Raw genomic sequence first — 144,179 nt, 5'->3', positions numbered from 1 at the left:
AATCCCGAGCCCATAGGCTTAGGGTTGTAACTGGCAGGAAACCTGACCTTCTTGGATTCAGCTTCTGACTCCAGAATATCTGTTAGTTCCTTACCAAAAAGAATGTTCTCAACAAAAGGCAAAGCTTCCAGAACCTTTTTGGATACTAAATCAGCATTCCATGTACGTAGCCAAATTGCTCTGCGAGCAGCTACCGTTAAGGCTGATGCTTTAGAAGCAATTGTACCCATATCCATTGCTGCTTCTTCTAGGAATAGCGCAGCCTGTTTCATATGGGCTATATGGGACTCCTGTTCCCTAGTAGGTGCTGAGAGCCCATTTTCCAGTTCTTCAGCCCATTCAACTACCGCTTTTGCCATCCAGGCTGAGACCATAGCCGGCCTTATGACTGCCCTTGACAGAGAAAATGTGTTTTTCAAAAAATCATCAACTCTTCTGTCTGCGACATCATTGAATGACAGAAGGCAAAGGCAAAATAGATTTTCGCACTAATCGAATGACGTGCATATCTACCTTAGGCGACACTTCTCTTTTTAAACAGTCCCCAGCTGGATAAGGGTAGTAAGTTTTTTATTCTATATTTCCTATTAGGCGTAACCCAAGGTTCCTCCATAATTTCCGTCAGTTCCTCTGACCCTTGAAACGCAACCCTAACTGTTTTGGGATATTTAAACACAGGTGCCTTAGTTTTATTATTGGCTCTGCTGAATCCTCTAGAGCAGTGGTTCTCAAACTCGGTCCTCAGGACCCCACACAGTGCATGTTTTGCAGGTAACCCAGCAGGCGCACAGGTGTATTAATTACTCACTGACACATTTTAAAAGGTCCACAGGTGGAGCTAATTATTTCACTTGTGATTCTGTGAGGAGACCTGCAAAACATGCACTGTGTGGGGTCCTGAGGACCGAGTTTGAGAACCTGTGCTCTAGAGCATAGGTTCTCAAACTCGGTCCTCAGGACCCCACACGGTGCATGTTTTGCGGGTCTCCTCACAGAATCACAAGTGAAATAATTAGCTCCACCTGTGGACCTTTTAAAATGTGTCTGTGAGTAATTAATACACCTGTGCACCTTCTGGGTTACCTGCAAAACACGCACTGTGTGGGGTCCTGAGGACAGAGTTTGAGAACCTGTGCTCTAGAGCAGGGGTTCTCAAACTCGGCCCTCGGGACCCCACACAGTGCATGTTTTGCAGGTAACCCAGCAAGTGCACAGGTGTATAAATGACTCACTGACACATTTTAAAAGGTCCACAGGTGGAGCTAATTATTTCACTTGTGATTCTGTGAGGAGACCTGCAAAACATGTACCGTGTGGGGTCCTGAGGACAGAGTTTGAGAACCTGTGCTCTAGAGACAGAATAGCCTTCATTGCTCCAATTAACTCAGCTATATTCTCTGAGCTGAAACCCTCCATTTATCTCTGGGGTCTTTTGAGCAGATAACCCCACCTTGCAGGAAAAAATAAGATTTTACTTACCGGTAAATCTATTTCTCGTAGTCCGTAGTGGATGCTGGGGACTCCGTAAGGACCATGGGGAATAGACGGGCTCCGCAGGAGACAGGGCACTTTAAGAAAGAATTAGGAATACTGGTGTGCACTGGCTCCTCCCTCTATGTCCCTCCTCCAGACCTCAGTTAAGGAAACTGTGCCCGGAAGAGCTGACAGTACAAGGAAAGGATTTTGGAATCCAGGGTAAGACTCATACCAGACACACCAATCACACCGTATAACTCGTAATAAACTTACCCAGTTAACAGTATGAACAACAACAGAGCATCAGACAAACCTGATGCAACCATAACATAACCCTTATTTAAGCAATTACTATATACAAGTATTGCAGAAGAAGTCCGCACTTGGGACGGGCGCCCAGCATCCACTACGGACTACGAGAAATAGATTTACCGGTAAGTAAAATCTTATTTTCTCTAACGTCCTAGTGGATGCTGGGGACTCCGTAAGGACCATGGGGATTATACCAAAGCTCCCAAACGGGCGGGAGAGTGCGGATGACTCTGCAGCACCGAATGAGCAAACACAAGGTCCTCCTCAGCCAGGGTATCAAACTTGTAGAACTTTGCAAAGGTGTTCGAACCTGACCAAGTAGCCGCTCGGCAAAGCTGTAATGCCGAGTCCCCTAGGGCAGCCGCCCAAGAAGAGCCCACCTTCCTTGTGGAGTGGGCTTTTACGGATTTTGGAAGCGGCAATCCAGCCGCAGAATGAGCCTGCTGGATCGTGTTACAGATCCAGCGAGCAATAGTTTGCTGTGAAGCAGGAGCACCCAGCTTGTTGGATGCATACAGGATAAACAGCGACTCAGTTTTCCTGACTCTAGCCGTTCTGGCTACATAAACCTTCAAAGCCCTGCCTACATCCAGTAACTCGGAATCCTCCAAGTCACGAGTAGCCACAGGCACCACAATAGGTTGATTCATATGAAAAGATGACACCACATTTTGCAGAAATTGCGGACGAGTCCGCAATTCTGCCCTGTCGATATGGAAAACCAAATAGGGGCTTTTATGTGACAAAGCCGCCAATTCTGACACACGCCTAGCCGAAGCCAAGGCTAATAGCATGACCACCTTCCACGTGAGATATTTTAACTCCACGGTTTTAAGCGGCTCAAACTAGTGTGATTTCAGGAAACTCAACACCACGTAAAGATCCCAAGGTGCCACTGGAGGCACAAACGGGGGCTGAATATGCAGCACTCCATTTACAGACGTCTGAACTTCAGGTAGAGAAGCTAGTTCTTTTTGAAAGAAAATGGATAGGGCTGAAATCTGGACCTTAATGGACCCGAATTTTAGGCCCAAAGTCACTCCCGACTGTAGGAAGTGAAGTAAACGGCCAAGCTGGAATTCCTCTGTAGGGGCATTCCTGGCCTCACACCAAGCAACATATTTTCGCCGTATACGGTGATAATGTTTAGCCATCACGTCCTTCCTAGCCTTTATTAGCGTAGGAATAACCTCATCCGGAATCCCTTTTTCTACTAGGATCCGGCGTTCAACCGCCATGCCGTCAAACGCAGCCGCGGTAAGTCTTGGAACAGACAAGGTCCCTGCTGCAACAGATCCTGCCTTAGAGGCAGAGGCCATGGGTCCTCTGTGAGCATTTCTTGCAGCTCTGGATACCAAGTCCTTCTTGGCCAATCCGGAACAATGAGTATTGTTCTCACTCCTCTTTTTCTTATGATTCTCAGCACCTTGGGTATGAGAGGAAGAGGAGGAAACACATAAACCGACTGGAACATCCACGGTGTCACCAGTGCGTCTACAGCTATCGCCTGAGGGTCTCTTGACCTGGCGCAATACCTCTGTAGCTTTTTGTTGAGGCGGGATGCCATCATGTCCACCTGTGGCAGTTCCCACCGACCTACAATCTGCACAAAGACTTCTTGATGACCCCTCCGGGTGGAGGTCGTGCCTGCTGAGGAAGTCTGCTTCCCAGTTGTCCACTCCCAGAATGAGCACTGCCGACAGTGCTTATACGTGATTCTCCGCCCATCAAAGAATTCTGGTGGCTTCCGCCATCGCCACCCTGCTCCTTGTGCCGCCTTGGCGGTTTACATGAGCCACTGCGGTGATGTTGTCTGATTGAATCAGCACCGATTGGTTGCGAAGCAAGGTCTCCGCTTGACTTAGGGCGTTGTATATGGCCCTTAGTTCCAGGATATTGATGTGAAGGCAAGTCTCCTGACATGACCACAGCCCTTGGAAACTTCTTCCCTGAGTGACTGCCCCCCACCCTCGGAGGCTTGCATCCGTGGTCACCAGGACCCAGTCCTGAATGCCGAACCTGCGGCCCTCGAGAAGGTAAGTACTCTGCAGCCACCACAGGAGACACCCTGGCCCTGGGGGATAGGGTGATCAGCCGATGCATCTGTAGATGCGATCCGGACCACTTGTCCAACAGATCCCATTGAAAAGGTCCTCGCATGGAACCTGCCGAAGGGAATGGCCTCGTATGACGCCACCATCTTTCCCGGGACTCTCGTGCAGTGATGCACCGACACCTGTTTTGGTTTTAAGAGGTCTCTGACCAGTGTCATGAGTTCCTGAGCCTTCTCCGTCGGGAGAAAAACCTTCTTCGGGTCTGTGTCCAGAATCATGCCCAGGAAGGGCAGACGCGTCGTAGGATACCTTTGACAAAGTCACGTGGAACGTGACGAAACGCGTTAGGATTCCGCCTCCAGCTCACCTCTACTCCGGTGTTACCACTGATACTCCGTCTGCCTTGCTCCGGTACGAGTGCCTCCAAGCCTCCCACCACCGCTGACCGCGGCACTACAACACAACGCTGGCATTATCCTTTACACCTGGGATATCATTTGAACCTCCATCACGCTGCATAGCGCAAGTGGGCATCGCAGGACATCAGGCCGAGGACGCTCGGCCCATCGCCAGCCCACAGGAGAGGTAAAATAATCACCTTGAACCAGGTGGTTTGAAATAAACACTACGCCAGCGGCTCTGTGTTCATACTTAGTTAGCCACCATCCGGGACTGCCTTCACATCCTTATTTGCCGGCTATTTGCAAGGCACATACCGGTCATATCAATTATGGACAATTTCTTCATTCATTAATGATACGAACTTATGCTCATTTTATGTCCAGACACGGAGTATACAGAGGTGATTTATAATATTTGTTTTTAGGCTATCTGCAGTTTTTATCTTCATACTTTATTTTTATCTGATCTATAACACTAATAATAAGAATTTACTTACCGATAATTCTATTTCTCGTAGTCCGTAGTGGATGCTGGGGACTCCGTCAGGACCATGGGGAATAGCGGGCTCCGCAGGAGACAGGGCACATCTAAAAAGCTTTTTAGGTCACATGGTGTGTACTGGCTCCTCCCCCCATGACCCTCCTCCAAGCCTCAGTTAGGTACTGTGCCCGGACGAGCGTACACAATAAGGAAGGATCTTGAATCCCGGGTAAGACTCATACCAGCCACACCAATCACACCGTACAACTTGTGATCTGAACCCAGTTAACAGTATGATAACAAAACGAAGTAGCCTCCGAAAAGATGGCTCACAACAATAGTAATAACCCGATTTTTGTAACAATAACTATGTACAAGCATTGCAGACAATCCGCACTTGGGATGGGCGCCCAGCATCCACTACGGACTACGAGAAATAGAATTATCGGTAAGTAAATTCTTATTTTCTCTAACGTCCTAGTGGATGCTGGGGACTCCGTCAGGACCATGGGGATTATACCAAAGCTCCCAAACGGGCGGGAGAGTGCGGATGACTCTGCAGCACCGAATGAGAGAACTCCAGGTCCTCCTTAGCCAGAGTATCAAAATTTGTAAAATTTTACAAACGTGTTCTCCCCTGACCACGTAGCTGCTCGGCAAAGTTGTAATGCCGAGACTCCTCGGGCAGCCGCCCAGGATGAGCCCACCTTCCTTGTGGAATGGGCATCTACATATTTCGTCTGTGGCAGGCCTGCCACAGAATGTGCAAGCTGAATTGTACTACAAATCCAGCGTGCAATAGACTGCTTAGAAGCATGAGCACCCAGCTTGTTGGGTGTATACAGTATAAACAGCAAGTCAGACTTTCTGACTCCAGCCGTCCTAACTATATATATATATATATATATATATTTTTAGGGCCCTGACCACGTCTAGTAACTTGGAGTCCTCCAAGTCCCTAGTAGCCGCAGGCACCACAAGAGGTTGTTTCAGGTGAAAACGCTGACACCCCTTTATGAAGAAACTGGAGACGAGTCCCAGTTCTGTCCTGTTCAAATGGAAAATTTTAATATGGGCTTTTGTAAGACAAAGCCGCCCATTCTGACAATCGCCTGGCCGAGGCCAGGGCTAACAACATGGTCACTTCCCATGTGAGATATTTGTCAACAGCATGGTCACTTTCCATGTGAGATATTTCAAATCCACAGATTTGAGCGGTTCAAACCAATATGATTTTAAGAAATCCCAACACTATGTTGAGATCTCGCGGTGCCCCTAGGGGCACAAAAAAGCTGTATATGCAATACATCCTTTACAATCTGGACTTCAGGAACTGAAGTCAATTCTTTCTGGAAGAAAATCTACAGGGCCGAAATTTAAATGTTAATGAACCCCAATTTGAGGTCCAAAACACTCCTGTTTTCAGGAAGTGTAGAAATCGACCTAGTTGAATTTCCGTCGTGGAGCCTTCCTGGCCTCACCCACGCAACATATTTTCACCACATGTGGTGATGACGTTGTGCGGTCACCTCCTTCCTGGCTTTGACCAAGGTAGGTATGACCTCTTATGGAATGCCTTTTCCCCTCAGGATCCGGCATTCAACCGCCATGCCGTCAAACGCAGCCGCGGTAAGTCTTGGAATAGACATGGTACTTGCTGAATCAAGTCCCTTCTTAGCTCCCCAGGCCCTTAGTCCTCTGTGAGCATTTCTTGAAGTTCCGGGTACCAAGTCCCTCTTGGCCAATCCGGAGCCACTAGTATAGTTCATACTCCTCTATGTCTTATAATTCTCAATACCCTGGTTATGAGAAACAGAGGAGGGAACACATACACAGACTGGTACACCCACGGTGTTACCAGAACATCCACAGCTATCGCCTGAAGGTCTCATGACCTGGCGGAATACCTGTCCCGTTTTTTGTTCGGGCGGGACGCCATCATGTCCACCTTTGGTCTTTGCCAACGGTCCACAATCATGTTGAAAAACTTCCCTATGAAGTTTCCACTCTCCCGGGTGGAGGTCATGCCTGCTGAGGAAGTCTGCTTCCCAGTCGTCCACTCCCGGAAAGAACACTGCTGACAGTGCTATCACATGATTTTCCGCCTAGCGAAAAATCCTTGCAGTTTTCACTGCCCTCCTGCTTCTTGTGCCGCCCTTCTGTTTACGTGGGCGACTGCCGTGATGTTATCCCACTGGATCAATACCGGCTGACCTTGAAGCAGAGGTCTAGCTAAGTTTAGAGCATTATAAATTTGCTCTAAGCTTATTTATGCGGAGAGAATTCTCCAGACTTAATCACACTTCCCTGGAAATTTTTTCCCTGTGTGACTGTTCCCCAGCCTCTCAGGCTGGCCTCCGTGGTCACCGGCATCCAATCCTGAATGCCGAATCTGCGGCCCTCTAGAAGATGAGCACTCTGTAATCACCACCGGAGAGACACCCTTTTCCTTGGATATAGGGTTATCCGCTGATGCATCTGAGGATGCGATCCGGACCATTTGTCCAGCAGATCCCACTGAAGAGTTCTTGCGGGAAATCTGCCGAATGGAATTGCTTCGTAATAAGCCACCATTTTTACCAGGACTCTTGTGCAATGATGCACTGACACTTTTCCTGGTTTTAGGAGGATCCCGATTAGCTCGGATAACTCCCTGGTTTTCTCCACTGGGAGAAACACGTTTTTCTGGACTGTGTCCAGAATCTTCCCTAGGAACAGTAGACGTGTCGTCGGAAAAAGCTGCGATTTTGGAATATTTAGAATCCACTCGTGCTGTCGTAGAACTACTTAAGATAGTGCTACTCCGACCTCCAACTGTTCTCTGGACCTTGCCCTTATCAGGAAAGCGTCCATGTTTCTTTTAAGAAAAATCCTCATTCCGGCCATTACCTTGGTAAAGACCCGGGGCGCCGTGGACAATCCAAACGGCAGCGTCTGAACTGATAGTGACAGTTCTGTACCAGGAACCTGAAGTACCCTTGGTGAGAAGGGCAAATTTGGACCTGTAGGTAAACGTCCCTGATATCCAGTGACATCATATCGTCCCCTTCTTCCTGGTTCGCTATCACTGCTCCGAGTGACTCCATCTTGATTTGAACGCTTGTATGTAAGTGTTCAAATATTTCAGATCTCACCGAGCCGGTTGGCTTCAGTACCACAATATAGTGTGGAATACTACCCCCTTCCTTGTTGTAAGAAGGGTACTTTGATTATCACCTGCTGGGAATACAGCCTGTGAATTGTGTGAGGGGGAGACGTCTCGAATTTCCAATGTACACCTGGGATATTACATGTAGGATCCCGGAGTTCCTTGCGAGTGTTGCTGAAACTCTTGAGATGACCCCCTACCGCACCTGAGTCCGCTTGTACGGCCCCAGCGTTATGCTGCGGACTTGGCAGAAGCCGTGAGGAGCTTCTGTTCCTGGGAATGAGCTGCTTGCTGCAGTCTTCTTCCCTTTCCTCTCCCCCTGGGCAGATATGACTGGCCTTCGCCCGCCTGCCCGTATGGGGACGAAAGGACTGAGACTGAAAAGACTGTGTCCTTTTCTGCCAATATGTGACTCGGGGTAACAAAAGGTGGATTTTTCAGCTGTTGCCATGGCCACCAGGTCCAATGGACCGCCCCTTTATACGGCAATACTTCCATATGCCGTCTGGAATCTGCCTCACCTGACCACTGTCGTGTCTTCGTCTGGCAGATATGTACATCACATTTACTCTTGATGCCAGAATGCAAATATGCCTCTGCGCATCACACATATATAGAAATGCATCCTTAAAATGCTCTATAGACAATAAAATCCTGTCCCTGTCAAGGGTATCAAAATTTTCAGTCAGGAAATCCGACCAAGCCCCCTCAGCGCTGCACATCCAGGCTGAGGCGATTGCTGGTCGTAGTATAACACCAGTAAGTGTGTATATACTGTTATGATATTTTCCAGCTTCCTATCAGCTGGCTCCTTGAGGGCGGCCGTATCTGGAAACGGTAACGCCATGTTTTTTATAAGCGTGTGAGCGCCTTGTCCACCCTAAGGTGTGTTTTCCAACTCGCCCTTACTACTGGCGGGAAAAAGGGTATACCGCCCATAACTTTCTGTCGGAGGAACCCCACGTATCATCACACACTTCATTTAATTTATCTGATTCAGGCAAAACTACAAGTAGTTTATTCCCACCCTACAAAATACCCTTATTTGTGGTACTTGTGGTATCAGAAATACGTAACACCTCCTTCATTGCCCTTAACATGTAACTTGTGGCCCTAAAGGAAAAATACGTTTGTTTCTTCACCGTCGACACTGGGGTCAGTGTCCGTGTCAGTGTCTGTCGACCGACTGAGGTAAATGGGCGTTTTTACAAGCCCCTGACGGTGTCTGAGACGCCTGGACCGATACTAATTTGTCCGCCGGCTGTCTCATGTCGTCAACCGGCTTGCAGCGTGTTGACATTATCACGTAATTCCATAAGTAAGCCATCCATTCTGGTGTCGACTCCCTAGAGAGTGACATCACCATTACAGGCAATTTTCTCCGTCTCCTCACCAACATTTTCCTCATACATGTCGACACACACGTACCGACCTACAGCACACACATACAGGGAATGCTCTGATAGAGGACAGGACCCACTAGCCCTTTGGGGAGACAGAGGGAGAGTTTGCCAGCACACACCAAAAGCGCCATAATGTATATAACAACCCTAGAAGGTGTTGTTTCTATATATGGGCTCTTAATATATAATTATATCGCCAATTTATGCCCCCCTTCTCTTTAACCCTGTTTCTGTAGTGCAGGGGAGAGTGGGAGCCTTCCTCACCAGCGGAGCTGGTCAGGAAAATGGCGCTGAGTGCTGAGGAGAATAAGCTCCGCCCCTTTCACGGCGGGCTTTTCTCCCGGTTATTAGGAAAACTGGCCTGGGTTAAATACATACATATAGCCTTAATGGCTATATGTGATGTATTTATTTGCCAAATAGGTATTTATATTGCTGCCCAGGGCGCCCCCAGCAGCGCCCTGCACCCTCCGTGACCGTGTCAGTGAGCCGTGTAGCAACAATGGCGCACAGCTGCAGTGCTGTGCGCTACCTCTCTGAAGACTGTGAAGTCTTCTGCCGCCTGTTTCCGGACCTCCGTTCCGCCGTCTTTCTTCAGCGTCTGTAAGGGGGATCGGCGGCGCGGCTCCGGGACGAACCCCAGGCTGACCTGTGTTCCGACTCCCTCTGGAGCTCAGTGTCCAGTAGCCTAAAACTTCAATCCTCCTGCACGCAGGTGAGTTGCAAGTCTCTCCCCTAAGTCCCTCGTTGCAGTGATCCTGTCGCCAGCAGGAATCACTGATTAGAAACCTAAAAAAAAAACTTTACTAAACAGCTCCTTAAGAGAGCCATCCAGTTTGCACCCTTCTCGGACGGGCACAAAAACCTAACTGAGGCTTGGAGGAGGGTCATGGGGGGAGGAGCCAGTACACACCATGTGACCTAAAAAGCTTTTTAGATGTGCCCTGTCTCCTGCGGAGCCCGCTATTCCCCATGGTCCTGACGGAGTCCCCAGCATCCACTAGGACGTTAGAGAAAAATATGTACTAATTTTGAATGTCGGCTCTCATCGTCTCATATATTCCCTGGAACTCAGCGCTGTCCGTTTTTTCCTCCTTGCGTCGTAGGAATCAGCTGCGACTTTGGAATATTCAGAATCCAGCCGTGCTGTTGTAACACTTCCCGAGAGCGTGCTACACTAATCAGCAACTGCTCTCTGGACCTCGCCTTTATGAGGAGATCGTCCAAGTATGGGATAATTGTGACTCCTTGCTTCCGAAGGAGCACCATCATTACTGCCATTACCTTGGTAAATATTCTCTGTGCCGTGGACAGACCAAACGGCAACGTCTGGAATTGGTAATGACAATCCTGTACCACAAATCTGAGGTACTCCTGATGAGGTGGATAAACGGGGACATGAAGGTAAGCATCCTTTATGTCCATAGACACCATAAAATCCCCCTCCCTTGCGATGACTGCTCTGAGCGATTCCATCTTGAACTTTTCAAGTATATGTTCAGGGATTTTAAATTCAATATGGGTCTGACCGAACCATCTGGTTTCGGGACTACAACATGGTCGAATAATAACCCCCTCCTTGTTGAAGGAGGGGAACCTTGACCACCACCACCTGTTGAAGATACAATTTGTGAATTGCAGTTAACCCTGTTTCCCTCTCTTCGGGGGGATGCCGGCAGTGAGGAGGCATCTTCTCAAAGTCGAGCTTGTATCCCTGAGACACAATATCTATTGCCCAGGGATCTAACAGGGAGTGAACCCACTTGTGGCTGAACTTACGAAAGCGTGCCCCCACCGGGCCTAGCTCCGCCTGTGGAGCCCCAGCGACATGCGGTGGATTTTCGTAGAGGCCGGGGAGGACTTCTGTTCCTGGGAACTAGCTGTGTTGTGCAGCTGGTTTCCTCTGCCCCCGCCTCTGGCAAGAAAGGACGCACCTCGGACTTTCTTGTTTCTTTGTTCGAAAGGCTGCATTTGATAATGACGTGCTTTCCTAGGCTGTGCAGGAATATAAGGCAAAATATCAGAATTACCAGCTATAGCTGTGGAGACCATGTCAGAGAACCCTTCTCCACACAATCCTCAGCCTTCCATATGCCACTTAAGTTGGCATCATCTGTCCATTGCATATTCTACAGGATACGTCAAGCAGAAATCGACATAGCTTTGCCTCTAGGACCCAGTATACTCATGTCTCTTTGGGCATGTTTTATGATATATATCTCTTAAGACAGCATCTTTAATATATACATACTAGGGTCTCAATTTCTGCTGATAAGGTACCTGTCCACGCCGCCACAGCGCTATAAACCCATGCCGACACAATCGCCGGTCTGAGTAGTGCACCAAAATGTGCACGCTATCTGCAGGATCCCTGAGAATAGCTAGGGCTACCTTTTGGGCAAACGTGACACCCTAGAGGAAGATTCCCATCACATCCTGGCCCTAGTGGGGAAAGGATACTGCCTGAGAATTCTTTGTGGGAAGCTGCAGTCTCTTGTCTGGAGATTCCCGCTCTTTTTCCTCATGAGAGGAGGGAAATTTACCTCAGCTTTCTTCCCCTTAAAATGTGTACCCTTGTGTCAGGGACAGATGAGTCATCAGTGATATGCAAATCATCTTTATTACAATAATCATATGTTGAATACTTTTCTGCCATTTTGGCTGTATCTTTGCATTATCGTAGTCGACACAGGAGTCAAACTCCGTGTCGATATCAGGGTCTATTATTTTGGATAGTGAGCATTGTGAGACTCTGAAGGTCTCTGCGCCATAGGTACAGACATGGGTAGATTTCCTGTCCGTTCTCTAATCTTTTGTGCAATAAATTCACCTTAGCACTTACACATATCCAAACAGGTGTCGGCGTTGTCGACGGAGACACCCTCTCACACATATTAGCTCCATCTCCTCCTTAGGGGAGCCTTTTACCTCAGACATGTCGACACACACGTACAGACACACCACACACACAGGGGATGCTCTATTTGAAGACAGGTCCCCCACAAGGCCCTTTGGAGAGAGAGAGAGTATGCCAGCACACACCCCAGCGCTATATGACCCAGGAATCACACAGTAACGTAGTGTTAACCCAGTAGCTGCTGTATACATTGTTTTTACGCCAAATTTATGTGGCCCCCCCCTCATTTTCACCCTCTTCTATCGTGCTTCTGCAGGGGAGAGCCTGGGGAGCTTCCTCTCAGCGGAGCTGTGGAGAGAAAATGGCGCTGGTGAGTGCTGAGGAAGAAGCCCCACCCCCTCAGCGGCAGGCTTCTGTCCCGCGATTTTGTGTAAAATAATGGCGGGGGCTCATGCCTATATACAGTGCCCAACTGTATATATGCCCACTTTACCAAGAGGTCTCTAATTGCTGCCCAGGGCGCCCCCCCCCCCCTGCACCCTACAGTGACCGGAGTGTGTGGGTGTAATGTGGGAGCAATGGCGCACAGCTGCAGTGCTGTGCGCTACCTCATATGAAGACTGGAGTCTTCTGCAGCCGCTTTTGAAGTCTTCTTGCTTCTCACGCCGGCTTCTGGCTCTGCGAGGGGGACGGCGGCGCGGATCTGGGATCCGACGACCAAGGGTGCGTTCCTGTGTTCGATCCCTCTGGAGCTAATGGTGTCCAGTAGCCTAAGAAGCATGACCTATCCACAGTGAGTAGGTCTGCTTCTCTCCCCTCAGTCCCACGTAGCAGAGAGTCTGTTGCCAGCAGATCTCTCTGAAAATAAAAAATCCTAACAAAATACTTTCTATCTAGCAAGCTCAGGAGAGCTCACTAAAGTGCACCCAGCTCGTCCGGGCACAGATTCTAACTGAGGTCTGGAGGAGGGACATAGAGGGAGGAGCCAGTGCACACCAGTATTCCTAATTCTTTCTTAAAGTGCCCTGTCTCCTGCGGAGCCAGTCTATTCCCCATGGTCCTTACGGAGTCCCCAGCATCCACTAGGACGTTAGAGAAACGTGTTTTGAGTGTTGGTGTCACGGTTAACGTAACCTTGTCACCTTTGCCGCTCTTAGACATGATAAACAATCAGCTTTTCCACAGTATACTACACTGTGACTGTAATCACTTTACATGTATAAAAGTGATATCAATCTGACCCCAACCCAAGCACTAGCATTGAGGTTCAGAAGAAAACACTGACAAACATATATAAAGTCAGCAATCACACTAGCAGTCAGTCACGTTATATAGTAGTCACATGAGCATATTATCAACTACAAACACATTTCAAGCATGTAGGAGTACATCTACTGTATTCTGTTCTATAGTTATTTTAACGTATTCAGATGCAATTGCAAAGAAAATCACAGTATTGTACATAAACTCATATAAAATAAGTTTAGTGTCTAACTATTCGTACTGACAAAAACGAGATTTATGGTAAGAACTTACCTTTGTTAAATCTCTTTCTGCGAGGTACACTGGGCTCCACAAGGATAGACATTGGGGTGTAGAGTAGGATCTTGATCCGAAGCACCAACAGGCTCAAAGCTTTGACTGTTCCCAGAATGCATAGCGCCGCCTCCTATATCACCCCGCCTCCCAGCACAGGAGCTCAGTTTTTCGTTAACCAGCCCAATGCAGTAGCAGGAAACGACGACAACGGTTAGTAGCCACATACACCACACTCTCAGGACAAGAGAAGTGTCAGGGGCAAATGCCATACCAACCAAAAGAAGCTAAGTGCGTCAGGGTGGGCGCCTTGTGGAGCCCAGTGTACCTCGCAGAAAGATTTAACAAAGGTAAGTTCTTACCATAAATCTCGTTTTCTGCTGCGGGGTACACTGGGCTCCACAAGGATAGACATTGGGGATAAAGCAGTTCCTTATGGGAGGGGACGCACTGTAGCGGGCACAAGAACCCGGCGTACAAAGGAAGCATCCTGGGAAGCGGCAGTATCGAAGGCATAGAACCTTATGAACGTGTTCCCAGAGGACCACGTAGCCGCCTTGCACAATTGATCTAGGGTCGCACCACATTGGGCCACCCAAGAGGGTCCAACAGACCGAGTAGAATGGGCCGTAATGTGAGCAGGAGCTGACAGACCAGCCCTCACATTAGCATGTGCAATCACCATTCTAATCCATCTGGCCAGGGTCTGCTTGTGAGCAGGCCAGCCACGTTTGTGAAATCCAAACAAAACAAAGAGAATCAGATTTTTCGAATAGAAGCAGTTCTCTTCACATAGATACGGAGAGCCCGTACCACATCCAAAGACCGCTCTTTGGGAGACAGATCAGGAGAGACAAAGGCCGGAACCACAATCTCCTGATTAAGGTGGAACGAAGACACCACCTTAGGCAAATATCCGGGACGAGTCCTAAGAACCGCCTGATCATGGTGAAAAATCAGATATGGGGAACTACAAGACAAGGCACCCAGATCCGACACTCTTCTAGCAGAGGCAATAGCCAGCAAGAACACCACCTTAAGGGAAAGCCACTGAAGGTCAGCTGAACCCAGATGTTTAAACGGAGACTTCTGTAACACCTCCAAAACCACCGACAAGTCCCAAGGAGCCACAGGCGGGACATAGGGAGGTTGGATACGCAACACACCCTGAGTGAAAGTATGAACATCAGGTAAAGTCGCAATTTTTCTCTGAAACCATACCGACAAGGCAGAAATATGAACCTTGAGGGAGGCCAGACGCAGGCCTAAATCTAGGCCCTGCTGCAGAAAAGCCAAAAGTTTGGCTGTGCTAAACTTGGAAGCGTCATAATTATGAGATGCGCACCAAACAAAGTAGGAATGCCAGACCTTATGGTAAATCCGAGCAGAAGCCGGTTTCCGGGCCCGCAACATAGTTTTAATGACCTCTACAGAAAAACCCTTTAGCCCTCAAGACGGAAGCTTCAAGAGCCACGCCGTCAAAGACAGCCGGGCTAGGTCCTGGTAGACACAGGGGCCCTGAACGAGGAGGTCTGGGCGTTGTGGAAGTAGAAGTGGACGCTCTGACGATTGGCCTTGCAGGTCTGAGAACCAGTGCCGTCTGGGCCACGCCGGAGCTATGAGAAGCAGATTTCCTTTTTCTTGCTTGAACTTCCGAATTACCCTGGGCAGGAGTGGAACACGTACGGCAGCCGAAACCTCCACGGCACCACCAGCGCATCCACAAATGCTGCTTGAGGATCCCTTGTCCTTGCTCCAAAGACCGGAACCTTGTGATTGTGTCGAGACGCCATCAGATCTACATCTGGAAGACCCCACTTTTCCACTAGGAGTTGAAAAACTTCTGGATGGAGGCTCCACTCGCCGGCATGCACGTCCTGACGACTGAGAAAGTCCGCTTCCCAATTCAGGACTCCCGGAATGAATATTGCCAATATGGCCAGTAGATGGCTTTCCGCCCAACGTAGAATCCGTGAGACTTACTTCATTGCCAAACGGCTTCGAGTGCCGCCTTGATGATTTATGTAAGCCACTGTGGTGGCGTTGTCCCACTGTACTTGAACAGGACGGTTCTGAATTAAATGCTGGGCCAGGTTCAACGCATTGAAGACCGCCCGCAATTCCAGAATGTTGATCGAGAGGAGATTCCTCCTTGGTCCACCGACCCTGAAGGGAGTGTTGCTCCAGCACCGCACCCCAACCTCTTAGACTGGCATCTGTCATCAACAGGACCCAGTTGGATATCCAGAAGGGAGATCATCCGAGACCTGATCCGGTGAGGCAGGCCATCCCACTTGGCTAGAATCAGCCTCTGGAGGGGGCGAGAATGGAATTGAGCATACTCCACCATGTCGAATGCTGAGACCATGAGACCCAGCACCTGCATTGCCGAATGTATCGACACTTACGGACGAGAAAGGAAGCAACGAATCCTGTCCTGAAGCTTCAGGACTTTCTCCTGAGACAAAAACAAACCGCTGGTTGTGAGTGTCCAATAGCGCTCCCAGGTACACCATGCTCTGAGCAGGGACCAGAGAGGATTTCTTCCAGTTGATGAGCCACCCGTGGGCTTGTAGAAACCGGACAGTCATATCCAGATGACACAGGAGAAGTTCTGGGGAATTTGCCAGGATTAACAAGTCGTCCAGGCACGGAAGTATCCTGACCCCTTGACGGCGGAGTACCACCGTCATCACCGCCATTACTTTGGTGAAGACTCGCGGAGCCGTTGTTAAACCAAAAGGTTTCGGGACTAGAAACAGCGGAGAATAGTACCCCCGGCCCCTCTGAGCAAGAGGCACCTGTACTACAACTCCTGTATCCAGGAGTGTCTGTACCACCGAATGCAGTGTGTTTGCCTTTGCCTGGTCCGACGGGACGTCTGTCTGGCAAAATCGATGAGGGGGTCGGTTTTTGAAGGCTATGGCGTACCCTCGAGTGACGACTTCCCGTACCCAGGCATCTGAAGTGGTCTTCAACCATTCCTGGGTATATCCTAGAAGCCAGCCCCCCACCCTGGGATCCCCCAGGGGGAGGCCCGCCCCATCATGCGGCAGGCTTATCGGTCTTGGAAGCTGGCTGACGGGCAGCCCATGCTCTTTTGGGCTTCGGCTTACCAGGTTTGGAAATGCGGGCCTGCTTGTGGTACACCTGACCTTTTGCTTTACCTGAAGGACGAAAGGACGTACTTTTAGCCTTCGACACAGAAGGAGCGGTATTTAGTAGACAGGCAGTTCTGGCAGTAGCCAAGTCAGCCACTATCTTATTCAAGTCCTCCCCAAACAGAATATCTCCCTTGAAAGGGAGTACCTCCAGGGTTTTTCTAGAGTCCAGATCCACAGACCAGGATCTCAGCCACAATATCCAGCGAACCAGGAGTGGAGGCCTTGGCTGCTAGGATACCGGCCTCCGAAGCCGCCTCTTTAATATAGCGAGAAGCTGTGACGATATATGACAAGCATTGTCTAGCATGGTCAGAGGAGATTTCAGTATCTAACTCCAAGGCCCACGCTTCAATAGTCTCGGCAGCCCATGTAGCTGCAATAGTGGGCCTTTGCGCAGCACCCGTGAGGGTGTAAACCGCTTTTAGACAACCCTCCACACGCTTATCCGTAGGCTCTTTTAGAGACGTGACGGTAGTGACAGGCAGGGCTGAGGAAACCCCCATCCTAGCCACATGCGAGTCCACTGGAGGAGGCGTTTCCCAATTCTTAGACAGCTCTGGCGCGAGGGGATAGCGAGCCAGCATCTTCTTTTGAGGCACAAACTTCGTACCCGGGTTTTCCCAGGGTTCCTGACGTATATCCACTAGGTGGTCAGAGTGAGGTAAAACTTGTTAACCACCTTCTGACGCTTGAACCGATCTGGTTTCTTAGGAGGAACGGATGGCTCGGGATCATCCGTAATCTGTAGCATTAACTTAATAGCCTCCAAAAGATCAGGAACATCCACATGTGAACTACCCTCCCCATCAGCCGTATCTGAGTCAGAACTTGTGGGGTCATCAGACGAGGTGTCAGTGACAGCAGAGGATTGTGAGGAGACAAGCGCTTGCTTAGAGGACCCTTTGGACTTAGGTGAGTGATGGTCAGACTTTTTAGTAGTCAGGGACTGGTTCAACTCCTTTAATTGAGCAGATAAATCGTCCACCCACGGCGGGTTAGCTGCAGGGATCTGGGTCTGTGGCTTCAGCAACACTGGCAGTGTGTTCAGCCCCAGAACCGTTACCCTCAGAAGCAGACATGATATAACTTGCAGTATGAGGTAACACAGTACAATTATCAGCAGCACTTATATCTCTAAACCCAAACCCCTGCGCAGTGTAGTCAGCACTAGCAGAGATAAAGGAGTGATATGGGGACTAAATCACAGAGAAAATAGGAGTTTGGTACTTACCAGGTAAATCCTTTTCTTTGAATCCATAGGGGGCACTGGAGTACTCTTGGGATATGGACGGTTTCCGTAGGAACAGGGCACTGAATATTTAAATTTAGAACACTCCACCCCTCCATATCCCCGAGTACCTCAGTGTTTTTTTACTGAGCCGAACAGGAACTATAGAGAGGTTGACAATGGAGTATTACATATAACATAACGGACAACAACGAAGTTGACACATAACGTTACTGACAACTAAACAGTTGACACCATAACCAGCACTTGAGAATTTGAACCAGTCGGTGAGAGTGTTACCATAAGATCCCCTGAACTTACCACAAACCTGGTAAAGCTGCTCTGGGTGGGCGTCCAGTGCCCCCTATGGATTCAAAGAAAAGGATTTACCTGGTAAGTACCAAAATCCTAATTTCTTTTTCATCCACTAGGGGTCACTGGAGTACTCTTGGGACGTACCAAAGCTTCCCCCGCGGGCGGGAGAGCCGTTTGGCACCTGTAACACTAGGCGGCCAAAGCTAGATGCTGATGCCGCAAACGTATCAAACTTGTAAAAGCGCACAAACGTGTGCACTGAAGACCATGTAGCCGCACAGCAAAGCTGCGTCGTAGAAGCTCCACGACCAGCTGCCCATGAAGTTCCCACAGAACGTGTGGAATGAGCTGTTACCGATGTAGGCGGCTGTAACCTAGCATGAAGGTAAGCCTGACGTATGGTCAGTTTTATCCATCTGGATAAGGTCTGCTTAGACGCTGGCCAACCCATCTTGGCAGCATCATAGAGAACAAAACGTATCAGTCTTACGAACTGTAGACGTTCGGGATACATAAACGCGTAAAGCGCGTACCACATCCAGAGTTCCCGAATGTGATGTCAACACAGGAACTACTATTGGTTGATTGATGTGAAAAGATGACACTACCTTTGGTAAGAAAGCGGGATTCGTCCGAAGTTCCACTCCGTCATCATGACACACCAAATACGGTGGCTTGCATGACAAGGCACCCAAATCTGAAACACGCCTTGCAGAAGCTAAGGCTAGAAGAAAAATTGTTTTCCAAGTGAGAAACTTTATATCCACTTGCTGTAAGGGTTCAAAATATGAAGACTGTAAAAAATCTAAAACCAGATTCAAGTCCCATGGCGCTGTAGGTGGAATGAATGGAGGCTGAACTCTGAGGACACCTTGCAGAAAAGTGTGTATAGACGGCAATAGAGCCAATCTTCTTTGAAAGTAAATTGACAAAGCAGATACCTGCACCTTTAGTGTAGATAAACGCAGTCCTCCATCTAACCCCGTTTGTAGAAATGACAAAAGACGGGATAACTTGAAAGATGATGTCGGAAACTTTCGAGTTTCACACCAACCTATATAGGCACGCCAAATTCTGTAATAATGAGCTGCCGTAACCGGCTTCCTAGCTCGTAGCATGGTTGGTATAACCGATTCTGGAATGCCCTCTCTTAAGAGGGCGGTCTCAACAGCCACCCCGTCAAACGCAGCCGCGCTAAATCGGGGTAAAGAAACGGACCCTGTTGTAACAAGTCCGAACGTAGAGGGAGCGGCCAAGGATAGTCTGCGAGTAGTCCGTGGAGATCCGAGAACCAAGCTCTTCGAGGCCAATGAGGCGCCACTAGTATGACTGTGACTGACTCTCTTTTGATCCGTTTTAGCACTAGAGGGAGCAGCGGAAACGGTGGAAACAGATACACGAGGCTGTACGGCCACGCGATTGTGAGAGCATCCACCGCCACTGCCTTTGGATCTCTCGTTCTGGACACATACTGGAGTGTTTGGTGATTGTGGCGAGACGCCATCAGGTCCACCTGAGGGTAACCCCACCTCTGAAGCAACATGTGAAACACCTCTGGATTTAATGCCCATTCTCCTGGATGAAAATCCCGACGGCTGAGATAATCCGCCTCCCGGTTGTCCACTCCCGGAATGAACACCGCCGACAATATCACCTGGTGATATTCTGCCCAATTGAGGATTCGAGCTACTTCCCGCATTGCCATGCGGCTCTTTGTTCCTCCTTGTTTGTTGATGTATGCGACTGCCGTTGCGTTGTCTGACTGCACTTGGACAGTCTGAGATCGAAGCATGTGTACTGCTTGTCGTAGTGCATTGTAAATTGCGCGGAGTTCCAGGACATTTATAGACAGCAATCTTTCGTGATCCGCCCAGAGACCCTGGAGTTGACAATTTTGAACTACAGCTCCCCAACCTCTGAGACTCGCGTCCGTCGTTAGAATTATCCAATTCCATCCGCCGAATAGTTTCCCTGCGGTTAAATTGTGTTCCTTGAGCCACCAGAGTAGAGACACCCTATGGTGAATTTGCAGATGCGAGCCCGACCACTGTGCGAGCACATCCAGTTGAAAAGGACGTGAGTGAAATCTTCCGAACTGAAGCGCTTCGAAAGCCGCCACCATTGTTCCTAAGAGGCGAATGCACAAATGTACAGAGACTGTGCGTGGCTTGAGTACTAATTGTACTGGATGACGAATCGTCTGTACTTTCTGTTGTGGTAGGTAAATTCTTTGATTCACCGTATCGAGAATCATACCTAGGAATTGAAGGCGTTGAGACGGAATGAGATGTGATTTTTTTGAAGTTGACAATCCAACTGTGGTGAACTAGTACATTGTACGTTAGCAGCGCATGTTGGAGAAGCATCTGTTGAGACGGGGCTTTGATGATAGTTCCGTATTTAGACGATCTGCTCGTCACTCCCAGGGATCTGAGATGAGCTATTATCACAGACATCACTTTGGTGAATACCCGAGGCGCTGACGATAAGCCAAACGGTAGAGCCTGAAACTGGTAATGGTTCTGGCGTATTGCAAACCGCAAGAACCTCTGATGAGGCTGCCAAATCGGAATGTGTAAGTACGCATCCTTGAGATCTAGCGCAATCATGAATTCCTTTGGCTCTAAACCTGCAATCACTGAGCGCAGAGATTCCATCTTGAATCTGTAGTAAGTTACGTACCGATTGAGACCCTTCAAAAAAAAAAAAAAAAGTTCAAAATTGGCCTGACTGAGCCATCCGGCTTCGGTACCACAAACAAACAGACTGGAATAATAACCCTGACCCTGTTGGTGTACAGGGACCGGAATCAAAACTGCTGAATCCAGTAGGGACTGAATGGCAACTTGCAGAACCGCCCTCTTGTCGTCCGACAGAGGCAATCCTGTCTTGAAAAACCGCAGTGGCGGAAGACAGTCGAACTCTATTTTGTAACCTTTTAACACTAAATTGCGGATCCACCCATCCGCGGATGTCTGGAACCACGCCAAATGGAACGTCTGAAGGCGTGCTCCCACAATCGGAGAACCGAGATGGGCTGGTAGCCCGTCATGCCACTGGCTTGTCGGTAACCTTAGCGTCCTGACGACTTGTGTTGGTTTGTTGGAAACCACATCCACGACCACGTCTACCAGGCGTGGCTGTTCCTCTGCCACGTCCGCGAAAGGACTGAGGTCTAAAGTATTTGAACGAAGGTCCAGAGTACCTCCTTCTTGGAATCGGTGGAGGCAATGGTAAGAAAACAGACTTTCCTCCCGTAGCCTCAGAAATCCATGTGTCCGATTCAGGACCAAACAACTTCTTGCCATCGTAAGGTAACGCCTCTATACCTCATTTGACCTCTGCCTCCGCTTGCCAAGAACGCAGCCAGAGTGCTCGTCGTGCCGTAACTAGCGACGATGAAATACGAGAAGTGAGCTGACAGACGTCAGTAGAAGCTGTACAGAGATACTCCGCAGCCTCACACATTTGATCAGCAAGAAGTATAAGGTGTTCGTCATGGAGGGCAGACTTAAGTTCTGTTATCCATACTATGAGCGCCTTAGTGACCCAGATACCAACCAAGCCAGGTCTCAGCAGCAATCCTGCTGCTACATACATGGACTTTAGCATAGTTTCTATTTTGCGATCTGAAGGGTCTTTAAGCGTAGTAGCCGCTGGCACTGGTATGGTTAATTTCTTCGTAAGCTTCGACACTGACGAATCAACTATAGGTGGATTCTCCCATGTACATGTCACAGAGTCTGGAAACGGGTAACTAGACTTAAATCTGCGAGGTATAGAAAACCGTTTATCTGGAATCTGTCGAGTTTCTACTAACATCTTAAGAGACTCAGACACAGGAAAACTTATTGGAGTTCTCTGTTGTTTAGTAAATACGACCTGATCATTTGTGAGAGGCTCCTCAGTTTCTGTAAACTTCAGAGACTGACGCACCGCTCTGATGAGATTATCAATACCAGAGCTATTAAAATCCTCACTATCTGACTCCACTTCGCCCTCCTCACCCTCATCTTGTGCCGTGAGGTCTGGCATGGAATCGTCAGAATGCAACATAGCCGAAACAGGTAAATCATAAGACATATGAAATTTATCCCATCTACCCAAAATGGATTTGGGCCTTTCGCAAGGCTGAGACGCCTCCGGTAGTTCTGGCGGTCTCACCCTAGACTCAGATCTTGCCGCTTCCCGCTCTTTTCGAGCGGCGGTCAATTCGGATTGCAACCCAGCCAGTACATTGGCTAGCATTTCCCATGAAGGGTCCGGGGAGGAAATTGGCTTTAAAAACCGGAGCAAAATTTGTATTCGGAACCGAATCCACAAAACATACTGTACATGTGGTAGATCCATCCGGTAACACACTGCTACAGACTTTGCATTTATGCTTTTTAGTTTTTGCTGGTGCCCTACTCATTATGGCGACAGACAATACAATACACCAAAACAGACACTTGCACGACTCAGTAAAATAGTACTAAGGTGTCTCTATATATATATATATATATATATATATATCTGGCCAAGTGCAGTACACGTGGCCAGTACTATGAAATGTGATCCCAAATTCCCACTAACACCCCTGCGCCTCCGGTGGAGTAGAGATGTAGTACTGGAACGTTCTGGAATCACAGCAGGAAGACACAGGAAGCATGGTTAACAATGGCTGCCATGCTCACACATATAATCACAGTGCAGGTTAAAGTGCCATTTATATGAAATCCTGTGTAAATCACCCTGCAGCCTAGCATACTGCTGTTGCTGCAGGTTTACCCTCTCATGCCGCTGTATTGCCCCCTCTGTAAATAACCCTGCTATTACACAATCACCGTAATGCCCCTCCTCCCCCCTGCATGCTCCGTTTCGGAAGCAGAGCGGGCGGGCAGCGCAGCGTGTGGGGCCGCCAGTGGGAGCCGGGTAGCGGGACGCACAGGGACTGAGAGCGGGGAGCGCGTCTTAAAGCGCTGTGAGCAGCGGTGGGGCCCGGAGCAGCGGCAGCGGCCGTCTGCAGAGGGATCCCGGCGTCAGTAACAATGTCCCAACACAGCGGGGCGGCAGCGTGAGCTGACCGCCCCGTTCACATACCTTGACTCCTGCTGCTTGTGATGAGGCTCCGACGGGGCTTCTCTGCAAGCGCCGGCCAGCCTGTGCAGGAGATCTGTGTGGCTGTGAGGGTGCTCATTCAGCGAGGACCGACACGCCACTGCTGCTATTAGCAGCTTGCACTATCCCTGACCCTGCCTTTTGGAAGGGGGAAAGGGATGTGTATGAAAAAAGAAAAGCTTTAAAAGAAAAATTATTCAAAAGAATCGTGGACCCAGCCACAATGACCTGTTGCTACTTCGAGCACAGAAAAAACACTGAGGTACTCGGGGATATGGAGGGGTGGAGTGTTCTAAATTTAAATATTCAGTGCCCTGTTCCTACGGAAACCGTCCATATCCCAAGAGTACTCCAGTGACCCCTAGTGGATGAAAAAGAAAAATACGTAATACAGTATATCTTTGTGAAAATCCTATATTAGATAAAACCTGACGCACCAAGCCCCCTCAGGTTATAGAATATTGGGATAGCAAGTTGAGTGAAAGACACGAAATGGACAACACTCAGCTATCAAATGCACACACAAAGTCACAGTTTGTACAATGCAGAGGTTATTACTAATAATAATACTGCACTGGACTAGCTTACACAGCTATATAACAATAGATATAAAACAGTACACAGTAAGAACTGGATGTATATCACAGGGTAATTGTACTATAAAACCCTGACTAAATGCACTCTCTTAACTATCACTGTCTAAAAAGGCAGGTAGAATACTTAAGTGTTATGTAAAGTCACAGCCCTGACAACCAGGCGGCTTTACATAAGAGGATTTGCCCAAGCAGTCCCAGGAACAGTGAGCTGAGGGATAATGGCGCCGCAGACACTGACAGGGAGTGAGGAAAAGACAGAGATGCAGCTCCAGGGTGGGAACACTTGCTAGAAATGGCACCCTGGGGCTGGGGCTTCAGGTCTAAGCCTTATCCCCCTACTGGCAAAACCACCGGGTACTGTGGGCGATATAAAATCGGTTTAGAGAAAACCTGACCTGCGCCCATGCCCTGGTGATCTACAGTTTCCACCGCCAGCGTGCGCGGCCCGCCTCCCACTGACTGCGCCGGATCGCGATAAAGACCGAGTCCCGCAAGCGGGACCCACTTACCACCTCCCGAAGCACGGCCACGCGATCCTGGAGAGCCCCAGCCGTGTGTGTCTAACGTGAAGAAAACCGGAGCCTCTGCTGTAGGTACCCGGCAACCAGGGCTCGGGAGTGTACAGCGCCGCTGGGGAGAGCTGGAGCAGCGAATGTCTCCTGACATTTACCACCGCTGCTGCCCTTGAAGTCTTCACTTTTTCTCCACAGAAAAGCTCTTTTTAGGGCTGCCTGGAGCAGCCCCCCCCCCCCCTCCCTGTTAAGTGCCTGCTTACTGCAGCACCAACTTACAAAACGGAGCTCCTGTGCAGGGAGGTGGGGTGATATGAGACGGCACTATGCATTCTGGGAACAGTCAAAGCTTTGAGCCTGTTGGTGCCTCGGATCAGATCCTACTCTACACCCCAATGTCTATCCTTGTGGAGCCCAGTGTACCCCCGCAGCAAAGTAGATAGAAATTTAGTGCTGTATAAGCCTTACTCCGTAGAGTGGGATACAGGCAGACTCACCCCACTTCCAGGATCGATCAATACGTTAGCAAACGCTGAGTGGATCCAGACGCTACTAGTGTACACTGCCGCTCCGGTAACTTTTAGTGGACAGACGCTCAGTGAACGCTAGTGCATGCAGAGGCTCATGTCTGCGACCTGGTCTCTTAGCGGTAAACTTTAGTGTATATAGACGCAGCAGCCTATGCTGCGACTGAGTCCCCTCGTCGTAGCATCGGAGATGGAAGTGAGGCAATCAGTTCATGGCGGGAGACGCACGGTAACTGGTCATGAACTGGGGGGAGGGGCGACCAGAAGAGCACCCGACTCCCCACTGCTGACATCAACTCTAGGGATCGCAGCCTCAAACTAATCCTGGCGCCTTAGGATCCCTAAAGCCTAGCGCTGGAGCACCCGTGGTGGCGGCGCGCCAGCTGTTTGGTAGTCTCCTACCAAAACAGTGCGACTGTGTCCGTATTCACCTTCTAAGCGGAACCGATGCCTTACCTTCTCGCCTTGCTCTGGCCATAGCCTGGTAACGGCTGCTGGACCTGCTAGTTACATCCGACACAGACGCCCGTCGAGATAGCACTTGAACAGTGGGTAAGCGTTGTTGCGACCCGGCGGAGAGTTGTTGGAGCGACTCTTTCCAATATGCGTGTAAGACGCTGTTAGGAAAGATCACTCAGAAAACATAACATAGTAAGACTATAAAAATAAATCAAATAAAGCTTAGGGCTGCCAAAAAACCAGCAGCCCGGTGACCATGGTCCAGCTCCTGCCGCACTAAAAAAACAACAAAAAAAATGATTTGACTGAGTCGGTGGGCGGGATTATATGGACGAGCCCGTTGCATCTCTGGGAGGCCAGAAAGCTTGTGATCGTTTGGTGCCAATCCGCTGTCACTCCATCATATCCCAATGTTATCCTGTGGATAACCTGTGGACCCTGCCAGAAAAAAGTGGATAGAGATAAAGTAGCAGCCAATCAGCTCCTAGCTGCCATGTCACAGACAGGGTTTGTAAAATGACAGTTAAGAGCTGGTTGGCTGGTACTTGATCTCTCTCCAAAGCTTAGTACATAGATACCCTAGTGCCCCAATTAACAATGAGAGATTTATCACTTTTTACTAATGCTAAAAGGAGCTAAGCACCTTTTACGTATCTATGAAGGCAGGTACTGCAGCATGACTAATAGGAGTGAGCAGCACTTGGCTGTGCTTCCGCCCCTTCAAAGGGCGTGGGCTTGGAGTTTAACCAGCCGTGCCTGATACTTACTGCTCATCTTCTGCCTGCACTCTCCCTCCTTCTCTGCACTGAAGCTCTTTACTCACTGGCATGTTAAAATACCATGCTAGTGTTAAATACCAGCAGCAAGAGGGATAGATAGTGCGGCGACTGGTATCAAGAACAGACGCTATATAATTATTATTATTTTTTTCCATCATTGTTAAATTGTGCCCTAAATTAGTTGGTGTGGTGTGCAAAGGAGCTTTAAAACTTAAGAGTTCTTGTCCAAACGTATGGATGAGACCTTATACAGCATTGCTTCAGTTGCACCTAACAGCCCCTCCTGGCACGCCAGATACTGTGAGATACTGCTAGCATAAGCATATTGTTTGCGGAGAATGTATCTTAACTGCAACGCATATCAATTTAGTGTCACGTATCAATTTAACACAGTCTCCTAATGCATCCTAGTCATGTTGCAACTATGTCGCAGTTTCGGCAAAAAAGATTCCCAATCCTAGCAGAGTTGCATGGGACCTGGCAGCTCCCTCGCGCCAGGCATCTTATGCTGGATGGCGTATTGAGGCTAGATGTATGAGGACACATCTGTATTAGAGATGAATTTATCATCAGGTGTGCTGTCCTGAACAAAAACTGATGTAGACAGACTGCAGCAGAGAATCCATTATTCTGTGGATAACCATACATTTTAAACATTTCATTCTGAACACAGTAAGTTGTAAAAATATAATTTATTGTACCTGAAAAGTAAAGCAAGTCATTTATAGACAAACTACAAAATGGAAGAGAGGGGGATGTCAAGGGATTACTTTTTTTTAGTTCTTTGGAAAGGCTGTGGCTTCAAAGTACATAATTAAAATGGAGGCAATTCCAAGGATGTTCTACTATAAACTATCTGTATCCTCCTAATTATGTTACTCCATTTGTTGAAAAAAAAAAAAAAAACCCACTACAAAAGCTATAGGGTAGATAGCACCGCTCAAAAAAAATAATAATCTAGGTCAAGGACATTTGAATGAATTTAGGGTAATTTGAAACTGCAGATTACAAATATGCTATTGGTTTTCCCAGATTTGCTCCTTTTTTTTTTTTTTTAAGGTATTGTATACCATGAAATTGCATTTTTTCCCATAAGCGATTTAGACCTACTTGTCTTAGTTGTGGTTTGATCTTTGTGTACTTACTGCATCTGATACTTTTAGTTACTTGTTTCTTCATACTCAAAGACCAAAATTTTTTGTTTTTCCAGGCAAACAAGTTACTCTCGAAGATCTTCCTTATAATTATCCTGATGTATTTTGTTACATTTGTGGCGAATACACATTCCTCTAGCAAAGAAGACATCACTGAATTTGTGAAGCAAGCCTATCTTGCATATTTTGGTACAAAGCTTGGTGATCAAGATAAGCTCTGGGCTCTCCACAAAATATGTAAAACTTGCATGGACAATCTGCGCCAGTGGACATATGGAAACAAAAAAAAATTGAATTTGTGTGTGCCTATGGTGTGGAGAGAACCCAAAAACCACTCTGAGGACTGCTATTTTTGTGCTGTCAATGTTAAAGGTTTCAATAAACACGTGACTGTGACAATCACTCCTATAAAAGAAAATCATACAAGCAGTGGTTTTTAAAAGCAAAAATGTCAAAAGTTCACCATGTTTATATGTTGTTTCATCAAATAAATATTAATTTTGAGTGTCTTGATTTTCTTTTGAAGTGATTTGTAGTAATTCTATCCAAAACTTAATATGCGTTTTACTGTTTTTCATGGAGTACCCAATTCTCTCAAAAAGTAGAGCCAATCTGGGAAAACCAATGTCATATTCAGAATCAGCACCCTCAAATTACCCTAAGACGACTGAAAAATTCTTGACTATAGGCATAGTGTAATCATTCTGGAAGCTAAAAAAAATAAATAAGATTTTACTTACCGGTAAATCTATTTCTCGTAGTCCGTAGAGGATGCTGGGGACTCCGTAAGGACCATGGGGATAGACTGGCTCCACAGGAGACATGGGCACTTTAAAAAAGAATTTAGTTCCTGGTGTGCACTGGCTCCTCCCTCTATGCCCCTCCTCCAGACCTCAGTTAGAGAAACTGTGCCCAGAGAAGATGGACTGTACGAGGAAAGGATTTTGTTAATCCAAGGGCAAGATTCCTACCAGCCACACCAATCACACCGTATAACTTGTGATAACTACCCAGTCAACAGTATGAAAACAACATATCATCAGTTCAAGACCGATGCAACTATAACATAAACCTTATTGAAGCAATAACTATATACAAGTATTGCAGAAGAAGTCCACAGTTGGGACGGGCGCCCAGCATCCTCTACGGACTACGAGAAATAGATTTACCGGTAAGTAAAATCTTATTTTCTCTAAACGTCCTAGAGGATGCTGGGGACTCCGTAAGGACCATGGAGATTATACCAAAGCTCCCAAACGGGCAGGAGAGTGCGGATGACTCTGCAGCACCGATTGAGCAAACATGAGGTCCTCCTCAGCCAGGGTATCAAACTTGTAGAATTTTGCAAAAGTGTTTGAACCCGACCAAGTAGCAGCTCGACACAGCTGTAGTGCCGAGACTCCCCGGGCAGCCGCCCAAGAAGAGCCCACCTTCCTAGTGGAATGGGCCTTGACAGATTTTGGTAACGGCAAACCAGCCGTAGAATGCGCTTGCTGAATCGTGTTACAAATCCAGCGAGCAATAGTTTGCTTTGAAGCAGGGGCACCAATCTTGTTGGATGCATACAGGACAAACAGCGATTCAGTTTTCCTGACTCTAGCCGCTCTGGCTACGTAAATTTTCAAAGCCCTGACCACATCAAGTAACTCGGAATCCTCCAAGTCACGTGTAGCCACAGGCACCACAATAGGTTGGTTCATATGAAAAGATGAAACCACTTTTGGCAGAAATTGCGAACGGGTCCGCAATTCTGCTTTATCCAAATGGAAAACCAAATAGGGGCTTTTATGCGATAAAGCCGCTAATTCAGACACTCGCCTAGCCGAAGCCAAGGCTAATAACATGACCACCTTCCACGTGAGATATTTCAACTCCACCGTTTTAAATGGTTCAAACCAGTGTGCCTTTAGGAAACTTAACACCACGTTAAGATCCCAAGGCGCCACCGGAGGCACAAACGTAGGCTGAGTATGCAGCACTCCCTTTACAAAAGTCTGAACTTCTGGGAGAGAAGCCAATTCTTTTTGAAAGAAAATGGATAGGGCCAAAATCTGGAACTTAATGGAACCTAATTTAAGGCCCAAATTCACTCCAGTTTGTAGGAAGTGAAGGAAACGGCCCAGATGGAATTCTTCCGTAGGAGCATTCTTGGTCTCACACCAGGAAACATATTTTCGCCATATACGGTGATAATGTTTTGCTGTTACTTCCTTCCTAGCCTTTATCAGCGTAGGGATAACCTCAACCGGAATGCCTTTTTCTGCTAGGATCCGGCGTTCAACCGCCATGCCATCAAACGCAACCGCGGTAAGTCTTGGAACAGACAGGGTCCCTGTTGCAACAGGTCGTCTTAGAGGAAGAGGCCACGGATCTTCTGTGAGCAGTTCCTGCAGATCTGGATACCAGGTCCGTCTTGGGCAATCTGGAACAATGAGGATTGTTCTCCTTTTCTTCTTATCATCCTCAACACCTTTGGTATGAGAGGAAATACATAGACTGACCGGAACACCCACGGTGTCACTAGGGCGTCTACCGCTACTGCCTGAGGGTCTCTTGACCTGGAACAATACCTCTGTAGCTTTTTGTTGAGGCGGGACGCCATCATGTCTATCTGTGGCAGTTTCCACCGACTCACAATCTGTCGAAGACTTCTGGATGAAGTCCCCACTCTCCCGGATGTAGGTCGTGTCTGCTGAGGAAGTCTGCTTCCCAGTTGTCTACTCCCGGAATGAACACTGCTGACAGTGCACTTACATGATTCTCCGCCCAGCGAAGAATTCTGGTGGCTTCCGCCATCGCCACTCTGCTCCTTGTGCCGCCTTGGCGGTTTACATGAGCCACTGCGGTGATGTTGTCTGACTGGATCAGAACTGGTTGGTCGCGAATTAAGGTCTCCGCTCGACGTAGGGCGTTGTATATGGCCCTTAGCTCCAGGATGTTGATGTGAAGACAAGTCTCTTGACTTGACCAAAGACCCTGGAAATTTCTTCCCTGTGTGACTGCTCCCCAACCTCGGAGGCTTGCGTCCGTGGTCACCAGGATCCAGTCCTGAATGCCGAATCTGCAGCCCTCGAGAAGGTGAGCACTCTGCAGCCACCACAGGAGTGACACCCTGGCCCTGGGGGACAGGGTGATCAACCGATGCATCTGAATATGTGACCCGGACCACTTGTCCAGTAGGTCCCATTGGAAAGTCCTCGCATGGAACCTGCCGAAGGGAATGGCCTCGTATGACGCCACCATCTTTCCCAGGACTCGAGTGCAATGATGCACTGACACCTGTTTTGGTTTCAATAGGTTCTTGACCAGAGTCATGAGTTCCTGGGCCTTCTCTATCGGGAGATAAACCCTCTTCTGGTCAGTGTCCAGAATCATGGCCAAGAAGGGTAGACGAGTCGTAGGAACCAACTGCGGCTTTGGAATATTGAGAATCCAGCCGTGTTGCTGTAACACTTTCAGTGAAAGAGATACGCTGTTCAGCAACTGCTCTCTTGATCTCGCTTTTATGAGGAGATCGTCCAAGTACGGGATAATTGTGACACCTTGCTTCCGCAGGAGCACCATCATTTCCGCCATTACCGTGGTGAAAATCCTTGGGGCCGTTGAGAGACCAAACGGCAACGTCAGAAATTGGTAATGACAATCCTGTACCGAAAATCTTAGGTACGCCTGATGAGGTGGATAAATGGGGACATGAAGGTACGCATCCTTTATGTCCAGTGACACCACAAACCCCCCCCCCCTTCCAGGCTTGCGATGACCGCTCTTAGCGATTCCATCTTGAACTTGAACCTTTTCAAGTATAGGTTCAGAGATTTTAAATTCAATATGGGTCTGACCGAACCATCCGGTTTCGGGACTACAAACATGGTCGAATAATAACCCCTTCCCTGTTGAAGGAGGGGAACCTTGACCACCACCTGCTGAAGATACAATTTTTGTATTGCATTTAACACTATTTCCCTCTCTTGGGGGGAAGATAGTAGGGCCGATTTGAAATACCGGCGAGGAGGCACCTCTTCGAATTCCAGCGTGCAACCCTGAGACACAATTTCTATTGCCCAAGGATCCACCTGGGAGTGAACCCACATGTGGCTGAAATTCCGAAGACGTGCCCCCACCGGGCCCGACTCCGCCAGTGGAGCCCCAGCGTCATGCGGTGGATTTTGCAGAGGCCGGTGAGGACTTCTGTTCCTGGGAACTAGCTGTGTTGTGCAGCTTCTTACCTCTGCCCCTACCTCTGGCAAGAAAGGACGCACCTCGGACTTTCTTGTTTCTTTGTGAACGAAAGGACTGCATTTGATAATGCGGTGCTCTCTTAGGCTGTGAGGGAACATAAGGCAAAAAATTTGACTTTCCAGCTGTAGCTGTGGAGACCAGGTCCGAGAGACCTTCCCCGAACAATTCCTCACCCCTGTAAGGTAAAACCTACATATGCCTTTTTGAGTCGGCATCACCTGTCCATTGACGAGTCCACAGGACCCTTCTGGCAGAAATCGACTTAGCGTTTATTCTAGAACCCAGTAGACTAAGGTCTCTTTGAGCATCTCTCATATATAGGACAGCGTCTTTTATATGCCCCAGGGTCAATAATACAGTATCCTTATCTAGGGTATCCAATTCCTCAGATAAGGTATCCGTCCATGCCGCTACAGCACTACACACCCAGGCCGACGCAATTGCCGGTCTTAGTAAGGTACCTGAATGTGTATAAATGGACTTCAGGGTAACCTCCTGTTTGCGGTCAGCAGCATCTTTGAGGGTAGCCGTATCCTGGGACGGCAGGGCTACCTTTTTGGATAAGCGTGTTAAAGCTTTGTCCACCCTAGGGGAGGATTCCCATCGTAGCCTATCCGTTGGCGGGAAAGGATACGCCATAAGAATCCGTTTGGAAATCTGCATTTTCTTATCTGGAGATTCCCAAGCTTTTTCACATAACTCATTCAGTTCGTGTGAGGGGGGAAAAGTTACCTCAGGCTTCTTTCCCTTATACATATACACCCTCGTGTCAGGGACAGGGGTTTCCTCTGTGATGTGCAAAACATCCTTTATTGCTATAATCCTATATCGAAGGGATTTAGCCAATTTTGGCTGTAACTTTGCATCATCGTAATCGACACTGGAGTCAGAATCCAAATCGGTATCTGTGTCAACTATTTGGGATAGTGGGCGCTTATGAGACCCTGACGGTCCCTGCGACATAGGGTCAGGCACGGGTTGAGACGCTGACCCTCCCAATGCATCAGCCTTGTCAAATCTTTTATGCAAGGAATTAACATTACCATTTAAAACCTTCCACATATCCATCCAATCAGGTGTCGGCGGAGACACCACATTCATTTGCTCCCGCTCCTCTCCCACATAGCCTTCCTCATCAGGCATGTCGACACAAACGTACAGACACACCACACACACACACACACAGGGAATGTCCTTTCTGAAGACAGTTCCCCCACAAGGCCCTTTGGAGAGACAGAGAGCGAGTATGCCAGCACACACCCCAGCGCTATATCATCCCAGGAATAACACAGTAACTTAATGTTAACCCAGTAGCTGCTGTATGTATAGTTTTTTGCGCCTAATTATGTGCCCCCCTCTCTTTTCAACCCTCTTCTACCGTGTATCAGCAGGGGAGAGTCCGGGGAGCTTCCTCTCAGCGGAACTGTGGAGAAAAAAATGACGCTGGTGAGTGCTGAGGGAGAAGCCCCGCCCCCTCGACGGCAGGCTTGTCCCGCTTATACAGTAATTTTGGCGGGGGCTCATACATATACACAGTGCCCAGCTGTATATATGTGTACTTTTGCCAACATGAGGTCCCAAATGCTGCCCAGGGTGCCCCCCCCTCCCCCTCCACCCTTACAGTGACCGGAGTATGTGAGGTGTGTGGAGCAATGGCGCACAGCTGCAGTGCTGTGCGTTACCTCTAGTAAAGATCATGAAGTCTTCTGCCGCCTGTGAAGTCTTCTTTTCTTCTCATACTCACCCGGCTTCTATCTTTCGGCTCTGCGAGGGGGACGGCGGCGCGGCTCTGGGACAGACGGCGAGGGTGAGATCCTGCGTACCAATCCCTCTGGAGCTAATGGTGTCCAGTAGCCTAAGAAGCAGGACCTAGCTTCAGAGAGTAGGGCTGCTTCTCTCCCCTCAGTCCCTCGATGCAGGGAGTCTGTTGCCAGCAGAGCTCCCTGAAAATAAAAAACCTAACAAAATACTTTCTATCAGTAAACTCAGGAGAGCTCACTGAAAAGCACCCAGCTCCTCTGGGCACAGTATCAAACTGAGGTCTGGAGGAGGAGCATAGAGGGAGGAGCCAGTGCACACCAGGAACTAAATTCTTTCTTAAAGTGCCCATGTCTCCTGCGGAGCCCGTCTATCCCCATGGTCCTTACGGAGTCCCCAGCATCCTCTAGAACGTTAGAGAAATAATAAATAAAAAGAATAGGAAGGCAACAGTTACTATTAAAGAAATGAAATGTTACATGATGCAATTGAGAAATGAGTAGGTATACCAACTTCCTTGTGCCTATCCCTATCTTTTAGGGTCTTCAGTCTGAATAATAATAATACCTTGATGTAACCATTAGCCATAAGATTGTAGAAAATACAAAAAAGGGAATCCTAGAAGTGCGCACAAGCAGAACTAGCAGCCAGGTGAGTTCAATATTCTCCATAAAGGTTTCCTCACACCTTTACACAATATGTACAAAAACCAGCGCTTCTGCATATGTTGATCATTAATTAGTGAACAACTTCTAATGCAGCAGATTGCAGACATCCACAAGTGGCCAAATGTTTGACAATTACCAAATTTCGTGTGAACTATCAACAGGCAGTTCTAAGAGCACTTGAGTCAGTGTAAATTCCGGGCTCTCCACTTGGGTATATCTGCAATCTGTGTGGTGTTTTTATGTATAGCGTGTTCATGCACATGTTTTATGTTTTGTTTTTTAAAGTGTATGAAATAGTACTTAACTATATTTGAAATGCTCTGTTTTGGGTAACCTGAATGAACCTAACAAGGAGATTATAGTGAGAAATGACACCTGCTGCATTAGAATGATCAACATATGCAGTAGCGCTGGTTAAGTTCTAGTCAATATTTTTTTTTGCACATATGTAAGAATGTACTTGCGAAAATAAGAATTTACTTACCGATAATTCTATTTCTCGTAGTCCGTAGTGGATGCTGGGAACTCCGTAAGGACCATGGGGAATAGCGGCTCCGCAGGAGACTGGGCACAAAAGTAAAAGCTTTAGGACTACCTGGTGTGCACTGGCTCCTCCCCCTATGACCCTCCTCCAAGCCTCAGTTAGGATACTGTGCCCGGACGAGCATACACAATAAGGAAGAATTTTGAATCCCGGGTAAGACTCATACCAGCCACACCAATCACACCGTACAACCTGTGATCTGAACCCAGTTAACAGCATGATAAGAGAGGAGCCTCTGAAAAGATGGCTCACAACAATAATAACCCGATTTTTGTAACAATAACTATGTACAAGTATTGCAGACAATCCGCACTTGGGATGGGCGCCCAGCATCCACTACGGACTACGAGAAATAGAATTATCGGTAAGTAAATTCTTATTTTCTCTGACGTCCTAGTGGATGCTGGGAACTCCGTAAGGACCATGGGGATTATACCAAAGCTCCCAAACGGGCGGGAGAGTGTGGATGACTCTGCAGCACCGAATGAGAGAACTCCAGGTCCTCCTCAGCCAGGGTATCAAATTTGTAGAATTAAGCAAACGTGTTTGCCCCTGACCAAGTAGCTGCTCGGCAAAGTTGTAAAGCCGAGACCCCTCGGGCAGCCGCCCAAGATGAGCCCACCTTCCTTGTGAAATGGGCTTTTACAGATTTTGGCTGTGGCAGGCCTGCCACAGAATGTGCAAGCTGAATTGTACTACAAATCCAACGAGCAATAGTCTGCTTAGAAGCAGGAGCACCCAGCTTGTTGGGTGCATACAGGATAAACAGCGAGTCAGATTTTCTGACTCCAGCCGTCCTGGAAACATATTTTCAGGGCCCTGACTACGTCCAGCAACTTGGAGTCCTCCAAGTCCCTAGTAGCCGCAGGTACCACAATAGGCTGGTTCAAGTGAAACGCTGAAACCACCTTAGGGAGAAATTGAGGACGAGTTCTCAATTCCGCCCTGTCTGAATGGAAGATCAGATAAGGGCTTTTACAGGATAAAGCCCGCCAATTCTGACACGCGCCTGGCCGAGGCCAGGGCCAACAACATGACCACTTTCCATGTGAGATATTTTAACTCCACAGATTCAAGTGGTTCAAACCAATGTGACTTTAGGAACCCCAAAACTACATTGAGGTGCCACTGGAGGCACAAAAGGAGGCTGTATATGCAGTACCCCTTTTACAAACGTCTGAACTTCAGGAACTGAAGCTAGTTCTTTCTGGAAGAAAATTGACAGGGCCGAAATTTGAACCTTAATGGACCCCAATTTTAGGCCCATAGACACTCCTGTTTACAGGAATTGCAGGAATCGACCTAGTTGAAAATTCCTCCATCGGGGCCTTACTGGCCTCGCACCCCGCAACATATTTTCGCCAAATGCGGTGATAATGCTTTGCGGTTACATCCTTCCTGGTTTGATCAGGGTAGGGATGACTTCATCCGGAATGCCTTTTTCCTTCAGGATCCGGCGTTCAACCGCCCTGCCGTCAAACGCAGCCGCGGTAAGTCTTGGAATAGACAGGGTCCTTGCTGGAGCAGGTCCCTTCTTAGAGGTAGAGGCCACGGGTCCTCCGTGAGCATTTCTTGAAGTTTCGGGTACCAAGTCCTTCTTGGCCAATCCGGAGCCACGAGTATAGTTCTTACTCCCCTCCGTCTTATAATTCCCAGTACTTTCGGTATGAGAGGAAAAGGAGGGAACACATACCAGAGCGTCCACAGCTATTGCCTGAGGGTCCCTTGACCTGGCGCAATACCTGTCCAATTTTTTGTTTAGGCGGGACGCCATCATGTCCACCTTTGGTTTTTCCCAATGGTTTACAATCATGTGGAAGACTTCTGGGTGAAGTCCCCACTCTCCCGGGTGGAGGTCGTGCCTGCTGAGGAAGTCTGCTTCCCAGTTGTCCACTCCCGGAATGAACACTGCTGACAGTGCTATTACATGATTTTCCGCCCAGCGAAAAATCCTTGCAGCTTCTGCCATTGCCCTCCTGCTTCTTGTGCCGCCCTGTCTGTTTACGTGGGCGACTGCCGTGATGTTGTCCGACTGGATCAGCACCGGCTGACCTTGAAGCAGAGGTCTTGCTTGGCTTAGGGCATTGTAAATGGCCCTTAGCTCCAAATATTTATGTGAAGTGATGTCTCCAGGCTTGACCACAAGCCCTGGAAATTTCTTCCCTGTGTGACTGCTCTCCAGCCTCGCAGGCTGGCATCAGTGATCACCAGGACCCAGTCCTGAATGCCGAATCTGCGGCCCTCTAGAAGATGAGCACTCTGCAACCACCACAGGAGAGACACCCTTGTCTTTGGTGACAGGGTTATCCGCTGATGCATCTGAAGATGCGATCCGGACCATTTGTCCAGCAGGTCCCACTGGAAAGTTCTTGCGTGGAATCTGCCGAATGGAATTGCTTCGTAGGAAGCCACCATTTTTCCCAGGACCCTTGTGCACTGATGCACTGACACTTGGCCTGGTTTTAGGAGGTTTCTGACTAGTTCGGATAACTCCCTGGCTTTCTCCTCCGGGAGAAAACACCTTTTTCTGGACTGTGTCCAGGATCATCCCTAGGAATAGAAGGCGTGTCGTCAGGATCAGCTGCGATTTTGGAATATTGAGAATCCAACCGTGCTACCGCAGCACTATCTGAGATAGTGCTACCCCGACTTCCAACTGTTCCCTGGATCTTGCCCTTATCAGGAGATCGTCCAAGTAAGGGATAACTAAAAACTCCCTTCTTTCTTTGATGTCCAGAGACACCATATAGTCCCCTTCTTCCAGGTTTGCAATCACTGCTCTGAGTGACTCCATCTTGAATTTGAACCTTTGTATGTAAGTGTTCAAGGATTTTAGATTTAAAATTGGTCTCACCGAGCCGTCCGGCTTCGGTACCACCAATAGTGTGGAATAGTACCCCTTTCCCTGTTGCAGGAGGGGTACCTTGATTATCACCTGCTGGGAATACAGCCTGTGAATGGCTTGCAATACTGTCTCCCTGTCTGAGGGAGACGTCGGTAAAGCAGACTTTATGAAACGGCGAGGGGAAGACGTCTCGAATTTCTTGAGACGGGCCCCCACCGTGCCTGAGACCGCTTGTAAAGCCCCAGCGTCATGCTGAGGACTTTGCGGAGGCGGGAGAGGGCTTTTGTGGGAATTGGCTGTTTGCTGTAGCCTTTTTCCTCTCCCTCTGCCACGGGGCAGAAATGAGGCGCCTTTTGCCCGCTTTATGGGGCCGAAAGGACTGCGCCTGATAATACGGCGTCTTCTTAGGTTGAGAAGCTACCTGGGGTAAAAATGTGGATTTTCCAGCCGTTGCCGTGGCCACCAGGTCTGTTAGACCTACCCCAAATAACTCCTCCCTTTTATAAGGCGATACTTCCATATGCCTTTTGGGATCAGCATCACCTGACCACTGTCTTGTCCATAACCTTCTTCTGGCAGAAATGGACAGCGCACTTACTCTTGATGCCAGTCGGCAAATATCCCTCTGTGCATCACGCATATATAGAAATGCATCTTTTAAATGCTCTATAGTTAGTAATATACTGTCCCTATCTAGGGTATCAATACTGTCAGTCAGGGAATCCAACCAAGCCACCCCAGCACTGCACATCCAGGCTGAGGCGATTGCTGGTCGCAGTATCACACCCGTGTGAGTGTATATACATTTTAGGATATTTTACTGCTGTCAGTAGGTTCCTTAAGGGCGGCCGTATCCGGGGACGGTAGTGCCACCTGTTTAGACAAGCGTGTGAGCGCTTTATTCACCCTAAAGGGTGTTTCCCAACGTGCCCTATCCTCTGGCGGGAAGGGGTATGATGCCAATAACTTTTTTATCGGGGGAAACCCACGCTTCATCACACACTTCATTTAATTCCTCAGATGCAGGAAAAACTACAGGCAGTTTTTTCTCACCCAACATAATACCCTTTTTAGTGGTACTGGTATTATCAGAAATGTGTAAAAACATTTTCCATAGCCTCAATCATGTAACGTGTGGCCCTACTGGAAGTCACATTCGTCTCTTAATCGTCGACACTGGAGTCAGTATCCGTGTCGGCGTCTGTATCTGCCATCTGCGGTAACGGGCGTTTTAGAGCCCCAGATGGCTTTTGAGACACCTGGACAGGCACAGACTGAGTCGCCGGCCGTCTCATGTCATCAATGTTTTGTAAAGAGCTGACACTGTCACATAATTCCTTCCATAAGCTCATCCACTCAGGTGTCGACTCCCTAGGGGGTGACATCTCTGTTACAGGCAATTGCTCCGCCTCCACCTCATACATGTCGACACAACGTACCGACACACAGCACACACACAGGGAATGCTCTGATAGAGGACAGGACCCCACTAGCCCTTTGGGGAGACAGAGGGAGAGTATGCCAGCACACACCAGAGCGCTATATATATATACAGGGATAACCTTATATAAGTGTTTTTCCCCTTATAGCTGCTGTATTGTTATACTGCGCCTAATTAGTGCCCCCCTCTCTTTTTTAACCCCTTTCTGTAGTGTAGTAACTGCAGGGGAGAGCCAGGGAGCTTCCCTCCAACGGAGCTGTGAGAGAAAATGGCGCCAGTGTGCTGAGGAGAGGCTCCGCCCCCTTCTCGGCAGCCTTTTCTCCCGTTTTTCTGTGGAATCTGGCAGGGGTTAAAATACACCCATATAGCCCTGGGGGTTATATGTGGTGTATTTATGCCAGCCAAGGTGTTTTACATTGCTGCTCAGGGCGCCCCCCCCCTAGCGCCCTGCACCCTCAGTGACCGGAGTGTGAAGTGTGCCTGAGTAACAATGGCGCACAGCTGCAGTGCTGTGCGCTACCTTGTTGAAGACTGATGTCTTCTGCCGCCGATTTTTCCGGACCTTTTCTTGCTTCTGGCTCTGTAAGGGGGCCGGCGGCGCGGCTCCGGGACCGAGCTCCGAGGCTGGGCCTGTGTTCGGTCCCTCTGGAGCTAATGGTGTCCAGTAGCCTAAGAAGCCCAATCCACTCTGCACGCAGGTGAGTTCGCTTCTTCTCCCCTTAGTCCCTCGATGCAGTGAGCCTGTTGCCAGCAGGTCTCACTGAAAATAAAAAACCTAAAACTAAACTTTTCACTAAGAAGCTCAGGAGAGCCCCTAGTGTGCACCCTTCTCGGCCGGGCACAAAAATCTAACTGAGGCTTGGAGGAGGGTCATAGGGGGAGGAGCCAGTGCACACCAGGTAGTCCTAAAGCTTTTACTTTTGTGCCCAGTCTCCTGCGGAGCCGCTATTCCCCATGGTCCTTACGGAGTTCCCAGCATCCACTAGGACGTCAGAGAAATCATGGTGTACTACAACAGTAGACATCACAATAGTTAATGAATTAACTGAATAACTATGCAAAAAAAATTATCCAACATTCTTGCTAAACAAGACATTTGTTTGAAAAACCAGGGAGGGGTGAATCATATATAGGAGGTGTATCAAACCGTAGAGTGTGATAAAGAACCAATCAGATCCTGTCATTTTTCAAACAGCCTGTAAAATGTTAATTGGTTAGTACTTTATCTCTCTCCAAGCTTTGAATAATCTCCCTCATAGTTAGAATAGATGGGGTTAGTAGAACACAATCTACTATTACTTGTTCACACTCAAAATTACAGGACTTTATCCGGGCTTCACCCACTCTGTGGAATGCCCTCCCATGCACAATAAGACTCACTTCTAGTCTTCAAACGCTCCCTGAAAATGCACCTCTTCAGACAAGCCTATCAAATTCCAGACCCACCCACGTAACCTTCAGTGCTTCCCTATATAATTACATCCTCTCTGTACAATACACATAACATCACATCTTGTCTTTCTTTGCTCTCACACCCTCCTGACCCTAAGCCAACATTGCTGGGTGATCATATCATACAACCCACTAAGAACCTAGCAATCCGGTGGCCCATTATGCAATAGGTAGCATCTATCCTTGTGTATCAATGCCTATTTCCCTATAGATTGTAAGCTTACGAGCAGGGCCTTCCTACCTCTGTGGCAGTCTGTTTTTACTCAGTTTTGTTCTATTACTGTTGTTCTAATTGTAAAGCGCAACAGTATATGCTGCGCTATATAAGAAACTGTTAATAAATATTACCAGTCAATAATGTGGACATCTGTGTTCTAAACCCCCTACAGCCATTTTTATTACCTAAAAGACAATTTTACACATTTGTCATATTTGTGTTATTGCATTACTTGTAAATTGGTAAAGCCAATAAGTCTCTTTTTTTTTCAAAGTTTAAAGAGATATGCAACTTTCTTGTTCAAAATACCCTTCGCAAAAGGGAAGTCTGCGACCTGACCACAATGGACACACCTTGGGAGTAGTCCCACTTGCGTAAAGCAGAGATATTCCTGACTACATCCACAGAAACAGAACAGTAGCCTTTAATAATGGAAACCAGGGATCCTATTTAATAATGAGACATATCCACTTTAGCAAGTGATAATAAGAATTTACTCACCGGTAATTCTATTTCTCGTAGTCCGTAGTGGATGCTGGGAACTCCGTAAGGACCATGGGGAATAGCGGGCTCCGAAGGAGGCTGGGCACTCTAGAAAGAATTATGACTACCTGGTGTGCACTGGCTCCTCCCACTATGACCCTCCTCCAAGCCTCAGTTAGGACACTGTGCCCGGACGAGCTGACATAATAAGGAAGGATTTTGAATCCCGGGTAAGACTCATACCAGCCACACCCATCACACCGTACAACTCGTGATACTATATCCAGTTTTACAGCATGAAAACAACAGAGCCTCTCAACAGATGGCTCAATAATAACCCTTTAGTTAACAGTATTGCAGACAATCCGCACTTGGGATGGGCGCCCAGCATCCACTACGGACTACGAGAAATAGAATTACCGGTGAGTAAATTCTTATTTTCTCTGACGTCCTAGTGGATGCTGGGAACTCCGTAAGGACCATGGGGATTATACCAAAGCTCCCAAACGGGCGGGAGAGTGCGGGTGACTCTGCAGCACCGAATGAGAGAACTCCAGGTCCTCCTCAGCCAGGGTATCAAATTTGTAAAATTTTGCAAACGTGTTTGCCCCTGACCAAGTAGCAGCTCGGCAAAGTTGTAAAGCCGAGACCCCTCGGGCAGCCGCCCAAGATGAGCCCACCGTCCTTGTGGAATGGGCATTTACAGATTTTGGCTGTGGCAGGCCTGCCACAGAATGTGCAAGCTGAATTGTACTACAAATCCAGCGAGCAATAGTCTGCTTAGAAGCAGGAGCACCCAGCTTGTTGGGTGCATACAGGATAAACAGCGAGTCAGATTTTCTGACTCCAGCCGTCCTGGAAACATATTTTCAGGGCCCTGACAACGTCTAGCAACTTGGAGTCCTCCAAATCCCTAGTTGCCGCAGGCACCACAATAGGCTGGTTCAGGTGAAACGCTGACTCCACCTTAGGGAGAAACTGGGGACGAGTCCTCAATTCTGCCCTATCCATATGGAAAATCAGATAAGGGCTTTTACATGATAAAGCCGCCAATTCTGACACTCGCCTGGCTGAAGCCAAGGCCAATAACATGACCACTTTCCACGTGAGATATTTCAGATCCACGGTTTTTAGTGGCTCAAACCAATGTGATTTTAAGAAACTCAACACCACGTTGAGATCCCAAGGTGCCACAGGAGGCACAAACGGGGGCTGAATATGCAGCACTCCTTTCACAAATGTCTGAACTTCAGGTACTGAAGCTAGTTCTTTTTGAAAGAAAAATCGACAGAGCCGAGATCTGTACTTTAATGGAGCCTAGTTTTAGGCCCATATTCACTCCTGCTTGCAGGAAATGCAGAAATCGACCTAGTTGAAATTCCTCTGTTGGGGCCTTTTCGGCCTCGCACCATGCAACATATTTCCGCCATATGCGGTGATAATGATTTGCCGTAACATCTTTCCTGGCTTTAATAAGCGTAGGAATGACTTCCTCCGGAATGCCCTTTTCCTTCGGGATCCGGCGTTCAACCGCCATGCCGTCAAACGCAGCCGCGGTAAGTCTTGGAACAGACAGGGCCCCTGCTGTAGCAGGTCTTGTCTGAGCGGCAGAGGCCACGGGTCCTCTGAGATCATCTCTTGAAGTTCCGGGTACCACGCTCGTCTTGGCCAATCCGGAACCACGAGAATTGTGTTTACTCCTCGCTTTCTTATTATTCTCAATACCTTTGGTATGAGAGGCAGAGGAGGGAACACATAAACCGACTGGTACACCCACGGTGTCACTAGAGCGTCCACAGCTATCGCCTGAGGTTCCCTTGACCTGGCGCAATATCTTTTTAACTTTTTGTTGAGGCGGGACGCCATCATGTCCACCTGTGGTTTTTCCCAACGGTTTACCAGCATCTGGAAGACTTCTGGATGAAGTCCCCACTCTCCCGGGTGGAGGTCGTGTCTGCTGAGGAAGTCTGCTTCCCAGTTGTCCACTCCCGGAATGAACACTGCTGACAGTGCTAGTACATGATTCTCCGCCCATCGGAGAATTCTTGTGGCTTCTGCCATTGCCATCCTGCTTCTTGTGCCGCCCTGTCGATTTACATGGGCGACTGCCGTGATGTTGTCTGGCTGGATCAGCACCGGCTGGTGTAGGAGCAGGGATTTTGCTTGATTTAGGGCATTGTAAATGGCCCTTAGTTCCAGAATATTTATGTGAAGGGAAGTCTCCTGACTCGACCATAGTCCTTGGAAGTTTCTTCCCCGTGTGACTGCCCCCCAGCCTCGAAGGCTGGCATCCGTGGTCACCAGGACCCAGTCCTGTATGCCGAACCTGCGGCCCTCTAGAAGATGGGCACTCTGCAGCCACCACAGTAGAGACACCCTGGTTCTTGGAGACAGGGTTATTAAGCGATGCATCTGAAGATGCGATCCGGACCATTTGTCCAACAGGTCCCACTGAAAGATTCTGGCATGGAACCTGCCGAAGGGAATTGCTTCGTAAGAAGCTACCATCTTTCCCAGGACCCGCGTGCAGTGATGCACCGATACCTGTTTTGGTTTCAGGAGGTCTCTGACTAGAGATGACAACTCCCTGGCTTTCTCCTCCGGGAGAAACACTTTTTTCTGGACTGTATCCAGAATCATACCCAGGAACAGTAGACGTGTCGTCGGAACCAGCTGTGACTTTGGGATATTCAGAATCCAGCCGTGCTGGTGCAGCACTTCCTGAGATAAGGAGATCGTCCAAGTACGGGATAATTAAAACTCCCTTTTTTCGAAGGAGTATCATCATTTCCGCCATAACCTTGGTTAATACCCTCGGTGCCATAGACAGTCCAAACGGCAGCGTCTGGAATTGGTAATGGCAATCCTGTACCACAAATCTGAGGTACTCCTGGTGAGGATGGTAAATGGGGACATGCAGGTAAGCATCCTTGATGTCCAGGGATACCATGTAATCCCCCTCGTCCAGGCTTGCAATAACCGCCCTGAGCGATTTCATCTTGAACTTGAATTTTTTTATGAATGTGTTCAAGGATTTCAAATTTAGAATGGGTCTCACCGAACCGTCCGGTTTCGGCACCACAAATAGTGTGGAATAGTAACCACGGCCTTGTTGAAGTAGGGGTACCTTGATTATCACCTGCTGGGAATACAGCTTGTGAATTGCCGCTAGCACCGCCTCCCTGTCTGAGGGAGCAATCGGCAAGGCAGATTTTAGGAACCGGTGGGGTGGAGACGCCTCGAATTCCAGTTTGTACCCTTGAGATACTATTTGAAGGATCCAGGGATCCACCTGTGAGCGAGCCCACTGATCGCTGAAATTCTTGAGGCGGCCCCCCACCGTCATGCGGCGGACTTGGAAGAAGAAGCGGGGGAGGACTTTTGGTCCTGGGAACCTGCTGTTTGTTGCAGCCTTTTTTCCCCTACCTCTACCTCTGGACAGAAAAGACCCACCTTTTCCACGCTTGTTTTTCTGGGTCCGAAAGGACTGAACCTGATAAAACGGCGCCTTCTTAGGCTGTGAGGGGACATGGGGTAAAAATGCTGACTTCCCAGACGTTGCTGTGGAAACTAGGTCCGAGAGACCATCCCCAAATAATTCCTCACCCTTATAAGGCAAAACTTCCATGTGCCTTTTAGAATCTGCATCTCCTGTCCACTGGCGAGTCCATAAGCCTCTCCTAGCAGAGATGGACAATGCACTTACTTTTGATGCCAGCCGGCAGATTTCCCTCTGTGCATCTCTCATATATAAGACTGAGTCTTTGATATGGTCTATGGTTAACAGGATCGTGTCTCTGTCTAGTGTGTCAATATTTTCTGACAGTTTATCTGACCACGCAGCGGCAGCACTGCACATCCATGCTGACGCAATAGCTGGCCTAAGTATAATGCCTGAGTGTGTGTATACAGACTTCAGGATCGCCTCCTGCTTTCTATCAGCAGGTTCCTTGAGGGCGGCTGTATCCGGAGACGGTAGTGCCACCTTTTTAGACAAACGTGTGAGCGCTTTATCCACCCTAGGGGGTGTTTCCCAACGTGACCTATCCTCTGGCGGGAAAGGGAACGCCATTAGTACCTTCTTAGGAATTACCAATTTTTTATCAGGGAAAGCCCACGCTTCCTCACACACTTCATTCATTTAATTCATCTGATGGGGGGAAAACTACGGGTAGTTTTTTCTCCCCAAACATAATACCCTTTTTAGTGGTACCTGTATTTATATCAGAAATGTGTAACACCTCTTTCATTGCCTCAATCATGCAGTGCATGGCCTTAGTGGGCATCAGGTTAGACTCATCGTCGTCGACACTGGTGTCAGTATCCGTGTCGACATCTGCGTCTGCGGTAGCGGGCGTTTCAGAGCCCCTGATGACCTTTGAGACGCCTGGACAGGCACGAGCTGAGAAGTCGGCTGTCCCACATTTGGCATGTCGTCAAATTTCTTATGTAAAGAGTCTATACGTGCACTCATTTCTTTCCATAAGCTCATCCACTCAGGTGTCTGCCCCGCAGGGGGTGACATCCCTCCTAAAGGCATCTGCTCCGTCTCCACATCATTATCCTCATCAAACATGTCGACACAGCCGTACCGACACACCGCACACACACAGGGAATGCTCTAACAGAGGACAGGACCCACAAAAGCCCTTTGGGGGGACAGAGTGAGTATGCCAGCACACACCAGAGCGCTATATAATGCAGGGACTAACTGAGTTATGTCCCCTATAGCTGCTTTTTCTATAATAACTGTATACTGCGCCTAAATTTAGTGCCCCCCCTCTCTTTTTTACCCTTTTCTGTAGTGTAGACTGCAGGGGAGAGTCAGGGAGCTTCCTTCCAGCGGAGCTGTGAGGGAGAAATGGCGCCAGTGTGCTGAGGGAGATAGCTCCGCCCCTTTTCCGCGGACTATTCTCCCGCTTTTTCCTATATTCTGGCAGGGGTATTTTCCACATATATAGCCTCTGGGGCTATATATTGTGGTATTTTTGCCAGCCAAGGTGTTATTATTGCTTCTCAGGGCGCCCCCCCCCCAGCGCTCTGCACCCTCAGTGACCGGAGTGTGAAGTGTGTGTGAGGAGCAATGGCGCACAGCTGCAGTGCTGTGCGCTACCTTGGTGAAGACTGATGTCTTCTGCCGCCGATTTTCCGGACCTCTTCTTGCTTCTGGCTCTGTAAGGGGGACGGCGGCGCGGCTCCGGGACCGAACACCAAGGACTGGGCCTGCGGTCGATCCCTCTGGAGCTAATGGTGTCCAGTAGCCTAAGAAGCCCAAGCTGGCTGCAAGCAGGCAGGTTCGCTTCTTCTCCCCTTAGTCCCTCGCTGCAGTGAGCCTGTTGCCAGCAGGTCTCACTGAAAATAAAAAACCTAATATCTATACTCTCTCTCTAAAGGCTCAGGAGAGCCCCTAGTGTGCATCCAACCTCGGCCGGGCACAAAATCTAACTGAGGCTTGGAGGAAGGTCATAGTGGGAGGAGCCAGTGCACACCAGGTAGTCATAATTCTTTCTAGAGTGCCCAGCCTCCTTCGGAGCCCGCTATTCCCCATGGTCCTTACGGAGTTCCCAGCATCCACTAGGACGTCAGAGAAAAAGAGGTTATTGCCTCCTTTCAGTATTTAATAAACAGCTGTAAGCATTTCCCCTGTATAGCTTACTCCAGTGGTGGCCAACGCGTGGCTCTTGAGCCACATGCGGCTCTTCATTCAAATGTAGCTCCCAACACGCAAAGTCACGTGACCACAAGAGATCTGTAAACCGCTGCACTCCAGCCAGACATGCAGCAGCACTACGTAGACTGAGAACAGAGAGCTGGCTGGAGTGACACAGGCGGGTGTTGGCTGGAGTGACACATGGGGGAACTGAAGTGTATTATGTGAATCTGGCTTTTCAATATTGTGAGGATATTGGGTTCAAAAGCACTCAGTCACGGTGGTAGATGAAAAACCAACAGTGGTTTATTGACAGAATAGGTTATAACACAGTTCAGCACACTTCTGTGATCCAATTCTACACGACAATTCCCTCCTGGAACTCCTGACAGAACATTACTTCTTAGTCAGTCTCCTGCCACTCTCTCACCCTCTGTCTCACGTCCCCTCTTTGCTATTATCAAACCTTTGTCTTTCCTACAATAAGGCGACACCCCCAGACAGTTTCAGAGCAAACCTAGTTTCACATGTACAGGCATGTCCCCTAGGCCACAATAGATGTTAATTAAAGTAACCTTACTTAATCTGATTGTGTGGCCTGGAATCCATTGTGTGGGGAAGAATGAGGGGGGTGTATGGCCTGACATCTGAGACTGGCTGTATCTACACAACAGCAAACACACAGGTTATCTGCGCAGTCATATGGGGGGAAACATTTTACAAACTATAACACAATAACCAATACATTCATATATATACATCGAAAACATAACTGTACCCTTGTAACAATAACATCATACAATATAATACAATATTGCCTAATACATAGCCAAATACAGATCAACAATCAATCAGTGTAGTCCATGGGTCAGACCAGGGCTAGGGAAGTAGCTGCGTGTCTTTTACCACTGTGACACAACGCGCCGGCTGTGTTGTCACAAATATATTTTATGTGGATCTGGCTTTTTCAATTATTTGATGTAGAAGTGGCTTTTTCATTGTATTTTATGTTGGATCTGGCTTTTTCAATGTATTTTATACCAGGGGCGTAGCCTAGCAGTCACAAGGTCACACCCCATTTTTGCAAGTGCGCCTTCGGCTCAAAGTCAGCTCTTTGATGTACCTAACAAGATTTCTTGGCTGTTTGTCTCTGACTGGTTGGCCACCCCTGGCTTACACTATCTATAGATGGCGAGAGATATACTGTCCACATTACTGGCAATGGGGACCCAGCGAAGCATGTGCATTACAGAGCACACCATTACCGACAGCCACTGGACCTTGCAAGAGAGGTAAGTAATGCTAAATATTAATAGCATATTCATTTGTATCACTGCAATACTAAATCTGTTGCTGGTAATGAACTTATTAATAAATGGGGCCACAGGTATGACTGAACAAGATACCAGCAAATCACAATGAAGTACCTCGCACCTCAAAGACTACCTGACAATTTAAATCAGTGGTTAACATTTTCACACTTGGTATACCAGTTTACAATTTGTTGTTAAGGGATGTTAATAACACAGGTTGAATTTAAGTTTGACTCGAGGAACTACTGAGCATGCAGAGGTTAAGTTTTAAAAGTGGTCAATGGGTAGAAAGAAACCAGTCATATCCTAGAATCTCTCACCAAGGATGGCATGATGTGCAGAAACACATGCTGTATGTATTACTTCTGTGGATCCGTTCATCACTATTGCTCTATATAAAGAAACTTTGGGCAACAAGTCTTTTTTACAATGTAATGGTCTTTGAAAAGGATAACAAACCTGTGGAATAAAACCATACTATGGTTCCAGAGCCTATCCGCATCTAAACTCCTACCATGAAACAATAAGCCTGACTTAGAGATGTACGCAGATCTCACAGCCGCAGCATCTTTGTATGCAGTGGCTGTGTGATAAGCTAATGTAGCAGAAGGCATCTTGTTTACATAGACGCCTCGCGCTGGCTTTTCTGATCCAATGCTGCAACCCCAGCATCGGATCATCTGTATGAACATCGTCATCTGAGTAACTCTCAGGAAATGCAGGATGGCAGAGAAACTCACACTTATTTTATTTTTAATTACCAGTTATTTATATAGCACACACATATTCCGCAGCGCTTTACAGAGAATATTTGGCCATTCAAATCAGTCCCGGCCTCAGTGGAGCTTAGACTACCACATATACATGCACATAAATTCACGTTAGGGTTAATTTTGTTGGGAGCCAATTAACCTACCAGTATATTTTTGGATTGTAGGAGGAAACCACAGTACCCGGAGGAAACCCACGCAAGCACAAGGAGAATATACAAACTCCACACAGTTAGGGCCATGGTGGGAATCGAACCCATGACCTCAGTGCTGTGAGGCAGTAATGCTAATACTACATCATCCGTGCTGCCTTAATGCCCCATCTCTCACACCATGGAAGGTGTACAACCCTGAATTAGACACTATTGCTGTACATGGATGAAATCTCACAGTAAGGCACTTGTGTAACCAGCCCCACAGCGGACCTTTCTGTATAGATTAGCTGATGGTTCTGGATTTCTTGCAGGTAAACATAACTCATGTTGGTAAAAACCTAACCATTTATTCAAAGTGTAAAGGAAAAATGGCATATGCACTGACGTTCCGACATTGTCAATTCTTTTTCGTGTGTGTCAATTGTCTGTATATTAATCTGTACTTCACTTTAAAAGTGGGGAACTTTTATACGTTTGTGTAAATAGATCAAAGAATAAAAAAAAAAAGTCAATACTCACAGAAACATGTAAAAAATGCTTACATCTGAAAGTGGTAGAACAGCCGACTTTTTTGAGATGATTAAAATAACAAAAATATAAAATGTAACACCCCACCCCCCAATCCAAAACTAAACACACAATTGTGACTAAAACAAAAAACATGATTTGATGGAATATATCTTTAAATAATTGCAATACACATTTTTGTGAATATCAGTACAGGGCTTTGGATGAACATACATTTTATGTTAACCAATGTTTTTGTAAACAATCTCTGACACTCAAATGGCCATGTTTTGTTAATGACATTTTGTAGGTCCATGGCCCACAAGTTTGTAAAGTAAAATCCTGTGCACTTAATTACGTCCCCCAAGACTTTCAGGGTTGCGGTGGCTGAGCCAGCACCAGCAGTTGTGCAATTCAGGCTCTTGAAAAGTCATAATGACAGACCTGTTCTCACAATCTCGTTACAGTCTTAAGCAGAATTTGCTTTCATTATTTAATGGTTTTGTTGAGATTGGAAAATCCAACGCCGACACACGTCAACAGGACTTTCTCTGCGCCTTTACGTTCTTCAAATGACTTGCTCTCAATTTTAAACATGATCTGGAAAAAGCTCCGCAAATGTCGCAAGAACTCAATCCTGCCAAGCACACACACAGAACAGAAAAGGTTAAAACACAATTTTCTTAAAATAGTTACGTCCTCATTTAATTACATGGCAACACTGCATCTTCAGAGTATCAATTGCTTCGCTTTAGGACACAGGAAAATGACAAGGATTTCAACGCATTTCATACTGTTCGTTTGTCAACTATTCCACAACAGAGTAAACTTTAAAAATGCTACAAAATGTAAATAAGCATACAGTATGAAGATGTCTCCAAGGAGGTTTTTGTCCTGTGTATTGAGACCACGAGCTTCAGTCTTTTGATGGCACCACCATTCTTCAGTTATCACAGTACTGTACCTTACACACATACAGCACCGGTACCATGATAACCGAAAAAGGGCAGTTCACATTCTTAGACTCCACACGGAACTACGCTGATACACAGTATGCACTAGTTACATAACACAACATGCAGTATTATCTAAGACACCTGACATGCACTGTAAAATGTGTTACTAAAAGGATAATTCTGGGCAGCATTGTAACACATTGTGCAACATACTTACGTGTAAGGAGACAATGGTCCGAGCAAGACTTTGGAAACATCCTGCTGCCCAAGAGTCATAAGCAGTACAACCAAGCTCTGATTCACTGAATCCACACAACCTCCCTGCAAACACAAGCATGTGAGTCTTTACACTGCAGGCCTCAGGTCTCATGATGAAATAAACAGCAGCAGACCATTTGGTAAACACAGGAAATGTATGCACAAAATATGCATTGCTTAAGATATTCAAGGCATGAATGATTTTAACAGAACAAAAAAGATTTTTTTAAAGATATAGATAGAGATCGATCTCTCTCTCTATCTTCACCGCCAGCATTTTGACTGCATCCCATATAAAATAACACAATGCACTACAACTAGCAGTACCCATAAACATTTTGAATTAATCTCAAAACTTTAGATCTCTTTTGCTTAGACTAGCTTTAGACACTATACAGCAGGTCTTTTCAAGATTCACGGAAGATTGAACTCATGTTCTGGTGAACCTAGGCAATAACTCTAATAACACGGACAAATGTGTGCAAAGGGTTCAGGAGCTTATAACAATTGGAGATATTTGAAACTATGTTCATTCTAGTGGAATGCGATTCCATGGCACAGCATATAACCTGACAGTAACGTTAGCCAAACATGTGAGCCGTGAGATTCAAGGGGGAGATATAGCAAACCTTTTGAAGAGTCCAAGAAGAGGTGCTGCCCGTAGCAACCAATCAGATTCAAGCTATCCTTTACTGAATGTACTGGACAAATAACTAGAATCTGATTCATTGATGTGAGTAACACATCTACTTGCCTTAATTAGAAGGTTTAATAAATTCCCAGACACGAGAAACAATTAAAAACAAATAGGGCCACAGACAGGTTAGATATGTTGATCCCTCATTTAATTTCCAGATCTTTCACAGTCAGTCACAAATCTCTATACAATAGAAGAAAAAATAAGATTTTAAACCTACCGGTAAATCTTTTTCTCCTAGTCCGTAGAGGATGCTGGGGACTCCCTAAGGACCATGGGGAATAGACTGGCTCCGCAGGAGACATAAGCACTAAAAAGTACTTTAGATATGGGTGTGCACTGGCTCCTCCCTCTATGCCCCTCCTCCAGACCTCAGTTAGAGAAACTGTGCCCAGAGGAGACGGACAGTACGAGGAAAGGATTTTGTTAACCTAAGGGCAAGATTCATACCAGCCCACACCATCCACACCGTATAACATGGAATATACGAACCAGTTAACAGTATGAAACAAAACAGCATCAGTCCGAGACTGATCAAAACTGTAACATAACCCTTATGGTAAGCAAAACTATATACAAGGCTTGCAGAATTTCGTCCGCACTGGGACGGGCGCCCAGCATCCTCTACGGACTAGGAGAAAAAGATTTATCGGTAAGTTTAAAATCTTATTTTCTCTTACGTCCTAGAGGATGCTGGGGACTCCGTAAGGACCATGGGGACTATACCAAGCTCCAAAACGGGCGGGAGAGTGCGGATGACTCTGCAGCACCAATTGAGCAAACATAAGGTCCTCATCAGCCAGGGTATCAAACTTGTAGAACTTTGCAAAGGTGCTTGAACCTGACCAAGTCGCCGCTCGGCAAAGCTGTAATGCCGAGACGCCTTGGGCAGCCGCCCAAGAAGAGCCCACCTTCCTAGTGGAATGGGCCTTTACCGAATTTGGTAACGGCAATCCAGCCGTAGAATGAGCCTGCTGTGTCACCAAGGCGTCTACTGCCACCGCCTGAGGGTCCCTTGACCTGGCGCAATACCTCGGTAGTTTCTTGTTGAGGCGTGACGCCATCATGTCTATCTGAGGCAGTCCCCACTGACTTGCAATCTCTTCGAAGACTTCCCGATGAAGTCACCACTCTCCTGGATGTAGATCGTGTCTGCTGAGGAAGTCTGCTTACCAGTTGTCCACTTCTCGGAATGAAGACTGCTGTCAGAGCGCTTACATGATTTTCCGCCCAGCGAAGAATCCTGGTGGCTTCTGCCATTGCCACTCTGCTCTTTGTTCCACCTTGGCGGTTTACATGAGCCACTGCGGTGATGTTGTCTGACTGAATCAGAACCGGTAGGTCGCTAAGCAAATTCTCCGCTTGACGAAGGCCGTTGTATATGGCCCTCAACTCCAGTACGTTGATGTGAAGGCAAGCCTCCTGGCTTGACCAGAGACCTTGGAAGTTTCTTCCCTGTGTGACTGCTCCCCAACCTCGGAGGCTCGCGTCTGTGGTTACCAGAACCCAGTCCTGAATGCCGAACCTGCGACCCTCTAGAAGGTGAGCACTCTGCAGCCACCACAGGAGAGATACCCTGGCCCTGGGGGACAGGGTGATCATCTGATGAATCTGTAGATGTGACCCGGACCACTTGTCCAGAAGGTCCCATTGAAAAGTCCTTGCATGGAACCTGCCGAATGGAATGGCCTCGTAAGACGCCACCATCTTTCCCAGAACTCGAGTGCAGTGATGCACAGACACCCTTTTTGGCTTCAATAGGTCCCTGACCAAATTCATGAGTTCTTGGGACCTTTCCATCGGAAGATAAACCCTTTTCTGGTCTGTATCCAGAATCATGCCCAAGAAAGGCAAACGAGTCGTTGGAACCAACTGTGACTTCGGGATATTGAGAACCCAGCCGAGCTGTTGCAACACCTTCAGGGAAAGTGATACTCTGTTAAGCAACTGCTCTCTTGATCTCACTTTTATTAGGAGATCGTCCAAGTATGGGATAATTGTGACACCCTGCTTGCGCAGGAGCACCATAATTTCCGCCATTACCTTAGTGAAAATCCTCGAGGCTGTGGAAAGCCCAAATTGGTAATGACAATCCTGTACCGCAAATCTCAGGAACGCCTGATGAGGCGGATATATGGGGACATGAAGGTATGCATCCTTTATGTCCAGGGACACCATATAATCCCCCCCTTACAGGCTGGCGATGACCGCTCTGAGCGATTCCATCTTGAACCTCTAAGTATAGGTTTTAAGGATTTTAAATTTAAAATGGGTCTGACCGAACCGTCCGGTTTCGGGACTACAAACAGGGTTGAGTAATACTCCATCCCCTGCTGAAGCAGGGGAACTTTGACCACCACTTGTTGAAGACACAATTTTTGAATTGCATTTAAAAAACTATCTCCCTCTCTGGGGGAGAAGCCGGTAGGGCCAATTTCAAAAACCGGCGAGGAGGCACCTCTTTAAATTCCAGCTTGTAACTGGGAAACAATTTCTATTGCCCAGGGATCCACCTGTGAGTAAACCCAAACGTGGATGAAAAGTCAAAGACGTGCCCCCACTGGGGCGGACTCCCTCAGCGGAGCCCCAGCATCATGCGGTGGACTTCTGCTCCTGGGAACTAGCTGTGGTTGGCAGCTTTTTCCCCCTACCCTTACTTTTGGCAAGAAAGGAAGATCCCCGTACTCTCTTGGGTTTATGCGACCGAAAGGACTGCATCTGATAATGTGGCGTTTTCTTAGGCTGTGAGGAAACATAAGGCAAAAAAGTTGATTTACCTGCCGTAGCTGTGGAAACTAGGTCCGTGAGACCCTCCCCAAACAATTTCTTACCCTTGTAAGGTAAAACCTCCATATGCCTCTTCGAGTCGGCATCACCCGTCCATTGTCGGGTCCATAGGACTCGTCTAGCAGAAATCGCCATAGCGTTGGCTCTGGAACCCAGTAGGCCAACGTCTCTCTGAGCATCTCTCATCTATAGGACAGCATCTTTAATATGACCCAGGGTCAATAAAATGGTTTCCTTATCCAGCGTATCTATATCAGCAGATAAGGTATCTGTCCACGCTGCTACAGCGCTACAAACCCAAGCCGACGCTATCGCCGGTCTGAGTAAGGTACCAGTATGTGTGTAAATTGACTTCAAGGTAGTCTCCTGCCTGCGATCAGCAGGATCCTTGAGGGTTGCCGTATCTTGAGATGGCAGTGCTACCTTTTTGGATAAGCGAGTCAACGCTTTGTCCACCCTTGGGGAGGATTCCCACCGTATCCTGTCCTTAGCCGGGAAAGGATACGCCATAAGAATCCTTTTGGGAAGCTGCAGTTTTTTGTCTGGAGATTCCCAAGCCTTTTCGAATAACTCGTTCAGCTCATGAGATGGGGGAAAGGTTACCTCAGGTTTCTTTTCCTTATACATGCGCACCCTCGTGTCAGGGACAGAGGGGTCATCTGTGATATGCAACACCTCTTTTATTGCAATAATCATATAATGAATACTTTTAGCAAATTTTGGCTGCAACTTTGCATCATCGTAGTCAACACTGGAGTCAGAATCCGTGTCGGTATCAGTGTCTACTACTTGGGATAGTGGGCGCTTTTGAGACCCAGAAGGTCCCTGCGACATAGTGAAAGGCAGGGCTAGACTCCCTGTACATTCCCTGGACTCTGCTTTGTCCAACCTTGTGTGTAATAAATTCACATTTGCATTTAAAACATTCCACATATCAAGTCAGGTGTTGGCGTTGCCGACGGAGACACCACACTCATTTGCTCCACCTCCTCCCTAGAAGAGCCTTCCGCTTCAGACATGCCGACACACGCCCACACACTCAGGGAATTCTCCATCTGGAGACAGTTTCCCCACAAGGCCCTTTGGAGAGGCAGAGAGAGCACACACCCAGCACCAATGACCCTGGAAAAAATACCCAGATAGCGCTTTTATTATCTATATATTCACTGCGCAAAATTATGTGCCCCCCCCCCTTCTTTAAAACCTTCTGTCACCGTGTTCAGCAGGGGAGAGTCCGGGGAGCCAGCTTCTCAGCGGTGTGCTGTGGAGAAAATGGCGCTGGTGAGTGCCGAAGGATCAAGCTCCGCCCCCTCAGCTGCAGGCTTCGGTCCCGCTTGATTCCTTTTAAAAACTGGCGGGGGATCTCTAATATACAGTGCAGAGTGTGTATATATATATATATATATATATATATATATATATATATATATATATATATATATATATATATATATATATATATATATATATATATATATATATATATATATATATATATATATATATATATGGATCCCAAATCGGTCTGGCACTCTCCCAACTGGCTTGAAGTTACCCCGGTGCCCTCTGAAGAAATAATACAGAAGTCCAAAATGACACAGCGGCACTCGAGGATTTTTTCGTGCAGTAAATGAAGTTATATTTCAAAAGAAATTACAAGTAGCCAACGTTTCGGGGCTTACATGCCCCTTTGTCAAGGTGTATATATACACCTTGACAAAGGGGCATGTAAGCCCCGAAACGTTGGCTACTTGTAATTTCTTTTGAAATATAACTTCATTTACTGCACGAAAAAATCCTCGAGTGCCGCTGTGTCATTTTGGACTTCTATATATATATATATATATATATATATATATATATATCTCTCTCTCTCTCTATATCTAATCCACTCTTTTTGCCATTCCCAGGGGTTTAAATTGCTGCCCAGGGCGCCCCCCCCCTGCGCCCTTCCAGTGCCTGCCGTGTGTGTTTAGTGTGGGAGCTATGGCGCGCAGCGTTACCGCTGCGCGTTACCTCAGTGAAGATCTGAAGTCTTCTGCCGCTCTGAAGTCTTCTTATCTTCTCATACTCACCCGGCTTCTATCTTCTGGCTCTGTGAGGAGGATGGCGGCTCCGAGACGAACAGCTAGGAGAGACCTGTGTTCCAACTCCCTCTGGAGCTAATGGTGTCCAGTAGCCTAAGAAGCAGAGCCTAGCATTTAAGTAGGTCTGCTTCTCTCTCCTCAATCCCTCGATGCAGGGAGCCTGTTGCCAGCAGGCTCCCTGAAAATGAAAAACCTAACAAAAATTCTTTCAGGAAACTCAGGAGAGCTCCCTGTAATGCACCCAGTCTCCTCTGGGCACAGTATCAAACTGAGGTCTGGAGGAGGGGCATAGAGGGAGGAGCCAGTGCACACCCATATCTAAAGTTCTTTTTAGTGCCCATGTCTCCTGCGGAGCCAGTCTATTCCCCATGATCCTTACGGAGTCCCCAGCATCCTCTAGGACGTAAGAGAAATATCTAGTAGCCAGCGCCTGTACATAAACGTTTATACTATAACAGCTTAATGTTCTGTACAAAACTCAAGAACTTTCAGATGTCGCTTAAAAAAAACTTCCACTGTGGCCTATGACTATTAAGGCTTTCCAATACTGATGTTATTGGACAGGCATATTATCTACAGTAGAATTTTGACAAGAGAAATATCACATTTGTGGAGCTTTGTACAGCACTACACACATTACCCCTATCCCCCATATAACCATGCCCTTTTCCTTCACAAATACTCATCCAACACCAAACACCCACTTTCCTATTTTCCTCTCCCATACAATGTATAATTCTAGACTTGCCTTTAGAAAAATGATCTAAAGAGACAGTTGCTGACCTTTCTATGTAAGATACTGAACATTAACAGGTGACGCTTTGGTTAGTGACAAATGAAAAAGCAATTTAAACACACTGATGCAGCAAATAAGACAACTAATAAAATCCCAGTATGTGCAAATTCAGGTAGCAATAGCCAGAGGGAATATATTATATATATTTAGAGAAATAAATAAATAATAACTTTTCACTTGCTGGTGTTCGGGCTGTTTCCATTGCAAGAGGTATGAATGGTATGTATACAATGCCAACTAACTTGTGCTTGAGAGTTCAAAGAACAAACTTAAATGTTAGGACTTTGCTGTGGAAGAAACGGAATACACTTATTTCAGATCATCTGACAGACAAAAACAAGTGGCAGAGGTTATCGTACTGCTGTCATGTACATAGACTAGAAACTGAGAAACAGTCACAGTACTTGCTTGCAAATGCCCGCTGTCGAAAGGCACAAATTAAAATCTTACCTGCATCTGGCTTCGGGTAATCCCTTCTAGCCTCCTCTATCAAAAATGAGAGGGGGAAAAAAAAAAAAAGTCTCCTCGACCTTGCCCTATGTCCACTGTGTCATCTTCACACTAGTTTGCTATGCTTTCTGGGCAAGCAGCCTTACTGGTATTTATTAACTGAAAACCAAATACATGTGAGGGTGCCTTCGGTCAAACAAAATGTTAGCATGGACTTTCAGTGTATTTCACGAAACCCCCATAAACCAGCATTTATAAACACATTAAACCGTGTAGGTTTAGCAAGACACAAACAGGGGAAACGTGACACGGATAGTATTTCTGGTACCATGCACTGACTTTGCAGTGAGACATTCTCTAAGACCCACCAGCAATTCATGCCAATACAGAGCTGAGCTGATTTAGGTGCCAGAGCAAATAAGTAGTGTAGCCTGCCTTGAACACAGCATAGACATGTGGGTGTATTAGTAAATATACAAATATTTTCTCACTCAATAATGCAGTAGCATATCATCCCTACTAAAACTGAAATCAGTCAGGTGCAAGAACTACTCAGGTTCCAAGAGAAATGCATTAAAAAGTGTGTAATGCAATCAATGTGACAATTGTGCGTATGAAGTCTGCATCACTAACTGTTATTTTGAGGGCTTTAACGGAGATGTCACTCAAATGCACAGATAACCGTACTTTATGAAGCATTCTAATCCATGTTTTCATATAAACTGGAGAACTGTGGCGTTACAGGTTGATGTCTGTGTATTTGTACAGTCAGGTTGTGTGTACTTGTACAGTCACATGTTCAATATAGTTCAGTCTCCTACTCACTAAGAATATGCAGTTTGCCTAAAATGCTTATGCTAAGTGACACTCTACAAATTACTGTATTATTCTATCGCAGTTTAGAAGTCAAACATCTGATCAGTTGCTATGGGTTACTACACTTTTTTTAAACAGTGTTCCAGATAATGACACAAATTGATTTGACGTGTGACAGTGACTCGTTTTCTTTTGTGAAAATCCAATGTTTGAATAAAGCTGTAACATACCAGGCCTTGCAGAAAGACCATGGCACAGCACAAAGGAATAAAGCCAGGAAAACAAAAGCCTTTCTATCGACACTTGTGTGTGGAGCCAAGTAGACGCTGACACTTGGAATGTAATCGCGAGTGTGTCCAAGACCTGTCAGTACAGATCTAGCTTTGCAATACCCTGTGAACAACTGAAAAATATCACAACTGCCCAGAATGCTCGTTTTGTAAATTTTCATAGGCAAAATGTAGCTTCTACACCTGTTAAAGCTTCCAAAAGCCAGGTGCAGAAAACGTTAAAAAAATAAATTAAAAAAAGTTAACAGAGTAAAAAATACAGCCTACGGAACTAAATGCATGGCCAATAGTCCTTGCCAGTGTTTTCAGAAAAACCATAGCAAATGAATACAATTACAAAAAAAATACCATTCAAAACAAACCACAACAGAATGTTTTTTTTCTCAACAGTACAGGTCTGTTTTAAAGAGTCTACATTATATAATGCCCTAAGCAATTCGCAAAATGAAAAATAAAAAAGCAAAAACAGGATTAGAGCACGTACCATAGGAAACACTGTGCTATTTTAGTAGCTTACGTTGGTTTCAGATTCCAGCTAACACATTGCACAATACTCCCTCCTGGGCTGGCTTCCCTCACAGCTCTCCTGCTGTTCAGTCTGGTGGAGGCTAGCCCAGCAGAGAGCATATTCCATAATGAAGGTATTAAATGTATTCTGCTGGGCGAATGGCGTAATCCCCTTCCCTGCGGAATACATAGTGCATAAGGCACTACGGAGGAGATGTATCAAGGGGTGTAGTACGGTATGCCGGCGCTCGGGCTCCCGGCGACCACCATACCGGCGCCGGGAGCCCGACCGCTGGCATACCGACAGGGTGGCGAGCACTAAGGAGCCCCTTGCGGGCTCGCTACACTCGCCACGCTGCGGGCACGGTGGCGCTACACTATTTTATTCTCCCTCCAGGGGGGTCGTGGATCCCCACGAGGGAGAATAGCTGTCAGTATGGCGGGTGTCGGGATTCCGGCGCCGGTATAATGTGCACCGGGATCCCGACATGCGGCATACTGAAGACCACCCGTATCAAGATGTGTAAAGAGTGGAGAAGTTGACAAGGGGGGTAATTCCAAGTTGATCGCAGCAGGATTTTTGTTAGCAATTGGGCAAAACCATGTGCACTGCAGGGGAGGCAGATATAACATGTGCAGAGAGAGTTAGATTTGGGTGTGGTGTGTTCAATCTGCAATCTAATTTGCAGTGTAAAAATAAAGCAGCCAGTATTTACCCTGCACAGAAATAAAATAACCCACCCAAATCTAACTCTCTCTGCACATGTTATATCTGTCTCCCCTGCAGTGCACATGGTTTTGCCCAATTGCTAACAAAAATCCTGCTGCGATCAACTTGGAATTGCCCCCAAGGTGCCATAGCAACTAATCAGCACTGAGATATCATTTATAGAAAGTACTTGATACATGCTAAGCAGATGCTGATGGGCAACTTCGCCAATCTTTACACTGCTTGAAACGTCTCCTCCATAGTATGTATCCCTGTATTCAAATGGAAAGGATATGGAGAACATCAAGACTTTCCTTAAGTAAATTTTATGCAAAAAAAAAAAACCTACATGTACGGAAATCACTACCTTACTCTACCACTATGTTCCAAAATACGTTAGGCTGCAAGTCTAGTTTCTTGGCTGCTTAAGCAGTCACTCATGCTGCTGGTGTATAAAGCACCAGTGCTGTAATCGCTGCTTTGGTCACGTAGCTCCAAAATGTATTAACCATGGCAACAATCATTTGTACGGCACTAGACTAGAAGCTACAATTTTATAAGCTCGCTCCTCACATTAAGGAATACAATAACTATGTATTCTTCTAGATATTTTATGGGGCTTATTCATTTTAGCAAGAGGCCACATACAATTTACCATTATGTAAAATCCTGTAAGGTTCTAACTGAACTGCCCACTATGAACTGTAGCTTAGTCAGACCGCTGCAGACGCCCTGTCTTTTGAAGTCCAGTAATAACAATCAGAAGCAGGCCAGCTATAAAGCAATATTAATTTAACAAAGGGCGGAATTCAAATGTTGTTACTGCCCCCGATCTCCAGTCTAAAGTGACAGGAGCTCTCAGTGGGCAATATTCCATTTGATGCCCCCTAGCGTGATGCTCACACCCATTAGTGTCATGTGTAGCAGCGTAAAGTGCGATCAGGTAAGTGCCGTTTGAGCACCCAAACAGATTACTTTTCACACATTTCAGCTCACCACCCACAGCAGCTGAAATGTATATATGTCGGCAGCCGATCACTTCCGAACGGAGCTACATTTGAATATCTCCGTATGGCGCCATCTAGTGACTGCCAGAAAATTATTTGAATCTCACCCAAAGTATGCTATACTGTTAGAAGTATATTTCAATTAAGCACGACAATATGCCTCTGCACACATTTTAGAATAAGGAGATTTATGGTAGACTTACCATAGTTCAATCTTTCTGCGAGGTACACTGGATTCCACAGGGAATTCATCGGGGTGTAGAGGTGGATCTTGATCCGAGGTACCAACAGGCTAAAGCTTTGACTGTTCCAAGGACGCACTGCACCGCCTCCTCTATAACCCCGCCTTCAAGCACTGGAGCGCAGTTTCGTTAACCAGTCCAATGCAGTAGCAGGTAAAAGACGGCAAATGTTAATCACATAGAACCACATTTTCACGACAGGAGAAGGGACCAGCGGCTAATGCCATACAAACCCAAAGAAGCTAAGTGCGTCAGGGTGGGCGCCCTGTGGAATCCAGTGTACCTAGCAGAAAGATTTAACAATGGTAAGTCTACCATAAATCTCCTTTTCTGCAACGGGGTACACTGGGATTCCACAAGGAATACATCGGGGATGTCCTAAAGCAGTTCCTTATGGGAGGGGACGCACCGTAGCGGGCAAAAGAACCCGGCGTCCAAAGGAAGCATCCTGGGAGGCGGCAGTATCAAAGGCATAGAACCTAATGAACGTGTTCACGGAGGACCACGTAGCCGCCTTGCACAATTGTTCAGCAGACGCGCCACGGCGGGCCACCCAAGAAGGTCCAACAGACCGTGTACAATGGGCTTTGATAGCAGCAGGAGCCGGGAGTCCAGCCTGCGCATAAGCTTGTGCAATCACCATTCTAATCCATCAGGCCAAGGTTTGCTTATTCGCAGGCCAGCCACGTTTGTAAAAAAACTAAAAAAAAGTACAAAAAGGGTATCTGACCTCCGGATAGAGTCAGTCCTCTCCACGTAGATATGGAGAGCCTGCACCACATCAAAAGACTGTTCTTTGGAAAACAAACCAGAAAAGATAAAAGCCGGAACCACAATCTCTTGGTAAAGATGGAAAGATACTACTTTAGGTAGATAACTGGGGCGAGTTCGAAGAACTGCCTGGTCACGGTGAAAAATCAAGAAGGGTGGACGATAGGACAAAGCGCCTAAGTCCGACACCCTCCTAGCAGAGACAATAGCCAGCAGAAACACGACCTTAAGCGTAAGGCATTTAAGGTCCACAGACTCAAGAGGTTCAAATTGAAACTCTTGTAGGGCATTTAAGACAACAGACAGATCCCATGGAGCCACAGGAGGCCGAATTCGTAAAACACCCCGAGTGAAAGTATGAACATCAGGAATAGATGCAATTTTTCTCTGAAACCACACTGACAAGGCAGATATATGAACCTTGAGGGAGGCCAGACGAAGGCCTAAATCTAGGCCTTGTTGCAGAAAAGCCAAAAGCCTGGAAGTTTTGAACGAATAGGCATCATAATTCTTAGCAGCACACCATGTGAAGTGGAGTTCCAGGCCCTGTAATAAATCTGTGCAGAAGCCGGTTTGCAGGCCTTCAACATAGTTTGAATAACCACCTCGGAGAATACTTTGGCCTTCAGGAGTGAAGCTTCAAGAGCCACGCCGTCAAAGCCAGTCTAGTCCGGTCAGGGTAGACACAAAGGCCCTGAACGAGGAGGTCTGGGCGTTGAGGAAGTAGAAGAGGACACTATCGACAGACCTTGCAAGTGTGAGAACCAATGCAGTCTGGGCCACGCTGGAGCGACTAGAAATAGTATTTATCTTTCTTGCTTGAACTTCCGTAGTAGCCTGGGCAGGAGTGACACGGGAGGGAACACGTATGGCAGCTGAAAGTTCCATGGAATTGCTAGTGTGTCCACGAACGCTGCTTGAGGATCCCTTGTACTAGTACCGAAGACCGGAACCTTGTGATTGTGTCGAGACGCCATCAGGTATACATCTGGTAGGCCCCACTTGTCCACAAGGAGTTGAAAGACTTCCGGATGAAGACTCAACTCCCGACGACTGAGGAAATCCGCTTCCCAGTTGAGGACTCCGGGAATGACCACTGCCGATACTGCTGGCAGATGGCGTTCCGCTCAACAGAGGATTTTTGATACTTTCAGCATTGCCATGCGGCTTTGAGTGCCGCCTTGATGATTTATATACGCCACCATAGTGGCGTTGTCTGATTGTACTTGAACAAGCCTGTTCTGTACCAGAGGAAGGGCAAGCATCAACGCATTGAACATTGCCCGCAATTCCAGAATGTTTATCGGGAGGAGAGATTCCTCCCTGGTCCACCGACCCTGGAAAGAGTGTTGCTCCAAAACCAATCCCCAATCCCGCAGACTGGCGTGCATTGTCAGGAAGACCCAGTTGGAGATCCAGAAGGGACGGCCCCTGCTCAACTGTTAGTCCTGTAGCTACCAGCTCAGTGACAGACGAACCTCCAGAGTCAAGGAGATCATTTGAGACCTGATCCGATGGGGCAGGCCGTCCCACTTGGAAAGGATTAACCTCTGAATGAGGGAATGAAATTGAGCGTACTCTACCATGTCGAAAGCAGACACCATGGAGGCCTAATACTTGCATCGCCAAGTGTATCTACACTCCTGGGCGAGAGAGGAAGTATCTGATCCTGTCCTGAAGTTTCACGAATTTCTCTGGAGACAGAAACAATCGTTGGCTGTGTGTACCCAGCAGTGCCCCCAGGTGCACCATGTTCCGACCAGGAACCAGGGAGGGCTTTTTCCAGTTGATGAGCCACCCGTAGGCTTGTAGGAATTGGACCGTTGGTTCCAGATGACTGAGGAGAACATCTTGGGAGTTCGCCAGGATCAGCAAGTCGTCCAGAAGGCGGTGAAGGGCAGTCATCACTGCCATGACCTTGGTGAAGATCCGAGGGCCGTGGCCAGTCCAAATGGCAGAGCCTGTAACGGATAATGGAGGATGCCAATAGCAAACCGCAGAAATTGTTGATGCAATACAGCAATAGGTATATGCAGGTAAGCATCCTGTATGTCCAGGGATACCATATAGTCGTCAGGTTCCATGGACAGTACAATAGAGCGCAGAGTTTCCATATGGAATTTGGAAACTCTCACAAATTTGTTCAATGCTTTGAGGTTGAGTATAGGCCGGAAGGACCCATTTGGCTTTTGAACTAGAAACCGGGTCCAATACTATACCCTACCTTTCTCGGACCGAGATACCGGCACTACCACTCCTGTGTCCAGGAGGGATTGCACAACCAAGTGTAGAGCTTGCGCTTTCAACGGATCCAAAGGGATAACCGTCGCACAGAACTGATGAGGGGGACATCTCTTGAAAGAGATTGCGTACCCGTGAGAGACAACTTCCCGCACCCAGGCATCCGAAGCGGTGTTTAACCAGGCCTGGGCGAACTGCAGAAGTTGGCTCCCACCCTGGGGTCCCCCAGGGGGAGGCCCGCCCCGTCATGCAGCAGGCTTGTCTTGTTTGGAAACAGGCAGTCCAGGATTGTTTAGGTTTGAGCTTAGTGGATTTGGAAGTACGAGCCTGTCTTGAGTACGCCTGATCCTTTGCTTTACCTGGAGGTCGAAAGGAACGAAAAGTGGTACTCTTTGTCTTCGATGCAGAAGGATTAGTACTTGGGAGAAAATAAGAATTTACTCACCGGTAATTCTATTTCTCGTAGTCCGTAGTGGATGCTGGGAACTCCATAAGGACCATGGGGAATAGACGGGCTCCGCAGGAGACTGGGCTCTCTAAGAAAGAATTAGGACTACTGGTGTGCACTGGCTCCTCCCTCTATGCCCCTCCTCCAGACCTCAGTTAGGGAAACTGTGCCCGGAAGAGCTGACACAATAAGGAAAGGATTTGGAATCCCGGGTAAGACTCATACCAGCCACACCAATCACACCGTACAACTCGTGATACTATACCCAGTTAACAGTATGAATAACAACTGAGCCTCACGAACAGATGGCTCATAACAATAACCCTTTAGTTAGGCAATAACTATATACAAGTATTGCAGACAATCCGCACTTGGGATGGGCGCCCAGCATCCACTACAGACTACGAGAAATAGAATTACCGGTGAGTAAATTCTTATTTTCTGATGTCCTAGTGGATGCTGGGAACTCCGTAAGGACCATGGGGATTATACCAAAGCTCCCAAACGGGCGGGAGAGTGCGGATGACTCTGCAGCACCGAATGAGCAAACTCAAGGTCCTCCTCAGCCAGGGTATCAAACTTGTAGAATTTTGCAAACGTGTTTGATCCCGACCAGGTAGCAGCTCGGCAAAGTTGTAAAGCCGAGACCCCTCGGGCAGCCGCCCAAGAAGAGCCCACCTTCCTCGTGGAATGGGCTTTGACTGATTTAGGATGCGGCAGTCCAGTCGCAGAATGTGCAAGTTGAATCGTGGAGCAGATCCAGCGAGCAACAGTCTGCTTAGAAGCAGGAGCACCCAACTTGTTGGGTGCATGCAGGATAAACAGCAAGTCAGTCTTTCTGACTCTAGCCGTCCTGGAAACATAGATTTTCAGGGCCCGGACTACGTCCAGCAACTTGGAAGCCTCCAAGTCCCGAGTAGCCGCAGGCACCACAATAGGTTGGTTCAAATGAAACGCTGATGCCACCTTAGGGAGGAATTGGGGACGCGTCCTCAATTCTGCTCTGTCCATATGGAAGATCAGATAGGGGCTTTTACAGGACAAAGCCGCCAATTCTGACACCCGCCTAGCCGAAGCCAAGGCCAAAAGCATGACCACTTTCCACGTGAGATATTTTAATTCCACGGTCTGAAGTGGCTCAAACCAATGTGATTTTAGGAAATCCAACACAACGTTGAGATCCCAAGGTGCCACTGGGGGCACAAAAGGGGGCTGAATATGCAGCACTCCCTTAACAAACGTCTGAACTTCAGGCAGTGAAGCCAGTTCTTTTTGAAAGAAAATAGACAGGGCTGAAATCTGGACTTTAATGGATCCCAATTTTAGGCCCATAGTCACTCCTGACTGTAGGAAGTGCAGAAATCGACCCAGCTGAAATTCTTCTGTGGGGGCTTTCATAGCCTCACACCAAGCAACATATTTTTGCCATATGCGGTGATAATGCTTTGCTGTCACATCTTTCCTAGCTTTTATCAGCGTAGGAATGACTTAAACCGGAATGCCCTTTTCCATCAGGATCCGGCGTTCAACCGCCATGCCGTCAAACGCAGCCGCGGTAAGTCTTGGAACAGACAGGGCCCCTGCTGTAGCAGGTCCAGTCTGAGAGGCAGAGGCCAAGGGTCCTCTGAGATCATTTCTTGTAGTTCCGGGTACCAAGTCCTTCTTGGCCAATCCGGAACGATGAGTATAGTTCTTACTCCTCTCTTTCTTATTATCCTCAGCACCTTTGGTATGAGAGGAAGAGGAGGGAACACAAACCGACTGGTACACCCACGGTGTCACTAGAGCGTCCACAGCTATCGCCTGAGGGTCCCTTGACCTGGCGCAATATCTTTTTAGTTTTTTGTTTAGGCGGGACGCCATCATGTCCACCTGTGGCCTTTCCCAACGGTTTACAACCAGTTGGAAGACTTCTGGATGAAGTCCCCACTCTCCCGAGTGGAGGTCGTGCCTGCTGAGGAAGTCTGCTTCCCAGTTGTCCACTCCCGGAATGAACACTGCTGACAGTGCCATCACGTGATTTTCCGCCCATCGGAGAATCCTTGTGGCTTCTGCCATCGCCATCCTGCTTCTTGTGCCGCCCTGTCGGTTTACATGGGCGACCGCCGTGATGTTGTCTGACTGAATCAGCACCGGCTGGTTTTGAAGCAGGGGTCTTGCCTGACTTAGGGCATTGTAAATGGCCCTTAGTTCCAGAATATTTATTTGTAGGGAAGCCTCCTGACTCGACCATTGTCCTTGGAAGTTTCTTACCTGCGTGACTGCCCCCCAACCTCGGAGGCTTGCATCCGTGGTCACCAGGACACAGTCCTGTATGCCGAATCTGCGGCCCTCTAGAAGATGAGCACTCTGCAGCCACCACAGCAGAGACACCCTGGCCCTCGGGGACAGGGTGATCAGCCGATGCATCTGAAGATGCGATCCGGACCACTTGTCTAACAGATCCCACTGAAAGATCCTTGCATGGAACCTGCCAAATGGCATTGCTTCGTAAGAAGCTACCATCTTTCCCAGGACTCGCGTGCAGTGATGCACCGACACCCGTTTTGGTTTCAGGAGGTCTCTGACCAGAAATGACAACTCCTTGGCCTTCTCCTCCGGGAGAAACACCTTCTTCTGTTCTGTGTCCAGAATCATACCCAGGAACAGCAGACGCGTCGTAGGAACCAGCTGCGACTTTTGAATATTCAGAATCCAGCCGTGCTATTGTAGCACTTCCTGAGATAGTGCTACTCCCACCAACAACTGCTCCCTGGACCTCGCCTTTATAAGGAGATCGTCCAAGTATGGGATAATTATAACTCCCTTCTTTCGAAGGAGTATCATCATTTCGGCCATTACCTTGGTAAATACCCTTGGTGCCGTGGACAGACCAAACGGCAACGTCTGGAATTGGTAATGGCAGTCTTGTACCACAAAACGGAGGTACACCTGGTGAGGTGGGTAAATGGGGACATGCAGGTAAGCATCCTTGATGTCCACTGATACCATGTAATCCCCTTCTTCCAGGCTTGCAATAACCGCCCTGAGCGATTCCATTTTGAACTTGAACCTTCTTATATAAGTGTCCAAGGATTTCAAATTTAGAATGGGTCTCACCGAACCGTCTGGTATCGGTACCACAAACATTGTGGAATAGTAACCCCGTCCCTGTTAAAGGAGGGGAACTTTTATTATCACCTGCTGGAGGTACAGCTTGTGAATTGCCGCCAGCACTACCTACCAGTCCGGGGGAGTAGCTGGCAAGGCTGATTTGAGGTAACGGCGAGGGGGAGACGTCTCGAATTGTAGAACCCAGGGATCCACCTGTGAGCGAACCCACCGGTCGCTGAAGTTCCGGAGACGGGCCCCCACCGCACCTGGCTCCACCAGTGGAGCCTCAGCGTCATGCGGTGGATTTAGTGGAAGCAGGGGAGGATTTCTGTTCTTGGGAAATGGCTGTATGGTGCAGCTTTTTCCCTCTACCCCTGCCTCTGGGCAGAAAGGACGCGCCTTTAACCCGCTTGCCTTTCTGGGGCCGAAAGGACTGTACCTGATATTACGGTGCTTTCTTTGGCTGTGAGGGAACCTGGGGTAAAAATGTCGACTTCCCAGCTGTCGCTGTGGAAACGAGGTCCGAGAGACCATCCCCAAACAATTCCTCACCCTTGTAAGGCAAAACCTCCATGTGCCTTTTAGAATCCGCATCACCTGTCCACTGCCGAGTCCATAATACTCTCCTGGCAGAAATGGACATTGCATTTATTCTAGATGCCAGCCGGCAAATATCCCTCTGTGCATCGCTCATGTATAAGACTACGTCTTTAATATGCTCTATGGTTAGCAATATAGTGTCCCTGTCAAGGGAATCAATGTTATCAGACAGGGAATCAGACCACGCTGCTGCAGCACTGTACATCCATGCTGAAGCAATAGCAGGTCTCAGTATAGTACCTGAGTGTGTATATACAGACTTCATAATAGCCTCCTGCTTTCTATCCGCAGGCTCCTTTAAGGCGGCCGTATCCTGAGACGGTAGTGCCACCTTTTTTTGACAAGCGTGTGAGCGCTTTATACACCCTCGGGGATGTCTCCCAACGTACCCTGTCCTCTGGCGGGAAAGGGTACGCCATTAGTAACTTTTTAGAAATCACTAGTTTTTTATCAGGGGAAGCCCACGCTTCTTCACACACTTCATTTAACTCATCTGAAGGGGGAAAAACCACTGGCTGCTAGTTCTCTCCAAACATAATACTCTTTTTAGTGGTACCTGGGTTAATGTCAGAAATGTGCAACACATTTTTCATTGCCGTAATCATGCAACGGATGGCCCTAGTGGAATGTACATTAGTCTCGTCGTCGTCGACACTGGAGTCAGACTCCGTGTCGACATCTGTGTCTGCCATCTGAGGTAGCGGGCGTTTTTGAGCCCCTGATGGCCTTTGAGACGCCTGGGCAGGCACTGGCTGAGAAGCCGGCTGTCCCACAGCTGTTTTGTCATCGAACCTTTTATGTAAGGAGTTGACACTGTCGGTTAATACCTTCCACATATCCATCCACTCTGGTGTCGACCCCGCAGGGGGCGACATCACATTTATCGGCACCTGCTCCGCCTCCACATAAGCCTCCTCATCAAACATGTCGACACAGCCGTACCGACTCACCGCACACACACAGGGAATGCTCTGACTGAGGACAGGACCCCACAAAGTCCTTTGGGAAGACAGAGAGAGAGTGTATGCCAGCACACACCACAGCGCTATATAAACAGGGATTTACACTACAAAGTGATTTTCCCTATAGCTGCTCTAATATACAGTTTTGCGCCTAAATTTAGTGCCCCCCCTCTCTTTTTTACCCTATTGAGCCTGGAAACTGCAGGGGAGAGCCTGGGGAGCGTCCTTCCAGCGGAGCTGTGAAGAGGAAATGGCGCCAGTGTGCTGAGGGAGATAGCCCCGACCCTTTTTCGGCGGGCTTCTCCCGCTCTTTTATTAATATTATGGCAGGGGATTTTTACACATATATAGTTTATTAGACTATATTATGTGTTTTTTTGCCATTTTAAGGTACTCTAATTGCAGCCCAGGGCGCCCCCCCCCAGCGCCATGCACCCATCAGTGACCGGAGTATGTGGTGTGCATAGGGAGCAATGGCGCACAGCTGCAGTGCTGTGCGCTACCTTAATGAAGACCGGAGTCTTCAGCCGCCGATTTCCAGGACGTTCTTCTTGCTTCTGGCTCTGCAAGGGGGATGGCGGCGCGGCTCCGGGACCGGACGACCGAGGCTGGGCCTGTGTTCGATCCCTCTGGAGCTAATGGTGTCCAGTAGCCTAGAAGCCCAAGCTAGCTGCAAGCAGGTAGGTTCGCTTCTCTCCCCTAAGTCCCTCGTAGCAGTGAGTCTGTCGCCAGCAGATCTCACTGAAAATAAAAAACCTAATAAATACTTTCTTTACTAGAAGCTCAGGAGAGCCCCTAGTGTGCAACCAGCTCGAGCCGGGCACAGATTCTAACTGAGGTCTGGAGGAGGGGCATAGAGGGAGGAGCTAGTGCACACCAGTAGTCCTAATTCTTTCTTAGAGTGCCCAGTCTCCTGCGGAGCCCGTCTATTCCCCATGGTCCTTACGGAGTTCCCAGCATCCACTAGGACGTCAGAGAAACTCAGTCTTAGCAGTTGCCAAGTCGGTCACAATCTTATTCAGATCCTCCCCAAAAAGGATGTCTCCCTCAAAAGGGAGCACCTCCAAGGTCTTTTTGGAGTCTAGGTCCACCTTCCAGGACATTAACCACAGAAATCGGCGAGCCAGTATAGACGCAGTAGACGCCTTGGCTGCCATTACACCTGCGTCAGAGGCCACCTCCTGAATATAGTTGGAGGCTGTGGTAATAGACAGATATTGTCTGGCAGTGTCAGAAATATCCTGAGGCAGCTCATCCTCAATTGCCTGAACCCATGTTTCAATTCCTTTCGCAGCACAGGAGGCTGCTATAGTGGGTCTATGTACAGCATCAGTAAGAGAATAAACAGACTTCAGGCTTCCCTCCACACGCTTATCCATCGGTTCCTTCAGTGAGGCGACAGGCAGAGTAGAGGACACCACAAGACGGGCGACATGAAAGTCCACCGGCGGTGGTTTCCCACTTGTTACTCAATTTTGCAGGGATAGGTTAACGAGCTAGCATCTTTTTAGTCGGGGAGAATTTCTTTACTAGAGACAACCAGGATTCCTGACGTATATCAATTAAATGGTCAGAATGTGGTAAGACTACTTTTGTAACCTTCTGACATTTGAACTTAACAGGTTTCTTAGACGCATTAGTGGCATCGATCTCCTCTTCAATATGGAGAATCAGCTTAATAGCCTCCACTAAGTCAGGAACATCAACCTGGGTTGTAGATTCCTCATCAGAAGCGACTGTATCAGTGTCTGACGGACCAGTGTACCCCCCATCCTTATCAGAAGAATTATCCGAAATATTAGTGGATTGTGAGGAAGAAATGGCCAGCTTAGATGACCCCTTGACCCTGGAGGGGCGTGGGGTAGAATTTTGTCTAAACAAAGATTGATTTAATTGTTGTAACTGGGTAGACAGTGTGTCCACCCAGGGCGGATTAACTAAAGGGACAATATGTGGCTGTAATGGCACAGGAGGTCCCACAGGGGGCATAAGACATGTCACAAGCATATTCAGCATACTGGAGAATGCTGCCCAAGGTGGTTCCCGATTGGCCACAGGTGCTGCAGGCTGACTGGGAGATGTATGGCACCCAGTGCCTGAACCATCAGCTAAAACTTCCCCCTCAGTTAAAACCTTGGTGCCAGCACTGCATGATGCAGAAGCGTCCGCAGATTTCCCGCCCTGTGCGGCAGACATTATAGGGAATGTAGCCTTAGAGCTTAACAGTACAATATAGCCAGACAAACACAATACCTGCAAATAACCCCCTGATTTATGTGATGGTAAACACAGTGCACAAACAGGACTAAAGCGGTATGAGGTGACTGATATACACAGAAAAAAAATAATAAGGATTTACTCACCGGTAATTCTATTTCTCATAGTCCGTAGTGGATTCTGGGAACTCCGTAAGGACCATGGGGAATAGCGGGCTCCGAAGGAGGCTGGGCACTCTAGAAAGAATTATGACTACCTGGTGTGCACTGGCTCCTCCCACTATGACCCTCCTCCAAGCCTCAGTTAGGACACTGTGCCCGGACGAGCTGACATAATAAGGAAGGATTTTGAATCCCGGGTAAGACTCATACCAGCCACACCCATCACACCGTACAACTCGTGATACTATATCCAGTTTTACAGCATGAAAACAACAGAGCCTCTCAACAGATGGCTCAACAATAACCCTTTAGTTAACAATAACTATTTACAAGTATTGCAGACAATCCGCACTTGGGATGGGCGCCCAGCATCCACTACGGACTACGAGAAATAGAATTACCGGTGAGTAAATTCTTATTTTCTCTGACGTCCTAGTGGATGCTGGGAACTCCGTAAGGACCATGGGGATTATACCAAAGCTCCCAAACGGGCGGGAGAGTGCGGGTGACTCTGCAGCACCGAATGAGAGAACTCCAGGTCCTCCTCAGCCAGGGTATCAAATTTGTAAAATTTTGCAAAACGTGTTTGCCCCTGACCAAGTAGCAGCTCGGCAAAGTTGTAAAGCCGAGACCCCTCGGGCAGCCGCCCAAGATGAGCCCACCTTCCTAGTGGAATGGGCATTTACAGATTTTGGCTGTGGCAGGCCTGCCACAGAATGTGCAAGCTGAATTGTACTACAAATCCAGCGAGCAATAGTCTGCTTAGAAGCAGGAGCACCCAGCTTGTTGGGTGCATACAGGATAAACAGCGAGTCAGATTTTCTGACTCCAGCCGTCCTGGAAACATATATTTTCAGGGCCCTGACAACGTCTAGCAACTTGGAGTCCTCCAAATCCCTAGTAGCCGCAGGCACCACAATAGGCTGGTTCAGGTGAAACGCTGACTCCACCTTAGGGAGAAACTGGGGACGAGTCCTCAATTCTGCCCTATCCATATGGAAAATCAGATAAGGGCTTTTACATGATAAAGCCGCCAATTCTGACACTCGCCTGGCTGAAGCCAAGGCCAATAACATGACCACTTTCCACGTGAGATTTCAGATCCACGGTTTTTAGTGGCTCAAACCAATGTGATTTTAAGAAACTCAACACCACGTTGAGATCCCAAGGTGCCACAGGAGGCACAAACGGGGGCTGAATATGCAGCACTCCTTTCACAAATGTCTGAACTTCAGGTACTGAAGCTAGTTCTTTTTGAAAGAAAATCGACAGAGCCGAGATCTGTACTTTAATGGAGCCTAGTTTTAGGCCCATATTCACTCCTGCTTGCAGGAAATGCAGAAATCGACCTAGTTGAAATTCCTCTGTTGGGGCCTTTTCGGCCTCGCACCATGCAACATATTTCCGCCATATGCGGTGATAATGATTTACCGTAACATCTTTCCTGGCTTTAATAAGCGTTGGAATGACTTCCTCCGGAATGCCCTTTTCCTTCAGGATCCGGCGTTCAACCGCCATGCCGTCAAACGCAGCCGCGGTAAGTCTTGGAACAGACAGGGCCCCTGCTGTAGCAGGTCTTGTCTGAGCGGCAGAGGCCACGGGTCCTCTGAGATCATCTCTTGAAGTTCCGGGTACCACGCTCGTCTTGGCCAATCCGGAACCACGAGAATTGTGTTTACTCCTCGCTTTCTTATTATTCTCAATACCTTTGGTATGAGAGGCAGAGGAGGGAACACATAAACCGACTGGTACACCCACGGTGTCACTAGAGCGTCCACAGCTATCGCCTGAGGGTCCCTTGACCTGGCGCAATATCTTTTAACTTTTTGTTGAGGCGGGACGCCATTATGTCCACTTGTGGTTTTTCCCAACGGTTTACCAGCATCTGGAAAACTTCTGGATGAAGTCCCCACTCTCCCGGGTGGAGGTCGTGTCTGCTGAGGAAGTCTGCTTCCCAGTTGTCCACTCCCGGAATGAACACTGCTGACAGTGCTAGTACATGATTCTCCGCCCATCGGAGAATTCTTGTGGCTTCTGCCATTGCCATCCTGCTTCTTGTGCCGCCCTGTCGATTTACATGGGCGACTGCCGTGATGTTGTCTGACTGGATCAGCACCGGCTGGTGTAGGAGCAGGGATTTTGCTTGACTTAGGGCATTGTAAATGGCCCTTAGTTCCAGAATATTTATGTGAAGGGAAGTCTCCTGACTCGACCATAGTCCTTGGAAGTTTCTTCCCCGTGTGACTGCCCCCCAGCCTCGAAGGCTGGCATCCGTGGTCACCAGGACCCAGTCCTGTATGCCGAACCTGCGGCCCTTTAGAAGATGGGCACTCTGCAGCCACCACAGTAGAGACACCCTGGTTCTTGGAGACAGGGTTATTAAGCGATGCATCTGAAGATGCGATCCGGACCATTTGTCCAACAGGTCCCACTGAAAGATTCTGGTATGGAACCTGCCGAAGGGAATTGCTTCGTAAGAAGCTACCATCTTTCCCAGGACCCGCGTGCAGTGATGCACCGATACCTGTTTTGGTTTCAGGAGGTCTCCGACTAGAGATGACAACTCCCTGGCTTTCTCCTCCGGGAGAAACACTTTTTTCTGGACTGTATGCAGAATCATACCCAGGAACAGTAGACGTGTCGTCGGAACCAGCTGTGACTTTGGGATATTCAGAATCCAGCCGTGCTGTGCAGCACTTAATGAGATAGTGCTACTCCCACCAACAACTGTTCCTTGGACCTCGCCTTTATTAGGAGATCGTCCAAGTACGGGATAATTAAAACTCCCTTTTTTCGAAGGAGTATCATCATTTCCGCCATAACCTTGGTAAATACCCTCGGTGCCGTGGACAGTCCAAACGGCAGCGTCTGGAATTGGTAATGGCAATCCTGTACCACAAATCTGAGGTACTCCTGGTGAGGATGGTAAATGGGGACATGCAGGTAAGCATCCTTGATGTCCAGGGATACCATGTAATACCCTTCGTCCAGGCTTGCAATAACCGCCCTGAGCGATTCCATCTTGAACTTGAATTTTTTTTATGAATGTGTTCAAGGATTTCAAATTTAGAATGGGTCTCACCGAACCGTCCGGTTTCGGCACCACAAATAGTGTGGAATAGTAACCCCGGCCTTGTTGAAGTAGGGGTACCTTGATTATCACCTGCTGGGAATACAGCTTGTGAATTGCCGCTAGCACCGCCTCCCTGTCTGAGGGAGCAATCGGCAAGGCAGATTTTAGGAACTGGTGGGGTGGAGACGCCTCGAATTCCAGTTTGTACCCTTGAGATACTATTTGAAGGATCCAGGGATCCACCTGTGAGCGAGCCCACTGATCGCTGAAATTCTTGAGGCGGCCCCCCACCGTACCTGGCTCCGCCTGTGGAGCCCCACCGTCATGCGGCGGACTTGGAAGAAGTAGCGGGGGAGGACTTTTGATCCTGGGAACCTGCTGTTTGTTGCAGCCTTTTTCCCCTACCTCTGCCTCTGGACAGAAAAGACCCGCCTTTTCCACGCTTGTTTTTCTGGGTCCGAAAGGACTGAACATGATAAAACGGCGCCTTCTTAGGCTGTGAGGGGACATGGGGTAAAAATGCTGACTTCCCAGACGTTGCTGTGGAAACTAGGTCCGAGAGACCATCCCCAAATAATTCCTCACCCTTATAAGGCAAAACTTCCATGTGCCTTTTAGAATCTGCATCTCCTGTCCACTGGCGAGTCCATAAGCCTCTCCTAGCAGAAATGGACAATGCACTTACTTTTGATGCCAGCCGGCAGATTTCCCTCTGTGCATCTCTCATATATAAGACTGAGTCTTTGATATGGTCTATGGTTAACAGGATCGTGTCTCTGTCTAGTGTCAATATTTTCTGACAGTTTATCTGACCACGCAGCGGCAGCACTGCACATCCATGCTGACGCAATAGCTGGCCTAAGTATAATGCCTGAGTGTGTGTATACAGACTTCAGGATCGCCTCCTGCTTTCTATCAGCAGGTTCCTTGAGGGCGGCCGTATCCGGAGACGGTAGTGCCACCTTTTTAGACAAACGTGTGAGCGCTTTATCCACCCTAGGAGGTGTTTCCCAACGTGACCTATCCTCTGGCGGGAAAGGGAACGCCATTAGTACCTTCTTAGGAATTACCAATCTTTTATCAGGGAAAGCCCACGCTTCCTCACACACTTCATTTAATTCATCTGATGGGGGAAAAACTACGGGTAGTTTTTTCTCCCCAAACATAATACCCTTTTTAGTGGTACCTGTATTTATATCAGAAATGTGTAACACCTCTTTCATTGCCTCAATCATGCAGTGAATGGCCTTAGTGGGCATCAGGTTATACTCATCGTCGTCGACACTGGTGTCAGAGTATCCGTGTCGACATCTGCGTCTGCGGTCTGAGGTAGCGGGCGTTTCAGAGCCCCTGATGACCTTTGAGACGCCTGGACAGGCACGAGCTGAGAAGTCGGCTGTCCCACATTTGGCATGTCGTCAAATTTCTTATGTAAAGTCTATACGTGCACTCATTTCTTTCCATAAGCTCATCCACTCAGGTGTCTGCCCCGCAGGGGGTGACACCCCTCCTAAAGGCATCTGCTCCGTCTCCACATCATTATCCTCATCAAACATGTCGACACAGCCGTACCGACACCGCACACACACAGGGAATGCTCTAACAGAGGACAGGACCCACAAAAGCCCTTTGGGGGGACAGAGTGAGAGTATGCCAGCACACACCAGAGCGCCATATAATGCAGGGACTAACTGAGTTATGTCCCCTATAGCTGCTTTTTCTATAATAACTGTATACTGCGCCTAAATTTAGTGCCCCCCCTCTCTTTTTTACCCTTTTCTGTAGTGTAGACTGCAGGGGAGAGTCAGGGAGCTTCCTTCTAGCGGAGCTGTGAGGGAGAAATGGCGCCAGTGTGCTTTGGGAGATAGCTCCGCCCCTTTTCCGGACTATTCTCCCGCTTTTTCCTATATTCTGGCAGGGGTATTTTCCACATATACAGCCTCTGGGGCTATATATTGTGGTATCTTTGCCAGCCAAGGTGTTATTATTGCTTCTCAGGGCGCCCCCCCCCAGCGCCCTGCACCCTCAGTGACCGGAGTGTGAAGTGTGTGTGAGGAGCAATGGCGCACAGCTGCAGTGCTGTGCGCTACCTTGGTGAAGACTGATGTCTTCTGACGCCGATTTTCCGGACCTCTTCTTGCTTCTGGCTCTGTAAGGGGGACTGCGGCGCGGCTCCGGGACCGAACACCAAGGACTGGGCCTGCGGTCGATCCCTCTGGAGCTAATGGTGTCCAGTAGCCTAAGAAGCCCAAGCTGGCTGCAAGCAGGCAGGTTCGCTTCTTCTCCCCTTAGTTCCTCGCTGCAGTGAGCCTGTTGCCAGCAGGTCTCACTGAAAATAAAAAATCTAATTTCTATACTCTCTCTCTAAAGGCTCAGGAGAGCCCCTAGTGTGCATCCAACCTCGGCCGGGCACAAAATCTAACTGAGGCTTGGAGGAGGGTCATAGTGGGAGGAGCCAGTGCACACCAGGTAGTCATAATTCTTTCTAGAGTGCCCAGCCTCCTTCGGAGCCCGCTATTCCCCCATGGTCCTTACGGAGTTCCCAGCATCCACTAGGACGTCAGAGAAATAAGAATTTACTCACCGGTAATTCTATTTCTCGTAGTCCGTAGTGGATGCTGGGAACTCCGTAAGGACCATGGGGAATAGACGGCTCCGCAGGAGACAGTCCTAAATCTTTCTTTAGATGTGCCCAGTCTGGTGTGCACTGGCTCCTCCCCCTATGACCCTCCTCCAAGCCTCAGTTAGGACACTGTGCCCGGAAGAGCTGACACAATAAGGAAGGATTTTGAATCCCGGGTAAGACTCATACCAGCCACACCAATCACACGTATAACTCGTGATAGGAACCCCGGTTAACAGTATGATAACAAAAGGAGCCTCTGAACAGATGGCTCGCAATAATAACCCGATTTGTGTAACAATAACTATTTACAAGTATTGCAGACAATCCGCACTTGGGATGGGCGCCCAGCATCCACTACGGACTATGAGAAATAGAATTACCGGTGAGTAAATTCTTATTTTCTCCGACGTCCTAGTGGATGCTGGGAACTCCGTAAGGACCATGGGGATTATACCAAAGTTTCCAAACGGGCGGGAGTGCGCGGACGACTCTGCAACACCGAATGAGAGAACTCCAGGTCCTCCTCAGCCAGGGTATCAAATTTGTAGAATTTTGCAAACGTGTTTGCCCCTGACCAAGTAGCAGCTCGGCAAAGTTGTAAAGCCGAGACCCCTCGGGCAGCCGCCCAAGATGAGCCCACCTTCCTTGTGGAATGGGCTTTTACAGATTTAGGCTGCGGTAGTCCCACCGCAGAATGCGCCAGCTGAATAGTGCTACAAATCCAGCGCGCGATAGTCTGCTTAGAAGCAGGAGCACCCAGTTTGTTGGGTGCATACAGGATAAACAGCGAGTCAGTTTTCCTGACTCCAGCCGTCCTGGAAACATAAATTTTCAGGGCCCTGACTACGTCCAGTAACTTGGAATCCTCCAAGTTCCCAGCAGCCGCAGGCACCACAATAGGCTGGTTCAAGTGAAACGCTGATACCACCTTTGGGAGAAACTGAGGACGAGTCCTCAATTCTGCCCTATCCATATGGAAAATCAGATAAGGGCTTTTATAGGACAAAGCCGCCAATTCTGACACACGCCTGGCCGAAGCCAGGGCCAACAGCATGACCACTTTCCACGCGAGATATTTCACATCCACAGTCTTAAGTGGTTCAAACCAATGTGATTTCAGGAACTCCAAAACCACATTGAGATTCCAAGGTGCCACTGGGGGCACAAAAGGAGGCTGAATATGCAGAACTCCCTTGACAAAAGTCTGAACTTCAGGCAGGGAAGCTAGTTCTTTCTGGAAGAAAATCGACAGGGCCGAAATCTGGACCTTAATGGACCCCAATTTGAGGCCCAACGTCACCCCTGCTTGTAGGAAATGCAGGAATCGACCCAGTTGAAATTCCTCCGTTGGGTCCTTCCTGGCCTCACACCAAGCAACATATTTTCGCCAATGCGGTGATAATGTTTTGCGGTGACATCCTTCCTAGCTTTGATCAGGGTAGGGATGACTTCCTCCGGAATGCCCTTTTCCTTCAGGATCCGGTGTTCAACCGCCATGCCGTCAAACGCAGCCGCGGTAAGTCTTGGAACAGACAGGGCCCCTGCTGCAGCAGGTCCTGTCTGAGCGGCAGAGGCCAAGGGTCCTCTGAAAGCATCTCTTGAAGTTCCGGGTACCAAGCTCTTCATGGCCAATCCGGAACCACGAGTATAGTTTTCACTCCTCGCCTTCGTATTAACTTGGGAATGAGAGGCAGAGGAGGGAACACATAAAACGACTGGTACACCCACGGTGTTACTAGAGCGTCCACAGCAATCGCCTGAGGGTCCCTTGACCTGGCGCAATATCTTTTTAGCTTTTTGTTGAGGCGGGACGCCATCGTGTCCACCTGTGGTCTTTCCCACCGGTTTATCAGTATTTGGAAGACTTCTGGATGAAGTCCCCATTCTCCCGGGTGGAGGTCGTGCCTGCTGAGGAAGTCTGCTTCCCAGTTGTCCACTCCCGGAATGAACACTGCTGTCAGTGCCAACACATGATTTTCCGCCCATCGGAGAATCCTTGTGGCTTCTGCCATTGCCCTCCTGCTTCTTGTGCCGCCCTGTCTGTTTACATGGGCGACCGCCGTGATGTTGTCTGATTGGATCAGTACCGGCTGGTTCTGAAGCAGGGGCCTTGCTTGGCTTAGGGCATTGTAAATGGCCCTTAGCTCCAGAATATTTATGTGAAGCGAAATCTCCTGATTTGACCACAGTCCTTGGAAATTTCTTCCCTGTGTGACTGCCCCCCAGCCCCGAAGGCTGGCATCCGTGGTCACCAGGACCCAGTCCTGTATTCCGAATCTGCGGCCCTCTAGTAGATGAGCCCTCTGCAGCCACCACAGCAGCGACACCCTGGTCCTTGCCGACAGGGTTATCCGCTGTTGCATCTGGAGATGGGACCCGGACCATTTGTCCAACAGGTCCCACTGGAAAGTCCTTGCGTGGAACCTTCCGAATGGAATTGCTTCGTATGAAGCTACCATTTTTCCCAGGACTCGTGTGCATTGATGTACCGACACCTGTCCCGGTTTTAGGAGGTCTCTGACTAGAGATGACAACTCCTCGGCTTTTTCCACTGGAAGAAACACTTTTTTCTGGTCTGTGTCCAGAATCATTCCCAGGAACAGAAGACGTGTCGTCGGGACCAGCTGTGACTTTGGAATATTGAGAATCCAGCCGTGCTGTTGTAGCACTTCCCGAGAAAGTGCTACCCCCACTACCAACTGTTCCTTGGACCTCGCCTTTATCAGGAGATAGTCCAAGTACGGGATAATTAAAACTCCCTTCTTGCGAAGGAGTATCATCATTTCGGCCATTACCCTGGTAAAGACCCTCGGTGCCGTGGATAACCCAAACGGCAGCGTCTGGACTGATAGTGACAGTCCTGTACCACAAATCTGAGGTACTCCTGGTGAGGGGGGGAAATGGGGACATGTAGGTACGCATCCTTGATGTCCAGGGAGACCATGTAATCCCCCTTCGTCCAGGCTCGCAATAACCGCCCTGAGCGATTCCATCTTGAACCTTTTGATATAAGTGTTCAAGGATTTTAAATTTAAGATGGGCCTCACCGAACCGTCCGGTTTCGGTACCACAAACATTGTGGAATAGTAACCCTTTCCTTGCTGAAGGAGGGGTACCTAGACAATCACTTGCTGTGAATACAGTTTCTGGATAGCCACCAACACTGCCTCCCTGACAGAGGGAGTTGCTGGTAAGGCAGATTTTAGAAAACGGCGGGAAGGGGGGGGGGGGGGGGGGGGGGGAACGTCGTCTCGAATTCCAGCCTGTACCCCTGAGATACTACTTGAAGGATCCAGGGATCCACCTGTGAGAGAGCCCACTGTGTGCTGAAATTTCTGAGACGGGCCCCCACCGTACCCGGGTCCGCCTGTGAAGCCCCAGCGTCATGCTGTGGACTTACCGGACGCGGGAGAGGACTTTTGCTCTTGGGAACTGGCTGTATGCTGCAGGTGTTTCCCTCTACCTTTGCCTCTCGGCAGAAAGGATGCGCCTCGAGCCCTCTTGTGTTTATGGGGCCGAAAGGACTGTACTTGATAATATGGTGCTTTCTTTTGCTGTGGGGTAGCCTGTGGCAAAATGTCGATTTCCCAGCCGTAGCTGTGGAAACGAGGTCTGAAAGACCATCCCCAACAGTTCCACCCCTCAGCAAAATATTGTCCCTATCCAGGGTATCAATATTATCCGACAAGGAATCTGACCACGCAGCAGCAGCACTGCACATCCATGCTGATGCAATCGCTGGTCGCAATATAATGCCCGTGTGTGTATATATAGCTTTTAGGGTAGCTTCCTGCCTTCTATCAGCAGGATCCTTTTGGGCGGCAGTATCCGGAGACGGTAGTGCCACCTGTTTTGATAAACGTGTAAGCGCTTTATCTACCCTAGGGGATGTTCCCCAACGTGACCTATCCTCTGGCGGGAAAGGGTACGCTGCCAATAACCTTTAGAAATTATCAATTTCTTATCGGGGGAAGTCCAGGCTTCCTCACACCCCTCATTTAATTCCTCAGATGCAGGAAAAACTACTGGTAGTTTTTTCTCACCGAACATAATACCCTTTTTTGTGGTACCTGGGGTACTATCAGAAATGTGTAATACATTTTTCATTGCCTCAATCATGTAACGGGTGGACCTATTGGTGGGTACACTAGTCTCATCGTCGTCGACACTGGAGTCGGTATCAGTGTCGACATCTGTGTCTGTCATCTGAGGTAGCGGGCGTTTTAAAGCCCCTGATGACATTTGAGACGCTGGAACAGTCACAAGCTGAGTAGCCGGCTGTCCTACGTCGTCAAACCTTTTATGTAAGGAGCCGACACTGTCACGTAATTCCTTCCATAAGTCCATCCACACAGGTGTCGACCCCTCAGGGGGTGACAACACATTTACAGGCATTTTCTCTGCCTCCACATCATTTTACTCATCATACATGTCGACACAGCGGTACCGACACACAGCACACACACAGGGAATGCTCTGACAGAGGACAGGACCCCACAAAGCCCTTTGGGGAGACAGAGGGAGAGTATGCCAGCACACACCAGAGCGCTATATACCACATGGATATCACCTATAAAGAGTGTTTTCCCCATATATATATATATATATATATATATATATATATATATATATATATATATATATATATATATATATATTATACTGTGCCTAAATTTGTGCCCCCCCTCTCTTTTTTACCCTTTCTATAGTGAAGGACTGCAGGGGAGAGCCAGGGAGCGATCCTTCCAGCGAAGCTGTGAGGGAAAATGGCGCCAGTGTGCTGAGGGAGATGGCTCCGCCCCTTTTTCGGCGGGCTTTCTCCCGCTATTTTAATATTTCTGGCAGGGGTTAATATACACCTATATAGCCTCTGGGGCTATATATGGTGTCAGTTTGCCAGCCAAGGTGTTATTTATTGCTGCTCAGGGCGCCCCCCCCCAGCGCCCTGCACCCATCAGTGACCGAAGTGTGTGGTGTGCATGAGGAGCAATGGCGCACAGCTGCAGTGCTGTGCGCTACCTTGGAGAAGACAGAAGTATTCAGCCGCCGATTTTCCGGACCTTCTTGCTTCTGGCTCTGTAAGGGGGGCGGCGGCGCGGCTCCGGGAACGGACGACGAGGTCGGGTCCTGTGTGCGATCCCTCTGGAGCTAATGGTGTCCAGTAGCCTAAGAAGCCCAAGCTACCACCACTTAGGTAGGTTCGCTTCTTCTCCCCTTAGTCCCTCGGTGCAGTGAGACTGTTGCCAGCAGGTCTCACTGTAAAATAAAAACCCTAAATTATACTTTCTTTCTAGGAGCTCAGGAGAGCCCCTAGTGTGCATCCAGCTCAGCCGGGCACAGACATCTAACTGAGGCTTGGAGGAGGGTCATAGGGGGAGGAGCCAGTGCACACCAGATAGTCCTAAATCTTTCTTTTGATGTGCCCAGTCTCCTACGGAGCCGTCTATTCCCCATGGTCCTTACGGAGTTCCCAGCATCCACTAGGACGTCAGCGAAATAAAACATATATATATATATATATATATATATATAGCGCTATATATCTATCTGGGGTACTCTATTACGTTTTGATGTCCTCTCCTATCTACATTATTGGAAGGAGGATATCACGAAAGGAACAATCTGTACATCCATGAGGAACTTAACCTCCAATATTGTATAGGAGGCTGTTGTCTTCGAATGTTTCTTTGTGATTAAGGACACAGTTGTCATTTTAATAATTTTTATAAAAAAATCCTGTGTATTGGAACTCACTGTTTAAGAATACCTTGCTACAGGCATAAAAATAAGTGTCATTAAAAAAAGATAGGGGCTAGAATTGCACTCCCCTTAGGGCGCCAATTCCACTATTGTTGTACATGGTGTTCATTCTGGTTCTGACTAACAGAACTCCGTGTAATAAGGAAGCCCACAGAGAACATTACCATCTATCTATATATTCACTCTTAGCGCAACAAGGGAGGTGGTGTGTGTGTGTGTATATATATATATATATATATATATATATATATATATATATATATAATCTATCTATCTATGACCCTGACGCACCTAGCCCCCCAGGGTACAGAAAATAGTGATAGCAAGAAGTGTGATACACGAGAATGAAATTCATACTGCAGCTACAAGCACACTCAGTCACAGGTACAATGCAGAAGTTGTTACAGATAAACAATAAAACTGCACTGGACTAGTAAAATTACATATAGATATGTATGCATATAGATATAACAATGCACAGTAGATACTGGATGTATATCACAGAATACTTGAACTAAATATTCAGGTAGCAGTACACTTGTTCTTTACTAACACTGTCTAAAATGACATGTAGAATACTTAAGCGCCTGTAAATGCACAGCGCTGATGAGACAGGTGGATTTACAGAGGAGACAATGCCCTGCAGTCCCGGAGATCAGCTCAGCTATTTGTGGAAAGATGGTGCCAAAATCTCTGTCCGGGAGTGAGGTAGAGTGAAATGCAGCTCCAGGGCGGGAACACCAGCAGTAGATGACGCCCGGAGCTGGGGGAGGGGCTACAGGTCAGCGCCTTATCCCTTATGCTGGTCCTCACCACTGGGTACTGTGGAGCTTATGTAAAACGGATTTTAGTAAATCCGACCTGTGCTCCCTTGCCCAGGTGGATATAGTGGGGTCCCTGTGCAGTACAGTGTCCACGCCAGCGGCGCGGTCCATCTTTTGGGACCGCAATTTACCGGCAGGACCCACCTGGGGGACCCCCTTACCCCCTCCCTGACGTGCAGCCCACGATCCAGTAGAGAGTCAGCGGTGGTGTGCCTGAAGACCGGTGCGCCTCTGCTACAAGTACCAAGGAACTCTGTCGTGGGAGTATGCAGCGCTGCTGGGGAGGTGATGGAGCCGCAGCACAGAATGTCAGAATAACATGAACAGTGCTGCCGCCCTTGAATTCTTCTTAAAAAGCTCTTTTCAGGGCTGCCTAGCGCAGCCCCCCTGTTGAGACCTGCTCTGCAGGCACCAACTTACAAACTGAGCTCCAGTGCCTGGAGGTGGGATTATAGAGGAGGCGGTGCATCCTGGGAACAGCCAAAGATTTAGCCTGTTGCTGCCTCGGATTAAGATCCAACTCTACACCGCGATTTATTCCCTGTGGAATCCCAGTGTACCCCGCTGCAGAAATTAAGATTCTGGAAATTAAACATGGTTCCACCTGCAGCGAATCCCTCCCCTGCTAACTGAAGTGAACAGTAATGCGGCTCTACAGATCTCACATGAAAAGCTGTGTCACATATACTTACTCTGTATATTTCTTCCAAAAGTAACTTTGCACAGTTTTTCCCCAGATCTTCTGGAAGCACAGCTGCACCCTGCCCCTGAGGGTTTGACGCAAGCTCAGCACTGAGAAAGTAGCCTTCAGTTGTTTCAGCCACTAGAGATAAACCAAAGCCAGGAGACCTGGGAATGAAACAATATCCATGGACACACTTTACATCACTATAGCAGAAATACACAACTATAGGCAGTACTGGGACTATCCACCCCTCAGGAACCAAACACGTACATGTTTATGCAACCATCACTAACTGCCACTTAAAAAAATACATTCAGCTACATTATGATTTTACATATAATGAGGGTCCTGTACACTTTTAAAAATATATTTGTTAGGGCTGCTGCAAATCAGATGATCCAGAATCGTGGCCGACTGATGTAACGATACATGGGTCGCCAGTATGCAGAGCGACACAGTACACTATCGTTCAGTGGCCGCATCCAGGAGTACTCCGGCAGCTACCAGGTCATCACATCTGATTTGTACTCAGCCTAATGGCGTGTACACACAGGTAGATATTTTCTTATGATTTTGACTATATAGTCAAAATCGTAAGAAAAGTTAATGCAGATCGCAAGGTGAAAGTCACCTTGCAATCCCGATGCGATGTCAGCATCGCAAGCCTAGATAGACTGTGCAGGCAAGTCAATTTTGACTGTCGTAGAAACGATAGTCAAAATTGACAGCCAAAACGCACAGTCAGTATCGCAAGCAGAGTCATTTTATGCTTGCGATACCAACCTAGTCCCTATCACACAGTGAGAATCGGGGTCAGCCCGAATCTCACCCTGTGTATGCACATTAAGATACAAGAATTTGTTTTCTAGGCTCTTCAAGTCTGTTTTAACTAGGAGCTATCCATTATATCAGCCAGTTACTCCATGTGTCCAATTTTAAGCAGAAGTAGCACATCTCAAAATAGGAGGTGCCAAAAAATAATGAGAAAGGTCACAAAGATTTAAAAGGGAATACTTTACAATGCATTTTAAGCATTTGAGACACATTTACAAAACTGATTAATGTTTTAACATTTTATTTTAGGGGTTTGGGGAAAAAAAAAAAAAAAAAAAGCCAGGAACCTCAAGTACATAAACTGAAAACAAAATTGGTCTCCAGTATTACTTACTTTCCAGAATTTGCACCCTTCAGGTGATCTGTGTGGATATAAATATCCGGCAGAAACTTATTCAAAATGCTTCTAGCCGAATCCACAATTCGGTTGCCAATTTGTGGAGAGACTCGGACAGAATATCTGTGAACCCATGGTCAAAGAAGCTTCAATTCTAAACTTATGACCATTGCAACGCTAGAAAAATGGGGAAGCTGCCCAAGTAGTAGCAATACTTTTAAGGGTCATTATTCTTTCAACTACAATGAGAAGACTGACATCTCTATCATACATCCTCTATCCATTAACATCCTGCAGGGATCTACATAATAAATGACAAAACTTTAATCATCTTTCGCTGAATTACTTTTAGAACAGGCAGTAAATATAGTTACTGTTTGCTACAGGGTACAAATGTGAGATGGCTCTGCAGAAACTGCACCAAGCCTATGCACTTATAATATCTAAAACGGATAACCTGGGAAACAAACATTCAGAAAAGTTTGTACAAGCAAGTTCTAGAAATAAAAGGATACGCCACTCCTCGGATACGCTTTATTTTTCCAGGATCTGTCAGGTGAACAGGTCTCAGAACCTTTCTTATTGGACAGGAGAAGATTACTTCCCCACCACCACCAGGGGGGATGCCTCTCCTTAGAATCTGGAAAAACAAAAATTTCACATTTGATTCAAAAAACTCAAACACAAAAATTAACATATACAGGAACAGAAATCCGTTCCCTCTTTCATCCACTAGGGGACACTGAAGACTTATGCCTGTGTGTGTGGTTGGCGGGGGGTGGAGGGGGCAGGTACAGACAGGTGGATAAGTTGATCAGGCACTTAAATGTATACATGTGACTGGCTCCTCCCCCTCCGTGTCCCCGCCCATCCCACTCCAGACCAGTTTTAGAAAAGTGTCCAAGGGAGCTAGTCTCCCTCTGGGCTCTCTCCAGCAGTTTTTTTTATTTAAAGACATTCTAACTGCAAGACAAGCTTTAAGGACAGGCAGACAGCACTGCTCCACTATTACCTTCCCATCCTCTCACTGGCAATTGGGGTCTGGACTACAGTGTTAGTTTATAAATATAATGCATCCTGATGCGAAAACAAAAACAAAAAAAATGAAGATCCTGGACAGACACTATTTAGAAAGGTACATCCGATTCCAGCTACCCTTTCAAAACTCGGTTTTCCTTAAACCTAATAGCAATTTGTGTATTCTTTACTGAAAATACAAAACAATTTCTCTCACTTTTTCCCCCCCAAATTCCCAATTTACGCCACATGCTCTGAAATGACAAACAGCATCATCTATTTTCACAATAAAACTGTTTTACTTAAAACAGGAGTTATGCCAAATATGCTGGAATGATGAAATCTTACCTTCAGCTCAAAATGCTCCCCATCTATGCCAAACTTTTTCAGCAACGGAATAGCTGTAGCCTTAAGAGTATCCACCTTAAGAGATGTAAAAATAGGATTTTAATTACCTGCCGGTAAATCCTTTTCTCGTAGTCCGTAGAGTATGCTGGGGTCCACATTAGTACCATGGGGTATAGACTAGTCCACTAGGAGCCACTGGCACTTTAAGAGTTTAATAGTGTGGGCTGGCACCTCCCTCTATGCCCCTCCTACCAGACTCCGTCTAGGAACTGTGCCCGAGGCAACGGACAACTTTGAGAGAAGGATTTTACAGACAGTGGCAAGATTCACACCAGCTCACACAAACAAGGCAAACCAAGCTAACTAGCTTGAAAACTCAGCAACAGCTGAATAACATTACCGAACCAAATAATAACAGTACTTAACAAAGAACAATGCAGTACTGAAGTAACCACTGCAGGATACCGAAGCGCTGGGCAGGCGCCCAGCATCCTCTACGGACTACGAGAAAAGGATTTACCGGTAGGTAATTAAAATCCTATTTTCTCTTACATCCTAGAGCAGGGGTGGGGAACCTTTTTTCTACCGAGGGCCATTTGGATATTTATAAAATCTTTCGGGGCCATACAAAAATTCTCAAAAATTACCCTGCCCCCCAGTAGGTCTGCCCCTTAGAGGTACTGTGTGTGCGCGCCAAAGGCGCGCACGCGCCCAAAAAATGGGTGTGGCCAGTTAAAATGGGACGTCATACACATATGCCCCCAATAGTGCGGTGCCAGATCCACAATTGCCCCCACAGTGCCAGGTATACAATTGCCCCTCACAGTGCCAGGTATACAAATGCCCCTCACAGTGCCAGGTATACAAATGCCCCTCACAGTGCCAGTTATACAGATGTCCCCACAGTGCCAGTTATACAGATGCCCCCCACAGTGCCAGTTATACAAATGCCCCCCACAGTGCCAGGTATACAAATGCCCCCCACAGTGCCAGGTATACAAATGCCCCCCACAGTGCCAGGTATACAAATGCCCCCCACAGTGCCAGGTATACAAATGCCCCCCACAGTGCCAGGTATACAAATGCCCCCCACAGTGCCAGGTATACAAATGCCCCCCACAGTGCCAGGTATACAAATGCCCCCCACAGTGCCAGGTATACAAATGCCCCCCACAGTGCCAGGTATACAAATGCCCCCCACAGTGCCAGGTATACAAATGCCCCCCACAGTGCCAGGTATACAAATGCCCCCCACAGTGCCAGGTATACAAATGCCCCCCACAGTGCCAGGTATACAAATGCCCCCCACAGTGCCAGGTATACAAATGCCCCCCACAGTGCCAGGTATACAAATGCCCCCCACAGTGCCAGGTATACAAATGCCCCCCACAGTGCCAGGTATACAAATGCCCCCCACAGTGCCAGGTATACAGATGCCCCCACAGTGCCAGGTATACAGATGCCCTCCCCTCTCCCCTCCGTGCTGCTTACCGTGGGACACGGAGGAGAGCGCGGCTGTCGGGTGGGAGCGGCGGCGTGTAGTACTTCAAACCAGCCGCCGGTTTGAGAGCCAATCAGAGCTCGCGGACCGGCAGCCGCGGCTCCTGATTGGCTCACGGACCGGCGGCTGCTTTGAAGTACTACACGCCGCCGCTCCCACCAGACAGCCGCGCTCTCCTCCCTGTTCTGACAGCTGAGACACGCTGCAGCCGGACTGAGCAGCAGCGTGTCTCACTGACACAAGTTGGTGGGCCAGGCCAAACGTATACGGCCCGCGGGCCGGAGGTTCCCCACCCCTGTCCTAGAGGATGCTGGGGTCCACATTAGTACCATGGGGATGTACCAAAGCTCCCAGATCGGGAGGGTGAGCGCAGAGGCTCCTGCAGAACTGATTGGCCTCTGAGGACCTAAAATTTGGTCAAAGTATCGAACTTGTAGAACTTTGAAAACGCGTTTGACCCAGACCAAGTAGCCGCTCGGCAAAGCTGTAAAGCGGAGACACCCCGGGCAGCTGCACAGGAAGAACCCACTTTACGAGTAGAGTGGGCCTTAACAGATTTTGGACACGGCATTCCTGCCGTGATCTGATCCAGCAAGAGATCGTCTGCTTAGAAGCAGGACACCCAATTTTCTTGGGATCATACAGGACAAACAGAGTCCGATTTTCTGTGACGAACAGTTCTCGTCACAAATTTTCAGAGCCCTTACAACATCCAAGGACTTTGATGGAATTGAGTCAGTAGCAACTGGCACCACAATAGGTTGATTGATATGAAAAGCCGACACAACCTTTGGAAGGAACTGCTGACGTGTCCGGAACTCAGCTCTATCTTCATGGAAGATCAAGTAGGGACTTTTAAAAGAAAGCTCCCAACTCCGACACACGTCTAGCAGTAGCTAAGACCAAAGTGACAACCTTCCACGTTAGAAACCTGACCTCAACCTCCTGTAGAGGCTCGAACCAATCCGATTGGAGAAACTGCAACACCAAATTAAGATCCCAGGGTGCCGTAGGCGGCACAAAGGGAGGCATGATGTGCAGAACACCTTTCAAGAAAGTCTGAACCTCAGGGAGGAAAGGAAGCAAGCTGTTTCTGGAAGAAAATGGATAAGGCCGAAATCTGGACCTTTACGGATCCCAACCTCAGGCCCATATCCACACCTGCTTGTAGGAAGAGGAGAAATCACACCAAGATAAATACCATTTCCAAATGTGATGGTAATGTTTAGACGTTACTCCTTTCCTAGCCTGTATCAGGGTAGGAACAACCTTGTTCAGAATGCCCTTTCGAGCTAGTATCTGGCGTTCAACCTCCATGCCGTCAAACGTAGCCGCGGTAAGTCTCGATAGGCGAATGGCCCCTGTTGCAGCAGGTCCTCCCGAAGAGGGAGAGGCCTTGGGTCTTCCAGCAGTAGACCCAGAAGGTCCGCATACCAAGCCCTTCTTGGCCAATCCGGAGCGATGAGGATTGCCTGAACTCTTGTTCTCCTTATGAGCTTTAGGATCCTTGTAATGAGTGGAAGTGGAGGGAACACGTACACCGAATGGAACACCCACGGAGTCACCAGGGCATCCACAGCCACTGCTTGCGGGTCTCTTGACCTGGAACAATACCTCCGAAGCTTCTTGTTGAGACGGGAGGCCATCATGTCTATTTGAGGTACACCCCAAAGATTTGTCACCTCCGTGAACACCTCCGGATGGAGGCCCCACTCTCCTGGATGGAGATTGTGTGCTGAGGAAATCTGCTTCCCAGTTGTCCACTGCCAGAATGAAAAAAAAAAAAAAATAATTCGCAGACAGCGGCAATGCATGCTTTTCTGCCCAGAGGATGATTCTTGTTACCTCCGACATTGCAGCTCTGCTCTTCGTTCCGCCCTGTCAGTTTACTTAGGCCACCGTCGTTACATTGTCCGACTGCACTTGAATAGCCCGATCTCGCAGAAGATGTGCCGCTTTGAGAAGACTGTTGTACACGGCTCTTAGCTCCAGAATGTTTATTGGAAGACTGGATTCCAGACTTGACCACCTTCCTTGGAATATTTCCCCTTGAGTGACTGCGCCCCATCCCCAAAGACTTGCATCCGTGGTTAAAAGGATCCAGTCCTGAATCCCAAACCTGCGGCCCACCAAAAGGTGAGGCATTTGCAGCCACCAGAGGAGTGAAATCCTTGCTTTCGACGACAGACGTATCCTCTGGTGCATATGTAGATGAGAACCCGACCACTTGTCTAGGAGGTCCAGTTGGAAGGATCGAGCATGATATCTGCCATACTGTAGAGCCTCGTAGGAGGCAACCATCTTTCCCAGAAGGTGAATGCACTGATGAACCAATACCCAGGCAGGCTTCAAGACAACCCGGACCATCGATTGTATCACCAACGCTTTCTCCACTGGTAGAAACACACTCTGCACTTACGCGTTGAGGATCATCTCCAGGAAAGACAATCTCCTCGTCGGTTCCAAATGTGACTTTGGAAGGTTCAGGATCCAACCATGTTCCCTGAGCAGACGAGTCTTGAGAGCAATGGACTGCAACAACCTCTCCCTGGACGATGCCTTTATCAGCAAATCGTCCAGATATGGAATTATGTTCACTCCCTGTCTGCGGAGAACCATCATCTCTGCCATCACCTTGGTGAACACCCTCGGTGCTGTGGGGAGCCCGTATGTCAGTGCCTGAAACGGATAGTGACTGTCTAACAGTGCAAATCTGAGATAAGCCTGATGCTGCGGCCAAATCGGGATGTGGAGGTACGTATCCTTGATATCCAGGGATGACAGAAACTCTCCCTCCTCCAGACCTGAGATCACCGCTCTCAGAGACTCCATTTTGAATTTGAACTCCCTCAGATAAGGGTTTAACAATTTTCAAGTTCAAAATCTGTCTGACCGAACCATCCAGTTTCGGTACCACGAAAAGGTTTGAATAGTAACCCATGTGTTGCATATGAGGTGGAACTGGAACAATGACCTCTGACTTTTCCAATTTTCAGATGGCTTCCTGTAGGATAGCCCTGTCAGTAAAGCTGGCAAGCCTGATTTGAAGAATCGGTGAGGCGGGAGTTCTTTAAACTCCAGTCTGTACCCCTGGGACACAAAATCCTGTACCCAGGGATCCAGGCTGGACGACACCCAGACGTGGCTGAAACTTCTGAGTCTCGCACCCACCAACCCGTTCTCCAGGCTGTGCGGTCCACAGTCATGCTAGGATTTTGAGGAACCAGAAGCAGGCTTCTGGTCCTGGGAGCCTGCAGAAGCAAGAGCTTCTTGGATTTTGTCTGACCACCTCTAAAGAAAGTGGTAGGAGGCTTGGACTTTTTCGTCTTAGCGGTCCGAAAAGACTGCGATGCAGAGGAAGAAAAGGGTTTCTTCGTAGAAGGAACAGCTGAAGGAAGAAATCCACACATCCAATGCTTCCCCAAATGCAGCCTGACCTGTGAAGGGTAGGTCCTCCACACTTCTCCTGGATTCTGCGTCTGCAGACCATTGGCGTAGCCAGAGTCCCCTGCGAGAGGAGACAGACATGGAAGATATCCTTGCATTCAGCATACCCAGGTCTTTCATGGACTACACCATGAAACCCGCAGAATCCTGTACGTTACGTAAAAACAGTTCAATGTCACTTCTATCCATTGTATCTAAGTCTTCTAGTAACGTGCCTGACCACTTTACTGTAGCTTTAGAAATCCATGCACAGACAATAGTGGGCCTTAACGCCACCCCTGAAGCAGTGTATATGGATTTAAGCGTAGTGTAAATTTTACGGATCAGCCGGTTCTTTTAACGCGGTAGATCCGGGAACAGGTAACACTACCTTTTTTGACAGCCTGGAAAGAGATGCGTCAACTATGGGCGGGTTTTCCCATTTTTTTCTATCCTCCCCAGGGAAGGGAAAAGCAACCAGAACCCTCTTGGGAATCTGGAATTATTTCTCCGGGGTTTCCCAGGATTTTTCAAATAGAGCATTTAATTCTTTAGACGCAGGGAAGGTTAGCGAGGCTTTCTTATTGTCTGCGAAGTAAGCCTCCTCAACCTGCTCAGGTGTTGTGTCAGTAATGTTTAATACATCTCTAATGACCTCAATCATGTGCTGCACCCCCTTTGTAAGGGATGCCGTCCCCCTCAGCACATCCCCATCACCGTCTGCCGTGTCGGTATCCATGTCGGCTTGCACGTTTCTTGGGTATATGCTAGGGGCTTTAGAAGGATAGGAACATAACCTGACCAAACCAGCATAAGACAGAGTCCCTGGACATGGCTATGTGAGAGAGCATACACCCACACACAAAGTCAGACACAGTCTCTCTCTCCCCCCCCCCCACCCCACAAGTACCTTCAGAGAAATACAGAGCTTGGAGCCAGCACACACACAGTGCTTAATTAGGCAGTTGTAAACAAAATACCTGGCACTGACTGTGTACCTTTAATAGACTACACAGTAATTTACAGCCTCCCCCTCCCTTCTACAACCCCCTGGTACCGCACAGGATAGTTGGAGTCGTGTGGAGGGACAGCACTCCCAGTCAGCGTCTCTGTAGGGCGAAAATGGCGCTTGAAGCCGCTGGGTCCGCTCTGAGGAGAAGCTCCGCCCCTTGAACATGGCGCGTCTTCCCGCACTTTCAAATCTTTATACTGGCCTGAGGTATGGCTGGCAGCGTTACCGGGGTTCCTGACAGTCTTGAGTGACCAGTGTAGGGTTTCTGCGCTGGCTCAGGGCGCCCCTCATAGCGCTGCACTGTGTACCGCTGAGCTCTCCAGAGCCCAGTTAGTAGTGCACTCCTGCCCTGTTGCCGCCATTCACACCGGCTCCCGGCTTGTCGGGTCGCCGGTGACTCACTCGCCACCGGAATCTTCTTGCTGTTAGGGGGCGGCGGCATGCTGTGGGAGTGAGCGGTCACCTCGGGCGGCTAACGATCATCACCCTCAGGAGCTCCGTGTCCTGTCAGCGGAGATAGTGACCATTAACCTCTGAGGGTTGGACACTACTCCCCCCCCTAAGTCACACGAAGCAGGAAGGCTGTTGCCAGCAGCCTCCCTGTGCCTAACTCTAAAGAAAAATAATAAAACTAGAAAAAAACTCCTATGGAGCACCCCTAACTGTGACCGGCTCCGCAGGGCACATTTGCTAAACTGAGTCTGGTAGGAGGGGAATAGAGGGAGAAGCCAGCCCGCACTCAAACTTTTAAAGTGCCAGTAGCTCCTAGTGGACCAGTCTATACCCCATGGTACTAATGTGGACCCCAGCATCCTCTAGGACGTAAGATAAATTAAAAAATAAACTGATACAAACTCACAATTTAAGCTGCCATTTACACTGTATTTGCATTACATAGATGTGTGGCTACTCAAGTACACAAAAACTTTGCAGACCCAAACATTTTGATCAGAGCCACTAAATTTATAATCCATTTTTTATTTCCATACTAAAAGCATGTTTTATGGGCAGAATGTAAGATTATGGAGACAAAATGCTATTACAGGATGCTAAACGGAATATGAACTTACAGAGGGATCCACCTGATCATTGGTGACGCCACGGAGTGTGATTCTTAATGGGTTCTTCATAAAAGGGCCCAGGCAGATGAGACTCTCTAAATAATAGCCAATAGAGCGTTGTAAATTGCAGTCATGTTCCAAAGGTCCACCAGACAGAAGGCCAGGCTGATAGTACAATGATGTGCCTAGAGGAAAGTCAGGAAGATATTTTTGTGTCAGCAGCCACACATTTCTGTTGTATTGAATATACCAAGAGACGACCATTCCATGGGTGATTTTTTGTTAAGGCAACAAACATGTTTTAGAACAAAAAAACTCAACACATGTATACAATACTGTATTCAAAGTATGACTGGCCAGGAAATATACTATCACATCGTGGGTGCAATACATCTCACGACCTATTGGGTACATACCAGCATTAATAACACCAGTATACACCTAGGATTTGCGATTAAGATTGCAAAGGAAAGCTTTTCCGAAAAGCATTCTGGAGCTTGGTACATATGGAAATGTGGCCAAACCTCTGACCGTTTCGGATTTTTGGATAAATTTTCCTCTTAGTACATCCCTTCCTTAGACTCTTATAACCCTTTCCCACATCATTGTAAAGATTCATACTAATGCATGATAAATATTTTCCAGCCACAGATACAAATTTTTAAATTCAAGTAGCCACATATTTGACATAATGGGGGGGGGGGGGGGGGGGGGGGGGGGAGAAAGGCAAAACACTCCAAAATATCTTTAAACAATGATTAATGGTGAAATCCACAGAAGTGCACCCCTAACCATTGGTTGCATTTAAACGCTTTCCTCTCATTAGCTGTTTTGATAGGACAGATGCCTACACTATCAATAATCTCTACTGCAAAACACTGGCGAGTAATATGACCACGCCTTACCCCACCTAGGTAATCATCTTTTCTAAATTTGCTTGTGCATGCCAGCTGCTCCCCACACAGATCAGTGATCATCTATATAAACAGCATCTGACTGTCCTACAGCTGATCAAAAATTGAAACAGAAGAAAATAACATTGAAAGATGCCAAAGGGCCACATGCACTTGGAAATGTATATTGCTAATATTACTATGTACTGTAAATGCTACAGACACAACCTATTAAAACAGGTTCACAAAGAACTGAAGCATCTGATCTGAAAGTATAAATTAACTGGAAATATAAAATTGGTGGAACAGGCATATTCCCAACAAAATGTTAAGTGTGAATTATTGATTTTTGAAATAAAAATAAGAATTTACTTACCGATAATTCTATTTCTCGGAGTCCGTAGTGGATGCTGGGGTTCCTGAAAGGACCATGGGGAATAGCGGCTCCGCAGGAGACAGGGCACAAAAGTAAAGCTTTCCGATCAGGTGGTGTGCACTGGCTCCTCCCCCTATGACCCTCCTCCAAGCCAGTTAGGTACTGTGCCCGGACGAGCGTACACAATAAGGGAGGAATTTTGAATCCCGGGTAAGACTCATACCAGCCACACCAATCACACCGTACAACTTGTGATCTAAACCCAGTTAACAGTATGATAACAGCGGAGCCTCTGAAAAGATGGCTCACAACAATAATAACCCGATTTTTGTAACTATGTACAAGTATTGCAGATAATCCGCACTTGGGATGGGCGCCCAGCATCCACTACGGACTCCGAGAAATAGAATTATCGGTAAGTAAATTCTTATTTTCTCTATCGTCCTAGTGGATGCTGGGGTTCCTGAAAGGACCATGGGGATTATACCAAAGCTCCCAAACGGGCGGGAGAGTGCGGATGACTCTGCAGCACCGAATGAGAGAACTCCAGGTCCTCCTTAGCCAGGGTATCAAATTTGTAGAATTTAGCAAACGTGTTTGCCCCTGACCAAGTAGCTGCTCGGCAAAGTTGTAAAGCCGAGACCCCTCGGGCAGCCGCCCAAGATGAGCCCACCTTCCTTGTGGAATGGGCATTTACATATTTTGGCTGTGGCAGGCCTGCCACAGAATGTGCAAGCTGAATTGTATTACACATCCAACTAGCAATAGTCTGCTTAGAAGCAAGAGCACCCAGTTTGTTGGGTGCATACAGGATAACAGCAAGTCAGTTTTCCTGACTCCAGCCGTCCTGGAACATATTTTCAGGGCCCTGACAACATCTAGCAACTTGGAGTCCTCCAAGTCCCTAGTAGGTGCAAGGCACCACAATAAGCTGGTTCAGGTGAAACACTGACACCACCTTAGGGAGAGAACTGGGGACGAGTCCGCAGCTCTGCCCTGTCCGAATGGACAAACAGATATGGGCTTTTTTGAGAAAAAAACACCAATTTGACACTCGCCTGGTCCAGGCCAGGGCCAAGAGCATGGTCACTTTTCATGTGAGATGCTTCAAATCCACAGATTTGACTGGTTTTAAACCAATGTGATTTGAGGAATCCCAGAACTACGTTGAGATCCCACAGTGCCACTGGAGGCACAAAAGGGGGTTGTATATGCAATACTCCCTTGACAAACTTCTGGACTTCAGGAACTGAAGCCAATTCTTTCTGGAAGAAAATCGACAGGGCCGAAATTTGAACCTTAATGGACCCCAATTTGAGGCCCATAGACACTCCTGTTTGCAGGAAATGCAGGAAACGACCGAGTTGAAATTTCTTTGTGGGGCCTTCCTGGCCTCACACCACGCAACATATTTTCGCCACATGTGGTGATAATGTTGTGCGGTCACCTCCTTTCTGGCTTTGACCAGGGTAGGAATGACCTCTTCCGGAATGCCTTTTTCCCTTAGGATCCGGCTTTCCACCGCCATGCCGACAAACGCAGCTGCGGTAAGTCTTGGAACAGACATGGTACTTGCTGAAGCAAGTCCCTTCTTAGCGGCAGAGGCCATAAGACCTCTGTAAGCATCTCTTGAAGTTCCGGGTACCAAGTCCTTCTTGGCCAATCCGGAGCCATGAGTATAGTTCTTACTCCTCTACGTCTTATAATTCTCAGCACCTTAGGTATGAGAAGCAGAGGAGGGAACACATACACCGACTGGTACACCCACGGTGTTACCAGAACGTCCACAGCTATTGCCTGAGGGTCTCTTGACCTGGCGCAATACCTGTCCCGTTTTTTGTTCAGACGGGACGCCATCATGTCCACCTTTGGTATTTCCCAACGGTTTACAATCATGTGGAAAAAACTTCCCGATGAAGTTTCCACTCTCCCGGGTGGAGGTCGTGCCTGCTGAGGAAGTCTGCTTCCCAGTTTCCATTCCCGGGATGAAACACTGCTGACAGTGCTATCACATGAATTTCCGCCCAGCGAAAAGTCCTTGCAGTTTTTGCCATTGCCCTCCTGCTTCTTGTGTCGCCCTGTCTGTTTACGTGGGCGACTGCCGTGATGTTTTTCCCACTGGATCAATACCGGCTGACCTTGAAGCAGAGGTCTTGCTAAGCTTAGAGCATTATAAATTTACCCTTAGCTCCAGTATATTTATGTGGAGAAAAGTCTCCAGACTTGATCACACTCCCTGGAAATTTTTTCCTTGTGTGACTGCTCCCCAGCCTCTCGGGCTGGGCTCCGTGGTCACCAGCATCCAATCCTGAATGCCGAATCTGCGGCCCTCTAGAAGATGAGCACTCTATAACCACCACAGGAGAGACACCTTTGTCCTTGGATATAGGGTTATCCGCTGATGCATCTGAAGATGCGATCCGGACCATTTGTCCAGCAGATCCCACTGAAAAGTTCTTGCGTGAAATCTGCCGAATGGAATTGCTTCGTAGGAAGCCACCATTTTTACCAGGACCCTTGTGCAATGATGCACTGTTTTTAGGAGGTTCCTGACTAGCTCGGATAACTCCCTGGCTTTCTCTTCCGGGAGAAACACCTTTTTCTGGACTGTGTCCAGAATCATCCCTAGGCACAGCAGACGTGTCGTCGGGATCAGCTGCGATTTTGGAATATTTAGAATCCACCCGTGCTGTTGTAGCAGTATCCTAGATAGTGCTACTCCGACCTCCAACTGTTCCCTGGACTATGCCCTTATCAGGAGATCGTCCAAGTAAGGGATAATTAAGACGCCTTTTCTTCGAAGAAGAATCATCATTTCGGCCATTACCTTGGTAAAGACCCGGGGTGCCGTGGACAATCCAAACGGCAGCGTCTGAAACTGATAGTGACAGTTCTGCACCACGAACCTGAGGTACCCTTAGTGAGAAGGGCAAATTTGGGACATAGAGGTAAGGATCCCTGATGTCCCGGGACACTATATAGTTATAGTCCCCTTCTTCCTGGTTCGTTATCACTGCTCTGAGCGACTCCATCTTGATTTGAACCTTTGTAAGTGTTCAAAAAAATTTTTTAGAATAAGTCTCACCTAGCCTTCTGGCTTCAGTACCACAATATAGTGTGGAATAATACCCCTTTTCTTGTAGTAGGAGGGGTAATTTAATTATCACCTGCTGGGAATACAGCTTGTGAATTTTTTCCCATACTGCCTCCTTGTCGGAGGGAGACCTTGGTAAAGCAGACTTCAGGAGCCTGTGAAGGGGAAACTTCGACATTCCAATCTGTACCCCTGGGATACTACTTGTAGGATCCAGGGGTCCTGTACGGTCTCAGCGCCATGCTGAGAACTTGTCAGAAGCGGTGGAACGCTTCTGTTCCTGGGAATGGGCTGCCTGCTGCAGTCTTCTTCCCTTTCCTCTATCCCTGGGCAGATATGATCTTATAGGGACGAAAGGACTGAGGCTGAAAAGACGGTGTCTTTTTCTGCAGAGATGTGACTTAGGGTAAAAACGGTGGATTTTCCAGCAGTTGCCGTGGCCACCAGGTCCGATGGACCGACCCCAAATAACTCCTCTTCCTTTATACGGCAATACACCTTTGTGCCGTTTGGAATCTGCATCACCTGACCACTGTCGTGTCCATGACATCTTCTGGCAGTTATGGACATCGCACTTACTCTTGATGCCAGAGTGCAAATATCCCTCTGTGCATCTCGCATATATAGAAATGCATCCTTTAAATGCTCTATAGTCAATAAAATACTGTCCCTGTCAAGGGTATCAATATTTTTAGTCAGGGAATCCGACCAAGCCACCCCAGCTCTGCACATCCAGGCTGAGGCGATCGCTGGTCGCAGTATAACACCAGTATGTGTGTATATACTTTTTATGATATTTTCCAACCTCCTGTCAGCTGGACCTTGAGGACGGCCCTATCTATAGACGGTACCGCCACTTGTTTTGATAAGCGTGTGAGCGCCTTATCCACCCTAAGGGGTGTTTCCCAACGCGCCCTAACTTCTGGCGGGAAAGGGTATACCGCCCATAATTTTCTATCGGGGCGAACCCACGCATCATCACACACTTTATTTAATTTATCTGATTCAGGAAAAACTATGGTAGTTTTTTCACATCCCACATAATACCCTCTTTTGTGGTACTTGTAGTATCAGAAATATGTAACACCTCCTTCATTGCCTTTAACGTGTGGCCCTAATAAGGAATACGTTTGTTTATTCACCGTCGACACTGGATTCAGTGTCCCTGTCTGTGTCTGTGTCGACCGACTAAAGTAAACGGGCGTTTTAAAACCCCTGACGGTGTTTTTGAGACGTCTGGACCGGTACTAATTGTTTGTCGGCCGTCTCATGTCGTCAACCGACCTTGCAGCGTGTTGACATTATCACGTAATTCCCTAAATAAGCCATCCATTCCGGTGTCGACTCCCTAGAGAGTGACATCACCATTACAGGCAATTGCTCCGCCTCCTCACCAACATCGTCCTCCTACATGTCGACACACACGTACCGACACACAGCACACACACAGGGAATGCTCTGATAGAGGACAGGACCCACTAGCCCTTTGGAGAGACAGAGGGAGAGTTTGCCAGCACACACCAAAAACGCTATAATTATATAGGGACAACCTTATATAAGTGTTTTCCCTTATAGCATCTTTTTTATATATTTCTAACGCCAAATTAGTGCCCCCCCTCTCTGTTTTAACCCTGTTTCTGTAGTGCAGTGCAGGGGAGAGCCTGGGAGCCTTCCCTCCAGCCTTTCTGTGAGGGAAAATGGCGCTGTGTGCTGAGGAGATAGGCCCCGCCCCTTTTTCGGCGGCCTCGTCTCCCGCTCTTAACGGATTCTGGCAGGGGTTAAATATCTCCATATAGCCTCCGGAGGCTATATGTGAGGTATTTTTAGCCAAAATAGGTATTCATTTGCCTCCCAGGGCGCCCCCCTCCCAGCGCCCTGCACCCTCAGTGACTGCCGTGTGAAGTGTGCTGAGAGGAAAATGGCGCACAGCTGCAGTGCTGTGCGCTACCTTTAGAAGACTGAGGAGTCTTCTGCCGCCGATTCTGGACCTCTTCTTACTTCAGCATCTGCAAGGGGGCCGGCGGCAAGGCTCCGGTGACCATCCAGGCTGTACCTGTGATCGTCCCTCTGGAGCTGATGTCCAGTAGCCAAGAAGCCAATCCATCCTGCACGCAGGTGAGTTCACTTCTTCTCCCCTAAGTCCCTCGTTGCAGTGACCCTGTTGCCAGCAGGACTCACTGTAAAATAAAAAACCTAAGCTAAACTTTTCTAAGCAGCTCTTTAGGAGAGCCACCTAGATTGCACCCTTCTCGGCCGGGCACAAAAATCTAACTGGCTTGGAGGAGGGTCATAGGGGGAGGAGCCAGTGCACACCACCTGATCGGAAAGCTTTACTTTTGTGCCCTGTCTCCTGCGGAGCCGCTATTCCCCATGGTCCTTTCAGGAACCCCAGCATCCACTAGGACGATAGAGAAAATAAGATTATAAACCTTTACCCCGTCCCCTGTTGAAGCAGGGGAACTTTGACCACCACTTGTTGAAGACACAGTTTTTGAATTGCATCTAAAACTACCTCCCTTTCTGGGGAAGAAGCTGGTAGGGCCGATTTGAAAAACCGGCGAGGAGTCACATCTTCGAATTCCAGCTTGTAACCCTGGGATACAATTTCTATTGCCCAGGGATCCACCTGTGATTGAACCCAGATGTGGCTGAAAAGTCGAAGACGAGCCCCCACTGGGGCGGACTCCCTCAGCGGAGCCCCAGCGTCATGCGGTGGATTTAATAGAAGCCGGGGAGGACTTCTGCTCCTGGGAACTAGCCGTAGCTGGCAGCTTTTTCCCTCTGCCCTTACCTCTGGCAAGAAAGGAAGATCCCCGTACTCTTTTGGACTTATGCGACCGAAAGTACTGCATCTGATAATGTGGCGTTTTCTTTGGCTGTGAGGAAACATAAGGTAAAAAAAAAGTAGATTTACCTGCAGTAGATGAGGAAACCAGGTCTGTGAGACCTTCCCCAAATAAGTCCTCACCCTTGTAAGGCAAAACCTCCATATGCCTCTTTGAGTCGGCATCACCCATCCATTGGCGGGTCCACAGGGCTTGCCTAGCAGAAATCGCCATGGCGTTGACTCTTGAACCCAGTAGGCCAACGTCTCTCTGAGCATCTCTCATATATAGAACAGCGTCTTTAATATGACCCAAGGTCAATAAAATGGTATCCTTATCCAGGGTATCAATTTCAGCAGACAAGGTATCTGTCCAAGCTGCTACAGCGCTACAAACCCAAGCCGACGCTATCACCGGTCTGAGCAAGGTACCAGTATGTGTATAAATCAACTTCAAGGTAGTCTCCTGCCTGCGATCATCAGGATCCTTGAGGGCTGCGGTATCTTGAGACAGCCGCGCCACCTTTTTGGATAAGCGCGTTAACGCCTTGTCCACCTTGGGGGAGGATTCCCACCGTATCCTGTCCTTAGCCGGGAAAGGATACGCCATAAGAATCCTCTTGGGAATCTGCAGTTTGTCTGGAGTTTCCAAGCCCTTTCAAACAACTCATTTAGCTCATGAGAAGGGGGGAAAGTAACCTCAGGTTTCTTTTCTTTAAACATATGGACCCTCGTGTCAGGGACAGAGGGGTCATCTGTGATATGCAACACATCTTTTATTGCAATAATCATATAATGAATACTTTTTGCCAACTTTGGCTGCAACCTCGCATCATCGTAGTCGACACTGGAGTCAGAATCCGTGTCGGTATCAGTGTCTGCTACCTGGGATAGTGGGCGCTTCTGAGACCCAGAAGGGCCCTGTGACATAGTGAAAGGCAAAGGATTGACTCCCTGCATTTTCCCTGGACTCTGCTTTGTCCAACCTCCTATGTAATAAATTCACATTTGCATTTAAAACATACCACATATCCAACCAATCAGGTGTCAGCGTTGCCGACGGAGACACCACACTCATTTGCTCCACCTCCTCCCTAGAAGAGCCTTCCACTTCAGACATGCCGACACACACGTACCGACACCCCCACACACTCAGGGAAATATCTAATCTGGAGACAGTTCCCCAAAAAGGCCCCTTGGAGAGACAAAGAGTATGCCAGCACACACCCAGCGCCAAATGACCCTGGAAAAACAATTCCCAGATACACAGCGCTTTTTATATATGTATTCAATATACACTCACTGCGCCAAATATATGTGCCCCACCCCCCTCTTTTTAAGCCCTCTGTCACCGTGTTCAGCAGGGGAGAGTCCGGGGAGCCAGCTTTGCAGCAGCGTGCTGTGGAGAAAATGGCGCTGGTTAGTGCTGTGGAATCAAGCTCCGCCCCCTTAGCAGCGGGCTTCGGTCCCGCTCAAAAATATAATACTGGCGGGGGTTCGTATATCTAATGCCTCTGCAGTATATATACTTCATATTGCCGGCCAAGAGGTTTTATTGCTGCCCAGGGCGCCCCCCCTGCACCCATCCGTGCCTGTAGTGTGTGTGTGGGAGCAATGTTACCTCAGTGAAGATCAGAAGTCTTCTGCCGCCTTTGAAGTCTTCTTTCTTCCGGCTCTGTGAGGAGGACGGCGGCGCGGCTCTGGGACGAACGGCGAGGGTGAGACCTGCGTTCCGATCTCTCTGGAGCTAATGGTGTCCAGAAGCCTAAGAAGCAGAGCCTATCACTTAAGTAGGTCTGCTTCTCTCCCCTCAGTCTCACGATGCAGGGAGCCTGTTGCCAGCAGTGCTCCCTGAAAATAAAAAACCTAACAAAATTCTTTTTTCAGAGAAACTCAGGAGAGCTCCCTGTAATGCACCCAGTCTCCTCTGGGCACAGGATCTAACCGAGGTCTGGAGGAGGGGCATATAGGGAGGAGCCAGTGCACACCCATTCTAAAGTTCTTTGTAGTGCCCATGTCTCCAGCGGAGCCCGTCTATTCCACATGGTCCTTACGGAGTCCCCAGCATCCTCTAGGACGTAAGAGAAATATAAAATAAAAGCCGATTTGTATAATTAGATGCCAATTAATAAAATTACATAACATTTCCCAACACAACAAAATTGCAGTCATGTAGAAACCTGCCAAAAGACAGTACAAAGGTAGACTCAAGTGTGCGTGACTGCTAGGATGACGATAAACAAGGAAAGTCAGAGCAGTGATAAAAATAAGAATTTACTTACCGATAATTCTATTTCTCATAGTCCGTAGTGGATGCTGGGACTCCGTAAGGACCATGGGGAATAGCGGCGTGCCCAGTCTCCTGCGGAGCCGCTATTCCCCATGGTCCTTACGGAGTCCCAGCATCCACTTAGGACGTTAGAGAAAGTTAATTAGACATACAGGGAGCAATTCAATTGATTTTTTGGGAGCCCAAGCTAATGGGGGTCCATCAGAGCAATTCAATTTTTGTTCTGATCGGGCGCCCATTGCTTTATGCGCCCAAATAGACAAGGATAAGCCACAAATAGCGGCTAATCCCATCTAAAATCCTGGTTAGGGCGCCTAAACCACTGACTTTGCACACATTTCTTCTCGCACCCAGTGGCTAGTAGTAGCCGCAGGGGGAATATTTGAATTGCCCCCCCTAGGTAATGATCCTATAGATTGTAAGTTGCAAGCAGGGCCTTCCTACCTCTACAACTGTTTGTTATTACCTTGTTTTGTTATATCATTCTTTCCAATCGTAAAGTGCAACAAAATTTGCTGCACTATGTAAGAAACAGTTAATGAAGTACCACCAATACTTTTATGCAGATAAATATATTTGAAAGCTTTTACCACAAAGTCCGTTCTAACTGTGGAGTAAGTGAAATGTGGAGAAGAAAAGTACTCAAATCCCAGAACAGTTTTTCACCAGCACAATAATCACAAAGGGGGCAATTCAATTCAGTACAATGTGTCCAGAAGTCAGGGGGGGGGTGATGTGATTTCACGGGTAAAACTCACCTCCACAAACTCTTACAATTCAGTTCCAAACTCCAGGACAAATTTCACAGCAAAATGCATGGGAAAAGCTGGGTGTTTTTTTGTTTTTTGTTTTTTTAAGTAAAAAAATTCTGGGACACAGGGCGAAACCCCTGGAGGCATTTCAATACCTCATTATGGCAAATGCTGGCATTATTTTTCAAGTTAATGTCTCTAAAAAGCTCAAAAATGGGGTAAATGATGAGGGGCAGGGGTGTTGCATTTATGGGAAAGTACCATTAAACTTGCAGGTGTGAGTTAGAAACTAACATTTTGCAAACATGTATAAAAACAATTTAAAAAAGTGTTCTGCTATGTTATCTGGCACTTTTGAGGGGTTCAGCATGATTTCTTAATTTTTCCTGTACTTCTGCCAGGTCGCATATTGTAGAATTAAAGTGAGATATTTCCGCAATTCCTTGAAATGGCCGTTTATAGCAGAATTGGAAGAAATGCGCATCAATAAAATTAGCTGCAGTGTTTGCCATTTTTATTTTGTGTTCCCAAACACCTGCTAAATTTAATTGCTCCCATAAGACTCTTTGGAATGGCACATTTAGCGGTCACAACTGTGGCACACAAAAAATGGCGGCTTTGCGTTATGACCAGGATTACAAAAGGCACTCCCTTCAATAAACCTTAAAAAAAAAAAAAAAAAAAAAAAAGGGAAAAAATTAATTAATGTGGACGCAATAACCGGGCAGAGATCGCAAGTCTTTCAGCGCAAAAATAATGCACAGCGATGTACAATTAGACATCTATCCATGCACCTGTGGTGTGCACAAACCAGGACCCATTTAGTCAGTCGCCAGAACAACCCCAAGTAGAACTTGGGAAGTTGTGGAATAATAGTAACATTCTAATTCAATTTTAACATGATTTTTTTTTAAAAGTGTGCATACCCGAGAAGCATGTGTGATAGCACAACCCACAATATACACTACACAGTTATGTGAGCGCCTCTGATAAACATGTCTGTATTAATGCGTTGGGTATTTTTTTCTAATACAGCACAAAAATGTTGGCTCTCTGATTGTACTTTGCTCCAGAGTACTGCCAAGGTACTGAAAAGACTAGAGAAAGTTATAAAGTGTGTATGGAATTCACAACAACAGTTCCCAAGGTTATTAAACCAACTATTGCATTAGACAACATATTGCTAAGTAACACTGGATAATCGCTCTAATATTTGCTTCCTTTGCGAATCCCAAAAGCAAAATAAAAAAATAAAATAAAAAAACTTTGATAATTTTTTTGACAAAAAGTAATCTCATTCTGCTGGCAGCAAAACCAAAAGTCACATGATTACCAGTATCAACACAGGGATTACATCTCCACAGTCTATCACACTGCAAAGGGACTGCCCAACTTCCAGCACACTATAGCCACTTACACAACCAAATTGGCCTGACAATTCTGTAATTGGAACATACTGTACATTTCCTTAGATACACAGACATACTGTTTACAGAAATGAAAACGTGTAAGGAGCCAATGTATTATTATGCTATTTTATCTAGAGTTGGTTTTAGTGCATAAAGAACTCTTTGGTCTGGAAATTATCTAAATACGATTTAAAATAAGAATTTACTTACCGGTAATTCTATTTCTCGTAGTCCGTAGTGGATGCTGGGGACTCCGTAAGGACCATGGGGAATAGCGGGCTCCGCAGGAGACTGGGCGCTCTAAAGAAAGATTTAGTACTATCTGGTGTGCACTGGCTCCTCCCTCTATGCCCCTCCTCCAGACCTCAGTTAAGGAAACTGTGCCCGGAAGAGCTGACATTACAAGGAAAGGATTTTGGAATCCAGGGTAAGACTCATACCAGCCACACCAATCACACCGTATAACTTGTGATAAACATACCCAGTTAACAGTATGAACAAACAATAGAGCATCAACCAATGGATGCCAACATAACATAACCCTTTATTAAGCAATAACTATATACACGTATTGCAGAAAGTCCACACTAGGGACGGGCACCCAGCATCCACTACGGACTACGAGAAATAGAATTACCGGTAAGTAAATTCTTATTTTCTCTAACGTCCTAGTGGATGCTGGGGACTCCGTAAGGACCATGGGGATTATACCAAAGCTCCCAAATGGGCGGGAGAGTGCGGATGACTCTGCAGCACCGAATGGGCAAACACCAGGTCCTCCTCAGCCAGGGTATCAAACTTGTAGAACTTTGCAAATGTGTTTGAACCCGACCAAGTAGCAGCTCGGCAAAGCTGTAATACCGAGACCCCTCGGGCAGCCGCCCAAGAAGAGCCCACCTTCCTTGTGGAATGGGCTTTTACAGATTTTGGTAGCGGCAATCCAGCCGCAGAATGAGCCTGCTGAATCGTGTTACAGATCCAGAAAGCAATGGTTTGCTTTGAAGCAGGAGCACCCAGCTTGTTGGATGCATACAGGATAAACAGAGAGTCAGTCTTCCTGACTCCAGCCGTCCTGGCAACATAGATCTTCAAAGCCCTGACTACATCAAGCAACTTGGAATCCTCCAAGTCACAAGTAGCCGCAGGCACCACAATGGGTTGGTTCAGATGAAAAGATGACACCACCTTTGGCAGAAACTGCGGACGAGTTCGCAATTCTGCCCTGTCCATATGGAAAACCAGATAAGGGCTTTTACATGACAAAGCCGCCAATTCTGACACACGCCTAGCTGAAGCTAGGGCCAACAGCATGACCACTTTCCACGTGAGATACTTTAGTTCCACCGTTTTAAGTGGCTCAAACCAATGGGATTTCAGGAAACTCAACACCACGTTAAGATCCCAAGGTGCCACTGGTGGCACAAAAGGAGGCTGAATATGCAGCGTTCCCTTAACAAACGTCTGAACCTCAGGCAGTGAAGCCAGTTCTTTTTGAAAGAAAATGGATAGGGCCGAAATCTGGACCTTTATGGACCCTAATTTCTGGCCCAAAGTCACCCCCGACTGTAGGAAGTGCAGGAATCGACCCAGTTGGAATTCCTCTGTAGGGGCCATCCTGGCCTCACACCAAGCAACATATTTTCGCCATATACGGTGATAATGTTTTGCTGTCACGTCCTTCCTAGCCTTTATCAGCGTAGGAATAACTGCTTCCGGAATGCCCTTTTCTGCTAGGATCCGGTGTTCAACCGCCATGCCGTCAAACGCAGCCGCGGTAAGTCTTGGAACAGACAGGGCCCTTGTTGTAACAGGTCCTGTCTGAGAGGCAGAGGCCACGGGTCCTCTGTGATCATGTCTTGCAATTCCAGGTACCAAGTTCTTCTTGGCCAATCCGGAACAATGAGTATTGTTCTCACTCCTCTTCTTACAATTCTCAGCACCTTTGGTATGAGTGGAAGAGGAGGAAACACATAGACCGACTGGAACACCCACGGTGTTACTAGTGCGTCCACAGCTATCGCCTGAGGGTCCCTTGACCTGGCGCAATATCTTTTTAGCTTTTTGTTGAGACGGGACGCCATCATGTCCACCTGTGGCAGTTTCCATCGATTTGCAATCTGCGTGAAGACTTCCTGATGAAGTCCCCACTCTCCCGGGTGGAGGTCGTGTCTGCTGAGGAAGTCTGCTTCCCAGTTGTCCACTCCCGGAATGAACACTGCTGACAGTGCTAATACGTGATTCTCCGCCCACCGAAGAATCCTGGTGGCTTCTGCCATTGCCACCCTGCTTCTTGTGCCGCCCTGGCGGTTCACATGGGCCACTGCCGTGATGTTGTCTGACTGAATCAGCACTGGTTGGTTTCGAAGCAGAGGCTCCGCTTGACTCAGGGCGTTGTATATGGCCCTTAGCTCCAGGATATTGATGTGCAGACAAGTCACCTGACTTGACCACAACCCTTGGAAGTTTCTTCCTTGAGTGACTGCCCCCCACCCTCGGAGGCTTGCATCCGTGGTCACCAGGACCCAGTCCTGTATGCCGAATCTGCGGCCCTCGAGGAGGTGAGCACCTTGTAGCCACCACAGAAGAGACACCCTGGCCCTGGGGGACAGGGTGATCATCCGATGCATCTGAAGATGCGATCCGGACCACTTGTCCAGCAGGTCCCACTGAAAGATCCTCGCATGGAACCTGCCGAAGGGAATGGCTTTGTAAGACGCCACCATCTTTCCCAGGACTCGTGTGCAGTGATGCACTGACACCTGTTTTGGCTTTAGGAGGTCTCTGACCAGAGTCACGAGCTCCTGAGCCTTCTCCTCCGGGAGAAACACCTTTTTCTAGTCTGTGTCCAGAATCATGCCCAGGAAGGGCAGACGCGTCGCAGGAATCAGCTGCGACTTTGGAATGTTCAGAATCCAGCCGTGCTGACGCAACACTTCTTGAGAGTGTGCTACACTGATCAGCAACTGCTCCCTGGACCTCGCCTTTATGAGGAGATCGTCCAAGTATGGGATAATTGTAACCCCTTGCTTCCGAAGGAGCACCATCATCTCCGCCATCACTTTGGTAAACACTCTCGGTGCCGTGGACAGGCCGAACGGCAACGTCTGGAATTGGTAATGACAGTCTTGTACCACAAACCTGAGATACTCCTGATGAGGCGGATAAATGGGGACATGCAAGTAAGCATCCTTGATGTCCAGCGACACCATAAAATCCCCTTCCTCCAGGCTTGTAATGACCGCTCTGAGCGATTCCATTTTGAACTTGAATTTCTTCAGATAAAAGTTCAGGGATTTTAAATTTAAAATGGGTCTGACCGAACCGTCCGGTTTCGGTACCACAAACATAGTGGAATAGTAGCCCCTTCCCCGTTGAAGGGGGGGGGACCTCTACCACCACTTTCTGGAGAAAAAGTTTGTGAATTGCCTCCACCACTATTGCCCTTTCCATGGGGGAAGCTGGTAAGGCCGATTTCAGGAAACGGTGAGGGGGCATCACCTCGAATTCCAGCTTGTATCCCTGAGACACAATTTGTATAGCCCAAGGATCCACCTGTGAGCGAACCCACTGGTGGCTGAAATGTCGGAGACGCGCGCCCACCGCTCCTGGCTCCGCCTGTGGAGCCCCAGCGTCATGCGGTGGACTTAGTGGAAGCGGGGGAAGACTTTTGTTCCTGGGAACTAGCTGCGTGGTGCAGCTTTTTTCCTCTACCCCAACCTCTGGCAAGAAAGGATGCACCTCTGACCTTCTTGCTCCTCTGAGAACGAAAGGACTGCATTTGGTAATACGGTGCTTTCTTAGGTTGTGGAGGGACATAAGGCAAGAAATTTGACTTCCCAGCCGTAGCTGTGGAAACGAGGTCCGAGAGACCGTCCCCAAACAATTCCTCACCCTTATTAGGTAAAACCTCCATGTGTTTTTTAGAGTCGGTATCCCCTGTCCATTGCCGAGTCCACAGGACCCTTCTGGCAGAAATGGACATAGCGTTAACTCTAGAGCTCAGCAGGCAAATGTCCCTCTGGGCATCCCGCATATATAGGACCGCGTCCTTGATATGTGCCAGGGTCAGTAGAACAGTGTCCCTGTCCAGGGTATCTAACTCCTCAGACAGAGAATCCGTCCATGCAGCTACTGCCCTACACATCCAGGCCGAAGCAATTGCTGGCCTCAGCAGTGTGCCAGAATGTGTATAAACTGACTTCAGGATAGCTTCCTGCTTTCTATCAGCAGGATCCTTTAGGGCGGCCGTATCCGGAGACGGCGGGGTCACCTTTTTAGACAAGCGGTGTCAATGCCTTGTCTACCCTAGGGGAGGATTCCCAGCGTAACCTGTCCGTTGGCGGGAAAGGATACGCCATGAGTAATCTCTTGGAAACTATCACCTTCCTGTCAGGGGAATCCCATGCTTTTTCACATAATTCATTTAATTCATGGGAAGGGGGAAAAGTCACCTCATGCTTTTTCTCCCCATACATATAAATCCTCTTGTCAGGGACAGGATTTTCCTCAGAAATGTGTAATACATCCTTCATAGCTACAATCATGTAGCGGATGGCTTTAGTCATTTTAGGCTGCAACTTTGCCTCATCGTCATCGACACTGGAGTCAGACTCCATGTCGACATCTGTGTCAACTATCTGGGATATTGTGCGCTTTTAGGACCCTGAGGGCCTCTGCGCTGCAGGAGCAGGCATGGGTTGAGACCCTGCCTGTCCCCCGGTTACAGTTTTATCCAACCTGTTATGCAAGGAGTTTACATTATCATTTAACACCTTCCACATATCCATCCAATCAGGTGTCGGCACCGTCGGTGGCGACACCACACTCAGCTGCACTTGTTCTGCCTCCACGTATCCTTCCTCATCAAACATGTCGACACAGGCGTACCAACCCACAGCACACACACAGGGAATGCTCTGACTGAGGACATGACCCCACAAAAGGCTTTTGGGGAGACAGAGAGAGAGTATGCCAGCACACACCCCAGCGCTATATAACCCAGGGATTACACAGTACCTTAGTGTTTACCCTGTAGCTGCTGTTAATATATGTATATATACTGCGCCTAAATTTATGTGCCCCCCCTCTCTTTTTTACCCTCTAATGCACCTGAATACTGCAGGGGAGAGCCTGGGGCGCGTCCTTCCAGCGGAGCTGTGAAGACAAAATGACGCTGATGTGCTGAGGAAGAAGGCCCAGCCCCTTCAGCGGCGGGCTTCTGTCCCGCTTAAATGTATAAAAAATGTCGGGGGCTCTGGCATATATACAGTCCCAGACTGTATATATGTCTCTTTTTGCCAAAAAAGAGTATTTAATTGCTGCCCAGGGCGTCCCCCCCCCCTGCGCCCTACAATGACCGGAGTGTGCGGTGTGCTGTGGGAGCAATGGCGCACAGCTGTAGTGCTGTGCGCTACCTTAAGTGAATACAGGAGTCTTCAGCCGCCGATTTCGATGTCTTCATGCTTCTGCTGCTTCTGTTCTTCTGGCTCTGCGAGGGGGACGGCGGCGCGGCTCCGGGAACCGATGATCAAGGTTAGGTACCGGTGTTCGATCCCTCTGGAGCGAATGGTGTCCAGTAGCCTAAGAAGCGCTACCTAGCTGCCGTGAGTAGGTTTGCTTCTCTCCCCTCAGTCCCTCGTAGCAGAGAGTCTGTTGCCAGCAGAAGCTCTCTGAAAACAAAAAACCTAACAAAATACTTTCTTATCTAGCAAGCTCAGGAGAGCCCACTAGGAGCACCCAGCTCGGCCGGGCACAGATTCTAACTGAGGTCTGGAGGAGGGGCATAGAGGGAGGAGCCAGTGCACACCAGATAGTACTAAATCTTTCTTTAGAGTGCCCAGTCTCCTGCGGAGCCCGCTATTCCCCATGGTCCTTACGGAGTCCCCAGCATCCACTAGGACGTTAGAGAAATAGGATTTGATGTATGCAAAATATATGTACAAAAAGTTTTAGTAGGCTAATAGTGTCAAACAAAAACACAGGGCAAAAGTCAATTGTTTAATCACGCCCGATCTCCAGTCTAAAGTGAAGCGAGAATGGGGGTGCTTATATTAAAATAGTAAAAATCCAGCAATTATATAGTTTTGTTATGCTGCATAAGAGCAGATACATAATGGTCATGATTATACACGATCATTATGATACATAATAGCCAAAAGAAATAACATCAAAGGTGGAATTCAATTGTTATCGCTGGGTGCCTGACAGAGCAATTCTATTGTTGCTCTGTTCGATTGCGAACATCTATCGGCGCCGGTATTTTAGCTGGCAGACCACGGGGTGACAGTTTGAAATGTGTAAAAATGACCCAAACGGCACTTTGTGTGTTACGCCTATTACTTAGCTGTATTACGTTTCTAAACCTGGACTGTTTGAGAGCGATGTTTGCGTAAATTTTTTTTTCTTGTGTTTTATTTTTAAAGGCGTCACGTAGCCTGTGCGGTGACAATGGCATTTTAAACTAATACAATAACTCAAAATTTGGAGAGTTTTCTTTTGTGAAAAAGTTGTAATTATTTAGAAATGAGTTATGCTTGATAACAAATAAAAATAATAATAAAATAAAAAAAAGATGCAGAGTTTTCACCGGCTAATATATCCATGTGGCAAGAGCTGTGTGTTAGGCATGTTGAAAATGAAGAACAATCTGGTTATACACCTTCCTCATCACCAGTACTGTACTAATTGATATGTATAGCAGGACTGCCGTATGTGTTTTTGTACTGCTAGAAGTCACCACGTTACGCCAGAACAGCTCAGGCTCTTCTTCCTGGGAATGGTGTAACTCTGCATAAACGCTCAGATAAACAGGGACATAAGCGCTAATGTTTTATTACTCAACTGAATGGGTGCTTTTTGTTCTCCACCTAGACTAGCAAGACTTCCAAAAGTGACTCACTGCTGGGTGGCTGCTGCAGCTCAAATACTTAGGGGCAGCTAAGAAGCCACCCTCCAATATGCCAGTACTTAATGCAGTGGAAGAACTTTCCATGTATATATGGGTATGATTCACTACTATCACCCATTTTATAGGCATATATAAGTTTTACAGCAGAAGCTCAATCCAGAGTTTTATTTGTCCATTTTGCTCAGATCAGTCATATCTTCCACAGTTTCTTTTTAGGTACTAGAAGTACAGTTCAATCCAAATAAGCAAATATGAACTTGTCACGCCTGTAGGCAGCAACATTTGATTATCAGCCGGCGGGCGCAATCACAGGCAGGATGGGGGGAGGCATTTGAATCTGGCCCCTGGGGGTAGCGAGCTGTTTGGCCGACCAAACGAGTCTTTTCACGCTCATTACTTTAGTCGAGTTTAGGTGCTTTACCAGAGTGTAATGGGCGCGTTCCATCTTTACCAGAGTGTAATGGGCACAATCAGCACGATAAGTGGGGCATTTGAACATCGCCCCGTGATTTCCTGTCACTTTAGATGGGAGATCGGGGGGGGGGGGGGGGTGATAACATTTGAATTCCCCCCCTTACTGTGAATTTGTGGCACATGGGCCTTATTTAACCCCTTATTTCAACAGCAACAACAAAAAAAAGATTTCTCAAAGAGGCATTCCATAGAGAAATCCTATTTCTCTAGCTGCACATATTTTCTGGTATAATTTCATTGCAATCACAATGAACTACTCTGGCTACTTTATAAGCATGCGCAGACTGCAAAACTTCATTGACATCTCACGGGTGAAATACGGATTGTATCAGCACTACATTGATGCAATACAAAGGGACACAGATTAACAGTGGTCAGTTACCACAAGACCCCTCTGGAGATGGAATTTTTAATACAATGCTGCGCTATTACATTATGTATCGCTTCAATACTAGATGTATCATAGTACAGAGAAAAGAAAGCTCTAGATACAGCTTTCCCCATAGTCTATAATTTAAAACTGATAATCAACACTCGATTATTCAGATTAATCCAGCTGCTGAATTTAGCAAACAGCTGGTAGGATCAATTCAATCAAAATCCAAGATCTATAGACCAGTGAGGTGGGTTCCCAAACCAGTCCGCTGGTATAACATATCACACCCGACTATATAAATACCTCCTCATTTTGTACAGTTATGAAGCACAGCATCCAAAACAAAAAAGGAAAAGATGCTTCTACTGATACATTTAAATTCAAGACTCCTAATAAGTATTGTATTCAAGTTTAATGCCACAGCAAGTTGTGAAGTACTCCAATTACATAGAAACACAAAGCAAAGAGGAACACAGATATCAAGCCAAATCTGTAAAGGGAACGTAAGGACGTCCCACTAGCTCAATAACAACCACCGACACATAGGAATTTTGGGTGGGGTTACCAGCTCCTGTATAAGCCATTTGGAAAGACAAATTTGGGTGGGGACAAGCTGCAGAATACAAAACAAACTGGTCTACCATGTTCAAGAACAGATTACAGAAATACAAACATAACAGTATCATGCTTCAACCAAAATATTTAAAATTTACACTTACCCGTTTCATTAATCTCTATCCTGGTACCATTGGTAATTTTATCCATCAGTCTGATAAAACTTGCTTCAAAGTCTGTAAAAAACGGAAAACAGATAAATACATTGTCCATAAATCTAACAGCAAGGTGACATGTTCAGAATTGGGAATAAACTAGTAATGGGCCCTACACACTGGGCGACATAAGTAAAAGATATGAATGATCTTGTTCATTAATGAACGAGATACCGTTCATATCTTTCAGTGTGGAGGCACCAGCGATGAACGATGCGCGGCCCCGCACTTGTTCATCGCTGGTGCCCCGTCGCTTGTACATGCAGGCCAATATGGACGATCTTGTCCATATTTGCCTGCTGTGCTATGGAGCCGGGTGACAGGGAAAGCGAAGAAAATTCACTCCCCCCGTCACTGCTCAAACCCCCCCCCCGCCAGGTTGCCCATCGCCAGTATCCGGCGGCGGATTGTTAAATGTGCAGGGCCCTTAGGAGTTGTAGAAGATCAATATGGCTCCTGTTAATCAAATTTTGAATGTGTATATGGACACACAATGAAGAGCAAGGCTTGTAATTAGGAAAGAACGCTAATAAGCAGTTGAATAAACTCAATAGGCCTATGGATTGACACTAGGGTAATTCCTTCCCTTAAAAGCAACAATTACACAGTTCCTTTCTTAAACAGCAAAAATAAGTACCTTTTAAGCATGCACTTTCTTATGTACCCTCCCAAAAATAATTTTATTTTTACAAAAATTCCTCTGGTGGACATCTAGTTTGACTGGCCAATTACAGACTCCAAGCATGTTATGCGAAGCCAGAGATAAATTGCAATTATTCTTACAACCTGCCAATGTGATTAGGTTATAAAAATATTGTTGATTTACAGTGGGCCAATCAGGGAGTTATGTTTTTTGCCACCTGCCAAAACAATTAATTTTGGTCATAGCTCATTACTTATTAAAACCATAATCTTTGTTAAATATATTTTCAGATAATGCATTTTACAAGCAAGTTTTGCTATAATTAGGGGTTAATTCAATTGTCTATGGGCACCCAACTAGAGCTCTTCAATTGTTTTACCGATAGGTGCGAGTGCCCTTTATTTCTGAGGTGGCAGGCAGAAAACTGCCCAAAGCAGGGGTTTTGGGTGTTCAAAATGCAGTTTCCGCAGAGAGCTCTATACTTTTCACAGATTTACGTGATAAGTAATGGGCCGCAAGTGCCATGTGCACCAATCAGCAATACAACCGAATAGCACCAGTCAGGTACCCAAACACAATATTTTCAAGTTTTTATTATTTTGAACATTACTTTCAACCTTGGAAATATTCCATTTTTTACATCACCTGTCCTCTTCTTTATGAAAACACATGCATAATGTTATTGTTCTTCTAATTCTGCTCATATCTACAGCACTGGGATTGCTTTCTATCTAGTGCACAAGTGGTGACACCGAACTGAATAAACCAGCAGCATGTGTTTGGAGTACTTTGTAATGCAGCCTGCAGGTGGTGAAGATGCACTATATGACAAATGTGTGACACCTCATCTAATTAGTGTGCTGGGCTATTTCAGCATCACCCATTGCAAACATTTGCATGAAGTCAAGCTTGCACCCGTGCAATCAAAATTATGAAACAGAATGCATCACAGCGACTTTTAATGCGGCACTGTCATTAGCAATACAGCATTTCCAACAAATCAGCTGTTCCATGTCACTATTAAGTGCTGTGAAATGAAAACATTCAGACAACAGCAAACCTGCAAAAATACAGCTGTTTGCTTGCGCTAACCAGTACTTCGCATGGGTTTCGACTATTTAACCTGGTGCATTTGGACGCAACAAGTGTGATTAGCAATGCAGCCACACCAGATCTGCAAAACAATTTAATAGCTCCATCGTGCATCCATTACTTTTTGCCTCCCAAAAAGAAAAATTAATTCCCCCCATATTAAATGCACAGGCCAAAAATAAATATCATTTGGTTGTTTGGATCTTTATCAATCCCTCAACATTAGGGCAGTAGTGTAATCCTAGAAAATCAAAAGACATCATCCTTTTAGGTGTACCAAGTGACATAAAACATGTCTACATGTAGGTTATAGCGTACACATCTTTAGTATTTACAATCTCAAAAAATTTATCTGTAACTGCATAACAACCAATCACCAATATCCTAACTCAGGATCCTGGTAAGACTTGGTCAGTCTTTTTGGGAACATTGGGGCAGATGAATTAACCTGGAGTAGGCATAAGGAAGTGATAAACCAGTGATATGTGCAAGGTGATAAAGGCACCAGCCAATCAGCTCCAATATGTAAATTAACAGTTAGGATCTGATTCGCTGCTGGCTTTATCACCTTGCACATATCACTGGTTTATCACTGCCTTATGCCTTCTCCAGGTTAGAGATGGGCAACTCGGCTCTTTTCCGTGAGCGGCTCTGAATGGTTCAGCTCATGGAAAAGAGCCGGTTCTTTTGAACGGCTCACTAATTACATTAATAGTGGTATTCGGTATTTTAAAAAAAATGTACACATCCTCTCTTTAAAAGAAAGGAAAGCACACATACTGTACGTACATATATTTATAATAAGTTACACACCTGTCACCTGAGTGACCCAACCAATAAATAGACTCCACGTGACGTGAGCGGCGGTTCACCTGTGTCACTCTGCTCCATCTGTCAGTGTGTAACTACGTATGAGATGATTCAAGACTCATGAGAAGAACGGACTCGCTCCCGGCAGGAAGTGGAACAGACCTGCGAGCCGTCGCAGTGAGCTGCGGTTCTTCACTGACTCAGTGTAGTGAAGAACCGCAGCTCACTGCGACGGCTCTGTTCCACTTCCTGCCTGGAGCGAGTCCGTTCTTCTCATGAGTCATCTCATTACGGGTGTGGTTCGTTTTATCGACAGTATCTAGGTCGGCAATGTTTAGGTCGACCACTATAGGTCGACAGTCACTAGGTCAACATGGATGGAAGGTCGACAGGGTTTCTAGGTCGACATGTGCTAGGTCGACAGGTCTAAAGGTCGACATGAGTTTTTTTTGGGTTTTTTTGTGTCGTTTTCTTCGTAAAGTGACCGGGATCCCAAATTAGTGCACCGCTTCGCTCGCCATGCTTCGGGCATGGTGCCTTCGCTCCGCTACCGCTTGGCACACTTTACCGTTCCAATCGTAGTCCACATGGATCGTTAAGTATGAAAAAATAAAAAAAAAATGGAAAAAAAATGAAAAACTCATGTCGACCTTTAGACCTGTCGACCTAGAAACCCTGTCGACCTTCCATCCATGTCGACCTAGTGACTGTCGACCTAGACACTGTCGATCTTCAGACCGGATCCCCTCATTACATAGTTACAGACAGAGGGAGCTGAGTGACACAGGTGAACCGCCGCTCACTTGAAACAGCTCACGTCGTAGAGCCGGCTCAAAAGAGCGGCTCAAGAGTGAGCTACACATCTCTACTCCAGGTTAATACATCTGCCCCATTATACTAATTGATCTAGACATATATAAAACTGGTCTGATAATTTTGGAAAAGCAGACGTGACATGTTAAGCCACCTTATGATAGGGGGAAAAAAAGGGACAAACATGTACTGGCATAAGCTGTGTAGAGTAAGACCTTGGCAAGGAAATGACTGTCACTTCGGGAAGCATGTGTTTTTATAAAGCCCGCAAGTGCACAGTGTGGGGGCAGGCGACTACGAAGCGTGGACAGGGAATCTGTGCAGCTGCTGCTGCTGAAATAAACACGCGTGTCAGCATTACGATCACTACTGTCCACCATGCGTGCTTACCAGCAGCATGGACGAGCTCTAGAAGAGGCAGAACATTCTCTACGGGATGTTATTTTTTATTCTTGTTTACTAGCCACCCAGCTAATGCTAATATACACCTTACCCTTTATACCGGGGCTCTCATCCTTCACTCTGATTTTCTGGATCTTCACCGGCCTCCCGCTCAGGGTGGACAGCACAATCCGCTGCCTGAAAAAATTACAGCCCTCGAAACGAAGACAGTGCCCCTGGCTCGCCATGCCGCCCTGCGAGAGCCTCCTCCGCCTGGACAAGCTGCCAGGGAACACACACACAGCCTGGTGCTGCACACGTGGTTTGGAACGGGAAGTCGGATGGAACGCTCACACACCAAGGTGATAGGTCATGTGAAAAGGGTGGAGTGAAAACATTGGTGAAAAACAATTTTTTTTTCTCTGAAAACAACAAAATCTTTATTAACATGCCAAAAGAACATTATTTATAGGACAAGCTACTAGTAACTTGCCTGTCTTGATTAGACTGCTTACTTGTTTACTTTGAACTACTGTGTAGTAAGTATAGTATGTATCATAGCCTCAATAACAGCAGGTAAAACCTTTATGTTTAATACACTAAAATAATGTCCAGTTATAAAAAGCCCACATACTGTACAGTACATAAGCATACCTCCCAACATGACCCTCTCCAGGAGGGACAGAATGCTCTGCTCCTGAACTTCCCTCTTATACCCCTTTCACATCGCACAAATAACCCGGTACCGACACGGCATATTGCCGCGTCGAACCGGGTCAGTGTGCGATGTGAAAGCACACTGGCCGATTTAGCGGGTCGCCTGACCCGGTAAATCAACCTGGTAAAAAAGAAGGGTTTTACCCGGGTTGATTACCGGGTCAGGTGCGGTGTGAATGGGAGCCGTGTCGATGCGACACGGTTCCCATTCACAAGATAGGGAGAGGCGGCGCTGGAGATGAGCTCATCTCCCGACGCCGCCTCCACCCCCGCCCCTGCTGCTGCGCGCTCCGTTGTTATGGCAACCGACCCGGTATATTGCCGGGTCGGAAAGCCAGCAGCAGAGTGCAAATGCCGGATCCCACCCGGTAAGTACACGTTTGTCTTACCGGGTAGGATCCGGCATTTGCAGTCTGAATGCAGCATTAATGTATGATTGCCATCACCTGTGGTGAAACACCTTTCTTATCCATTAACCTGTTCAACACAGGTGCTGGTAATCATAAATGATGAGAAAAGTCCAGGAGCAGAGCATTGTGTCCCTCCTGGAGAGGGTCATGTTGGGAGGTATGCATAAGCATACCTCCCAACATGACCCTCTCCAGGAGGGAGAGAATGCTCTATTCCTGGACTTCCCTCTTAATTTATGATTGCCATCACGTGGTGAAACACCTTTCTTATCTATTAACCTGTTCTAAATAGGTGCCAGCATCACTAGTGAGTGGTGAGCCCAGGTAAACAATATGCATCGGGCCCCCCACGCACACAATTATTTAAATATCTAGCGTTCCCACTAAGTTTTTTTCAGCGGGGCGCTGCACCCTGCCCAATTTAAAGCACTAAAATGCTCCCTGCACTTAAGGAGGTGGCCCCAGTTGATAACACACTGACCTCGGCACCTTTTCATACTTAACGATCCACGTGGACTACGATTGGAACGGTAATCTGTGCCGAGCGAAGCGAAGGCACCATGCCCGAAGCATGGCGAGCGAAGCGAGCCATGCGAGGGGACGCGGTGCACTAATTGGGGTTCCCGGTCACTCTACGAAGAAAACGACACCTAAAAAACTCATGTCGACCTTTTTCCATGTCGACCTTGTTCCTGTCGATTTTTTGTCCATGTCGACCTAAGGCGTGTCGACCAATTGGCGTCGCCCTAAGGTGTGTCGACCTTTTTGCTGTCGACCCTGAGTCCCAGACCCGGCTGCACGGGGGGTCTCGGCACTACAGCTGTGTCGAGCTGCTACTTGGTCGGGTTCAAACACTTTTGCAAAATTCTATAAGTTTGATACCCTGGCTGAGGAGGACCTCATGTTGCTCAATCGGTGCTGCAGAGTCATCCGTACTCTCCCGACCGTTTGAAAGCTTTGGTATAATACCCATGGTCCTTACGGAGTCCCCAGCATCCTCTGGGACGTTAGAGAAAATAAGATTTTACTTACCGGTAAATCTATTTCTCGTAGTCCGTAGAGGATGCTGGGCGCCCGTCCCAAGTGCGGGCTTCTTCTGCAATACTTGTATATAGTTATTGCTTCAATAAGGGTTATGCTATAGTTGCATCGGTCTTGAACTGATGATATGTTGTTTTCATACTGTTAACTGGGTAGTTATCACAAGTTATACGGTGTGATTGGTGTGGCTGGTATGAATCTTGCCCTTGGATTAACAAAATCCTTTCCTCATACTGTCCATCTCCTCTGGGCACAGTTTCTCTAACTGAGGTCTGGAGGAGGGGCATGGATGGAGGAGCCAGTGCACACCAGGAACTAAATTCTTTCTTAAAGTGCCCATGTCTCCTGCGGAGCCCGTCTATCCCCATGGTCCTTACGGAGTCCCCAGCATCCTCTACGGACTACGAGAAATAGATTTACCGGTAAGTAAAATCTTATTTCTCTGACGTCCTAGTGGATGCTGGGTACTCCGTAAGGACCATGGGGAATAGACGGGCTCCGCAGGAGACTGGGCACTCTTAAAAGAAAGATTAGGTACTATATCTGGTGTGCACTGGCTCCTCCCTCTATGCCCCTCCTCCAGACCTCAGTTAGAATCTGTGCCCGGCCCGAGCTGGTTGCACACTAGGGGCTCTCCTGAGCTTCTAGTAAAGAAAGTATTTGTTAGGTTTTTTATTTTCAGTGAGATCTGCTGGCAACAGACTCACTGCTACGAGGGACTAAGGGGAGAGAAGCGAACCTACCTGCTTGCAGCTAGCATGGGCTTCTGAGGCTACTGGACACCAATAGCTCCAGAGGGATCGAACACAGGACCCGTCCTCGATCGTCCGGTCCCGGAGCCGCGCCGCCGTCCCCCTTGCAGAGCCAGAAGCAAGAAGAACATGCTGAAAATCGGCGGCTGAAGACTCCGGTCTTCATTAAGGTAGCGCACAGCACTGCAGCTGTGCGCCATTGCTCCCTATGCACACCACATACTCCGGTCACTGATGGGTGCAGGGCGCTGGGGGGGGGGCGCCCTGGGCTGCAATTAGAGTACCTTACATTGGCAAACAGCACATAATATAGTCTAAAAAACTATATATGTGCAAAAATCCCCCGCCATAATATAAATATAAGAGCGGGAGAAGTCTGCCGAGAAGGGGGCGGGGCTATCTCCCTCAGCACACTGGCGCCATTTCCTCTTCACAGCTCCGCTGGAAGACAGCTCCCCAGGCTCTCCCCTGCCAGGCTCAAAGGGTAAAAAAGAGAGGGGGGGCACTAAATTTAGGCGCAAACTGTATATGTAAAGCAGCTATAGGGAAAAATCACTTTGTGTTAGTGTAAATCCCTGATTATATAGCGCTGTGGTGTGTGCTGGCATACTCTCTCTCTGTCTCCCCAAAGGACTTTGTGGGGTCCTGTCCTCAGTCAGAGCATTCCCTGTGTGTGTGCAGTGTGTCGGTACGGCTGTGTCGACATGTTTGATGAGGAGGCTTATGTGGAGGCGGAGCAGGTGCCGATAAGTGTGATGTCACCCCCTGCGGGGTCGACACCAGAGTGGGTGGATATGTGGAAGGTTTTACACGACAGTGTCAACTCCTTGCATAAAAGGTTCGATGACATAACAGCTGTGGGACAGCCGGCTTCTCAGCCAGTGCCTGCCCAGGCGTCTCAAAGGCCATCAGGGGCTCAAAAACGCCCGCTACCTCAGATGGCAGACACAGATGTCGACACAGAGTCTGACTCCAGTGTCGACGAGGATGAGACTAATGTACATTCCACTAGGGCCATCCGTTGCATGATTACGGCAATGAAAAATGTGTTGCACATTTCTGACATTATGTGTATAAAGCGCTCACACGCTTGTCAAAAAAAGGTGGCACTACCGTCTCAGGATACTGCCGCCTTAAAGGAGCCTGCGGATAGAAAGCAGGAGGCTATCCTGAAGTCTGTATATACACACTCAGGTACTATACTGAGACCTGCTATTGCTTCAGCATGGATGTACAGTGCTGCAGCAGCGTGGTCTGATTCCCTGTCTGATAACATTGATTCCCTTGACAGGGACACTATATTGCTAACCATAGAGCATATTAAAGACGTAGTCTTATACATGAGCGATGCACAGAGGGATATTTGCCGGCTGGCATCTAGAATTAATGCAATGTCCATTTCTGCCAGGAGAGTATTATGGACTCGGCAGTGGACAGGTGATGCAGATTCTAAAAGGCACATGGAGGTTTTGCCTTACAAGGGTGAGGAATTGTTTGGGGATGGTCTCTCGGACCTCGTTTCCACAGCAACAGCTGGGAAGTCGACATTTTTACCTCAGGTACCCTCACAGCCTAAGAAAGCACCGTATTATCAGGTACAGTCCTTTCGGCCCCAGAAAGGCAAGCGGGTCAAAGGCGCTTTTTTTCTGCCCAGAGGCAAGGGAAGAGGGAAAAAGCTGCACCAGACAGCCAGTTCCCAGGATCAAAAATCTTCCCCCGCTTCCTCTAAGTCCACCGCATGACGCTGGGGCTCCACAGGCGGAGCCAGGTGCGGTGGGGGCGCGTCTCCGGAACTTCAGCGACCAGTGGGTTCGCTCACAGGTGGATCCCTGGGTTCTGCAAGTAGTATCACGGGGATACAAGCTGGAGTTCGAGGCGACTCCCCCTCGCCGTTACCTCAAATCAGCCTTGCCTGCTGCTCTCAGAAAAAGGGAGGTAGTACTGGCGGCAATTCACAAGCTGTATCTTCAGCGGGTGATAATCAAGGTACCCCTCCTTCAACAGGGACGGGGTTACTATTCCACAATGTTTGTGGTACCGAAACCGGACGGTTCGGTGAGACCCATTCTAAATTTGAAATCCTTGAACATTTATATAAAAAAGTTCAAGTTCAAGATGGAATCGCTCAGGGCGGTTATTGCAAGCCTGGAAGAGGGGGATTTTATGGTGTCATTGGACATCAAGGATGCTTACCTGCATGTCCCCATTTATCCACCCCACCAGGAGTACCTCAGGTTTGTGGTACAGGATTGTCATTACCAATTCCAGACGTTGCCGTTAGGTCTGTCCACGGCACCGCGGGTATTTACCAAGGTAATGGCCGAAATGATGATGCTCCTCCGAAAGAAGGGAGTCATAATTATCCCGTACTTGGACGATCTCCTTATAAAGGCGAGGTCCAAAGAGCAGTTGCTAGTCAGCATAGCACTATCTCAGGAAGTGCTGCATCAGCACGGCTGGATTCTGAATATCCAAAAGTCACAGCTGATTCCTGCGACGCATCTGCTGTTCTTGGGCATGATTCTGGACACAGAACAGAAGAAGGTGTTTCTCCCGGAGGAGAAGGCCCAGGAATTATAATCTCTGGTCAGGAACCTCCTGAAACCAAAGCAGGTGTCAGTGCATCACTGCACGCGAGTCCTGGGAAAGATGGTAGCTTCTTACGAAGCAATTCCCTTCGACAGGTTCCATGCAAGGATCTTTCAGTTGGATCTGTTAGACAAGTGGTCTGGATCGCATCTCCAGATGCATCGGTTGATCACCCTGTCCCCGAGGGCCAGGGTGTCTCTGCTGTGGTGGCTGCAGAGTGCTCATCTGCTCGAAGGCCGCAGATTTGGCATACAGGACTGGGTCCTGGTGACCATGGATGCAAGCCTCCGAGGTTGGGGGGCAGTCACCCAGGGAAGAAACTTCCAAGGACAATGGTTGAGTCAGGAAACTTCCCTACACATAAATATTCTGGAACTAAGGGCCATTTACAACGCCCTGAGTCAAGCAGAACCCCTGCTTCAAAACCAACCAGTTCTGATTCAGTCAGACAACATCACGGCAGTCGCCCATGTAAATCGACAGGGCGGCACAAGAAGCAGGATGGCAATGGCAGAAACCACAAGGATTCTTCGATGGGCGGAGAATCACGTGCTAGCACTGTCAGCAGTGTTTATTCCGGGAGTGGACAACTGGGAAGCAGACTTCCTCAGCAGGCACGACCTCCACCCGGGAGAGTGGGGACTTCATCCAGAAGTCTTCCAACTGATTGTAAATCGCTGGGAACGGCCACAGGTGGACATGATGGCGTCCCGCCTCAACAAAAAGCTAAAAAGATATTGCGCCAGGTCAAGGGACCCTCAGGCGATAGCTGTGGATGCTCTAGTGACACCGTGTGTGTACCAGTCGGTGTATGTGTTCCCTCCTCTTCCTCTCATACCCAAGGTACTGAGGATAATAAGAAAAAGGGGAGTAAGAACTATACTCATTGTTCCGGATTGGCCAAGAAGAACTTGGTACCCAGAACTTCAGGAAATGATCTCAGAGGACCCATGGCCTCTGCCGCTCAGACAGGACCTGCTACAGCAGGGGCCCTGTCTGTTCCAAGACTTACCGCGGCTGCGTTTGACGGCATGGCGGTTGAACGCCGGATCCTAAAGGAAAAGGGCATTCCTGATGAAGTCATTCCTACGCTGATAAAAGCTAGGAAGGATGTGACAGCAAAACATTATCACCGCATATGGCGGAAATATGTTGCTTGGTGTGAGGCCAGGAAGGCCCCAACGGAGGAATTTCAGCTGGGTCGATTTCTGCACTTCCTACAGTCAGGAGTGACTATGGGCCTAAAATTGGGTTCCATAAAAGTCCAGATTTCGGCCCTGTCTATTTTCTTTCAAAAAGAACTGGCTTCACTGCCTGAAGTTCAGACATTTGTTAAGGGAGTGCTGCATATTCAGCCCCCTTTTTTTGTGCCTCCAGTGGCACCTTGGGATCTCAATGTTGTGTTGGATTTCCTAAAATCACATTGGTTTGAGCCACTTAAAACCGTGGAGCTAAAATATCTCACGTGGAAAGTGGTCATGCTGTTGGCCTTGGCTTCGGCCAGGCGTGTGTCAGAATTGGCAGCTTTGTCGTGTAAAAGCCCATATCTGATTTTCCATATGGACAGGGCAGAATTGAGGACTCGTCCCCAATTTCTCCCAAAGGTGGTATCAGCTTTTCATTTGAACCAACCTATTGTGGTGCCTGCGGCTACTCGGGACTTAGAGGATTCCAAGTTACATAGAAACATAGAAACATAGAATTTGACGGCAGATAAGAACCACTTGGCCCATCTAGTCTGCCCCTTTTTTATTTTATCCTTTAGGCAATCTCAACCCTTTTTTAACCTTGATTCTTTGTAAGGATATTCATATGCCTGTCCCAAGCATGTTTAAATTGCCCTACAGTCTTAGCCTCTACCACCTCTGATGGGAGGCTATTCCACTTATCCACTACCCTTTCTGTGAAGTAATTTTTCCTTAAATTTCCCCTGAACCTCCCCCCCTCCAGTCTCAATGTATGCCCTCGAGTTCTAATACTTCTTTTCCTTTGAAGAATGTTTCCCTCCTGAACTTTGTTAAGACCCTTTATATATTTGAACGTTTCTATCATGTCTCCCCTTTCCCTTCTCTCCTCCAAACTATACATGTTAAGATCTTTTAGCCTTTCCGGGTAAGTTTTGTGATGTAGGCCATGCACCATTTTAGTTGCCCTTCTTTGACACTCTCTAATGTATTTATATCCTTCTGGAGATAGGGTCTCCAGAACTGGACACAGTATTCCAGATGGGGCCTTACCAATGACCTATACAGTGGCATTATCACTTCTTTTTTCCTGCTACTGATTCCTCTCCCAATGCAACCAAGCATCTGACTTGCCTTTCTCATTGCTTTGTTGCATTGCTTTCCTGCCTTCAAGTCACTTGAAATAGTGACTCCTAAATCTCTTTCCTCCTCAGTAGTTTCCATTATAGTACCCTTGATACTATACTCAGCCTTTGGGTTTTTGAGACCCAAGTGCATGATTTTGCATTTTTTAGCATTAAACTGTAGTTGCCACGTTCTTGACCATTTCTCAAGCCTACCTAGGTCATCAATCATTTGTTTGACCCCTCCCGGTGTGTCTACCCTGTTGCATATCTTTGTATCATCTGCAAAAAGGCATATCTTCCCTTCAATACCATCTGCAATGTCACCAACAAAGATATTAAAGAGAACTGGACCTAGTACAGATCCCTGGGGTACTCCACTGGTAACATTTCCCTCCATAGATTGCACTCCATTAACTACAACTGTCTGTTTCCTATCCTGCAACCAGGTTCTTATCCATTTCACTAATTTATAATCCACCCCCAGGCTTTCAAGTTTATTTAGCAGTCTGTGATGTGGGACAGTGTCAAATGCCTTACTAAAGTCTAGATATGCTACATCTACAGCTCCCCCTTGATCTATTATTTTCATCACAGAGTCAAAAAAGTCAATAAGATTTGTTTGGCATGATCTCCCACCAGTAAATCCATGCTGTTTTGGATCCTGTAAGTTGTTCGATTTAAGATATTCCACTACTCTTTCTTTTAATAGTTTTTCCATTACTTTCCCTACTACTGATGTAAGGCTTACTGGTCTGTAGTTACTTGCTTCTTCCTTGCTTCCACTTTTGTGCAGTGGAACTACATTTGCTCTTTTCCAGTCCTCTGGAATATCACCTGTATTTAGTGACTGGTTAAATAATTCTGTTAAAGGTGTAACCAGGACATCTTTTAGCTCTTTGAGTATCCTTGGGTGTATTCCATCTGGTCCCATTGATTTATCCACTTTTAGTTTTGAAAGTTCTGTTAGGACCTTCTCCTCTGTAAATGTATTTTCATCTACCTTATTTTTATGAATGTCCTTGCAATTTAACTGTGGCCCCATCCCTTCTTCTGTAGTAAATACTGAGCAAAAATAATTATTTAGGTGATCTGCTATTGCCTTGTCTCCCTCCACCAAATGCCCACTCTCTGTCTTAAGTCTTATTATTCCTCCATTTGATTTTCTCCTTTCACTTATATACTTAAAAAAAGTTTTGCCCCCTTTATCTACTGACTGGGCCATTTTCTCCTCAGCTTCTGCCTTTGCACGTCTGATCACTTTCTTAGCATCCTTCCGTCTGTCCAGATACTCCTCTTTGTCGTTATTATTTTGAGTCTGTTTGTATTTCCTAAAAGCCATCTTTTTTGCTTTCACACTAGTTGATACTACTTTTGTGAACCACACTGGCTTCCTTTTCCTGGTGCTTTTCCTAACCATTTTGATACAAAGGTCTGTTACACTTAGTAATGCACTTTTAATTTTTTTCCACCTCTCCTGCACCCCTTCCAAGTTCCTCCAGTCTGCCAATGAATCACTTAAACATCTCCCCATTTTTGCAAAGTCTGCATTTCTAAAATCCAACACCTTTGTTTTTGTGTGAGAGGAGTTGATCCTGTCTTTATACTAAACCATACTGCTTGATGATCACTGGATCCCAGGTGCTCACCCACATATATATCAGATATTCTATCACCATTTGTAAGAATTAGATCTAATATTGAGTTTTTGCGAGTGGGCTCCCTCACCAATTGCTTGAGAGATGCTCCCTGTAAGGAATGTAGAAATTTGCCACTTGTAGCTGAACTTGCAAAAGACCCCTCCCAATTTACATCAGGTAAATTAAAGTCTCCCATGATTATGACTTCTCCCTTAAAAGCCATTTTAGAGATGTCCAACAATAGGTTCCTGTCCAAATCCTGCCCCTGGCCTGGTGGTCTATAGATCACCCCAATGCGAATAATGTCCTTCTTCCCAGTTTCTATGGTGACTCAAAGGGCCTCAGTTTTGGCTTCAATATTTTGTATTAAAGTGGCATTTATGCTTTTTTTCACATACATTGCTACCCCTCCTCCTATTCTTCCTATTCTATCTTTCCTAAATAAATTGTATCCTGGTATAGTTAAGTCCCAGTCATGATTCTCATTGCACCATGACTCTGTAATAGCCACAAAATCCAGGTTATCCCTTGTCATTATCGCAATTAGCTCTGGAATTTTGTCTCCTAAGCTCCTAGCATTTGCAGACATAGCTTTAAAAAATGTTTCTGTGCATTTGTTAGTAGTAGCCATGTCCAGAGCGTACAAAATGAATGACAAGTTTAAACTAAAGTTGAAATTACCTGTTTGGGGATGTTGCTCAGTATTTGTTTTCTTTTACTAATCAGTAATCATACTCTGTCCTTTACACCACGACTATACCTTACTAAATATAAAGACATAGTACACCTGACCACAATGGGTTAATGTTCAAAAGAGGTAATCACCAGTTAGTATGCAATACTAAACTGTTTCACTGAGCAACTTCCCCACACATGCAATGACATTTTCAAGAAATCATTACATAAAGAAACATACATAAGTTTGCATAAGAGAGAACTGTAGTGAGCAGATTGGGGATGCCTTTTCCTAGGTTTTGTAAAAACGGATGATATGCATAAGATGAATTACATACTTTTGAGCATTAAGGCAGTCCTTTTGTGGTAGTGTTGGTGTGTTGATGTTTTCCTTCTGGTTTTCCTTCGGTTTAACGCAGGTATAACGCTATTTTTATAATAACACTTTTATGTCAGCACTTCTATGGAAGCACTGCCAGCCGACGACTATCCAGCCGTATACTAGACTTCAAATAGGAACAATATCCATGTGAATGCAATGATTGCAAACTCCACCCAAGACCATCCCCCTTTAAACTAAGGCCATAAATTAGCTTAGAAAAACAGACATTACATGCCAATAAGGCAGCCAACTATATCTCTACAAAGAGAAAAACATACAAGAAAAAAAAAACAAAAAAACCCATATTCAATATACCTAGACTATTCAAACATGAAATTCATTTGGCATAATCAGCAAATGCAGTACAACTTGCTGGGATGTGTAGTTCAACGAATCATACCTAGACTATTCAAACATGAAATTCATTTGGCATAATCAGCAAAGTTGCTGGACGTAGTCCGGGCCCTAAAAATCTATGTTTCCAGGACAGCTGGAGTCAGAAAAACTGACTCGCTATTTATCCTGCATGCACCCAACAAGCTGGGTGCTCCTGCTTCAAAGCAGACTATTGCTCGCTGGATCTGTAGCACGATTCAACTTGCACATTCTGCGGCTGGACTGCCGCATCCTAAATCAGTAAAAGCCCATTCCACGAGGAAGGTGGGCTCTTCTTGGGCGGCTGCCCGAGGGGTCTCGGCTTTACAACTTTGCCGAGCTGCTACTTGGTCGGGTTCAAACACATTTGCAAAATTCTACAAGTTTGATACCCTGGCTGAGGAGGACCTTGAGTTTGCTCATTCGGTGCTGCAGAGTCATCCGCACTCTTCCGCCCGTTTGGGAGCTTTGGTATAATCCCCATGGTCCTTACGGAGTATCCAGCATCCACTAGGACGTCAGAGAAAATAAGAATTTACTCACCGGTAATTCTATTTCTCGTAGTCCGTAGTCGATGCTGGGAGCCCGTCCCAAGTGCGGACTCTCTGCAATACGTGTATATAGTTATTGCTTAACTAAAGGGTTTTGTTATGAGCCATCTGTTCATGAGGCTCATTTGTTGTTCATACTGTTAACTGGGTATAGTTATCACAAGTTGTACGGTGTGATTGGTGTGGCTGGTATGAGTCTTACCCTGGATTCCAAATCCTTTCCTAGTAATGTCAGCTCTTCCGGGCACAGTTTCCCTAACTGAGGTCTGGAGGAGGGGCATAGAGGGAGGAGCCAGTGCACACCAGATATAGTACCTAATCTTTCTTTTAAGAGTGCCCAGTCTCCTGCGGAGCCCGTCTATTCCCCATGGTCCTTACGGAGTACCCAGCATCCACTACGGACTACGAGAAATAGAATTACCGGTGAGTAAATTCTTATTTTTTTCCATCGCTTGTAACCATCGACCGTTACCACACCGATGGTCATCCCTATATCTGGGACCTCTGTGGGAATGGCCATACCTGTGAGCCATAACCCCCCCGCACCCCACCGTGTCGCCTCCGGGGACTAGTGGGCATGCCCACTGTCCCTGTTGCCAGTGAAAAAAACACGTGCCAACTTACAGCTTGCTGTCACAAATCAGGGTCTTTGCATTACTCACCAAACCCAGTACTGTCATATCCGCATACTCTGCTAGACTCCAATCTCATCATTGCTCTGTTCAGACTCTGTGCTGTTTTAGTAATCCTCTATGCACCTGTAATTAACAGACTGCAGTTATTAATTGCTAGTGTTACTAGTTGCTGTTTAATACACTCTTATGTTTACAGCAATGATCCTGAAATCCTGTTCTGTTATTAACCTCTAAACATCCATCTTGGACTGTGTCATGTGATTCATTCAGCCAACCTCTGTGCTGCAGTGGTCATCTGACTTCATCTTCCAATGGACTTCATCCTATTCATATTTAAACCTGAGACAGGCAACTGTTCCTGGTCGGAACAATGCCATCCCTCTGGTATAGTTCCTGATCACAGGTCTTTGTTACCTGAGGGCTATATCGCTGTCCCTATCCATGTGTCCTGTCCAGGATTTCTATGTGCCCTGCTTAGCACTGCCATCAGCTAATCCTGGTATCTTGCTCAGCTCTGTCTTCAACTACTGTGTGTACTGATAAACACTGTTCTCAGTATAGCATATTACTGCATTTTCTACCTGACTATTATTGTTTACCCAGTACTGTATGCTGTTGTCTTGGGCTGGCAGTGTAGTGTTCAGGTTACAGTCTGTCAGTGATGTGCGGTGAGGTCAATGGCTGGGGAGGCACTGGCTTCTCCAGTACATTCTCAGCAGCAAAAGAATACAAACCTACAGAACTACTAGCACCCTGAGCGAAATCATTTGAAGCGCCCTCCCCTTTTCCCAATGTGTGTGCGGTCCTATGAAAGTGAATGTGACCTCGCAACTATATATTGTGTTATCAAATTGCAAATATATATACCATATTATCACCCCCCCTACACACACACAATTGGGAGCCTTACACATAATGCCCACAGTAGTGCATCCTACACCTAATGTCCCCAGTACGGTGCCAGATAAACGTAATGCCCCAAGTATAGTGCCAGTTACACATAATGCCGCAGTACGGTGCCAGATACACGTAATGCCCTAGTATAGTTCCAGTTACATGTAATGCCCCAGTATAGTGGCAGATAATTTTAATGCCCCAGTATAGTGCCAGTTACATGGAATGCCCTAGTATAATGCCAGTTACACATAATGCCCCAGTATAGTCCCAGATACATGTAATGCCCCAGTATAGTTCGTTACACGTAATTCCCCAGTATAGTCCCAGATACACATAATGCCCCAGTATAGTTCCAGTTACACATAATGCCCCAGTATAGTGCCAGATAAACATAATGCCCCCAGTATAGTGCCAGTTACACATAATGCCCCCAGTAAAGTGCAAGTTACATGTAATGACCCAGGATAGTGCCAGTTACATGTAATGCCCCATTATAGTGCCAGTTACATGTAATGCCCCAGTATAGTGCTAGATACATGTAATGTCCCCAGTATAGTGCCAGTTACACGTAATGTCCCAGTATAGTGCCAGATACACGTAATGTCCCCCAGTATAGTGCCAGGTACACATAATGTCCCCAAGTATAGTGCCAGATACACGTAATGCTCCAAATATAGTGTAAGTTACATGTAATACCCCAGTACAGTGCCAGTTATACGTAATGCTTTCTATAGTAGCACTTACACGTAATGCCTCAGTATAGTGGCAGTTACACGTAATTCCCCCTGTATTGCCAGTTACAAGTAATGCCCCCTGTAGTGCCAGTTACACATAATTCTCCTTGTAGTGCCAGTTACACATAATTCTCCTTGTAATGTCAGTTACAAGTAATGCCCCATGTAGTGGCAGTTACACATAATTCTCCTTGTAGTGTCAGTTACAAGCAAGGCCCCCTGTAGTGCCAGTTACAAGTAAGGCCCCCTGTAGTGCCAGCTACAAGTAAGGCCCCCTGTAGTGCCAGTTACAAGTAAGGCCCCCTGTAGTGCCAGTTACAACTAAGGCCCCCTGTAGTGCCAGTTACAAGTAAGGCCCCCTGTAGTGCCAGTTACAAGTAGCGTCCCCACAATACTGCCACTTTCCACCCCTAGCCCATCTCACCTGGGTCCTGTGTGCAGAGAGCCGCCAGCGGGAGAGTGCAGGAGAGTGTAGCCGGCGCCGCAGAGGCTGCTTCCTGAGAGGAGGAGAGTGCTGGCCACTGCCGCACAGTGCACTCCCAGCTCCGGCTTACCACCGCCTCCACCTCCGGGCGAGGAGAGCGCCGACCACCGTTGATTGCTGCTGCACTTGGCTGCCAGCGGCCGGGTAACGGAGAGCTCCGGGCGCTAATGGATCCTGTCAGGAAGGCAGCGGCTCACATCACCACCAGCAGGGGAGGAATCATGGGGGCATGAAGAGAGGGGAACCTTGTTCTGCCGCTTCATATGGGTGATTGGACAGCGGATCCAGCACTGGATCCGCTGTCCATTCACATGTGCCTCGCTGGCAGGGGAAGCCTGTCCCTGTCAACAAGGCACATGTAGAAGTGCCGCTTTCATGGCTTTTTCAATGGTCATTTACAGCCCAGTGCTTGGCCCCGCCCACCCAGTGGCGCACCCAGGGGGGGTTTCCGAGTACCCAGAAACCCCCCTCCACTTAAAAAAAAAAAAAAATTTTTTTTTTTTTTTTTTTTTTTTTTAGCTGCATGAGTATTATTAATGACTGTCTAGCGTCCTCTGCAGCCTGCTGTCTTCCTGGTGGCACTTGCAAGTGCAATAAAAGTTTACTTTATTTTAATTATAGTACATATATATCCATGTGCCTACATATATACACATGTATATACATACATACATATAAACACACACACACACACACACACATGTATATATATATATATATATATATATATATATATATATATCATATGTGTATATATATATGTGTACTGTATGTGTGTGTGTGTATATATATATATATATGTATGCATGTTTAATATGCTGTGTATATGGGTTCACTACGATCTCCCGGCGGCCGGCCTCCCGGCGACCAGCATACCGGCGCCGGGAGGCCGGCCGCCGGCTTACCAACAGTGTGGCGAGCGCAAAGGAGCCCCTTGCGGGCTCGCTGCGCTCGCCACACTACGCGCGCCACACTATTCTATTCTCCCTCCAGGGGGGTCGTGGACCCCCACGAGGGAGAATAAGTGTCGGTATGCCGGCGGTCAGGCTCCCGGCGCCGGTATGCTGGTCGCCGGGAGCCCGACCGCCGGCATACTGAAGACCACCCGTGTATATGTATGTGTGTGTATGTATAGATATATATATGTGTGTGTAGATATATGTGTATATATATATATATATATATATATATATATATATGTGTGTGTAGATATATATATATACACACACACACACACACAGACACACTAGTTTTACGGACCCAGCATATACTGGGTCACCTCAGTCCCCACCCCCGTGATTGGCTCCGCCCAGTTCTGGAAACCCCCCCATGCAAATCCTGCGTTTGCCACTGCCACCCGCTCTATCCCCGTAATCGTTGTCAGCGGGAGGCACTGCTATCAGTGCTTCCCAAACTAATTTAATGCCTTAAAATGATTAAATTAATATAAAGGAGATACTTACAGAATATGTGTCATAAGTATCTTCTTTGTATTACTGTAATCATTAATGACAGGGGAGGCACTGCCTCCCCTGACTGCACGTCCCTGCAGTATATGCACTCCGATTTCCAATACTGTTTCACCTGGATTGTTCCTCTGTTCTGAGTTGCTCATCGGGATTCCAGGGCCAGGTCTTGCGTCAGGACAGTACCAGGGATATAGCTTTCTCAAGCTGTTTCATGGTTACAAATTATAGACTGAGCAAAAGACAAAAGGACCTTTTTCTGGGGCACTTCTTTTAATTATAGACTTAAAATATAACATGTAATGTACTGTATACCCTTTAAAAAGTGCACTAGATGTGCACTTTATTACAAATCTAAAATATATGTTATGGACCAACAATAGTATCCCCAAAATATTATAAAAGTAAAGTATCATCACAAAAATTTTCAAAATGAGGTATGACTCAACATACTGTTCGTGGGTGCTGCAGTGGGGTGGGCTAATAAGAAGCAAAAGGGTCCTGGGTCAATCAGCTCAACACCACCACAAGAAGGAAAAAGTCCAGTCTGGTCTGCAGGTAGTGATCCCATTACATCTGTGGCATGTAGTCCGTGCAACGCGTTTCAGATTGAAGCCAGTCCTTTAGGTACGTGTGGCATGACCATTGCCCCGTCCCCAGATATGAGCAGGGAGCCGCTGTAGTTATTTCCATCTTCTGGGTGCCGATGCCCAGAAGTGATGTTTGCGCTCCAGCCGCAATTTCAAGTAATCACGAGATTTTATGCATTCCACCTGGCAGCCATCTTTAATGTTTGCATTCCAACTGATGGAATTCAATGTCCATTTATTTCTTAAAGGAATACATTTAATTTGACGGCCATGCACTGCTGTTTTATTATTACACTGCAGTCCCTCCTTAGAGTTTGATAGATGTGTGGTAGAATTTCTCACTGGTTAAGTGGTAGTTTCTTCCTTCCGAACATAAAAGCTGTCATGAACCGATCACTCACCGCTGCGGGTTCTGTGGTCCATCCGTTACCGGCGCGGTTGCTAGCGGTGCTGTGCGGCCGATGTGATGCGGGTTCTGGGAGCCGGGAGTGCGAGGACCGAATGGCCAGAGGCGCCTCTGTGTGTCTGCATTATAGGAGGTGGCCATGTTGGAGACCAAATGCAGCACCTGTGAGCAACTGTGGGCACCTGTGGGTAAGTGTTAGCCAATCCTGTGCTTGTGCTGCCTATAAGTAGGCTGGGATTATTTCACTCTTGGCCAGTGCATTGTTGTAGCTACCCTGTACCCTAGCTCTGTGCTCTCACTGTGGATTCTGAATGATCCCAGTGGTCCTGATATCGCCTTCGCTCCCAGAGGTCTGCCTGCAGCCTTCACCGCAAGTGATCCACCAGCTCCCTGCTGTGCTGTCAGTCAATCGCTCTCCAAAGTGGCAACAAGTGGATTCCCAAAAGCCCGTGAGAGGTTACCCTCTTCATTCAATGACTGCCTGCTATAATCACAGAGCCTGTGGAATTTCTACTTAATCCTGGTTCTCATCACTCAGCTTAATCCATTCGTCACCGTGGTCGTCTGCTACAGCTCTTCACAGTATTTCAAGTATAACCTTCACAACCTGCAAGTACTCCTTTCAGCATTTGTATCTGCATTTTGCATTATTCAAAGACAATTCTTCACAGTTCTTCAGTTAAGTCTTTTAAGCTTCAGTAACATGTCTTTACAGTTATTCATCTATGTCTACAACTCTACAATATCCAGTTAACACTTCTTACAGTTCAGCACCAATCATTGCTTTATATTGAACAATTCTTCATTAATCTTCAGGCACGTTTTATCTTATTCATATGAACATTTTTTCAGTGCATCTTTAATACTAATCCTGCTTATCTTTCTGCCATTCATTGCAGTACGTCAGTTTATATATGGTGACTAATGGTTGTCATTTAACTCCTTTTTGGAATTGTCGCCTATTAATAAATATATGAAACGGAACTATCTTCGTCCTCCCTGTTTTCACAATACTCCAGCACCTACACCTTTGGTTGGTCCAAGGTTAACGGATTCACAAAATCAGTCGGTCCTGACAAAAGCTAATGCCGTACTTTGTATTCTGGCAGAGTCCATCCCTAAATTGGAAGGGAGGACTGCCACCATGCCAGTTTGGAGTGGAGAAATTCTTTCATACCAGTCCATAGTGTAGAAATACAAAGAAAAGAAATATAGATAAAATGTTAATACAAGAATAAAAAGTATAAAAAAGAAATAAATTATTCTAAGAATCATTTGATTTCCAAGTCTGCATTCAGACCTAAAGGTATCAGAATTGCCATTGAATAAATCCATCTCATCTCAAATTGCAAAAGAGAAAATAAAGGCGCCTCTAAGAGCCTAGGCTGATATGCTGCTCGCTGCTCTCAAAAGTATAGGTATTAGCAAACCTACAAAGACAACAAAAAAAAGGGAGTAGAGAGCGCAAGCAGACTGAATTAGCAATATTTAATTACAACTGCACAAGGAATACAATATATTATATATATATATGTGTGTAATTGATAAAACATAAAATTATGAACAAATGGGATCCTCCAGCTTACAGTCCATTTAATGCAATAATGGATTCCAAATTAGACAGTCAAACGCTCCTTCTATTTAGAGCAATGAGTTCATCAATTTGTGTTTAAATAACTTTTTTTTGCAGATTATTCACTTCTAAAAAGTTATTTATTCCGGAAAATCACTTATATCGTATTATCAGATAACAGATGTGCTGCTTATTCCAGCACTTTATATTCCAAAAGGATAGCAGCTTTGTATATAGAAATCCGTCTTCCAGTGTGCTTTACAGCGGCTCCGTCTACCGCTCTCCCTAAAGCACACTTATGGAATCTTTCAATAAATAGCCGCTTACCGCATCCGGATGCGTTCAGCTTCACGGCACTGAAAATCACCATGCACCAGACGGCTGTACCGCAAACTCCCGAGTGGAATAGATGACGGCCACGGTCCCCGTTTAGCAAGGCGGACCACTGCAGGTGGCTGTGGTGAAAGCGGATCCACTGGTGCGGTGCAGAAATTGTGATGAATATCCAAAGCACAAATGGAGAGTGCCGGGATCCCAAGTCCGAATAAACCCTGACGCGTTTCTCGACCTACGTACACTCGTCGTTTCCTCAGAGGGAGAAAGTATTCGGTTACCACCCAGTCTCCATTCTTATAGGGACCAGGAGTTAATTAAATCATAAGTGCAGTCACCTGAGTATCCACCTGTTTGGCTCAATACTAGGAACGTGTGTGTGTATAATATCTAAAGGCACATATACTAAAATATACAAATAAGTCTTATTTAAAAACATAGTCATACTTCCTTTAAATCGATTTAGCACAAAATAATTAATATATTCTTACATCATTATAGCATAAATATATATAATAATAAAAATGACTATATAAAAACAAAAAGGCAGATATCTAATAGAGGAGACAGCAATATAATCTTACATATAAAATATAACATGTATTTATATAATATATTTAAAAATGAAAGTAAAATATACACATAAAATTAAAATCAAGAAGTAAATAAAAATAAAAATAAAATATATTATGATATGAAGAAAATACTTCATGACATTCATAAAAAAATATATGTACATAGTGACTAACAATATGTTGGATGAATCCAAAATAGGGGAAAGAAGGGGAAAAAAAGGGGGGGAAAAATATGGCAATTTGATACTGACATATCTTGGCCAGACAGAAAACACTTTATTACCTTTTAAAGAGACAGTAACAGCCCTAGAAGCATCTTAACATATTGAATGGAGTAAACATCATAACGAAACATTATCAATGTTCCACAGATACATAAATGGATCCATATCAATATCAAAGGAGAAAAGGATATTGGAATGTATATTACAAAACCTCTAAACAATGATGACCAAACCCACCTACCCGATCTTTATAAACACTCGAATATCAGAATAATGGTTTTCTTATAAAAGGGCCAGATAAAGGGCTTTATAAATTGTAGGACTAATTATGTGATCTATGTTATACAATGCAGATGTGGGCTGCAGTATGTAGGCCGCACTATTCGTCCTCTCCATGAAAGGTTCATGGAGCATAAAAGGAATATAACAAAGAATCTCAAAACCCATAGTTTATCTAACCATGTTTATATGTGTCAGAAGGGTAATTTGAGTGGCCTAACTATTAGAGCAGTAGAACACATAAAACAAACCATGAGAGGTGGGGATAGATACAGAAGGCTTTGCATGCGCGAAGCCTTCTGGATTTTCCAATTACATACTCTGAGCCCACATGGTCTCAATGACACAGTGGAGCTCAACACCATTTAACCCTTCTATTATTAGTTAGGGGAGTTCTATTTATTTATTTTCCTAGGGGTGTTTGGGGGTTTCTCAAGGGATCCTGGTCAAGCTTTTAGTAAATTATGAGATTGATGAGATTGGGTGGGCGGTTTTGGATCCACCTTTTCTTCAGGCAGGTCGAGTGTAAATTATCTCTCTGTTCCTGACTTAGATGTGGATCCACCCGCTCATTCTGCTTGGTTGTTTATTATATCCAATACATTATTGGGTAGTTTTATTGGTAGTATGGAATTAAATTAATATCATTATGACAGATGTATTATTTAATTGTCTTTCTAGTGTTTATATGGGTTACGTCTATTCATTATTCAGTGGTGGGGATAGGGATATTATTGTCCCCGTGGGGCCTGTTTCTGGCCCTTTTATAAGAAAACCATTATTCTGATATAAAGATCGGGTAGGTGGGTTTGGTCATCATTGTTTAGAGGTTTTGTAATATACATTCCAATATCCTTTTCTCCTTTGATATTGATATGGATCCATTTATGTATCTGTGGAACATTGATAATGTTTCGTTATGATGTTTACTCCATTCAATATGTTAAGATGCTTCTAGGGCTGTTACTGTCTCTTTAAAAGGTAATAAAGTGTTTTCTGTCTGGCCAAGATATGTCAGTATCAAATTGCCATATTTTTTCCCCCTTTTTTTCCCCTTCTTTCCCCTATTTTGGATTCATCCAACATATTGTTAGTCAATATGTACATATATTTTTTTATGAATGTCATGAAGTATTTTCTTCATATCATAATATATTTTTATTTTTATTTACTTCTTGATTTTAATTTTATGTGTATATTTTACTTTCATTTTTAAATATATTATATAAATACATGTTATATTTTATATGTAAGATTATATTGCTGTCTCCTCTATTAGATATCTGCCTTTTTGTTTATATATAGTCATTTTTATTATTATATATATTTATGCTATAATGATGTAAGAATATATTAATTATTTTGTGCTAAATCGATTTAAAGGAAGTATGACTATGTTTTTAAATAAGACTTATTTGTATATTTTAGTATATGTGCCTTTAGATATTATACACACACACGTTCCTAGTATTGAGCCAAACAGGTGGATACTCAGGTGACTGCACTTATGATTTAATTAACTCCTGGTCCCTATAAGAATGGAGACTGGGTGGTAACCGAATACTTTCTCCCTCTGAGGAAACGACCAGTGTACGTAGGTCGAGAAACGCGTCAGGGTTTATTCGGACTTGGGATCCCGGCACTCTCCATTTGTGCTTTGGATATTCATCACAATTTCTGCACCGCACCAGTGGATCCGCTTTCACCACAGCCACCTGCAGTGGTCCGCCTTGCTAAACGGGGACCGTGGCCGTCATCTATTCCACTCGGGAGTTTGCGGTACAGCCGTCTGGTGTATGGTGATTTTCAGTGCCGTGAAGCTGAACGCATCCGGATGCGGTAAGCGGCTATTTATTGAAAGATTCCATAAGTGTGCTTTAGGGAGAGGGGTAGACGGAGCTGCTGTAAAGCACACTGGAAGACGGATTTCTATATACAAAGCTGCTATCCTTTTGGAATATAAAGTGCTGGAATAAGCAGCACATCTGTTATCTGATAATACGATATAAGTGATTTTCCGGAATAAATAACTTTTTAGAAGTGAATAATCTGCAAAAAAAAGTTATTTAAACACAAATTGATGAACTCATTGCTCTAAATAGAAGGAGCGTTTGACTGTCTAATTTGGAATCCATTATTGCATTAAATGGACTGTAAGCTGGAGGATCCCATTTGTTCATAATTTTATGTTTTATCAATTACACATATACATAATATATTGTATTCCTTGTGCAGTTGTAATTAAATATTGCTAATTCAGTCTGCTTGCGCTCTCTACTCCCTTTTTTTTGTTGTCTTTGTAGGTTTGCTAATACCTATACTTTTGAGAGCAGCGAGCAGCATATCAGCCTAGGCTCTTAGAGGCGCCTTTATTTTCTCTTTTGGAGTTTTCCTGTGGTATTAGCATAAGGCAGCCTCCATTAGCCGCAGCTGAATTTTTTAGTGTGTGTTTAAGTAGGCATTTGGTTTGATTATTGAGAAGTTGACATTTTTATTGATAATTTTATTGTTCATTTTTAAATATGCCTGTTTTGAGGTGTCTGGCAGAGCGCCTTGAGAGGAGACAGCAATACTTATCTGAGGAAATAGGTCATGGGGAACATTTGAATACGGATAAATGTGTGGACATGTTTGGTCTCTTCAATGAGTTAGAGGATCTATTCATTGCAGATACTAGACATTGGTGGGATCAAGTTACTTTACAAAAATATTTAGATAAAGATATGATCCCAAGGGGCCTCAGACTATTTAAATCCTGTTCTTTTAAGGATGATGCTGAATTTTTGATAGAATGGAATGGAGCTTTGGATAATTGTTCTCGGAATTTGATGAAGCTTCTAATTAAACATAGAGAACAAAAAATACAAACCATTCAAACTGATATAGAGAAAACACAGGAAGCCCTTTTGATTCATTCAAAACATCCTGATTTTGAAGGGAAAGACCAGAGAGTGAATAAAAAGGTACAGGAGTTTAAAAAAACCCTCATCTCTTTAAAATATAAAAAACTAGATCGAGATAGAGAAGATTATAATAGAGATCAGGTACGGACATATAATAAAAGAGATAGAACTCCCTCAATAAAGAGACAATCAAATCATGCTCCATTTAGAAACATAAGGAGCTCTGATGATACCTATAGAGAAAGAGTATATTCACAAGGAGAGAGAAGGGAGACACAGAGATATTATAACTATGATAATAGAAATTCCTCTAATAAATCCCAGAAACAACGATCATATGGACAGAGATTTCAAAATAGGGACTCTTGGAGAGAGAGGGACTATAGGAATAGATTTGAAGAATTGAGCAGAGATGAACCAACTCCTGTAGGGAGAAATAATCTAAGAGAAGAATCTCAGAATAAACCACCAAAGGTGAATTTTTTAGAGAGACGACAACATTCACCAGGGGACCCACAAAACAACTCGTGGGAGAATCCAAAAATGATACTCACCCCAAAAAGAAGAAGAGAAGAAGGGTTAGAGGCTGCAGGGGAGGAATTAAGAATGCCCACAAAAAGTGTAAGAAGATTTTGAATACCAGGAGTGTATTAAATCTCTCTAAGAAAACTCTTACATCAGCAGAGATCTCCCTGTTAAATAGGGGTTTAAAGTTTGCGCCAGAAGAAAAACCCAATCTCTTTACACTTTTTGTGGATTTGAATAGATTCGTACGTACCTTAAGTAGAAAGAGATATTTTATTAAGAAATCACTATGCAGACAAGGTGTAACAGGGTCACCCATTTGTCTAGATAAACAGGATGATAACTCCCTTAGGATTTTGGAATCACTCCTTGATGAAAATGAAGGTAGAGAGAACACTTCTAGTACCGCTGAGCTAAGAAAAGTTTATGACATTAATAAAGCAGACCCCAAGAAATTTAAATTACCATCAGAATTTTACCCACTTCAACACAGAGGCCCCTATATTGAGGGCTTTTACACAACTACCATGAGAGAGTTTAGAGATTTGTGTACCAAACAAGAGACAGTGACTCTGAGAGATAATCTATCGAGGTCCGAAAGAATGGCACTTAAGAAATTAATGAAAGATGAAGAAATTATTATTAAACAAGCCGATAAAGGCGGTAGCCTGGTCATTCAGAACCTTGAAGGCTATCTCTCTGAGGCCTATAGACAACTTAATGATACAACCTTTTATAACAGAATTTTAGGAGACCCCACAGGTGTCTATCAGGGCGAATTAAAGTCCCTATTAGAAAAGGCACTGAGTGAGGGTAACATTAATAAAGAAACTTTCCTATTTTTAATGGTTAAATATCCAGTAGTACCTATATACTACCATTTGCCTAAGGTGCATAAGTCTCTAATATCCCCACCAGGACGCCCTATAATTTCAGGGGTAGGATCCCTGACATCTAATTTATCTGCCTTTATAGATGCACATCTACAGAAATATGTTCAGGCCCTCCCTTCTTATATTAAGGACACCACACATTTTCTTCATAAATTGGATAGCATAGACTGGAAGGATTCATATACATTATTAACATATGACGTAGAATCTCTTTATACCAACATAATGCATGATTTGGGTCTTTTGGCGATAAATCACTATTTATACTATGACACAGAGGTGGATGTTTCTTTTCGCACTTTTATTTTGTCAGCTATTAGGTTTATTTTGGAGCACAACTATTTTTCTTTTGATTCACAGTTTTTTTTACAGAAGAAAGGCACAGCCATGGGGACCAGATTCGCACCAAGTTTCGCCAACCTCTTTCTGGGATGGTTCGAAGAGCACCAGATATGGGGTGGCGATCTTGGTGCGGGCCTGATCCTCTATGGTAGATATATTGATGATTTATTTTTTGTTTGGGATGAGGATTTTTCACCTATTTCACGTCTCACCTATCTTCTTAACTCTAACACAATAGGTTTGAAGTTCACTGGTAATTTTAGTAAAAAGTCAATTAATTTTCTTGATATTACAGTCAGTATTCAGGATTCTAAGATTATCACCTCCACATACGTTAAAGATGTGGACTGTAACAACTATTTACACTTCACAAGTAGTCATTATAAACCGTGGAAATTAAATATACCAAAGGGACAGTTCCAACGGTTGCGTCGGAACTGCTCCACAGATGAGTTGTTTACTAGTCAAGCAGAAATCATGTATGCCGCATTTGTTAAACAAGGGTATCCCTTAGAGGTTTTAGATAAAGCCCTGAGAGAAATTCAACTCAAACCCAGGGCTTCATTAATTCACCCAGAAAGGGAGGTAGCGAAGAATGTATCTTCGAGTAGGACTGACGAGAGGTCAATATCCTTTATTACTCAATTTAATAGAGCTGCAGGAGATATTAAAAGGATAATTACTAGAAATTCGGCGATTTTGAAATCAGATAAACTACTAGAAACGTCATTGACTGGAAGGAATCTAGTTATTTTTAGAAAAGCTAATTCTCTCAAACAGAAACTAGCACCTAGTTTATTTACTAGAAGATCTAAAATTGCTGGAGAGAATTTATTTAGTTTACCTCCAAAACCCATTGGCTTTTTTAGATGTGGGAGGGATAGATGTATCACTTGCTCTTTTGCTGAAAATAAGTGTAATCGCATCAAGTCCTTCAGTAGATTAGAAGAATTTGAGATAAAGGGCTTTATGAATTGTAGGACTAATTATGTGATCTATGTTATACAATGCAGATGTGGGCTGCAGTATGTAGGCCGCACTATTCGTCCTCTCCATGAAAGGTTCATGGAGCATAAAAGGAATATAACAAAGAATCTCAAAACCCATAGTTTATCTAACCATGTTTATATGTGTCAGAAGGGTAATTTGAGTGGCCTAACTATTAGAGCAGTAGAACACATAAAACAAACCATGAGAGGTGGGGATAGATACAGAAGGCTTTGCATGCGCGAAGCCTTCTGGATTTTCCAATTACATACTCTGAGCCCACATGGTCTCAATGACACAGTGGAGCTCAACACCATTTAACCCTTCTATTATTAGTTAGGGGAGTTCTATTTATTTATTTTCCTAGGGGTGTTTGGGGGTTTCTCAAGGGATCCTGGTCAAGCTTTTAGTAAATTATGAGATTGATGAGATTGGGTGGGCGGTTTTGGATCCACCTTTTCTTCAGGCAGGTCGAGTGTAAATTATCTCTCTGTTCCTGACTTAGATGTGGATCCACCCGCTCATTCTGCTTGGTTGTTTATTATATCCAATACATTATTGGGTAGTTTTATTGGTAGTATGGAATTAAATTAATATCATTATGACAGATGTATTATTTAATTGTCTTTCTAGTGTTTATATGGGTTACGTCTATTCATTATTCAGTGGTGGGGATAGGGATATTATTGTCCCCGTGGGGCCTGTTTCTGGCCCTTTTATAAGAAAACCATTATTCTGATATAAAGATCGGGTAGGTGGGTTTGGTCATCATTGTTTAGAGGTTTTGTAATATACATTCCAATATCCTTTTCTCCTTTGATATTGATATGGATCCATTTATGTATC

At 46.7% G+C, this 144,179-nt stretch overlaps 1 protein-coding gene across 1 annotated transcript; it reads right to left on the bottom strand.

Annotated features, from left to right (window-relative positions):
• Nucleotides 1–47,083: 47,083 nt before the first annotated feature.
• Nucleotides 47,084–118,432, bottom strand: RCL1 (RNA terminal phosphate cyclase like 1). The gene is made up of 9 exons (XM_063913979.1): nt 118,160–118,432; nt 114,258–114,329; nt 94,153–94,328; nt 87,144–87,218; nt 86,294–86,418; nt 85,776–85,901; nt 84,615–84,771; nt 50,718–50,821; nt 47,084–50,181 (listed from the first exon to the last, which is right to left on the bottom strand). Exons 1-9 carry the CDS (start codon nt 118,293–118,295, stop codon nt 50,034–50,036), a joined length of 1,119 nt encoding a protein of 372 aa, XP_063770049.1. The 5' UTR covers nt 118,296–118,432; the 3' UTR covers nt 47,084–50,033.
• Nucleotides 118,433–144,179: the final 25,747 nt, after the last annotated feature.

Source organism: Pseudophryne corroboree, chromosome 1 (genome assembly GCF_028390025.1).
Source record: "Pseudophryne corroboree isolate aPseCor3 chromosome 1, aPseCor3.hap2, whole genome shotgun sequence".
NCBI classification, from domain to species: Eukaryota; Metazoa; Chordata; class Amphibia; order Anura; family Myobatrachidae; genus Pseudophryne; species Pseudophryne corroboree.
This window is presented reverse-complemented; position numbering and strand designations above follow the sequence as displayed.

Excerpts from the sequence above, each read along its gene's own strand:
- RCL1 (XM_063913979.1), bottom strand. The coding sequence starts at position 118,295 with ATGGCGAGCCAGGGGCACTGTCTTCGTTTCGAGGGCTGTAATTTTTTC. Across the intron at positions 114,330-118,159 it reads TGAGAGCCCCGGTATAAAGG|ACTTTGAAGCAAGTTTTATC; the intron begins GTAAGGTGTATA and ends CGTTTTTTACAG. Across the intron at positions 94,329-114,257 it reads GATAGAGATTAATGAAACGG|GCACATCATTGTACTATCAG; the intron begins GTAAGTGTAAAT and ends ACTTTCCTCTAG.